The following is a 124,744-nucleotide window of genomic DNA, read 5'->3' as shown; positions in this document are numbered from 1 at the left end:
GGGGGGGGTAACAAAATCACTAAATTACCCCACCACCAAGGTCGTTTACAGAGGTATAATACATTTTGAGGGTCTGTATTTTAGAAAAAGATTAAAGGCACAGTAATGGGACTATGGCAAAAAAAAAAAAAAAAAAAAATTGGTTTTAGCCAGAAGACATTTGCAAAAAGTGAAAAAGTTCTACATGTGAATAATAAATGGAAAAGTAGAATTAGAAGCCCACTTTTGAACATAATTTAATTTTATTTAGTCAGCGGCAAGAATGGGAAGTCTCCCTTCCGGACTTTTTATTCTAACTCTTGTAGTTAGGTATTTTGAATTTGTAAGCTTGGACAGAGCAATTGCATCTTACGGCAGCCTTGAAAAATTCTTGGTCTCTGCTTATATTAAGGTTTGGTGGTGGCTGTTTTCTTTTCTGTTACCAGGGGCTGGTGCATGCTCATGTCCCTTGTGTGACAGTACACTACAGTAACTTGGCATTGTTCTTTGTGGCAAAAGAAAACCAAACAAGGACTACATGAAAGAAGACATAAATAAAACAGAAATTGGCTCTCTTTCCACATGTGCAAAATGAAGAGGTCTGGCTGATCCCAGATGATCTTTAAGGCTTCCTTCCGTCAAAACTGGAGAGTTTAGGATACAAATACAAGTTGCAATCTAGAGTAAGACAGTTTTCTGTCCTAAAATTTTATACACATAAACTGGGAGGCACTGGATACTTGAGTTCCTGCAGTCTCCACAGTGTCTCAAAATAGCTGAATCATTGTGCATCCTGTGCTTCTAAACGGTGACATTCTATGCCATTAAATAAAAATGTGTCATGGAAAACCAAACTCTTATGCTTCTTATGGCAAGACTGACTAATAGCATTGACCCACTGGAGCATTCACATCTGCTTATCTTAAAATAGTCAAGCTCAAGAATCGTTGGGATGGTTATGAAGTGTTTGCTGTAATGTATGAGTGTAACAACACGTAAGCAACATGGCAGGCAAGAAGTTTCAAAACTGCTTTGGAAATCTCCATGATAGATCTGCAAGCCTGCAAATTGCAGTTGAAATTGTTTTTCCCAATTGTGGTTGTTGGTCAACAGTGATTATGAGCTATAGAGAGTAAGAGTTTACAAGAGTATATTGAATCATTAATTTGACTTTTTAAAGGAAAAGGGGAAATGTTTCTCTCTTTTATCTAAGTAGTTATAGGAAAATGTCTTAAAGTAAAAGTTTTAACAGGTATTTTTAAAAATTAAATAAAAAACCAAAAGTTGCTGACTTAAAGCCCCTGCATCAATGCTGGATCCTCCTCCAACCCAAAGAATACAGGGATTGATTCACACAGACCCAAAGTGAGATATTCTCATTTTGTGTTCTTCAACAGAATCATAATCTCTGGTGACTCTTACACACACTATGAAATGGGTTCTAGAAAGACAATCAACTGGTTGAGCCTATGCAAAAATCTTCATTGCTCTGAGCCTCATTTTTCACTCTCAGCAATGCTGATAAAACTACTAAAGTTGCACAGTTTTTGTGACTCCTTAAAGGGTCAGTAAATGGAAGACCTAGTGCCTGGCACATAGTATGAGCACAATTAATCGTCATTTTCCCTGTCTCCCTTAGTAGGTGTTGTGTTTATGGACTGAGCAAACTATAGTATGAAACAGTAGTTACAATTTTTGCTTTTAATTTCAAAAACTCTGTGTAGCAAAATCTTGATAATTGTTGAATCTGAGTAATGGGTGTATTGAGATTTATTGTATAGTATTTTCTCTGTTTTTATATATGTTTAAAATTATTCATCAGAAAAAAAATTTAAGTATGGATCTGGGGAAAAAACACATAAAATACATTTCTAATCTTGCATTTCATTTTAAATTGCAATTTTAAAATTACTTTGCATGGACTGGAAGGGTAAACACAATTATATATAAGGAGTGAGTGGATGGAGAATGGTACCTGAGAATAGTCATGGTGATCTTCAGTTTTTTGTGAAATTTTTTTTATTATAAAAAAGATTTGTTAAAAGACAGTGATGTTTTTTACTTCTGGTTGTTGGGTTCCTGGGTTTTAATTATTCGGGATTTTTGTATTTAAAAATTTTCAAATTAATACAAAATCACCTTATTGTTTTATGAAATTATTATAAAGAATGAAGACAATCCAGATGTATACAAAGACAAAAGTAAAGTAGTATCCCACCATCCAGAAATCATCATCTTTGACATTAAGATGGTTCTATGTCTTTATTTTCATTTATACAAATAGAAGGATATCGATCATGTATTAATTAATACATATGTATTAATGTGTTACGTGCTACTCCAGGGACACATAACAATGTTCTAGGGTTTGTTTGCCTGTTTGTTTGTTTTCAATCTTTGGTGGATATTCTAAAAAACAAGCTTGTTTGCATTTGATTTTTAAGACTTTAGACGATCTCCTAAAATGTAGTACAGTATTTATTTAAAAATTTAGTATGCAACAACTGACTTTAAATGAGTTTTAAGTAGCCTAAGTTTATTTGCATATCAGAGATATTTTTAGCTATTTAAGATAGATCTCATAATTTAGAGTAGGCTTAAATTGTAGCAACATTTGAATTTCACTAAAATGCAAGCTCCGGGAGGGCAGGGATTTATTGAATTATTGCATATTCCTAATATTTTCCTGGCCATTTGAAAGTTGATAACACAATTATGTTTGTTTTGAAAATAAACATCAATGCCAATGCAATTGAAATCACAGGGAACAATGTGAGGATAGCACACATTTTGTGCTTGCTCATGCATCATTTACTCAGCCAGAATACCAGGTGGACGCATTAAGCTATAGCCAGTTGACCTAAGCTAGGTAGGAGTACACAAAACACAAATACACATATACCTGAAACATCTACCAGCTACCTTGGTTCACCACACATTATCCTGTGTTTTGCTATTCCTTTGCACCTGTGAACTTTTCTGTATAAAAACACATTCCTTGGGGCGCCTGGGTGGCTCAGTTGGTTAGGCATCTGACTTCGGCTCAGGTCATGATCTCACAGTTTGTGGGTTTGAGCCCCGCGTCGGGCCCTGTGCTGACCGTTCAGAGCCTGGAGCCTGCTTCGGATTCTGTGTCTCCCTCTCTCTCTGCCCCTCCCGCACTCGCACTCTGTCTCTATCTCTCAAAAATGAATAAACGTTAAAAAAAATTAAAACAAAAAAACCAAAAAAAAAAACCACTCCTTTAACATACCAAGAATGTCTAAGCCTCGTGATTCATAATGTCAAATGGTGCATGCAAAAGGAAAGTTTCAATATTGAAGAGAAACTTGAAATAATCAAACATTCTGAAAGAATCAAGAGAATTTGTGTATTTCCTGAGCAGCAGAAATAAGGGAATAGTCCACATTGCTTATCCACAGGCAGTGCCGCAAAAAGAGAAACCTCTATGGTTGGAATAACTTCAAGTATTACAAAGCCAGTAACAAGGCTGAAAGAAAGAGAAGAAATGGAAAGATTGAGGAGCATGTGGATTCAGGACCAAACAGGGAACAGTCTCCCACAGTCAAAGAGAAAGCTCCTGTCTCCATGTAAACACCTTGAAAGGAAATCACCATACCCTGCACGCGTGCTCCTTTTCGCACTAGTAGTGGGTGGTTTGGTTTCAAACATCACTGACCCTGGTGTGTGGTCCACCTGCTTATTTAGCCAGAAAAAAATGACCATAGCCCTTTAGCTGGGTCACATGAACTTGATAGGCATGTTTGCCAGGAAGAAACATGAGGACCTGAACTAAATAAACATAAGAAAAGTGAGTTCATTTGTTGCATATAAGTCACTTGGAAGAAAGGGAAGGGGAAGTGTCTACCTTTGATTCATATCAAGGGGAGACTGTTTCATGGATCCATGGGTCCGGCTTGTCTTGTGTTTTCATCAGGAATCTCCGGTGAACTTCTGCCTGACTTGGTAGCAGCTGCTCAGAAAGGGATGGCCTGCTCATGCCATTTCTAGCCTGTGGAGAAGTCAGAAGAGCTTGAAGCAGAGCATGGAGATTGTTGTTGTTGTTGTTGTTGTTGTTGTTTTAATGTTTATTTTGAGAAACAGAGCATGTGTGTGAGAGTGGGGGGAGGGGCAGAGAGAGAGGGGAGAGAGAATCCCAAGCAGGCTGTGTCCTGTCAGCACGGATCTCGGTGCAGGGCTTGATCTCACAAACCAAGAAATCATGACCTGAGCTGATATCAAGAGTCGGATGCTTAACTGACGGAGCCACCCAGGCGCCCCGGGGATTGTTTATTACAAGGGACCAAATGACATACGTGAGAAGAATCGGTTTACTGTTGTTTCTTCAAATCAACAGTTATAGGACACAGTGATTCAACATAGGACCCACCTTCCCATCCATCTGTGTTGCTCAAAAATTGTAATTTCTTAAGAAGGTATGTAAGTTCATTGAATCTAGAACAGAAGGGAGAAACCAAGAATGTTTGATTTGTTCCAGTAAGTCCAGATACTTAGACTCCAAACTGTACATGAAGCAGTGTGTCACAGTGGCTAAAAGGGCAAATGGTTGCGTTATTTGCATCTGTCTGCCTGGGAGTGAATCTGAGCTGCATCACTTGTGTATCCTTAGGCAACTTACTTAACTTCCCTGTACCTCAGTTTTCTCATCCGTAAAATGGGAACAATAAAGCTGTACACTTCAAAAAGTCGTGGGAATTCATAATATTCATAATATTTTAATATTTTAAATATTTTAATATTTTAAATTATAATATTCATAATATTTTAAAATTCTTAGAAATGTGTCTGGCACATAGTAAGTGTTCGGTTAACTGTTAGATGCTGGTGATAGTAGTAGTAATAGCAGTAAATGAGGTTAAAGAAGATGGCAACTAGATACTGCATTAATTTCCCATTGCTCAACTCCTCTGAACTTGGCGGAGTCACACAACTAGAAGAATTACAGAGCTGTCTGAGTGTAGTCTGTCTTTTGAGTGTGACTCTCCAGATGTGTCTGAGACCTCAAGTATTTGCCCTGTCTGTAGACATCAAGCCATATGTATGGCTCAAGTTGACCAAGAACTGACGAAGCTGGAAGTCACCCAAGGAAACGTGGTATTCCAGGAATTCTAGAGGTTGTGAACGAATGACATAATGATTCTGGAAATTGCCCATGTGACCAGAGGCTTTATAGTGTTGGGGCTATCTGATTCCATGAAGGGAGAACCTATAATATAGTCCTGGGAACCACAGTGAATAAATGTAATTCCCAGGGCATCTCTCAGTGTCTTGTTTTCCACACTCTGTTCTTTAAAACTATTACTGTTCTTATCTGATTGTCCAGACTTCAATCTAGCCAGGATTGAGTGTCTTCTCCTCCGTTGATCTGTATTCCAACTCCATCATAAAATGTAGATTATTAGATTAATGAAAAGCCTTGTGCATAGTGAGTACTCATAATTGTGTGTGTGTGTGTGTGTGTGTGTGTTTTGTTTTCTACTGTTTTGTAACAAAGTACCACAAACTAGCGGCTGAAAACACCACAAATCCATTATCACACAGTTTGGGTTGTTTTTTTTTTAGATTTTATTTTATTGTTTTTTAATTTTTTTAATGTTATTTTTGAGAGAGAGAGAGAGACAGTGCGAGTGGGAGAGGGGCAGAGAGAGAGGGAGACAGAATCCGAAGTAGGCTCCAGGCTCTGAGCTGTCAGCACAGAGCCTGATGCAGGGCTTGAGCCCACAAACTGCAAGATCATGACCTGAGCCAAAGTCGGATGCTTAACCAGCTGAGCTACCCTGGGCGCTCAATATCACACAGGTTTTGTGGATCAGGAGTCCAGGCATGGCTGAACTGGATCCTCTGCTCAGGGCATTGAAAGCCTACAACCCCGGTTTCAGGCACACTGCACTCCCCTTTAGAGTCTGGGGTCCTCTTCCAAGCTTTTCAGATGGTTGGCAGAATTAAGCCCCTTGCAGTTGTAAGACTGACATACCCATTTTCTTGGTAACTGTTAGTTGGGGACTTCTTTCAGCTTACAGAGCCTGCCAACCATCCCTTGTCTTGTTGCTCCCATAAGCAGTTCACAACATGGTGTTTGCTTTCTTCCAGGCCAGTAGGAACATGTATCTCTAATTTTCAGTCCCTCTCCAGTTCTACAGTCTTATGTAACTTAATATAATCACAGGTGACTATTCCAGCATCATTTACTGTATCATGTTATCTAATCAAGAAAGCATCTGTCCCATCTCATTCATAGGTTCTGCCACACTCAAGGATAAAGGATTATAGTGTGCACGAATGAGATAGGAATCTTGAGCGCCATCTTACAATTCTGCCTATGTGATAAAGTGAGAAATCAGACGCAGATGGAGTTAATCAATGGACTTTAGATAAGACGTGAGAAGCAGAGAAGTCCAGCATAGACTGTAGGCATGTTTTCTAATTTTCTCAAGTCTCCAGAGAAGCCAACCTCTCATTGGTATGGAAGGTCAAAGGCATACTCTAGCCTAAGGAGCCTAATGGTGCATGAAGAAACTCATATGTTATATGAAAGCAAAGGCTGGTATGGACCCTATGAAATCCAGAAGGCCACAATTCAGTCTCCACTATGAAATTTAGGAGATTATCTGTCTGAGATTTCCAGTGAAAAATAAAACTGTGATATAATTGCTTGGCAAGAGGAAAAAGTAGTGACTTCCTTGGTAGGATAAAGAGGCCAAGAGCTATAGTGGGGTTGGCCACCTATGTAGGCAGAAACCAGATGGTGATATCTATGCCATGGATAACATCTGATGACTGTAGCATATGAATATTGTAGCCAATATCATTTACATTTATATCAACTCTGTTCTTAATCTTAGATAATTCTTCCATATTTATGCACTTATATTATACATTATACATATGCACTGTTTGCACAGTGTCATGCCAAATCTTTTTCATTTCCTTTCTCTGTTACGTGAGAGGCTCTAGACCAGCACTGTCCAAGAGAAATGTAATGTGAACCACATATGTAATTAAAAATTTTCTTTTTTAAAAATTTTTATTATTTATTTATTTGTTTGTTTACTTATTTTGAGAGATGGGGATAGAGAATGCATGCACACAAGCAGGAGAGGGGCAGAGAGAGAGAGAGAGAGAGAGAGAGAGAGAGAGAGAGGGAGGGAGAATCCCAAGCAGGCTCCACGCTGTCAGCACAGAGTCCAGTGTGGGTCTCATACCCACAAACCATGAGATCGTGAAATGAGCCAAAATCAATAGTGGGATGCTTAACCAACTGAGCCACACAGGCATCCCACAATATTAAATTTTCTAGTAGCAACATTGAAAAATAAGACAAGGGCGAAATTAACTTTGATGTTTTATTTAACCGACCATTTCTAAAACATTATCATTTCAGCATATAATCAAGATCAAAGTTATTAATGACATATTCTTTATCTTTGCTCTAAGTCTTTGAAATCCATGTGTACGACACATTTCAATTCAGACCAGCCACGTGTGGCTAACAGCTACCATATTGGACAGCACACCTCTAGAGTTCTAAGCCCTCTGATCATGGGCATTTAATTTCAACTCTCAATTCTCTCTGCACTCACTTTCTAGATAATCTTGCCAACCCCAGTATTTCTTAAGTATTGTTCTGCGTCATAGTAACTGCTAAAGATCCTTCCATCTTCCCCCTTATCTTCTGCTGTGAACTATGTTGCTAGACCAAGAGTATTAGGTTACTTGAGGATAAAACCGTGTTCCCCTTTCCTCTAATTTCTGTCTGAACTTTGGGATCTCTTACAATTCCAAAGGGTCTTCAAGCCTTCTTTGTTCCTCTATGTCAATAGAAACACTTCTTCCTGTCACTTCTTCCTCATAGTATAATATATGCTTTCCTTTCTTTCTAGTCTAACAAATCATTGATTCAGGTATTGGTTAGATCTCACCTGGGCTTCCTGTTTGTTCCAAAACTGTATTCCGAACACGGCTTTTATACCCAAGCATTTTTTGTCCTTATCAGTCCATGAACATTTATTGAGGACTCGCTGTGTTCTAGACAGAGGGAAATTCCGTATATACTTCTATATATATGTATATACACATACATACATACACACACACACACATAAAATAACCAAACATTAAAGCTGATATTTTAAAATGTTTGGTGTGTCTGGGTAGCCAGTTAAGTGTCCGTCCAACTCTTGATTTCAGCTTAGGTCACGTTGTCTCAGTTTGTGAGTTCGAGCTGTGCCTTGTCAGCACACAGCCTGCTTAGGATTCTCTGTCCCTCTTCCTCTGCCCCTCTCCTGCCCGTGCTAGCGTGCACACACTCTCTCTCAAAATAAATAAACTTAAATAAATAAAATAAAATACTATGTTCACTTCTTTTAGAAAATTACTTGAATATGTACCCCGACTAAAAGAGTAAACAAATTATGATGCTTTAAAAGGGAAATACAGGGGCGCCTGGGTGGCGCAGTCGGTTAAGCGTCCGACTTCAGCCAGGTCACGATCTCGCGGTCCGTGAGTTCGAGCCCCGCGTCAGGCTCTGGGCTGATGGCTCAGAGCCTGGAGCCTGTTTCCGATTCTGTGTCTCCCTCTCTCTCTGCCCCTCCCCCGTTCATGCTCTGGCTCTCTCTGTCCCAAAAATAAATAAACGTTGAAAAAAAAATTAAAAAAAAAAAAGGGAAATACATATAATGGTCAATATAACGTGATGGAAACCATGCTGACAGGTAACAAAGGCCATAAACATTCAGAGCTAGAAGGTGCACTTCAGGCCACCCTGTTAAGGAAAGGCTACTGCAGAATATCCACCAGCCTGGAGCCCTCTTGGAATGATGAGTGCTGAGGAAGGAAAATGCCTTCTCACCTGAGCAAAGCATGCAAATGAGAACACAGAAGGAGAAAATGTGCCTTTACAGTGAATTAAAATTAGATCCTTTACTCCACAGAATGTTCTGGTGTCTCTCACTCAACCCCCTTGATAGTTCTTCACCCTGGTTGTACATCAGAAAATGCCAGTGCCTGGGCCCCAGCACAGGCTATAAGTAATTAAGTAAGCAATTTGAGAGTGGGGCCCCTCTCACAACCCTGGTGTTAAGATCTACAGTCTTAATTCAGTTCTGCCACTCAGCTCTGTATTTTAACTCATGCTAGAAAAAGTCTCCCATTCCTTATCATCTAAAGTCATGTTATTTTAAAGCTAAAAGGGACCTCACATTATTTTGTCCAACTCTTTCATTTTACCAATGAGGAAACAGGTCTAGAAAGATTACAGTCACACAGCTATTTAGGGGCATAGCTAAGACTAGAACCTTTCTTTTAAGTAATAATGCTAACTGAACACACTAGACACAGAATGGTTCCCTAACACCAGGACTACCACCCTGGGCAGACAGTGAGGGATCAAAAACACACAGAGTAATCAGCATAGAAGCACAGCCAGGAATGAACAAAGCTGAGGTCCTGCAAACAAGCAAGAATAATTCAGAAATCATTCAGGAACAATGTAGAATAAAGGTAGAATGTAGAATAAACTTTAGTGTGCATAATAATCAACTGGGAGCTTATTAGAAAGGTGTATTTCCAGGTCCTTCCCAGCTCAGTGATTCTGGCATGGGGCCAGGGAAGGGATAGTCTACCAGGCCACCCAGGTGATTCTGATGTAAGTGGTTTGAGGATACCTGCTGGGAAGCCCGGAACACTAATCATGGGTAGAAGATTACTGTTGACTTCCAGAGACTGGCCTCTTGGCCATGGGAGAGTAAAGACTCAAGGGTGGGCTGGTTATGGGACTACATCTACCAGCAGTAGGAGGTCAGGACACAGATAGAGAAGAATAAGAGATCGCCCCTGCAGGAATGAGTAAATTTAGAATTTAAAATGTAAAGTTGGGTAGCAGCCAAAAGTAACATTTGTATGTCTGTCTTCAATTGTAATCCTCTGGGTGAAAGAAAGCTTTTAAAAACTATATTCTGCGAGTGGCTCAGCTCTGTAAAATATAAGCAACAAGTACAGTGATTCCATGTCTATATTATTTTAAAATTTGCCACGAAGTTTTAATATAGATTTTCTCATTTGAATCTTCTAGCACCTGTCAGAGTAGACAGAATAGGTGATGTTACCTCTGTTTTACTAATGAATAAACATGCCTGGGTTCACCTAGGTGGCAAGGAGGAAACTAATGCCTATGTTTTCTAAATCCTAGTGCTGTGGAAGCAGAATAATAAATGTGGTTTAGACTGTGAGCTTCAGAATCAGGCAGAACTGGGTGGAATTTTAGAACCAATATTAGTAGTGTGACCTTGAACAATTTACTTACCTTCTCTAAGTCTTAATTTCCTCATCTGTAAGATTGAGATATAATACCTTTCTTATGGGCTTGTTGTGAAGATTAAATGAGATAGTTTTTAAGTATGTCTGGCACATAAGTCCTGAGTAAATGTACCTCCTTGAGGAGAAGTAGAGAAAACCAGCTTTAAGTAAATTATGATTTTGCATATGAAACACATGCCAAAGTTAGGACCTCTTCCAATTAATTGGTAGAATATTGATGGAATTTTTATCTTCTGAGTTGCCTAGCAACCAACACTAACTCAATACCACTAGCTATGAGACTTGTTGTTTTTAATCAGATTAAGTATTCAGCTGCTCTAAAGGAACTCAATTTGTAGGAAGACGAAAGGATTCCCCTATGAATCTGGAGCTGTGCCAGACATTTAAATAAGTAGTGTCCCAATTCCTTAGTGATTCTGTACTGAACTGTCTTGGATGTTGAAATATTCCCTGCTTCTTTTCCCCTGGGTGGCAGAAGATGTTACAACATTCATGAAATTGGATAGAGAGTAGGAACGGAGAAGGCAGAGTCCTTGCACCTTGAAACCAGCATATTCAATCAACATTCATTGCATGCCAGGAATCAGAAATACAAAACCATTTGTCTTTGCCCCTTAAGAATTTCAGAGTCTAGGAGAGGCGGTCAGTCAATGTTGAATAATAGAGCAAATTATTTCATGAGCGGCTTTCTATGTCTATTTCCCTGGCTCTACCCTAAACATTATGGATTGAGCAGTGCGAATGGATATGGAAGATCTTAAATATTCACTGTTAGAATTATTATTTTCCTGGCAAACCCATCCTGACGGAATATCCCACTGTCTCCCAACACATTCATGTCAGGTTCACAGCCTTAAAAGGCTGCACTTCCTGGTGGAGAGCACAGGGAGCTGAGTGGAGAGGGTCTTCTCCCTTGCTGCTATGACTTACTGCCTCTTTTGCCTGAAGCCAGTTACTCAGACAATCCTGTGGCCTGCTTTTTTCCATTTGTAAGCAGGGCATGATGATTTAGATTCTGCTTCTCTCGTGGCAACAAGTGTGATGCAATGAGATAATAAATGTACGAGTTCTGAACAGATAACGTGCAATTTCTGAGCTAGTCTTAATCATTTGGCACCAAGCTTATGTCACATTTCAGGTAGCACCCTTGTACCTTCCTTTAAATTTCCTTATTCCTTTATAACTCAGGGCCATACGATTTAAAGAGTAGAAAAGTGGCAGGTTGGAATTGCTGTGGTTTTTTGCACTTAATGTTGCCTCCATCATTTTGTATGGCCGTGCGCTAGCTTCTTTTGCAGGGAAGATGGGCTTTTTTTGCCTGAGAAATCCATCTTGCCCCTCTGGCATTTCGGCGTTTATTTACCCAAAAACATGACTTAAGGCCTCCAGGCCTTTCAAGCAGGCAGCTGGTTGATGAATCATGTTCGGCGTTCCTATAGTACTGCTGGCACATGTCAGAGGAACACTCATGCCCGTCACCTGCCCCTGTCAGTTCTTTCTCTTCTAATAAAATACATCTGTGTTGGTGACTGAATTAAAAACACCATGTGGAGAAAGGCTGGGTGTGGAGTAATTTAATCAGGGCAAGTCAGCACTCTGAGTTGAGCGATACAGTGTCAAGGATAGGAGGATGGTTTGGTAGCAGCTTTCGGAAATAGGAGCCACTGGAAAGGGCCGGAAGCGCAGTGCTTGTGATCATAATGGGTCACGGTCCTGGAATGCAGGTGGCCCAATCTATCCCCCCAAGTCAGGGTCTTCAGGGCACAAGATTCCCATAAGCTCCTTTCGGAATTGCCACAAGGGTTTTGCAGGGCCTTTTTCTATTAGCATCATTTTAACATTTTTGTTGAGGATTATAAATTTTTAAGGAAGTTCAAACCGAAGTTCAGAGCCCTGCCAGCAGTGCTTTTTAACATTGGCTTTAGTGGCTACGTTTGGTATCCTGAGGAACTGATTAATTTAAAACACCCTCATTTTAAAAGTAAAACAGCAGGGAGACTGACATTTGCAGTCTGGTATTTTGCCGTTCTCACTGCTCATTGTGTTTAAAAATTTGTTTTCTTTGTTGTGAATATCCAGTAGTATATATAATTTTGTGTTGTGTTTAAAGAGGAGAAATTAAACATGTTCAGGGTGCTGGTCTGCCCCGAACCTCATCATCTCACAGAGTGACAGGGGGAGGCAGTAATTAGCGGCCACGAGATGTTTAAAGTGCCTTGGAAAGTAGCTTAAGTAAAAATAACAGTGTAAGTTATAGGTTTGTTGTTTTGTTGGTTTTTCTTTTTGTAATGAGTCACCTGGCAGTGTTCTTAAAGTCGTTATTTGCTGAGAAAAGAATCACTGTCCGAGATGAAAAACCAACAACAGCGGCTCCTTTATTTCTATCTCCAGTCCTGTTGGTGATCATACTTACGGTTCCCTTTTTTACTTCAGCTAAGTCATTTTCACGTGTATGTGTTTTGTTTTGTTTTTTCCTACGAGATGAGATCTGTGCTATCTGATACTTCATTAACAGGTGTTCTGGAGATAATCTAGCCCCAAAATAAAAACACTAAATATAGCACTCAAGTTCAAGGCTTCTGAATGTTATTATGACTTAAAAATTCAAGCTAATGAATGCTTCACACCAAAACTATTTATTGTTAAGAAACCTGGTGGTAAATGATCCACATCCTACAGCTCCATCATCCTGGTTAAATCCCTCCTGACTCAGATCACACATTAGCATTCTTACCATATGGCTCAAAGGGTAGAGAATATATGCGCAGAGGAACAAGTCGGTAACATTTTTTGACCATCTGGTAAATAAATGTGTAAGTAGCAGGAATTTTAATATTTATTTAGTTACATGGACGCAACCTTTGACCTGAGACAGGCTCTAACACAGTAAAATAGAACTGAATTTACATGTCTCAAATATTTTTTATCTAACTCATTAAACATATTCATAGTCTACTATTATGCTCTTAAAATCCAACACCTAATCACGTGTTTCTTATGTTTATTGTTTTATCAGGGGCTCCTTACAGTGCCTAACTTAAAATATCTTTCATGAGAGGCCACATGTTTGGATCCAGCATACAGGCTTATGTGCTGAAGTTCTGCTCTACCCCAACCACTGTGCTTCCTGGGATAAATTACTTGACCTCTCTGAGCCTTGAATTCTTCATTTGTAAAGAGAAAATAACATTGTCAAACAGTTATCCCTCAAAGGGTGGGCCATGAAATGCCATGGGTTGATACATCAAAATCATGTGGGGGGCATTGTCAAAATACCAACACATAGGCCTCACCCTCAGAGATTCTGACTCAATATGCCTGGAAACAGCCTAGAATCTGTATTTTTAGTCACTGTCATAAGTGATTCTGAGGTACACCGAGCTATTATTATGAAGACTAGTTGATTATAGCACCTAGTTTCCTAGGAAAATATGTGGGTAGCTAATTCTAACAAATACTAAAATTCTGTAAATAATGTTATTATTATTATTATTATTATTAAGCATAACCCTAAATATATAAATTTTATATCCTAGAAACTTAACATTTGACAGCATTCATGCTTAATATATTCCAACTTCACAGAAAATAGGATGTCAGTTTGAATGCTGGTGATTCATTAAATATACCTCTCGATTTTTGTGTAATTAGATCCTTCCTTTTTTCTTGTCCAGGAAACCACAAAACATTTTTGGACTAGATCTAAATCAGGAGCCCAAATGAACTTAAAGAAGCTAGCATGGGATTTTTAGTTTCTCAAGATCCATACATACAAAACCCTTAATCACTAGAACTCCATTGCCCAGGCTTTCGCGGGTTTTCTAAAGACTTTGCGAAACTCTGATGATGGAAAAGTGAAGGACTTAATTACTTGCTTCGATATCATTCGACGTCAACGGAAAAGTGAACCAGACAGTAGTACCGCCATGGAAAGAAATTCAAGCTTATGGAAGAACCTAATAGATGAGCACCCAATCTGCAGCACCTGGAAAGAAGAGGCCGAAGGAGCCATTTATCATCTCGCCAGTATTTTATTTGTAGTAGGTTTCATGGGTGGCAGTGGATTCTTTGGGCTCCTTTACGTCTTCAGTTTGCTGGGTTTGGGTTTTCTCTGCTCTGCCGTTTGGGCTTGGGTCGACGTCTGTGCAGCCGACATATTTTCCTGGAATTTTGTACTGTTCGTCATCTGCTTCATGCAGTTTGTCCACATTGCCTATCAAGTTCGCAGCATAACTTTTTCTCGCGAATTCCAGCTATTGTACAGCTCCCTTTTCCAGCCTCTGGGGACCTCTTTGCCTGTCTTCAGAACAATTGCTCTGAGCTCTGAAGTGGTTACTTTGGAAAAGGAACACTGTTACGCCATGCAGGGGAAAACCTCCATTGATAAGCTCTCCCTTCTTGTTTCGGGAAGGTTTGTACTCTTGCTGCTTGCTCTATCTCAGTTATTTCCTCTGTTAGTTACTAGCTGGTGTTTCTTTCTGCTGCACTTTTGCATCTCAACAGAGGATAATATGTGGCACTGGGAGGTACGAGAAACCCCATGACACATACGTAGGCATTTAGAGTGCATGCTGTTATTTACTTGAAGCAGGATATAATCTAGAGCCTTAATATTTCTTCTTAGAAATAAGATGAACAAATGGGTTTGTCTGCATGTGCTGTTTGTTTCCAAGGTAATCACAGAGGGTCAGGAAGAGGATGATGCCAGCTTGAATGAACAGAATACTTATGTTGGCATGCAAAGTACTTTAAATAGTCTCTGATAGGGTGCTCTTTTAGGTAATACAGAACATTTAAGGTTTATAATGATTGATGTTTTTCGGAGAATTCTAGAATTGTCCACTTTTTACAAGCAGGGGGTGCACCATATATATGTATGTGTATATATATATACATACATATATATGTGTATATATATATGTGTGTACATATATACATATATATATATATACATACATATATGTTATATTTATATTTGTATGTAAATTTTGAAAACAAAGTTTGGGGGAGGAAACAATAATGTGATGATTCATGTCTTTAAGAAGTGTAAACATTTAGTTTACAGAGGCATTTACAGTAGTACTCCTTTATGTTCTTCAGTGTTCTACTAAATTTAAAATCTGAGCGCATTGAAATTTTTCTGGAAGTATAACGTATGCACACAGATGGGCCCATGTCATCAAGGTACACCGTGACATAGTTTCTGATGAATTTCACCAATATTCCAGAACCCTAACTGTGTGAGGAATATCAGTCCATGAATCTTACAGATTTTGTCACTTACTAGCATGCATGAGTTTAAGATTCATCCTACGAAATTTTAAAAGCCAAAAAGGTTATGAGAGATTTGAAATACTGCACTCTGCACTTGCCCCCAATCATGTGCTTGCTTTCTCCTTCTCTCATAAGTGACGTTCTTTGTGTTTGGGTAGGATTCGAGTGACCGTTGACGGCGAATTTCTGCATTACATTTTCCCCTTCCAGTTCCTGGATTCTCCCGAGTGGGACTCCCTGAGACCCACAGAGGAAGGCATTTTTCAGGTAAGGGATAACTGGGCCCCACAGTGAACACTGCCTCTCCCAAACAACGTTTGTTTAAAAACAGGCAAACAAACAAAACAGCAGGTGACAGAGCAATAATTTATACCCAACTCTGGAATGTACTTTGCAGGATACACGACTTCCCGGTTCTGTTTGACCCTTGCTGATGACTGTCCCTGTACAGGTCCAGTGACACGAAGAAGAATGGGCATTGTGTATGACAGAAAGGAGTCTATGATAGATATTCTTAAATTTTCTTCTGCTTAACTGCATATATGGGGATTAAAATATGATTAATTGAGATTTGACTGTAAACACTGCCATTTTGACGGTTTAGAAAAACACCAAGAATTTAAAAGTCTGCCCTTATTACAAAGTAAGTGATGCTTAAAATTTTAAATGCTAATAGATTTCAGTTATTCTCCAGCAAAAAAGAAAAGAGAAAAAAAGTGGCAACCTTACTGTCACTACTCTGCTACTGTGTCTGGTACTTTTGAAAGGTAATCATTTCAATGGATTCTACCTATTATGGTGTATTGATTAATACATGCAACATACATGTGTGTATACAAATATAAAATCATATACATATGCAGAATAGGTAAACACATTGTGCTTTGTACTGCAGAAACAATTAGAGTTAAATGTCTGCAGTTTGGGGGGCTGACTTGGAAATACTTCTCTAACCATTAGCCAACTTTATTAGTTTTTCACATCAGGTAGCTCTCACTTTAGTAAAAGGCAGGTTTTAAAATAGTTAAATTGGAAACGGGCACAACATTGTGATTGTTTGCATTATAAATTATATGTGCATATATATATGTACATATATATGTAGTATAAATATATATAGTAGTTTTTCTCTGTTTTTACCATATATTGTGGGTCAGTGAACTTTTTTAACCTAAAAAAATCAGCCAGTGAAATTTATTTAAAACTGGGGCAAAAAAGAAGTGGCAGAACTTGTCTTGCTTCCTAATCTTTGTCTTCTCTGTGGCCTTACGTTTTCGTAGGTGACCCTCACAGCAGAGACTGATTGTCGATATGTGTCTTGGAGGAGAAAGAAATTATATTTGCTCTTCGCTCAGCATCGTTACATCTCCCGCCTGTTTTCAGTTTTAATTGGAAGTGACATTGCAGATAAACTCTATGCCTTGAATGACAGAGTGTATACAGGGAAAACATACCACTACGATATTCGGTTACCCAACTTCTATCAAATGTCAAGTCCAAAACTACCCAAATCACCCCTGACAGAACATTTTCGGAACTCCAGACCGTATTGTGATAAATGACTTTGAAGTGTGAAGTTTTTTAATTATAAAAAGACTCTCTTCATCATTCCCCAGATGAAATACAGCGAATTGTGCTCACCAGTATTTTTATAACTCAGACTCTGAGGCAAGGTGCCGCTGCCAGCTGCTTTATTCATCTCAACTTTTGCGTTGCGAATAAAGTTTACAAATTTCTCTGTATTTCTTATTGGAATAAATGGGGGGGGGATGAATAACTATGGGAAGTTTGTCCTTTTCTGTGTCAGAACTGGGAAATGAAATTTTGCGTTCTCGAATATTTCCTCAGATTTATTCAAATCTTATGTCTTGCCCTATTGAGTTAGGCACTGCTTCTCAAGAAGCAGCCAGAACGTACTCTCAGCATGAGAGCAGGTTGCCACCATCCACATCAGTGTTTCCAGAATTCACTTTTTGCTACAGCCTCTGAGGTAAGCAAGATGTAGTCTTGTGGTGGGCAGCAATTATTTATTTTAAATGTAAAGTTATTTAATATGAGTGGAAAGTAGAATAAATGCAAGAGATGATAACATGTCAATCTTGAAGTCTACTTTATTGCTGCAGTAATCTATCAGCTTCGTCTTTACAATAACATATTTTTAAAAAGTCATTTCATGAAAAACAAAGCTGCATGATAATTACTGAGTAAAAAGAATACCCATGAACAAATAGTAAAAGCGTTCTGTGGTATTTCAATTTCACATGCTTAGCCGAACGAGCAGGAGTAAGTGGTTTGGCTGGATAGTGAGGGACTCACAGTGAATGCTCTGTTCACCACACAAACATGGGAGTCTGCCAGGGCACATGAGAGGCTCAGTCGGTTGACCGGCTCTTGATTTTGGCTCAGGTTGTGACAATTCAGGTCATGATTCCAGGATCTTGGGATCAAGCCCTACCTCAAGCTGAGCATGTAGCCTGCTTAAGGTTCTCTCCTCTCTTTGCCTCTGCCCCTCTCCCCTGCTCTCTCTCCCTCTCTCTCTCAAAGTAAAAACAACAACGACGAAAACTATACGGGAGTCTGCCTTACAGCAGTCCCTTCAGCATTGTAAAGAGAGCTAACAGATCCTCAGTCACAAATCTGATCCCTATCTTTGGAAAACTCATTTTCTGGAGATCATGTGCAGGCCATGTTGTTAGGTAGAAAGATAAATCATCATGCATTTAACAAATATGTATTGAGCACCTACAATGGCTCTAGGTGCTGACCTTGGCACTAGGGATGTATCAAGTAACAGAGATTCCATCCCTCATAGAACTTGCATTCTTGGGGTGAGAGAACCAGATAGTAAAATAAAACAGAAAAGGCTGGAGTCAGAGTGTCCTAAAGATAAATTAGGGAAGGTGGGTGGGAAGGAGCACTGTAATTTTAATAGGATGGTCAAAGAAGGCCTGAATGAGAAGATAACGTTTGAACAAAGACCTGAAAAAAAACAGAGGAACAATCCATGCAGACATCTGGGGAATGAGCAATCGGCGGGAAACAGAAGAGCAAACGAGGAGACCCTTAAACATGAGCAGGAGCAGTTAGATGGCCAGGATGGCTACAGCGGAATGAGCACTAGGGAGAGAAGGCAAAGAGGTAATTGGGCAAGTCACAGTAAGGACTTTGACTTTTATTCTGAAAGTGACCAGAAGTCACTGGGGAATTTTAACTAGAAGCATGGTGTGATCTGCCCTATTCAATAGAATTACATTGGCTAGCCTAGTGAGACTAGCCTGGGGGAAAGGGGGACAAGAGTGGACTTGAAAGGGGAGATCAAAGTTAAGCACAAGATGCCTACTATCAGACACTGATGTAGAATAAATAGTTGGATGAGTCTAGAGTTCTAGAGAAAGGTCTGGGCTAGAGATAAAGATTTGGGGAGTATGTCACCTACAGATGACACTTAAAGCCATGAAAGTAGATGAGATGGCCAAGGGACCAAGTGTAGATTCAGAAGAAAAAATGTTGGAGGACCTTTCCTTGGAGTGCTCCATTGTTCAGAGGACAGGGATATGGGGAAGAAGCAGCAAAAGACACGAGAAGGAGCAGCTACTGAGGTAGGAAGAAAATCAGGAGCGTTGGGGGCCTGGAAGCCAAGTGAAGAAAGTGTTCAAGGAGAAGGGAGCAGTGAACTGTCTCAAATGTGGCTGACAGGTCAGGTGATATGAAGGCTGAGAATAAACCCCGGGGTCATGGAGGTCACTGGGGAGGTCACTGGGGAACATGACAGGAACAATTTTAGTGGAGTGATTGGGAACAAACACTCAACTAAAGTAGGTTGAAGGGAAATGAGAGGCAATAAGTGGGAAGAGCAAGTATAAGTAAGCTTTTCAAGCTGTTTTGATGTGACAGAAAGTAGAAACTTCCTGAGCAGGAAGTGGGGTCAAGAAAGAGGACATTTTGTTGTTGTTGTTTTGAACATAAGAGAAATAATAGTATATTTGTAAACTGATGGGCCTGGTCTAGAAAAGAGGGGTAAATTGCTGGAGGGATGACCTTGAACAGGTGAGTGATAATAGGATCCAGTGACCTTAAATAGGAACATGGACAATCAACCATTAGGAAGGAGAGCAGGCAGAAAATAAGTGGGAGCACAGTTGCTGGCAAGTGAGAGATGTACTGGGAGCTTGTGAAAGTTCTCTCATAATTACTTCTACGTTCTCAGTGACCTAGGAGGCAAAGTCAGCAAGGAGGGTGAGGGAAGAAGTATTTGGGGTTATGTAAAGTACATTACTTTTCTGTACATTAGCATCTGCCTTAAGTGTGATGATGTGACAAGGTCTGAATCATTAGTCTGGATGAGCTACTGAGCTCATTAAGTTCAGCATGAGCTGAAAGAATAGTCAGAGGGGTTCTGCCTCCCAGACATGCACAGCCATCATGGGCAGCCATCACACAAGCAAACACAATAGCCACCCTCTGCTAGGTACAACTGAAGGCTCTCAAATATTAAAGTCCAGAGCTCCCCAAGGAGAATCCACACCTTAAGTTAGTACCAGCTAGATAACTTAGCAGGGGTTAATTATCAGAATGCTATCTAACCAGGAAAGTCCACTGGGAACAAAGCCACACAGAAATGGGATGTAAATTTTTGGCTCAAATCGTGTTGGTGAAGGGAGAAGAATTTACAAATGAGTTATCAAGAAATCTAACCATGTTTAGGATGAGGAGAAAGGAATACAAACAGAACAGGATAAAGGGATGTTGAAAGAGGAGGTACAGAGATGAACCTCACCATCTTCACACTTGTGTGTCAGGCTGGAACCAGCCCTCCTCGGTAGGAACAGATAACCTATTATCCAATATCTTGGTTTACACTCTGTTGTTCTCACTTCAGCCACAACAAAATACCAAAAACTCTAGAGTAACCTCTATATAGATACTCCACATGTTTGGTTTGAAAAGTCTAGCAAGCACATTTTACTATCTCAAAATCCTCTGATCAGCAAAGATGGAAAGAAGAAGCCAGAGATAAAAAAAAAAAAAAAAAAAAAAAAGTACCCCTGAAGTGCAATATCACAGTGCATTTAAATTTTAATTTCTATTAAAAATTGGGCTCATTGTAATCTCAGCCTAATTGTTTCCAGCCTTAAATTCCTTTGATTCATTTATCACTGGTAAAAGTATAAGATGAGGAACTGGTTGTTTTCTTTTGTTAAAAATGCTTTATGGCTTTGTACACGAAATTTGTATATGTATAGTATTAAGAATTTTAAGACCAAGAAAGTAGACCAGTGAACCAAGTGCAGGGCTTTTGCAAGTCTGACGCCCTTTGTGTGCCCATGAAGCTTGCCCTGGGCAGGGGCTGTCCCTGTGACCTAAAGGAATTAGGGTGGCTGGGATTTTCTGTCCTAAATTTTGTGGTCAGGAAGGACCCTGAGAAGTAGCCTGAGGGGGTAAAGAAGTGGCTTAAAATGAGCCCACGAACACCTTCATCTCAGTCGCCAAAAAGTTCCCAGTTTGTACAGCCTTCACTTCAACCGGATATTTGGAGGCTTCTCATTATCCCCGAGAGCTCCTCGTCTGAACTTGATTTGACCTCTGTACAAAAGCACCCATATGATTTGCCCTGGACTCTGCACCCCTTAGGAACTCATGGTGCTGTAATTAATCTACCATAAAGCATAGTATGATGCGCTCTCAGCACTTACTGGTTGAAGAATTTTCTCTCTTCTTCAACAAAGGAGCAGAAGGCAATTCAGTTGCTCTCTGCTCATCTGGATAAGCTCTGGATGTCATTTTGTTACACTGCACAGAAGCAGAAGGACAGAATTGATTTGACAGAATAGTTATGAAGTGGAATCCCCCAGCTAGGCTGGCAAGAGCCATAAGAAAAACATACCAAGCAGACAGTACAAATTATAAGAGAAATACATTATACATCATATACTTGAGACTCCTGGTTTGACCAAGGGCATAAATATACATGTGGTATTGGATTGTACCAACTGGGTTCCACACTGTTATACTACATATGGTTATAGAAGAAATTATCTTTCTGAAATGGTGTTCCCAAATTAATATTTTTTAGGAAATGACAGCTTACTAAACTGTGGGCCATCAGTGGGCCCAATTCCATTTTTATTCATTCTACCAAAATTTCAATATGTATATAACAATAAAAATTACAAATAAACACCAGCATCCTATAGATAATAAAATATAGGTTTAATTTGATAGAACTGCATATTATTTCAGGTTCAAAAAAATCTTACAATAATGAAAAGATGTGGCAAGACCAAAATATTACTTTAGCTCCTACAGTCATCTCACTGTTGAGTATTACCATCATTCTAATGCTGGATTGTGCATTTGCATATAACATCAGCATGGTTTCAACGTAATTTGAAGCTTTATTATTATGCTAAATTTGACTAGTTTTAAAATCTGCTAGCAATTAAAGATTGACAGGGAGTTTTTTTCCTCCCTGAAGAACTGATCATTTGTGTCTTGAAGTGTAATTTTTCCCATTACTCTATTTCAATTCAGCCATTAGTGATCTTAATAAATGTAATTTTATTTATTGGATTCCAAAACTATTTGTTTTTACATAATTTTATGGTAGGATTTTAGCTCCACTTGATATAACACAAGATATTTTGAACCCTCTAACTTGTGATTGCCACTTTCATTAAATATAAAATTATCTCCCAAATTATACAATTACAAAACAATATCTTACATTGGTTTAACACTTCATAGTTTACACAGCATGCCTACATATGATTTCATTTGCTTGTTTCTTGGGAGAATCCCACTTTACGGAAAAAGAGCAGAGAGGCTGAATCACAGTAAATGGTGACACTCAACTTAAGCCAGTTCTTCCAAATCAGTGTCCTTGCATTTGTCATGCTACACTGACCAATGGCGCTGAGTGATTTGAAGACAACTAAAATGCCCCCAATCTGAACTGAAAGAAAAGTCAAAGCCAAAATGCTAGTTACATATCTGCTGTATTTGTTGGTGATAGTCCAGGGAATGTTACCTAAACATGAACCTTTCTTCTTCAGAAACATCAGCAACTAGCTTGAGCTAAGTGTGGTTTACAAGTAAAATGTGTAATTAAATATAACTCTATTAAAATGGCTATATGTTTATGTAATGAAAGAGCATGGCCAACATTCTTTGATGCAGTTTAAAATACATTCCTTGCAATTTTGAATCTGTCCAATATCACTTCAGATATTTCCACGTCTCATTTGAGATCTCACCAGAAATTTACTGAGAGGGCTTGATGCACCAGCTCCCCAACTTACAGGTAAATTCATTTAGTGTCCCCTTGTAGTGCTGTTTCACTCTCTCTTTTCTAAGATGGAATAAAACTTTATGTACAGTGAAACTCTGTAAAATGAAGCATCTTCAAATAGTAGCCACCATGGTCCCCAAGATACAAAAGATATTTTCTGGTGGACGTTTCTGAAGAACAGGGTATAACTAGGGGCTATAAATTGGTTCATCTGAGATCAAAGTTTAGCCAATGGATGAGCACAATATCTATTTTTTCTGAGAAAAAAGAATTTTCTTTACAAACTCCCCCACTGGTCTATATCTGTTTAGGAACCATGCCTGCACATGGTGGTTGCTTTGTAAATATTTGTTGAGTAGAGGGAAAGTAATTGCATCTGTCCCTGAATCCATATCTGAATTTTAACACTGACTCCCCGTGCCAACGGGACTTCAACTATGCAGTGCCATCAACAGTTTTCTCAAGAAATAAAATTAAAGACCTGTGATAATATCATTTTTTCCTACATGTCATTTTTTTTCTGCATGATACAGAACTATCATATCTTTACATGATTTCAAAGCCACATTCTTCCCGCTGATATTGTTGAAGGGAGTTTGAGCCATGCACGGTTATTAGTTTTCAGGTTCCAAGATCACTTTATGGGTTGAAAATCTGCAAGCTGATTTAGCTTAGACACTCTTGGTGTTAGAAACATGCAAAGGATTATTGTGTCCCCTGAGAGTAATTCCATTAAATAGATAACAGTTTTTGTATTTCACGTTTCTCAAAAATAGAGTTTGTATAGTTTGAGCTCCTCTAACCACTCTTGAAGCCAGCTTCTAAACTTTTATTCTAATTATACTTTTCCTGTGCAAAAACCATTAAGTGTTCATTAAATTATTTTTAATGAATAAAATATGCAGCAGATATAAAATGAGAAAACATTGATCAGATATGTGCAAAACATACCTTTATTTTATTTATTTATTTTTTTAATGTTTATATATTTTTGAGAGAGAGACCGAGAGCCAGCAGAGGAAGGGTAGAGAGAAGGAGACACAGAATCCTAAGCAGGCTCCAGTCTCTGACCTGTCAGCACGGAGTCCCATGCAGGGCTTGAACTCATGAACGGTGAGATCATGACCTGAGCCAAAGTCAGACGCTCAACCAACTGAGCCACCCAAGAGCCCCAACACACCTTTCTTTTAGCCTGTTATTGACTTCATCCTGTTCTCATACCGTCTTCCCCGTGATGGCAGAAAATTCTTGATCCTGACCCTTAAAAGTAGTTTCTTCCCATTTTAAACAGTCATTTAAAATAATTCCATCGGCCTTTCTGTTTCTCTCCTTGCTCTAGGTGCAGAAGCAAGTTTACAAGGCACCCCAGCAGAGCAGGAGCATGTTTAGCCTCTCTCTGCCTTCTGAGTCCTCTCTGGACGGACTGCAATGTTGTTTGGCCCCTTGGTCTCTAGGACTCTGGGCTGATGGCCCCAAGAGTATGGCTGGTCCTGCCCCTGCCTCTGACATTGATGTCTCTGCCTTCTTCCTCCACTGCACCCTGACCCCAGGCAATTTTCACCATTAAACCATTCAGTGTTTCTAAATGAATGAATGAATACATCTCAGGGTTAAGCCACCATCTCTTTCCCTCCTTCCAAACCTATCTTTTCCAACTTGTTCCTGTTCCATCATAAAGCAGCTAGACGGGAAGGCGGAGGAGAGGAAGGTAGCGGAGGGGGGAGTATGAGGGTGGGCAGGGGAATGAAGTGTCATTATTATGGCAGAGAGGTCACCATAATTCTAATAAAGTGATCTAGTCTAGTAGAACATTAAGCGTCATTTTGTGGTTATTTATGCCTCTTATTAGAAAAATAATGTGACCATATTATAAATAAATTGGAATGGGAAAAAAAGACAATAATTCCACGACTCCAACACAACATCTATTAACATATTGGTATATATTTCTTCTGTTATTTTCCCCATTCATAATAACTTAAGTTATGAAACAAAATTAATAAAATTTTAATGTTTATTTTTGAGAGAGAGAAAGAGCACAAGCAGGAGAGGGGCAGAGAAAGGAAAACAGAATCTGAAGCAGGCTCCAGGCTCTGAATTGTCAGCACAGAGCCTGATGTGGGGCTCAAACTCACAAACCACGAGATCATGACCCATGCTGAAGTTGGACGCCTTAACCAACTGAGCCATCCAAGTGCTCCAAATATCAACATTTTTAAATATTTAGTCTTTCCTCTATTGGAGAATAATAGTACTTGAAACAAATGCACTCAATTATTCCATCAACCAATAATTACTGAGTTCCAAGTACATGGAAATCACGTGCTGAGTACCATGGAGATGTGAAAGATTAATCAGACACACTTCGTACCCTCCAGAAATTTACAACTTAGAAGAAGAAATGACTTGTACATAGATAGGCAAAAGATAGCAAGCAACAAAAGCCATAACAGAGATAGAGACTAACTGCTCTGCAGAATAACGTTTCTGTAATTTCACTTTGAAACACATGAGAATCACATACCCACACATTAATCATTAATAACGTAAGTACCAAATTCCAAGGCATTTTTAATGATTTCATCATATGGCATCTTCTAATGGTCATTAATAGCAATGTTTTCTACTAGATTTTTTTTCCCTATTCAACATAAATTTTCTAGGTACTGGAGTTTTATTTGTTGATTCAAACAGTTATATGAAGTAATCTGCAAGATTTCCTGAGTCACTTTGAGATGCTTTGTTGCTTTTAGATGCCACTTTCTGAGCTTATAATATATTCATTTTACTTCTCTTCAGAGAGCTTGAAACAGTGCCGTTGATGTAAAAAAAAAATATTAAGAAATCCCTTTGTGGTGGCATGCATTACAACCGCATAAGAGTAGTTTTGTACATGGTGTGTAAACCAAATTGGTGTTCTGTCAGAAAATGTGCTTATCCAAAGTATTTCTATCCTTCCCATACTTCAGAGGCACAGTGACTCTAAAATCCTTACCTTGTCAAAGCACAACCTTTTCTCCCATGGAAGTGTGTGAGGGTCTCTGTAGATTTCAAGTCAAATACCATCGTAATCATTTCGTGTGGTTCTAGATTGTACCGAATATCTTTGATCTTGGACTAAACATATATTTCATGTTGTTTACCATTTTTTATGCCAAATGATAAAAACTGCTGGTAGTGGGCTCACAAATATTTTATTAGGTTTTATATATGCATGAAACTCAGGAAGTGTCTTATTTTCATGAATTGATGACAACAATTTAAGTAGTAGTAATAATAATAATTTGCATTTATATGATTCTTTTCTCCCGAGAACTCTGAGTGCTTTTGCACATCAATTAATGCCGGATGGCAGGGTCATTATTCCCAACTTTATTTTATTATTCCATCTTCATAATGTGTTGCTCTGGGTTTTGTTTCTAGCTGATGTCAATTACCAGGCTGGCTATTATTGGACCTCACATTTGCCTCCAAAACTAGCCCTTTTTGAGGATTAATCACATAACAGAATGATACTGCGCAGTAGAAACTCTATGACTGAAGTTCCGCTTTCACCAGATATAGATTAAAAGTCAGGCATGGCTTCACTGTCCATCAAAATCTTACCTATACCACGAATGACATTGTTATCAAGAGTTGCCAGAAGTTATTTTTTTAAGGTTTTTTTTTTTTAACATTTATTTATTTTTGAGAGACAGAGCATGAGCAGGGGAGGGGCAGAGAGAGAGGGAGACACAGACTCCAAAGCAGGCTCCAGGCTCTGAGGTGTCAGCACAGAGCCGAAGTGGGGCTCGAACTCATGAACCATGAGATCATGACCTGAGCCGAAGTCAGACGCTTAACCGAGTGAGCCGCCCAGGCACCACCAGAAATTATTTTTCTATCATTAGCAACTTTTCCTTTATAACCACCAAATGCCTCTCATAAAGAAGTTATTTACATACCACAAAAAACAGTACCTTTCAAAGTGTCCTCTTCAGAGTTGTGTTTCTCTTCTCTAAAAGTAAAGGTGCTGAACTGGGAATTCAGAGACAAGGTTCAATGGTCTGTGAATTTCTAGAAAGTCCCAAAAGGGAAAGAACAAAACACAAGAGCGGTCGTCACGGTGGTTGGAACCAGTCTTCTGAAACTGCTCTTCTGGGGTATCTGCCCAGGCCCAAGGCCCAGTTTTGTTTTCAGAAGCCAACCTGGGCCCCGGTTTGAGGTTTCTTTGGGAATCGATTGTGAATTCAGAACTACTTCTCTGATCATTTTTGCACACTTTTTAAAAAACCATGATTCTGTTACACTTAGCTCCTTATAATAAATTAATTCTCTTTGAAATAACTTCCCAAAAGATTAGGAAATCCTATGACATGTTTCATCTAGGGCCTTTACTTGTTGCTGTTAATATTTAAAGCAAATAATTCACAAATGCAACTCTTCTAGTTTAAAAGGAAAGTGACGTGAGGAAGAATAGACAGAAGGAACGTCAGGCCTCTAGTTTTTGACATTACAGTCACTGTATGCATGTTTCTGCCAACCCCACGATGGTAAATTACTGTAACTTAGCTCTGCCAAGTGCCCGGTTTCTAGAATCTATACTACTGCATATTTCATGAGTTTGCTTTTGAAGCCAATATCTCATTTCTGGCTACTCCAGGGAAACCCCAAACCACTGGCAATTTTAGCATGTGCCAAAGTCTTGCAGTTTACAAATTTTGTTTGAAACATCAGTCTTGTATGTGTGCTATATTCCATCTACTTAAAACAGGCAAAAATATAAAACTACCTCTTAGCTATTTCATGTGTTCATGGGATATTTCAATTATTCATCAGGCTAGGGAATTTCGATGATTGAAATTCTAATAATTTTTATTGAACCTATTCCATGTGCAGAGCACTATCAGGGGGATAGGAAAAAATGTACAATTAAGCTACCAAAAACTTGATGTCAGACATTTTTCAAAAACATGGTCTCTAAAGGTCAAGATAATCCTGTCAACTAAGAATCATTTTCCTGGGTTTATAGGCAAGTATTGAGGCTCAGAAAAGTTTAATAAATGATTTGAATTCACCCAGCTTATTAAATATAAAACCATGGTTCAAATCCAGCTGCTGGTTCCAAAATTCCAATCCCTGCCCCCACCGCTTTTGGCTGCCTTCACAATTCACTGTCTTCTTAAAGTTCTGGGTCACTTTTCATTTAGTAGTTTTACCTTTGGGGTAAAAGCTCATTTTTTGATGAATCAAATGTGATCCAACTTCTTTTTATGGAGCTTCTCCATGAATTTAGAAATACTTAGACACTGTTTAAACCATTTCTTAAGACTGTGAGCTTTGGCATGCAACAATGCAGCAATAATATGAAAGATCATATCCCTTCGCTTTGACATGTTTTTTGTTTTGTATTTAGCCAGGATATAAAACACCTGTTCAGTGCATAACCAGTTTGGTTATTAATTTTGAACAAATTAATCAACTGAGTCAGTTTAAAAAGTAAAAAAAAAAAAAAAATACCCATTAAAATGACTAAAATAAAAAACTGTGATAATACCAAATGCTAGCAAGAATGTGAAACAGCAAGATCTCTCACTCATTGCTGGTGGGAATGGAAAATGGCACAGCGACTTTGGAAGGCAGTTTGGCAATTTCATATAAAGCTAACATAGTCTTACTATGCAATCTAGCAATTGCACTCCTTGAAATCTACCAAAATGAGTTGTAAACTTGTCCACTCAAAAACCTGCACACAAATGTTTATAGCAGACTTATTGATAATTTAAAATGTTTTTAAGTTTATTTATTTATTTATTTATTTATTTATTTATTTAGAGAGCGAGTGAGCATGAGCAGGGTAAGGGCAGAGACAGAGGGAGAGACAGAATCCCAAGCAGGCTCCACACTGTCAGTGCAGAGCCCAATGCTGGGCTTGAACTCATGAACCATGAGATCATGACCTGAACCGAAATCAAAAGTCAGACACTTGATCCACTGAGCCACCCAGGTGCCCTGATTTATTCATAATTGCCAAAATCTGAAAGAAACCGTATACTCATAAAATGGTAAATGGATAAACTGTGGTACATCCATCCTGTGGAATATTATTCAGTGACTTTAAAAATGAGCTATTAAGACTTTAAAAAAAAACATGGAGGGGCGCCTGGGTGGCGCAGTCGGTTAAGCGTCCGACTTCAGCCAGGTCACGATCTCGCGGTCCGTGAGTTCGAGCCCCGCGTCGGGCTCTGGGCTGATGGCTGGAGCCTGGAGCCTGTTTCCGATTCTGTGTCTCCCTCTCTCTCTGCCCATCCCCCGTTCATGCTCTGTCTCTCTCTGTCCCAAAAATAAATAAACGTTGAGAAAAAAAAAATAAAAATTAAATAAAAATTAAAATTAAAATTAAAAAAAACATGGAGGAACCTTAAATGCATATATCTTAGTGAAAGAAGCCAGTCTGAAAAGTCAATATTCTGTATGATGCCAGCTATATGACATTTTGGAAAAGGCAAAACTATAGAGACAGTAAAGAATACCAAAGGTTGCCAGGAGTTAGGGAGGAGAGGAAAGAGAGCAACGAATGGTTAGAGCACAGGAGAGCAGTGAAACTATTTGGTATGATACTGTAATGGTGGGTTCATGACATTACTAAAGGAAAGTCTATTTCTTCTACTCAACACTAGACACCAAGTGTGGGGGAGGTGGGGGATGGGTGTTCCCCACACCAACCATTTCCCCAACTCTCTAGACATCAAAAGGGTGTTCTACAATTCAATTCTGACACTGACTACCCAGAGTTAGTGCAGTTCCCACAGGTTAAGGTCTCAGTTCCACAAGAATATCTCTTTATTCCAGATGCCAATCACAAGCAGTGAGCCCCAGGGTCACAAATCTATTTGGTGTGGCTATAAATTGGGGTTCCCATGACCTTGTCCTCAAGTTTGATAATCTGCTATAATGACTCACAGAATGCAGGGAAACACATTTACTGGTATATTATAAAGGATATAATAAAATATATAAATGAACAACCAGATGAGGACTTATACAGGGTAAGGTCCAGAAGGTTCCTGAGTGCAGGAGCTTTTGTCCCTGTGGCATTATGGTACATCACCCTTCCAGTATGTGGATGTGCTCACTAACCTGGAAGTTCTCCAAACACCTTAGTTTAGGGATTTTTTATGGAGGCTTCATCATGTAGGCAAGATCAATCATTCATTCAGTCTCCAGTCCCTCTCCCTTTCCCAGGGGATGGAGGGTGGGGTTGAAGTTCTAAGCTTTTAATCATGGCTTGGGTCTTGCTGGTGACCAGGTCCCATCCAGAAGCTATGCAGGAGTCTACCCAGAGTCATTTCATTAGAACAAAAGATGCTCCTCTCACCCGGGATATTCCAAGGGATCTAGGAGCTCTGTATATGATGGTCTTATCATCCCCATCCCTCAGGAAATCACAAAGGTTTCAGAAGTGCTACGTCAGGAATTGAGGGTCAAAGACTAAACGTTAGAACAAAAGATGCCCCTAAAACCCCTAGGTCTCAGGATTTTACATATAAGGGTTTTAGAAGCTTTGTATGAGGAACTAGGAAAAAAATTCAAATACATATTTCTTATCATGTCACAGATGGATACATGATTTCATACACTTGGCAAAACCCGCAGGACTATACAACAATCGTAATGTAAAGTTTGTTAATAGCAATGTATCAATATTGGTTCTCTAATTGTGACAAATGTATCACACTAATGCAAGATGTTAATAACAAGAGAAACTGAGCAAGGGAGAAAGGGATATATAGAAAATTTCTATACCACCTGCTCAATCACCTGTAAAACTAAAACTGCTCTAACAAAACAAAGTCTATTAATTATTAAAAGTTTTTTATTAATTTTTTTAAAGAAATAAATTTTAAAAGTCAATCAGATTGGTTGTCAAACTGATCAATGAAAAGGTTAATGCAACATTTAATGAGAGGAACTTAGGTATAGAAAGAATATAATTGAGTTTTTGTTTAATAATCCATGTTTGATCAGAACTGTCTGCCTCGAGACCTGACAGAAGGAGCAATGGTCTCCATACAATAAGAAAGTCTACACTGATGTCAACCATGGCAGACATGGATATGAAAGATAAGGCTATGCACTTCTAAAACCAGTGACTCCCTCAGGTCTTGTTTTATTTTCACAAAACCTATTCTGTCTGAATTTTGATATCTCATCGAGGCTTTGTCCAAATAGTAAAAGCAGACTAGGATGCCCATAGAGAAATAAAGGGAGAAACAATTATGTCAATTTAAGCTGTGTTAGCCAGAGTTTTGGCAGAGGAGACAGTATACATATACATATACTTACGCCTTGTGTGCTTTTCCTTCTATACTTCTGTGCAAGTTACTTCCTTGCATCATATCAGTTTTCAAATAGTGCTCAGAATCTTTCAGTCTGACCTTTCTCCACAGCATGAAGACACCAGGGAGCCTAAAAGGCATTCCCCAAACCAACTTTTGTGCCTAGACTTCTTATTTTAAATTCTATAGAACTAGTATTCATATGTTAGTGATAAGAAACTTACATACAGGGGCACCTGGGTGGCTCAGTCAGTTAAGCAGCCGACTTTGGCTGAGGTCATGATCTCACTGTGCATGAGTTCAAGCCCTGCATGGGGCTCTGTGCTGACAGCTAAGAGCCTGGAGCCTGCTTCGGATTCTGTGTCTCCCTCTCTGTACCTCCCCTGCTTGTGCTCTCTATCTCTCTCAAAAATAAACATTGAAAAATTTTTAAAGAAACTTAAATATAAAATCATGTTTTAATCCTTAGATGGGTTATAGTGAGGGTCTTAGGTTTCATTCAGTCTCCTCTTTCTGTGGAACACATACTCAGAAAACACACAGACTCTACCAAATGCCAGTTCTCAAGTCTTATGATTTTGAATCCACCACTCTTTTCATAAAAATATACAATATTTATATGATCTAAATGCCTTACAGGCATTTTATTGTGCAAGGTAAGGAATGAGTGTGCCCTATAGCAGATGACTCCATAACCATACCCGGAGTCTGGCCTTCCCATCTGCAAAAGGCAGAGCATGGGCTCTACTATTTTAATAAATATGTTTTTAAAGTATTATAAAAGTACCATATAATAGTCATTGAGGAAAATTTAGCAGAAGGAGAAGCAGGAGGAGGAGTGGGAGGAGTTGGAAGAAGAAGGAGAGAGGAAGGAAGGGAAGAAAGGAGAAAACAATGAAAAATCACTTACAACCTCACTACTGTGAGGTAAGGAATGAAAGTATTTTAGGGTTTATCATCACAGATGCCTTGTAATATTCTACATACTCTTGTAACTTAGCCTTTTTCTATCCAACATCTTTCCATGGGAAGCAGTGTAGCTAGATATAGAAGGTGGCAGAAACTTGTAGCTATTGAACAAAAGTGTGATTGCTCTGGAACTAGTCTGCCTGGTTCATATCCTGGCTCAGCTTCTCCTTAGCTGTGTGACCCTGTGCAAACCACTCTGCCTCTCTGTTAACCTCAGTTTCCCATCTATAAAATGGAGATCATAATAGCAACTATTTCTTCAGAGGGTCCATTATGAGGATACAATGGCTTAATATACCCAAACCACTTATAACAGTGCCTAGCACAAAAGTATGCTCTTTATCAAGAGAGAATAGTAAGGTCTTTCAATAAAGAAATAGAAAGTAACTATTTTAGGCTTTGCAGAGTCATATAGTTTCTGTTACAACTCCTTAATGCTGCCTTTGTAGCACAAAAGCAGCCATAAATGAATGAGGATGGCTGGTTTCCGATTAAACTCTACGGACACTGACTTTGAATTCCACATAATTTTCACACATCATGATATATTTTTCTTTTAATTTTGCCTCGACTGTTAAAAATGTAAAAGTCATTTTAGCTCATGGGCTGTACAAAACTGGACAGTGGGCTGGGCATTTAGACCACAGTTTGCCAACCTCTGTTCTATATAACTAGTTGACATTATTATATTTCTAATATTTCTACAAAACATTTTTAAGTAGTCTCCATACCCAACATGGGGCTCAAACTCATGATCTCAAGATCAAGAATTTCAGGCTCTACTGACTGAGCCAGCCAGTCACCCCTCTGCAAATTATTATTATTATTATTATTATTATTATTATTATTATTATTAGGCTTCGGAGAACAAGATTGTTTGGATGTTCTATAATTTACTTAGTTCCATATGATTAGAGTTTAGGTTATTCCCAGTGTTCTTTATTACAAGCCATCCTCCAATGCATATCCATGCAGAATCTCTGTGCACAATTATTATTGTATCTACACCTTAAAATGTATTCAGTCGTAGCTACGAAATGGCTGGCAGAGCATCTAGAAAGAAACAGACTCTGAGGAAGTAGCCTTGAAAATTAATCTTGTATAGTTATAACAAATTTCAGACCTGTTAGAGGAGCTTTATCAGTATAATGTATATTCAAATAGGTAGAACTCACTGTGTACCACATACCATTCTGAGCTTTCTACATATATTAAGTCATTTAGTCTTCAAAGCCCCCGTTGTGATACAGGTGCAATCATCACTGTCATCATCATCATCATCACCATCCCCATGGTGCAAAAAAAGGAAACTGAAGCACAGAAAAGTTAAGCAACTTTCCAAGATCACACAGCCAGCTGGTGGTAGAGGCAGGCTTCAAACCCGGCCTGTCCAGCACTGGGCCCCACGTTCTTGGACACTATGTTGCCCTGCCTCCTCACTGGAGAGATTTGGCAAGTGTGAACCTCCAGGTACTTACCTTATAATGTACCTGTGTCTTTTTCATATTTAGATCATGTCTGGCACGCATGAACGGCCTCCTACTCTAATAATCGGCACAAATTCTGTCCCGACATGGGACACTTGGGGTGGAAACTGAAGGTCCACCTAACGGTCCTCTTTTGTCTTCCACCCCCTCCCCCATGCCAACTCTTCATTAATTTGCCCTGCATTTCTTACCCCAAATGGTTGTCCTCTATGAACAGTAAAGATTGATTGGAGCATACTTTCATATCTTGTTTTCCAGTTTATGGTCCCAAGTCTACCAACTTCACTTGTCAAATTCGGGTGGAGCTCCGCTTTGAGCGGAGGGCCCTGCACCGCCATGGGAGGGCAAATTTCGGGGAAGTACCCTCTTTTCTTTGAAACCAAACGTGGCTTGTGTCAAAAGTCTCTCCCGCGTGGTCCCCGCAGCAATAAGGCTGGCTTGCTCCGACCCGCTTCCCGGAGGGCGGTGTCCTGCGTCCGTGTGAGCCAACCCGCCAGCCTCCACCGCGAGGCTCAGACGCGGAGTTGCGCGCTCTCCCGGCCCTTCCTGCCGGTGCTGAGATGCAAGCGAGTGTCCCAGAAAGGAGTTATGCGTGTGGGTCTTTCGACCTGGATGGGAATGAAATTCTAGTTCTCATTTTTATCCTGATTTCTCTCCCTGCTGGGATCCTACTGCTCGAGTTCACGAGCTATCCCCAAGGAGAAGAGCCACCAACGCCGCTGGTCCTAAGATGCTGCCCGCCCCCCGCCCCCCTCCACAGTGATGCCCAAACAAGGACAGAATCGAGAAGTAGAGAGGAAACGGGGAAAGAAATAAGCGGGTGTTTCAAACTGAGCACGGCGGTGCAGACGCGGCGGTGGAACTGGAGCAGCCCGGCGGGGAGTCGGGCCGAGGCCCCGGGCTCCGCCCGCCGGGGGGCGCCGGGGCGGCGGGCGCGTGCGCGGTGCGGCCCCAGCCCGGGCAGCCACCGTCGCGATGCCTATTTTAGTCAAAGCCGCTGCCGGCGCGGGGACCCGGCACCGGCCAAGGAGGCTCCGGACCCGCGATCTGCCGAGGCTGTCGCTTCGGGCGCCCGTCGAGCCGCCGCGTCGCCGTCCCCCGCGCCCTGCCGCTGTCGCCCCAAACTTTGGCCAGCGCCGCCCAGGTTCGGTGCCAGGGACGAGCCAGGTAAGGAGCGGGAGGCGTAGCTGCCGCCGGCTCCCCCCGCGCGCCCGGATATTTGCAGCCTCGAGCTCCCGGGGCTAAATCGGGAAGCGAAAGTTGGATCCCTGCTCCACTGGGAGCAACTTTGTCAGCCCCCGCGGCGCTCGGGTTTTCCAGCCTGGCCGCCGGGAGCCCCGCCCTCTCCCTGGCCGGGCCATCGTGGGGTTCCCTGGTCTCGGAAACGGCCCTTCTCCCCCGTCTGGGGTTCACAGCCACAGACCCTCAGGTGCCAGCTGCTGCAACATGGGTCTGGCAGCGCCAGCGTCCCCTGGCGCGCGAGCCCCTTCCGGTGCCGGTTCCCGCGCTCTGGCCAGGGCAAGCCCTTGGTGAGCTGGGCATCTCCGCTCCCCACTGGACTTCCGGGGCTCCGGGCCCCTAACCCACTACGACTCGTCCTCGCCCGCTGTAGGGCCGCCGCTCTCACGCGGAGGCTGCGAGCAGCCGGGCGCACCGTGTGGCCTGCCCTGGCCGGGCGCTGGGAGTGCCAGGTGGGGCGCGGTGCTCACTGAACACCCCGCGTGGCCCCGGAGTTCGGGTCAAGGAGAACAGTGGACACTGAGCGAGGTGAGCGGGTTCCCTGGGGAGAACCGGTGGCTGGGGAACCCGTGAATCTCGCCACCCACCAGCGCCCTCGTTTCTGAGGCTTTGGGGAACGTGTTATTGGCCAGACACGTCCCAGAAACTGCTTGCCTTAACCCAAGAATATGTGCGAAAAGACCCTTGGCAGCGTAATGCCCTTTGCCATTCCGAAAATGTGCAAAGGTTCGGTTCGATTTACAGAATGGATTAAATCTGCCAGCACGACTTTTGTTCATTGCTGCTATCTTTTTCATTTTTGTAGTTTGGTGAAGGATTAATGTTAGTTTCACCATTTAGCTGTTTAATACTGCAGACACGTAGCTATTGAAAATCAATAGAACAACAGGACTTTACCAGAGCAGGTAATTAAGGGAATTAGACTCTGAAGAACTAATAGAAGAAAGAAGACTTCTTTTGACTCAGTCAAAATTTATCTGAACGTTTACCAACTTACCAGTCTAGCCTTCCTCCTTAGACTCATTGTCTGTAGAAGGCTAGTTCAGTGTTAACGACTCAAATCCATTAAAAGTGACCAAAAGAAGCTGAAACCAGTAAGGTCTAATCAATATTATTGACAACAGGTAACTGGCATTTCAAAATTGATGTAAAGATAAATGCACAAATAAATAATAAATTATATAATAAATGTATTATACAATGTTATTCTATAAGCTATAATACATAGAGAAAATTTAAAAATATACATTTTAAATAAGGTGTGGAGCATCAAAATATGTTGTAGGGTGATCCCACCTTTTAAAAATTCCTGTTATTTTTCTGATTCTTGCATCAGTGGATCATAGTTTTCCTATTATTGCTCTTGGAGCAGAAGTTGGTACTTTTATTGCCACCTGAAGAACTTTTAAAAGCCTGAAATTGAGCTAGTTGGCATTACAGGTATAATTGGGTGGATATGAGGGGGAATATGTCTTAACTATTATATAAATGTGTATTAGAGCCTCAGGCTATTAAAACTTGAAAGTGTTTCAAAGTCCATCTAGTCCAGCTGCCTCTGTTCCCAGGAAGAGGCAGACCCAAGCAGCGGAAATGACTTTCCCCTGACTTCTGTGGCTCCCCAGGGCTTTTGGTATAGAACCTGACTCTCTTAGTCCCAGGAGCACTGGACACTTTCCTGTCTTTACTTCTAAGGTTTGGGGAGACTGAAAATGATTTCTAAAAGTGTTTGTTATGTTTGTGTCCCTTCTGTATGGCTTTCAGCTCTGGCATTCTCTACAGAATCTAGGCCTTGGGTATACGTAGATGAATATGACAACACCCCTGCCTCATAGAGGCACATAGAGGCACACGGTAGTTAGAAAAGCAAATAGGACAATGGAGGTGGAAGCCATAGAAATGTACTTATTAGGGGCGCCTGGGTGGCTTAGTTGGTTGAGCATCTGACTTTGGCTCAGGTCATGATCTCACAGTTTGTGGGTTCCAGCCCCATGTCAGGGTCTGTGCTGACAGCTCAGAGCCTGGAGCCTGCTTCGGATTCTGTGTCTCCCTCTCTCTCGCTTGTGCTCTGTCTCTCAGTCTCTCAAAAATGAAAAAACAATAAAAAAAAAAAAGAAATGTGGTTATTAGTTTAGGTAATGCTAATGCATAAGCAGACCTTGACACTAGCTTATGAGTGATAGGGGACCTTTAATTTCATTCTCCCTCCTGCAGAAATTATAAGATTAATTCTGATTTGGTCTTAAAAGCAAACGTCATATAAATGGAATTATTCAAATAATCATGCCCCTCACCCCCAATAGGCTTATATTTTTGTTGATTCAAACATTTGGAAAGTAGTTGGATTTTGTGGTTTCTTTCCTTTTTTGCAGAAAATCAACATCTAAGTCAACTATTTCTCTTATATTTTTGAACTATGTCAGAATTGTATGAAGAGATCTTTAATTGACTTGATCATTTCATTCATAGTTTGTAATGCGTGTATGTTTTTTTTATCATCTTAACGAAGGTAGAATTCCTTCAGATTTGTCTAATAACATCCTTTAAGAATGCCAACCTATACCAATTAATTATTCTACCACCTAAAACCTGTACTTTGGTATGATAAAAAAAAAATGATTGGAAATGTATGGCTAATTATATGACCTTATTTTGGAAAGAAATACTTATCATTAGAATGAAATTTAAAGATATTTTTGGTTCCCATTTGGAATTCTATTTCTGAAACAGGATAATTAATATAATCTGTAAACCTACATGGTTTTTGTCAGGGACCAATCTGTATAACTAATAATAGATAAAGTTTTTTAAGTACCAGAGAAGGAGGACAGGTAATTTAGTCAGGAAATAGTGCCACTTTGTGTTAAGGTTTATGTAAGCATGTGTAAAATGTATACTCTTTGAAATGTATTCGCTATAGATTTTTACATTAAATAGTTGAAAGAATGTTCATTACCTCTCCTACGTAGAAGTAAACCGGAAGTTTACTACTTTTTAATTTGTGGTGTGCTATCAAGTAGAGTTTTTATGGGAAAGAAAGTAGAGACTTAAACTGGACGATGAAAGGAGTAAATGTTATATCTGTGTATGTATAAGTGATTAGTAATGTATTTATTATGTGCATATAGGATAATATGGAATGTATATGTGTATGATATAATGACTTAATGACAGTTAAAAATAGAGCCTCCTCAATATCCTAAGCCTTCAAATAAAAGATATGAGAGTGTTAATTTTTTGGAAACTATTTAAAAAATCAGTTTTTCCATTTACTTTTTCTGTGTTCAGAATCAGTGTCATAGTGGGAATGTGATAGAAAACTTTGTAATTGCTATGGTTTATGAATATTGGTGATTGCCTTTTAGACAAATTAATTCCTCATTCCTCTCTCCCCACCATGTATGTCTATATACAGATATACATATCAGTGAATAGTTGTGCACTATGCTAAATATTTTATATATTTCATTTCATCTTAGTAGAAAGTTAAATGAGTATTATTATCATCGTTTAACAGATAAAGAAATGGATACACTTAATGTGTGACTGGTGGGGTTCAAACCTGGCTTCAATTCATAAGTACCAAAAAGTCTATTTACCAATATTTAGTTCACAGAAATCATTTTGATATAATACCTATAGGGGTAGTAAGATACAGCTGCCATTTTTATGATTGTCCTTTTGTTTCTTTGTTTTTACAGAGTTTTCAAGATGAATTATACTGAGTCAAGCCCATTGACAGAATCAACTGCAATAGGTTTTACACCTGAGTTAGAAAGTGTCATACCCGTGCCTTCCAATGAGACCATATGTGAAAACTGGAGAGAGATACATCATCTAGTTTTTCATGTAGCAAATATTTTTTTCACAATTGGGTTGGTTATTCCAACTAGTCTTCATCTTCATATGATACTTCTTAGGGGGATGTTAACTATAGGTAAGATACCTGACTGAGATGTATTTAAGTTCTCTATAACTGGCATCAGATGGGCTCAGTGTTGGGGACTTCAGACTGTTCCTTGTCAGGTCTGTAGCATACCAGAAATATAAATCTTTGTCAGCAAATAAACAGTACATGTATCAGGTAACTTGCAAGGTAGGCCTTTACATGCCATATCTTTCCATATTTATTTTATATAAGACCATGTATGTTTCCTATGTTGTTAGATTTTCCAGGTATCAAAAAACCCATTTGTATATAGGAGTGTGGACTTTGGAGCAGACTGTGTAATTCAAATCCTGATTCCACCACTTGCTAACTGTGTAACTAGGGCAGGTGTTTAAACCTTTCTACTCCTCAGTTTCCCATGTGCCAAATAAGGGTAAAAATAATACTACCCCCTAGAGTTGTTGGAAGAATTAAACGAGTGTGTGTGTGTGTGTGTGTGTGTGTGTTTGTGTGTGTGTGTGTGTAAGAGTGTGTGTTTGTGTGTGTGTGTGTAAGAGTGTGTGTGTGTGTGTGTGTGTGTGTGTGTGTGTGTGTGTGTGTGTGATATTTGACTTATAACAGGCCTGGGACATAGTAAGTACTATCCAGTCGTAACCACTATTATTTGGATAGGCTTTTACTTATTACCTGTAATGCAACACTGGAAACAAAAGCAGTTTCCTAGACACAATAGTTCAAATAAAACTTTTGAGGGAGCTCCAATAATCCTGGTGAAGCAGGTTAAACAGATTCACATCAAAATACCAGAACAATTGAATTTATTATTTTAGGCAGTGATTTTTGACAAATTACTCTCTATGTGATTATTTCCTTGATGATTCTTTTATTCAGATGCATTTTTGAGCACCTGTAATGTGTCAGGTAAAGACTGAAGAAGGCAGTGTCCATTTTTGAAAAAAGATGCTTTTGGGGGGGCGGGAGACACAGATGGACAGTCACTTGTGAGGTGTTGGAGGCTGTGATGCACATGTGCACCCAGTGCCAGGGAGAAACGGAGAGGGTGACAGCCTCAGCAGGAAGGTGGAGCAAGGTCACGCTGTGGAGATGACATTGGAGCTGGCTTTTGGAAGATGAACAGGATTTCTCTGAGTGTGAGTGTGTGTGGTATCCAGGAAAAGGCACAGAAGAGAGGGAAGTTCATCATATCTAGGGGGAGTGGAGAGTAGCTCATTATGCCTGAAATACATGAAAAATTACAAGGAATGGTCAAAGTAAAGCCTAGAAGCGAGAGACAGGCTTCCAGTTATGGAATGGATAAGTTATGGGAATAAAAGGCACAGCATAGGGAATATAGTCAGTGATACTGTAATAATGCTGTGTGGCAACAGATGGCAGCTACACTTATGGTGAGCACAGCATAACATATATAGGTGTAAACGTGTTGAACCACTGTGTTATACGCCTTAAACTAATGTAACATTATGTGTCAACTACACTCAAAATAGGTAGATGATAGATAGATAGATAGATAAATAGATAGATAGATAGATAAAATAAGAGGCTGGAAGGGAAGCCAGAAGGTGGCCTGTGGGCTTCTGTGGCTGTAACCTCTGAGTAAGGCAGGGATTGCAGTAGGCATTGCAGAGTGTTGAATGAAAAACAAAACAAAACCACACCCTGCAAAAAAGGCAAAAGCTAATTATAAATTTTAAGACACAGTTTTAGAGGTGGGACGGGCCAAGGAGATCATCTAGTTCGACACTTAATAAACAAAGAGACCTGGAGAAGTTAACTGACTCATCCAAAATTAAGATGGAGAGAACGTGGCTAACCCAGGACTGTAATTCAGATCCTCATGTTCCCAGTCAGCTGAAGCATTATGCTTCCCTGTCTTCTTTAAGTAATAGTATTTTAAAATTCAACAACATTTGCTATGAAATATTTTTTAAAGAACTTATGAAGTTTTGGCCTATTCAGGTGTCCCAAATCATTATGATGAAATAAAAATTGCAAATGACCAACTTTTTAATGCAGGTGTTTAGCTTTTATGTGTGTATATGTTGTTGATATATTTGTATCATATTGATCATTTTATTTCAAATTATATATTGACTGTCCCACCATCCATCGATCAAAAGAAAATGGGTATTTTTCCTAAATTAAGACAATTGATAAGAAAAAGCAAGATTTCCACAGGTGAATGGAAAATCATCAAGTGAAAATTTACATGGTTAAATATTTGGTAAAATATTCAGGCTCACCAATAATCACGGAAATGCAAAATCAAATAAAATATGTAATTACTCACTATCAAATGAAGAGACTTCAAATTTTGTAATATTGTCAACTTAATAGTAGCATTCCTAACGAGTAGGATTGCAAATGTCTATATACCTTTGAGAAGCAATTCTTTAGTCTCATCAAAAGCTGTGAAGTTCATTTCCTTGACTACTGTTAGGTAATCCACCCTAAGAAAATAGTAAGCAAAACAAAACAAAAAAACACATTAATTTTTAATGTAGAAATATGTTTTGGCGATGTATCAAAAATTACACCCCCAAAATCTCATCTATTTATCAGTTGGAAAATGTTTAGATAAATTAGGATTTAGTTAGTTACAGTCATTGAAAACTATGTATATGAAGAGTTTTAACAAAATAGGGAAATTACCACAGTAAGCAAAATAAGTTAAAGAGTGGGTTTTAAAATTTTATAGATGGTAGGTTTGCCATCAGGTAAAAATGTATCAACACTGTAAAGAAGTATAAAATATCGACAGTGGTTTTTTTTAAGTAGTAGAATTATGGGGATTTTCCCCTTTAAAAAATATTTGCTATATAAATTTTCCACAGTAGAGCACATTTTCCTTTTGTGGTAACAAGACAAAAAACAAAATGGAAGTTAATGTGATGTTTGGCCTAGGTAGTTCTAAAATGTGCTTGATTATTTTTGTATACAGAGGATAAAAAATTTATTAAGCTACATACTGATGCTATGCCAATCATCTAACATGTTAACTTTGTTATTCAACAGGATGTACCCTTTATATTGTCTGGGCCACTCTCTACCGATGTGCCTTGGATATCATGATCTGGAACTCTGTGTTCCTGGGTGTCAACATTTTGCATCTGTCATATCTTTTGTACAAGAAAAGACCGGTAATGACTAAAATTAATTAATTAGGAAGAGATTTTATTTTATTTTATTTTTAAAATTGATTTAGTTATTTTGAGAGAGAGAGAAAATGACTACACATGTGATGGAGGGGGGCAGAGAGAGAGAGGGAGAGAGAGAATCCCAAGCAGGCTCTGCACTGACAGCTGGGCTCGGTCTCTCAAACTTTGGTCTCATAAACCATCAGATCATGACCTGAGCTGAAACCAAAGGCCAGATGCTTAACCAACTGAGCCACCCAGGCACCTCTTAAGGAAGGGATTTTAAAGCCAAAAAGCGTTTAAAATGCTTTGTTCAGACTTAAGAATGAAGATCAAACATCTTTGGTCCCTTTAATATCATTTCTCTGATTTTGTTTATATATAAAGTGAAATATTTGAATACCATGAAATTTGTTTTACATAGGAGTTTTTTAAATTCTTTAAATCATTAAGGCAATTTAGACATCAGAGAACATGTCCATATTCTCCGTCATTTTAGTCCTATAACTTCATTATTTCTTTTGTCTATTGACACTCAAATGTCACCTGGAAATATCTTTGCCTCGTTGTAAAATCAACTATAGGCAACTGCCTTGAAAATACTAATGATTTACAAATAGTTCGTGCTATTTTTTATTTTTATTTTTTTTAAGTGTATTTATTTATTTTGAGAGAGAGGGAGAGGAAGAGAATCCCAGGCAGGCTCCACACTGTCAACACAGAGCCCAATGTGGGGCTTGACCTCACGGAACTGTGAGATCATGACCTGAGCTGAGATCAGGAGTCAGATGCTTAACTGACTGAGCCACCTAGGCACCCCTCATGCTATTTTTTTTTTAAATATGGTGACTTTATTTTTTTTCGTTACCCCAAAATACTCATTTAAGGAAATCGCCATTTGGGGAGGGTGATGCCAAAACACTATATTTAGCTTTAGTGTTTAACTTTTTTTTCCGCTATTCTGATTTATCTTGTGTTTCCTTGGTCATTCTAAGACAAAGAGATGTAAATAGAATTAAGAAAACATCATGGCTCCTAGAAATCACTCCACACGTGTTTACTAAGTATTCAAATTACACATAATTATCCAGTAAGGTAAAAGATACAGCACGTGTACATGTTTGAAGCCAAACATGTACACAGAAAACTATTCCAAAACAAGACATTTCACAGGAAATTATAATTTGAATGATACAGATGCTGTATGTAATAGGCATTCTACTAGACTGTAACTTCATCGTCATTGTGACCCAATCTGTTTTGCTTACCATATTAGGTTTCTCTAAGTTATCCTGTGTAATACACAATCTGAAAATCTCAGTGACAAGTAACAGTGACAGGTGTTTTGTTTTGTTTTGTTTTGTTTTGTTTTTTCCTCACGCACCTTATACGTGGACTCTGGCAGTTGTGTGTCAGTTGTGATTCTGCTCTGTGGCTTCATCTCAGAGTCTCTGCTGAAGCACCAGATTCCGTTTAGATATACATTCTCATAGCAGAGAGAAAAGTAGGAGAGAACAAAAGAGAAACACCCAGTGTCTCTTAAAACCTCTGCTCAGAAGGAGCATGTGTCACCTTTGCTCACATTTCATTGGCTAAAGCAAATGACGTGGCCAAGCGTGATAATGTGGGAATAGGTTGGGGTAAGGGGATGGATAATCCTTTTACAGGGGATGGGAGCAGCACATAGTTGGGAACAATAACATCATCTGCCACCTTACTGTTGTATTCCATGTGTCTGTCAACCATGATTGTCGCATAACAAGTGCTCAAAAAAATACTTGATGAGTGAGTGCTTTCACAAGAATTAAGAAGGCTTCATGAAGGAATTGGGACTTGAGCTAACACTTGCAGAATGACCAGATGATGAATATGAGTCAATAGATTTGTTTAGTTCATGTGTTCATTGCTATACCACGTTGGCTACCATGTATCCTGAAAGTGGGACGTATTTGTGACTAAATTATCTTAAACACTCGTTACTAGATCTCTGAAGTGGAGGAGGTAGATGGTAGTAATAATGAGGGTTGTAATTTCTGAATATCAGAACTTGTTGGAACCCCAAGTTCTGAACATGAGGTAGTAGCATCAAGTAACACATTCACACAGTATCTGTGCTTTTGTGTCTTCTCAGATTATAAACTTTTTTTTTTTAATGTAAATGCTGTTTCTTTGTTGAAATGGAACACGACAAGAGCATCGCAAAGGCTATAGTGACATCTGAGCAGCTCTCATCAGCCAGGTCTATAAGCTCCATGTTGTGTCTGCCGTAGATTTCTTGGGGATGGATGATCATTTGAACCCCAAAGTTCATTCACATGCTTTACAGTTTTCCCACACTAATGCTGGGCCCAAATACGGGGTGTGATCTGGGTCTTGACTGACAGCAGAGGTGACTGAGCCGTTTTGCTCTTCCCTTTTTTTCTCTAGTAGTCGGAGTTAATTGGCGGGTTCTCCATTCTACAAAGTATTTTAGCTTAGGATGAAATTGCTACACTGAAACCCTTTTACTGTCTTCACTTTGCTTCAGAGTAAATAAATCAGAAGCAATGATTGCAGCTGTGAATATTTGTTCTCCTATGCTGATGCATTAAATAATACATATAGATAAAATGCTTACTGTATGTATTTTCATAAATTTTTTTTTGTGTTGGTTCCTATTTAGTGTGTTTCTCTTTTTTTGCTATAATATTTAAAAGTTCATGTAATTTCTTTCTGTGAAACAGCTGTTATAAAGACAAAAAGGTTTTGTGTTACTTACAGGAAGTGCTAAGATTGGGAAGGTACATGTTGTGATAACATGCAAAACATCCCCAGCCGCTTTCCAGCGCCTAGGAGGAGATGTGATCAATAGTGCAAATCTTTTCCATATGCTCTTGGAGTTGTTTAACTGCAAAAGTGCCCTTTTAGCATCTAAACTTATGTCACCACTTAGTCTCTGTATAAGATTCCATGTACTGAAATACAGGGCCATGGTGTTTGTTGAAGACGTGTTTACTCTCAAAACCGTACTGAGACTGCAGAAGCCAATGTTTCAGTGTTGCTGCGTTACTACAGCATGTGGTCATTGCTGCGTTTCAGGTAAAGATTGAAAAGGAACTCAGTGGCATCTACCGCCGATTGTTCGAACCACTCCGTGTGCCTCCAGATTTGTTCAGAAGATTAACTGGCCAGTTTTGTATGATCCAAACCTTAAAAAAGGGCCAGGCTTATGCTGCAGAGGATAAAACCTCCGTTGATGACCGTCTGAGTATTCTCCTGAAGGGGAAGTAAGTGCTCTATGGAAATTGAAATGTCCAGTTTGCCCTAAGTCTTCTCATGTCCCCTGGGAAAGGAATGACTAGAGAGGAATGATACCAGCTAATGGAGGAAACGGTCACAGAGTTTGTTGGTGCTGAAATTCCATTTTACAACTGCGTTTTAGAATACTACAGAGCAACGTGTTAGAGTTACATAGAATTGACTACTCCAGTTCTTGTTGATGTTAAGATTTTCAGTTGTGAATATTCTGAACCCCGACTGACCCTTTTTTAAAGTTAACGAATCAAAATTGACGTAGGCTTAAGTTGGGCATTAAACTTCCAAAAGCTTGTGCATGTTTCAGAGGTGATTTGATTATTTTTTGAATATCACAAAAATATAACTTCTAGAAATATCAGTCTTCTGGGGAGAGAGCCAGTGTGTATTTTTCTGGCATAATTATTAATACCAATCCTTTCCTTCTCAAAAGTATCTGAGTTTGAGTGATAAATTTATGGCCACTCCAGCTAAACAAGCAGTAATAACCATTGGAAGGCATGTGTGTGTTCAGTACTGGAACCTGTCTTTTTTTTTTTTTTTTCTTGTTGATGAAATTTATTTTGAAGTAAATATTTATGCGTTTCAGAAAGTGCTTTTAATTGTGTCTGTCATCTTTGGAGTCTTTAAAACTTTAGTACAAAATACTATAAGATTAAGGATCATCAGGTTATTTATGAAATATTATGCATTTATTAACATGAATTTCTGTTATCAGAATGAAGGTTTCCTATCGAGGACATTTTCTGCATAACATTTACCCCTGTGCCTTTATAGATTCACCAGAATTTAGATCAACTCAGATGCACAAAGGCGAAAAATTCCAGGTATGTGTTGGCATGATTTTTAAGAAGATTGGAGCTAGTTCATGTCTCGTTCAAAATCCGAAGGATATTAATAGAAAAGTGATTAATTGAAAATCAGAGATTATCATATGGTATATATAGCATGATCCCATTTTTGTACAACTTAAACAAAATAGTGCCTATACATGCATTAAGAGCTCTAGAAAGATATATCCTACTTTGGGCGTAGTGTTAACACTGTTATTTCTGGGTTGTGAGTTTGACTACTTTTTTATTTTCTTCCTTTTTGTTTCTTTGAATTTTTATAACTTTTCATAGAAAACATCGAGTGCTTTGATTATGAGAAAAAAGGAAAATATCAGTTGTGGATAATCAGTGTTTCCAAAACATGTAATTGGTTAAAATTTTATTGGGAAAAAAGAGAAACCGGCTTTGCCCTAGAGATATCCTGTTAATCCTTATGAAATAACCTAGTCACTTTACAATTTCATATTTAATGAATATTTTAGGGACAAAGGATGAAGTTCTTCATAGTTAAAAATTGTTCCATTATGTGGCAGTTTGTTTTCATCCTTTCTGTAAGTGTCCAGCCCTCCTATTTTATTCCCCTCTTGATTGATAGGAAAGTAACCAGGAAAATGGGTGAGAGTATCCTTTGATCTTAGCCTCTAGATAAATTGCGGAATAGGGATGCTTATGAACAAGAGGGTGAATCTATATAGGTAGGAAATGGAATAGAAGGGATGTTATCACCTGAGGGAGGAAATGTCAGTGTTTCTTGATGACCAGTATTATTTTTGAGTTTCATTTTGAGACTCCATACAATTTGGGAGGACACATGGAGATAAAAGGGAAAATTTACAGACATACAGTTTATTTTAGTTTATATACAATTGTCTCAGCCCTGCCCCGCTCTCATTCTGCCTGAGTAACAGGTCTGCATAACCACACAACTTGGTACGGTTATGTGTATTTACTGCAAGGTCTCATATAAGTTCATTAAGTGGGTGTAGTACTGTTCCCAAACTGGCTGAGCTTAAGATACAGAAGTAGAAAGCTAATGCTATATCGTGGCTTCCCGAATTTACTCTCTCACCTTGTGTTTGTGAGGGTCAGCTGTGCACTGAGACTTAAATGTTCTTACTGTATCTTTAATCACCACCATCTATAAATGAATGCAGGGCCACTTATTTCTTCTCTCCTTCTTTCCTCTGCCCTTATTACATTTCTTCTTCTAAACCCCACTTATCTGTGTATTTATCTGTTTCATCCATTTCTCTGTGTATAGTAGCAAGTGGTATTACACAGTGACTCAGTCTCATTATACCCTGAAGAGACTGGGATTTGGCGAGGGGGTGGAAACTGAAACCCATTTGTTTCTAGAAGCAAATGCTCCCTGAGAATCCAGGGATATGAGCATGTACTATCTTTTCCACTGGACTTCAAGTTATATTTTAATTAAGTTAACAAAAAAAGGAATTCTAATCCCTAGCTACAGTTTCTTCTTGGGGACCAGGGACTAGGATTTGCTAGCTGAGAAATGTTCCTGATAATTGCTGTGAAGGTTCCAAAATATGACCAAAACCGAGGTACTGTAGCTGGTAAAGGATATTATTCAGCCTCTCCAACACCAGTCATCTCTTGTCTGCATGGAATGTGGTGTGGCATTTTCCGATTGGTCAATGGAAAGAAATTACTGTAGCATCATGGAAACTGTGCCCTGTGCAATTGGAGCAGACTCCATCATAAGAAGCCCTCGGGAGAGATTGTGTTTTGATTGTTTACGAAATGTTCCCTTTGGCAGATACTCAAGAGTAAATATAGCTGCTGCACGTCTGTGTAGGAGTATATAGTGCTTCTTTGTGAAGCAAGTCCCCAGAGGAACTTTGCTGCAACCTCTCACTACCTGTGCCCATAGCAGAGGACATTTGAGAGTGTCAGTGGTCTACTTCTCCATCTACATGGTTTTTTCCTGCTAATCTCATTTTTCTTTAAATCTGAACCATTAAAAGTATCCTGACAAAGGTGCTACTTCCCTCAAATTTGTATTTCTTAAAATGCATCATTGGTAGGGGTACTACCAAAGTACCTTTCACTAAGGTGAAAGGGGAAAAGAAAGGCAAGTGGACCCAATGTCTGTCTCTTGAGATTGCACAGAAAAATGTTATTTGGGTACACGTGTGACTCTTGTGACAGACACAGTGACAGGGATGAGAAACAGGTTCTGAACTCACAGGTACTCGACAGATGCTTACAGCCATTATGTACTTATACACCAAAGTTGCTGCTTAGAACTATTGATAGAATCTTGGGTATCTTTCTTGTAAGAGGTAGAGGTCGTCTTTGGTGTTTGGTTTCTTTCTCTTTGTGCAGTTGCTTTGTATCAAGTGAGCTTTACCATTTTCACATTTATCTTTGTGTTCTGTGTCCCACTATTGCTTTGCTGTAGTCGGTTGCACGTCCTGTGCTGGGAAGCCTGAAAATCAAAGCTTTATTGACTTGAAGGGAAGGAGGATGTCTTGGAGATCCAAGCCTTTGTGAAATAAAGGAACACTAAATTTTTACCTGTATTTAAATCAAATCTTACCTTATTGTATTAAGTAAATCTTTTGGTTAAGCTGTGAAGCAATTTACTCTATGAGCTTTGACTCTACTGTATTTTGGTGCTCATGAGAACTCTGAGCATTGGCTGAACAGACCAGTCCTAGGACATTTTCATGTTCCTGATGTGTGAAATGTGATACAATACATGAAGAATATAACACATTCTCCCCTGAGAATATTCATCCATCATATTGTCTGACTGCGGTTTCCAATTGTGGCACATTCGGTATTTCCCTCAGACACCCTTGTTCTTGTGTAATGTGAGGGTGTACAGTCTAAAGTGAGGGACAGGCCTAGTGCCTTGAAATAATCAGGGCAAACCCAACTGAAAACACTTAGTCCAGTTCTCTCCCTGAAAGCAATCCCTTTGTATCTTCCATTGCCCTGTTTGCTTTTATTTCTTCACAAGAACTGAAGCATGGCACTGCTGAGGTGCCCTAATGACTTAAGAAGCAAATTTATTTTACAGAAGCTTTAAAAAATCTTATATTGCTTTATAGAAATTCCTCATTAAAATATGTTTTACTTGGCTCTTGTGGCAGGAAATCATTAAACACAAATGTCTATTTGGCAGAAATGAAGCATCAGCCATCATGTAAAATGACCTCAGTCAATATACTAACTACCCGCATCCAATTAAATGCCTTTGCTTACAGATCTGTAAGTCACTCATACATTCTCTAGGTATAGCTTATTATTTGAATAGTGTTATTAAGTCTAAATTTAATAACAATGTAAACAGGTTCACAGTATTTTTCAACCATCAGTAAGAAATGTATTTGCTAAGCAAATGATAGTATCAGAAGTGTCATTGCCTCAGTGGGAATTTGAGGTTATCGGGATGGTTGAGAAGAAGTTAAATGTATTAAACATCACCTGGGTACAATTCCTTTGTCTTCTCTTGGATGACTTCCAACTCCTCTTTTAACTTCTTCCCCCACTGCACATGAATTATATTTTCCAAAGTCCGGATGACCTCTTTTTCAAACGAAGGCACCTCCAACTCCTAACCCTTTCTCCAGTGCTCAATTGCAGGGCTGTGCTACAGTGAGGACCATTGTCCACCCTTCTCTAATTACTCCTGTGGAATATTATTTAGTTGCCCTCCATTTATTTACCCATCTCTTAGTGTTTCTGGGAACTCCTCAGTACTGCCTTGACCTTATACTTCTCTTCTTATAACTCTTGTTTTTTGTCACATATCTTTACATATCATTAGCTTCCTCCACTAGAGTGTAGGCTTCATGACATTGTGTTCAACGGTTGTTTGTATGAGGAACTCTTGATGGGTCACTTAACAAAATTACTTTCAATGTGATTGTGTTCATAAATATTGGACACATTGGGTAGGGTTTGGTCTGGTGGGAAAATCATGTCAGGGCTGGAAGTCAGAAGTACTCACTTCATCACTAGGTAACGTGTTCGTGAATAAGTTTTTTGGGTCTTCTCATCTAGCATCTGAAAAATGAAGAAGAATGTTACTTGCTTATCCGAAAGACAATTTTGAGGATCCACTTATAGATGTAAAAGCACCTAAATGTTTAAAAGTACAATGCATGTATAAAGTGAGTGGTATTATGTGTGACTGTCATTCCCTGGAGATTCTCTACCACTTTCCCCGGTTGTGTATTTGTCAAAACACTTAGTGTCACCTGAGGGTATCATATTTCTTTATTTATTTCCCAGGGCAAAGATCTTGTCTTTCTTGTTCACGTCGTAATGTCAGTGCCTTTAACAGTGTCTAGCATAAAGTAAGTATGTAATGCACATTGAAAGAAAGAGTAGAATTTAGTGTCTCACGGAGTCATAGAGTTGGTAATGCATTTCTTCAATCCAAATGTATTGGGTTTTTGGAGATTCCTACTTTTAATATGATAAATAAATGCAAATTTTTTTCTAGGAATATTGACCCATTTTTTAAAGTAGCTAAACCCTCCAATTTGCTAAAGGTCAAATTTCAGCTATTAGTATTAGTTGAGAAGCTGGGTTTTCCATTTTCTATCTTAGTAGACATAAATACCACCTCATCACCAAAATATGCTTAATTTTATGACAAACCAAGGGGAAATTGGAAATATTTGCTCTGATGCTCAGGTATGATTTCATGTCAATTCAAAAACCCTTTATTAATTGACCTGGACAGGCATTGGGTTTAATGTTGAGGATATAAAAATAGTTGTTGCCTTCAACACTATTTGTGTTCATTTGTTAATTTCTTCATATAATAAATGTATACTGAGCACCACTCTGTGTTGGACGCTGGGCATTCAGACATGAAGATGCATAGTCCCTGCCCTCAGAGTGCCTGGCGGAGACAGATGTGTCCACAGATGAGTGTGGATTCGGTGATATGAGTGCCCCATGAAGCTCAGAGGAGGAGTACTAACTGATGGAAGGGGACTGCCATGGGGGGGTGGGCTTCCTGACACTGAGTTGTGAGGGCTTAACCCCTCACTCTGGAGAAAGGATTTATTTAAAGAAACTTGAGCTGTATGTAGTGCAGTTACAGTGTTTCCCACTTTGCTGTGGAACAATGCTCAAGAACAAGGTATGGTTTCCCGATACCCTGGAGCTGGCCCTGAAAGGTCACACTCGAGAATTACCTCTGACAGAAGGACCCAGAGAAGAACCCTCAGTAGCCATATTCCGCAGTAACAACCTGGACCCTGAAACCAATTCACAAGACTCTGTTTTCTCATTCACTAGTATTTGTTTGCAGAGTTGGCTAGGCGGGATATCTTTCATCTGTAACTTGACTCACGAATCTTAGTTCTCTTGCTTGAAGCCGTATTCTTAAACCTCTGTTGTAATCATCAGTATGGAAAGAAATATTTAACCATAAATTATATATCTAGTTGTAACATTAGTCTAGTATGCTCTGTGGCAGTGCTTTTGACACCAGACCTCACAGAACAGCACAACAATGAAACTTGGAGAATTTGCTTTTCGTCTGCAGAATTCTTGGTTTTTTAACGATTTTAAACGTGATTTTATAGTAATTATAGAAGCTTGTGTGTATAGATCTTATTTTAATTTAACTAATATGATAAATCATTCCTTTAATAATATCCACTAAATTATTCTACTCTTCCTTTCCCCAAAATTATTATAGTCATAATTCATATACACAGATGTACTTTTTTCTTTCTGTGTCTGTTTCTTGGGCAGGTCACCATCATTGCAGATGATAACTGCAGATTTTTATGCTGGTCAAGAGAAAGATTAACTTACTTTCTGGAATCAGAACCATTTCTATATGAAATATTTAGGTATCTTATAGGAAAAGACATTACCAATAAGCTCTACTCATTGAATGATCCTACCTTAAATGATAAAGTAAGTGGTTTTCTAAGGTGTACCTCACTTTGTGCAGCATATATTTTTTCTGAATTTTCATTAATTAATTATGAGTGAAGTGGGGATGCTTGTAATTTAGAGACCCTTCAGGGGAATCATTTTTCAAGAGCGTGGAAATATTTTGTAATTATTATATTTGCCATTACCTGGTGAGGTGTCTCTAAATGTCAGGGACCTCCATTTGTGGTGATGTGGTGCTGATCTCTCATAAAGGGTCAATCAGTCTCAGGAAGATGGTAAGCGAGTTGGAGGGAGAGATGTGGGGTAGAGTGAGCCAGGGAAGGCAGGGCAGCAGGAAGGTTGCAGACTGAGAAACACTCACAAACTTGGGTGAACAGGAAGTTCGCCTTTTAACCCTGGTGTCTTCCGGTCTTATATATCCTCCTGGGCAACCCCCTTTCCAGAAGGCTTAGAAGTGACAAGAGAGGGATGAGAGGGGGCGTGTGGCAATCCAGTTAGGAATTTCAGAGCTGAGTGGATCTTCAACAATTTGCAATTTGATCTTCATTTCCCCACAATTGCTTAGAAGGAAATTAAAATGATGACAGAAGAGACATTGCAGAATGTTGTTTCTGTGATAAGTAGTGTTCTCCAGGAACTATGCATATGGGTGTGTGCTCTCTTAAAGTCATCTTGTCTAGGCCCTTTATCAAATTAGGTTGGTGCTTATTGTTTTCCAGTTTAATAAATAAGCTATTGAGTATGTTAAATTTTTGTAATGTATGTATAGTAATAGCTTATGATAAAGGTCATAGCTAACATTTTTTGGCCACTTACTATATACCAGGTAGTTTTTATTTCAAGGAAAAATAAATGCTGTTTATAGGGAATGTATGACCTAAGTCCCATAGATCTCTGAAACCTTAAAACTTTGTTTTGTAGAAGGCCAAAAAGTTGGAACACCAGCTCAGCCTGTGCACACAGATCTCCATGCTAGAAATGAGGAACAGTATAGCCAGCTCCAGTGACAGTGAAGATGGCTTACACCAGTTTCTTCGGGGCACCTCCAGCATGTCCTCTCTCCGTAAGTTACCTCAAACTGATAATACTCCAGGACTCTGCTGGATGTCATTGGAAATAGACAAATGACAACTTTGGTCAGAAAAATAACTTTGCAAGTAACTATTTGGCAATCTATCAATAAAAACAATAATTTTGTCTTGCTTTTCCTTTTCCATATCGCACATCAGCTAAAATCCAACTTTAGAACTCTTAGTCCTGTTTTCAGAAATTGTTCACTTGTTTTGCCATGCACCCTTCTTAAATATGGGTTCACTGGAATGATGTGAAAGAGTCCATATGGTTTGCTGGATATTCGGCTATTTTGTTTTCATGATTTTCATGTAAGTGAACGCCTAGACCCAGCAATGTGTTAAAGATGATAGGAAGTAGCTGTTGGATGTTTTGCTGCTGACTGGTTATCAGTGTGAGCACCAAGAGTTAACAGGTGATCGGGTTATGGAATATTCCTGAGGATGAAGGAGACCATTCATGACCCCTGTGAGTTACCTCATTCACATACCCACCCACCTTGGCAAGTTTTCCAAGACTGGAAACATTAAAAATGTTTTAAAACATTTAAAGTAAGTAACATTTTAAGACACAGGTGTTGAAGATTAATAAGTAAAATGAGAGAAACTATTTTAAGAATTAAGTGCTTAAAATTAATGCTTAAAATTATTGTAAGGATTATCCCAAAACTGATAGTATAAGAACTTTGAACAAATTCATTTGTACTTTTTGTTTAAGTTTATTTTTTTAATTTTTTATTTATTTTTGAGAGAATGCAAGCAGGGGAGGGGCAGAGCGAAGGGGACAAAGGATCCGAAGCAGGCTCTGCACTGAAGGCAGCGAGCCTGATGTGGGGCTTGAACTCACAAACCATGAGATCATGACCTGAGCTGAAGTCCGAGGCTCAACTGACTGAGCCACCCAGACGCCCCGAAGTTTACTTTTATTTTGAGAGAGAGTGCACGCATGAGTAGGGGAGGGGCAGAGAGCGAGGGAGAGAGAATCCCAAGCATGCCCTGGGCACTTAGTGCAGAACCCTATGCTGGGCTAGAACTCACAAACTATGAGATCATGACCTAAGCCAAAACCAAGAGCTGGGCGCTTAACCGACTGAGCCACCCAGGTGCCTCATGAACAAATTCATTTCAAGTAGCAACAAGTCAGACAGATTCTCCCACTGCGTAAACTAAAGAAGTATTAATATTTCCAGTTGTGTGTTAATCCAAAGTAACTTTTAAGGAGATACAGGTACACATCCAACAATCCCTAAATGTTTATGTAAACGATCTTGTAACTTTGGATGCTTTAGATAAATTGGGTTAAGGATTTGAAGTATTGCATGGTCAGAAGAGGCTGGAATTGACAAAGCCATGTAGGCATAAGCTTCCAAAGCAAAGTCTAGGCACAGAAATGTGTTGTGAACCAAAGGGAGATTTCAGGAGTAACACAAGTTATACAAGGAATACAAGGAATTACAAGTAATACAAGGAAACGGGAGATGGTTTTATCTTATTCTAGTAACTTTTGCAAGTACTGACTGAGGCTGACCAAATTCTGCAATCTGCCAGCATATCAAATGCATTATCTGGCTTGTTGAAACAGTTTGGCGGTCAGTAAGCATTTTCAAATGGACCCGTCTTAATTACATGTATAGTGATTACTATAGTATGAAATGTCAGCAGAAAGGGAATTAAATAATAATAATTAATAAATGTTTGTTTTTCTGTAGTATTTTATTGTATAATCTAAATCTTTGGGGAGTAAAGTAACATTTTATAAAATGTTTATCTAGAGTATGTTGTTTAAATAGAATTAAAACATGTGTTTGAGATTAACATTTGTATTGTTTGTGCCACCAGAAATCTACGTTCCAGGTGGATTGATCACTCATGTTGTACGTACAGACCTGGGTTCAAATCTCCCTGTAGTAATTATTTGTTGTGAAACTTGGAGTCTCCAAGTCACATGACCTTTCCAACCTGACATGAGCTATCATATCTCATCACAGGCTTCGTTCTGGCCACAGCTCCTGGTCTGTTTCCTTCCCTCTTCCTTCTAGTGAATCATGAGTTTAATCCAAACAGCCATTCCCTGGGGCGCCTGGGTGGCTCAGTCGGTTAGGTGTCCGACTTCAGCTCAGGTCATGATCTTATACTCCGTGAGTTCAAGCCCCACATCGGGTTCTGTGCTGACAGCTCGGAGCCTGGAGCCTGCTTCGGATTCTGTGACTCCTTCTCTCTCTGCCCCTCCGCCTCTCACTCTGTCTCTCTTTCAAAAATAAATAAACATCAAAAAAAATAAAATAAAAAAAAAACAACAGCAACAACAACCATTCCCTGCATGGATCATTGGTACTTCTGTGTTTGTACAGAAGTGTGCTCTCCTTGATTGCAGGATTGCATTTTACTTCTCAGGCCCCTTGTCTAGTTATTTTTCACTGTATTAGAAATAATGTACAACCTGGGGCACCTGGGTGGCTCAGTTGGTTAAGCATCTAACTCTTGATTTTGGCTCAGGTCATGATCTCGTGGTTCCTGGGATTGAGCCCTGTGCCAGCTCTGTGCTGACAGCATGGAGCCTACTTGAGAGTCTCTCTCTCCCCCTTGCTCTCACTCTCCTGCTTGTGAGCACATAAACACACACACTCCCTCTCAAAATAAATAAGCATTAAAAAAAGAAATAGGGGGGCGCCTGGGTGGCGCAGTCGGTTAAGCGTCCGACTTCAGCCAGGTCACGATCTCGCGGTCCGTGAGTTCGAGCCCCGCGTCGGGCTCTGGGCTGATGGCTCAGAGCCTGGAGCCTGTTTCCGATTCTATGTCTCCCTCTCTTCTGCCCCTCCCCCGTTCATGCTCTGTCTCTCTCTGTCCCAAAAATAAATAAACGTTGAAAAAAAATTAAAAAAAAAAAAAAAAGAAATAGGTACAACCTGCTTAAGGTGCTTATTTATTTTAGCCTCATATTTATTATGCAGAATCTTGCATATTGATACAAATGTATGTAGCTACATGTGTGAGCACATTTTTGAATGTGAGTGTATGTGAATTGCACAACAAAGCCACGCTCATACCTAATTTCCTTTGACCAACCCTTGTTCTGAGTTTCCTGGCTTCACTTCCCGCACTTTCATGAAAGACATTAGTACTCAACCACATCATTGATACTATGAATTATTTAATTCATCCTAGCATGTAATTCATCAAAAACTAGTTTCTGTTTCTTAGGTTTTAGCTCAGAATTCCTGAAGTGTGAGTTTTTTGTTTTTTGGGTTTTTGTTGTTGTTGTTTTGTTTTGTTTTGGCCTTCTTTTTGCCAGACCCATCAATATGCCATCTACTCTCCCATATTACAGATTACATTTTATGTAAAACAAAGAACACAGTACCAATCTCATAAGACTATTAGGCTGAAATAACAAAATTTTCCACTTTTTGAGCATGTGGTAGATCTTCATGAACGTGAGGCCCCTAAAACAAATGACTACGCTCTTATCATTCCGGGTTTCTGCCATGCACAAGGGGCGTTTATGGCAGCTTCTCAGCAGTCCTAGCTGCTTCGTGAATGCTGAGGGGAGAAGGGAGCAAACGTTTATGGACAAGAGTAGCTATTATTTTTTCAGGTACTCTCTGTACATACTCACATGTAGTCTTCACTGTAATCCTGCATAGAGACGTATACTAGCTTTTGCTAGAAGACGCAGCACTAACAATTTCCCAAATCTCTGGCTATGATGAAGGGACTGCTTTCTCCCTCACGTGCACACAGGGTGCTGCTCCAGACCCGTGTCCTCCTCACTCTGGGACGCCACAGAGCAGCTGCTGTTTGGGTCATTGCCACTCAGGGCAGAGGGTTTGTTTTGTCTTGTTTTGATTGTCCTGTAGAACATTGATTCTGAAATGTAAATGTGAATGTGAATCACTTGGAAATTTTATTAGAGGTTCTGATGCAGCAGACTGGGGTGGGGCCTGGCATCCCCATGTTTAACAGGAGCCCCAGCGATGCTGATGTGGCTGGTCTCTGAACTACTCACTACTTCAAGTAGTAAGGAGTAGGACTCCCTCCCCACAGCCTGTAATTTTGCTGATTACCTTCCTGTGGTGGTGATTAAGATGTTTCTTGTATTTCCCATCTACTGGTAGGTGGATCTGCAGGCTGGCATAGATTCCTGTGAAGGCACGAAACAAAATTGCAGCTGATCCCATTTCTTACACTGCACTCTATTTTTACACATGTCACATGATGCTAAGTCCAGAGCAAGATCTCGACTCTGCCACACAGATTCTGCCTTCCACTTCAAATGATCCTTTAAAGACAAGAAAGTGAAGTAATGAGATAGTCTGAGAAAAAATGCTTCCTACCTGTTCATTCAGTAGCCTGTAATCCAATTAACTTAACTTGTTTTCACTTTCCTGTTGCTTCATTTACTTGTCTCATGATTGGGGAAAGGAAGGACAGGAAAGAACAAGACGTCCAGGACATGTGGGAAGGATTTCATGCCCTCATGTGGATAGAAGCTCTCTTCTCTCTGCTCATGGATCAAGTGCTCCTCAGCGTGCCTCGCCATCTTCTCTTCCTTATGAGGCTTAGCTCCCTACGTGGTGTAGAAAACACATACACACAGATCGATTGTACTGGGCAGGTCCATCGCTGATGAGCGACGCCGAGCACAGGCATCGTCATGGCAACAGGAGAGCATATTATGCTTCCTTAAAAGTTGTAGAACTTTGTTTTTGTTAATTGGGGTTAAATAACCTATTGTTTGGTTTGTGTGTTTGTTTTTTAAATTCTGAGGCAGTATAGACAATGCAGTCTGTTGGAACTTGTCTTTGAAAGGTTCTGTTAGTTTAAACCGTGTATTTCTTTCAGAAGTTATAATTTTAATAATGTAATATAATTTTATAAATTTAGGAGTTTTAAAGATACTACAACATATTTAGACAGATATTTCTTACTGAGAACAAGTCTTTTCAGATTGTTTTGTTGTTATCAATAGCAACATGGTGTTCTGGACAATCTACTAATTTCATAAGACCTACTTGCACAAATTTGCTTTAAGTTAGCTTGCATCTGGTTAATGTTCTTATCTGCAAAGACTAGCAGCACATCTGACACGATGAGTTTCTTTCAGCTATCTTACCCATTCATTTACCCGGAAAGTTACAAAAAACTGATACAGAATTCTTAGTTTCAAGGCTGGTCTCACGAAATAACCTGTTCAACTCAATTTGTGTTCCGTTCCCCTTGTGAACAGCTCTGCACATATAAACAACAAGCTTTCCATGAATTTTATGGAGAGGTAGAGAGGAGATATGATCAGGCAGCAGGAATACCCAGGGAACAGTTTGCAGATCCACCGAGAGGGCTAGAGAAAAGCAGTGCCCCCACTTTGTACATAAGTAAAGAGCAGCTTAGGAAAGTTAAGTAACCGGCTCAAGGTCACTGGGCTAGCCCCAAAACAAAGACCTGTTGAATTTTTTGTAAGTTCTTGTTTTGCCTTTTACCATACAAATATCCATATCCATTTGGGAGAGATAATCTGTTTAGGGGTATTCACCCACTGCTGTGGCAGCCGCCACGTCCTGACCACGTTCATACATGCTCTCATCTCATCTTCACAACCGCCCAATCAGGTTGGTGTGGTGTTTTCCCCTCTTAGGGTTGAGAAATTGGACACTTCTCTCTGGCTTCTTGGTCCCCCAGCCAGTAGGGACCATGCTCTGTGACTCCTGAACTCCTGTCATCACCAATCCATTCGCTGCCCTCTATCCTCACACAGTGTTTTCTCATCTGTAAAATGACAGCCAAGCGATTTTATACAATTGCACATTTTTCAGCTTTTAGTAAAAAATTAAAAATTAACAAGTGAATATACACACACAGATAACAAATAGTAAAAAAAAATTTTTTTTTAATTTTTTTAACGTTTATTTATTTTTGAGACAGAGAGGCACAGAGCATGAATGGGGGAGGGTCAGAGAGAGAGGGAGACACAGAATCTGAAACAGGCTCCAGGCTCTGAGTTGTCAGCACAGAGCCCGATGTGGGGCTCGAACTCACGGACTGTGAGATCATGACCTGAGCCAAAGTCGGACACTCAACCAACTGAGCCACCCAGACGCCCCAACAAATAGTAAAATTTTAAAAAATGTTGCAAAGAAAAGAACTGCCTCCCTTCAACCTATTTGCTCCCTAGGAGCAATCACATTGGAACAATATTTGTCCAAAATGCTAAATAATGCCCTATTATTTATTGATTTATCCACTTAAACTTTATCTACTAATCTAACTTACCTTATTTTTTTTAATGTTTTTTAACTTTTTAAAAAAAATTTTTGAGAGACAGAGAGAAACAGAGCACAAGCAGAGGAGGGGCAGAGAGAGACGGAGACACAGAATCCGAAGCGGGCTCCAGGCTCTGAGCTGTCAGCATAGAGCCCGACAGGGAGCTCTGACTCTCAAACTGCGAGATTATGACCTGAGTCCAAGTCGGGCACTCAACCGACTGAGCCACCCAGGCACCCCTAACTGAGCTCACTTTTAACTTCCCTTTGCCCATCTGCCCAATGTGGTTATATCACTAGTTTTTATTCTTTTATTATATATACCTTTGTAACAGTAAATGATACACTTAAACCTCCATTTTGTTTTCTCTCTGAAGCATTTTTAGAGGTGAGGACATTAGCATCTCTACCCTTTCTTATTCTTTCCCCTTCTACCTTTACATTGTTGTGAGTCTCTTCCTTAACTTCTGAACACTAAAAATTTCTAAAACTTCCTTAACTTCTAAATATAACAAATATATTCTGTTATCTATTTTTTTAAAATATTTTTGTCATAAAATATACGTGACATCAAATTTACCATCTTAACCATTCTAAGGTCTTCCTTGCTTTCTCTGTGATTTCTTTTGCAAGGTTTAAGCAAATAAACAGTGTTGACTTTATTATGCTTTATTTAGAACCAAATAGTGGGCTATGACTACATTTCTTTCTTTTTGGTTTCAATCTCATGATTGCTGTTCAAAGGAGACTGTTTCTAATAACAAGTTCAAATAGATTCTCCTTTCCCACACAGCATATAAATCGATCACAGTTTACTTCATACTTTGACCTTCCTTTTTTTTTCCCTCCCGAAGATTTTGTATTGCCTTGCTTTGGGGGCCATTTTATTCACCATATCCCTAGTATCTTCTAGCTTCTTGCTCATTCTGTCTTTGAGATAAAATCCAATTTACTTCTTAAAGTCTGAGTTGGTGTTTCACATTTGAACCATGCCTATTCATGCTGCTTTCTGTCTTTATAGATATTTCTAGTTGCCTTTCTTTTTCCTCATTCTTGTATTTTTTTTTTTCTTATATCTCTACTCTCTCAGTACATCAATTCTGTGTACCTTTTTCTCAGACACCTTCCTCACAGAACCTCCCAATCTCATTTTGGACTGGTTGTTCCCTGGGTCTATGCGCAGGTGCCATCCTGGAACTGCCTTTCCTGTTCTGAGTTTATCCACTATCACCATGATGTTACAGCTTTCTCTTTGTGAGCAAGAAGGGGCTACAGGACTTCCACTGTTCCCTGGCTGCTCACAACGTGCAGCTCAAGGCCCTGACCACCCATGTGAGTAGTTAGAAATTGATCTGGGAATGATCACTTGGGCCAGAGAAAACCTCATGGAAACCTCCTTTGATCTATCTGCCATAAGTTGTACACTTCTTTGCTTGAGTTTTCAGTGCTGGTGTTGAGTTTCTGTAAGGGAAATTAGGTATGAAAGCCATACTAACCTTCATCATTATTGTTCAGAAAGTTTCAATCCAAACACAATCCTTCAATTTAAAAAAATACTATGATATACTTAAGCAAGACAAGAAACAGGATAATTCTCTCTAGCAAAGAAACCATTAAACCCTTCCCTATCCCCATTCATCAAAAATTGTATAATCTAATTAAAATTCTAAACCCTTTGTAAGGTTTTTAATTACTTGCTAAAGCAGTTGGGCAGATGGTTAAACATAATAAAAATAAGAACACTTTGAAAGGAACAAGGAAAATGTCATGAAAGTTAACAGAAGAAAGGGAAAAAAAGTCGTATAACATTATATTAGATAGTTTACAAAAGTGTTCTCTCTTTTTAAAAACTCTTTCTTAAGCAGAGAGAAAAGTCACTTGACAAATTTCATACCATGATATTCTGTTTATTTGAAAAGCAAACTTGAGATTGCCTATTCATTCTCTGAAACAGGTGTGACCTTCACTCTGAATTTAAGAACAACAAATATGTCTATTTACTTTGACTTGCTAAGAGATTCCCTCAGGTCCTCATGTAATTAGAAGCACACCGAAGTAGAATAAGCTTAATAAGGACAGAATTCTGTCAAAAGGAATTTCTCTTACCTAATTTTTCACTTCTCTGGATACCGGAATTTAACTGATTGTTACATAAGATCTCCCTGGTCCTGATGTAAAAAGGCTTCCTGTGTTACTTTGGGAATGTTAGACAGGAAAGGGTCTGGTGGGGCAGGCTAAGCCCCATGATGTGCTTATACTTGCAGGATACGCAGTGGACCTCAGTGCAAACTCCTGTCCTCCTCAACTAGGATCTGGCCCTGGCTGCTATCTGAACAGGTCTGCTGAGGAAAGACTGCCTCCCAGATCCAAATCTTCCACAAGTGTTGTCACCCGCCGGGATCTGGCATGAGTGCAAGGGGCCACTGTTTGGTTCAGGGCTCTTCTAAACCTCCATCTTCTACATTTGATCAAAGCCCCTATTTTTGAGTTTGAGTTTTTCTTTCTTCTGCTCAGGATTGCTGCCTGATGTTGCCGTTCTCTCTCTCAGCTGAACACATTGAAAGTGGTGCACAGCTCAGAGGAAGTTCTGCTCCACTGACTGTGCCTTCTCGGTGCACTGGGATCTACGGAAGGGGTGTAGAAGTCTTTTTGACAGAAGATTTTTTTGCCACTGGGTGCAATAGGAAACATCCCCAAGCAACAGCAACTCTTGACATAACTGTTTAACAATTTCACACCAGATAAATCTGGATTGCAACTCAGTCTGAGACTATTTGTTTTACATAGTTTTATAATAAACTGTGTTAGCTGGCACCCAGAGCCGAGTAGAAGATGATTATAGCTAATAGCAGAAAATAATGCTAATTATCTCTTCTTAATTATAAAAAATTCCAAAGGATGTAGTTAACCACTTCTGTCTCCCAGCTGTAAAAGTGGTTTTAACGGAAGAAGGATAAAAATCAGTTTTCTGGAAAATTTATGGATATGGAATGACTTGCCTGTCTAGAATTTGAAATAAATTGAAAAGTAAAGCATTGTACAGAGGTCACGTACCTCATAGTAATGTCCTTGAGGGGCAAAAGTAATTTGAAAAAGCACTTAAGTGAAGATAAGCTCCATTTCTTCCCCTCTCCTATCCCCACATTCTTACCTCTAGGTAAGGTTGGGCCTTCTGGGCAAATTTCTGATGATACATCAGTGCATAAAGTTAATGAAAAACCAAGCAAACTTGTAGAAAGAATTTATTAATGTTCAACTTGTGATATGTTAAGATAGTTCCCTTGGAGCAGAATACCACCCCCCCTCTCTCTCATTTTTGTTTTTGTTTTTTTAAAATAGTTTTTAGGGGTTTTGTTGTTGTTCACACTCCGGATTGGATTTGAACTTATTAGTGGACAAAGAAACTCTTTCTAGCAGCATAGTAATGGTGACTGAGTCTTTCCACTGAACCAGCAAGCAGGTCTCCTGCCAAGGTCAGAGAGCATCAGGTCTAGGGCAGGTGAGCTCCTTGCTCCCTAAAGCCTGCCTTTCTCCTGGCCGTGACAGTGACACATCTGCAGTTAGACCGGGTGAACATCACCCTTGGCCCTCAGTGGTACAGGAGGCTCAGGCTAACTGGGTTTGGGACAAAGCATGGGCACTCTCTCTGCGACCCTGATTCCTATTGAGGGTTCAGGCGTCCGGCTGGCACCTGGTAGCCTGCAGCAGCTACAAGGCAGGCTGAACTCCTGTTGCCTTCCCAGGCACCTGCCAGTGATGGGAGAGCGCCAGGGCACCGTGGTCGGTGCTGGGACCAGAGGGGCTTGTGGGCGCCAACCCAGCCGCCAAGCCTGAAATGAGAGTCTATCAAGTATCCTGTGAAAAGAATGTGAGCAGGGCTGTTAGGGCCACCTGGTTTATCCTGCCAGAATCTGATTGTGCCGAGGGGTTCACTTGCTGGTGAGGAAGGTGTTCATCCACGGCAGCCTCCCCACTCTTCTTTCTCGAGCGGTCCGGGCTGTCTTCACTTTCCCTTTTGAGTATAAAGTAGAAAAATAGCATGGATGTGGTGAGCATGAATTGCTCTGAAAAGCGCACTGAGTTCCTGAGAAATAAAATAATATCGAGTCAGAGATCCCAACCGATCCATTTTTATTTCCCTAACATTTAGCCCAGCCTCTAGTGCCTTGTCATCACTCAGGGGCTCTTTTTGCTGATTGTATGAAAACTCTGTGGCAGGTGATGATACCACCAAGCCTATTGATGTTTACCTGAGGGGATGGTGCTCTTGCCCGTGCTGTGAGCACTGTCGAATCAAGCTATATACACTGTTGCCCATGCTATAAGCACGTGCTATAACCTGGGCTATAAGCACTGTTGTTGAGTCAATTATATGAAAATGATTTGCCTCAGGGATCCTGACACAGAATATAGTCATTCATAGTGTGGTTTTACTGTAGCAGGAGACCAGTCTGCGCTTGAGGAATGCTGGTGGTTCCCCACTGGTGTAGTGGAAAATTGACCCATCCATCATTAAAGGTGATGGCCGTGTATCTTTCCCTCATCCTCAGGATCAGCCTTCTGAAGGCCCCATGTGGAGTTTCACGTCCTAAGTAATTATTCTCCTGTACTAAGTAATCATCAAGGACCTGGCTATGTGTGGGGTACTTCTGCAGGAGGGAAGACGTCTACAGCCCTCAACATGCTTGTTTTACAGTAAGGGATAGAAGCACGTACTTGTGATCACAAAGAAATACAGAATGTGGAAGGGCTGTGGGTCTCTAGATAATAGACTCTCCCCACACAAGGAATTACAGAAGACTCCAGAGGATGGAGGTGGGGTCTGACCTTGATCGTGAGGGATGGATAGGAATTTGACAGGTAGGGATGGAAGTGAAGAGGCCATTCCAGGTAGGGAGAAGAGCAAGAGGAGAACATGGAAAGGGTGGGTTGGATTTGGGGAGCAGAGAGTTTGCCAGAGCTTGGACTGGAAGGGGAAGGAGGCCCGACTTGGACACATTTCAGTGTCACCCCAGGACTGTGGGTGACTCCGGCATTACTGTCTTTTTAATGCTATGTAGTAAGCACCCCAGCTCTTCCTTGGCTGAGGCAAATGTAGTGGGGACCAAATAAAGTCTTTCACAGAGAAGTTGAAAGTTCTCAGAAGGTTTTCACCAGGTCATTTCCAGTTGTGTTGGGTCCCCTCTTCATTCTCTCTCAGTAGGAAAATGCACTGGTTGGTGATGGAGCTGAGAGGGCAGAGAACATTTTGGCCCACATGTAGCTAGCAGCCACAGGATGCTATAGGATGTCACCCCTGGTTTGATAGATGGGCTTAAAAACCAGATCAATTAATCCTACTTCCCTAGTCAAAACACATGGGGTGTGTTTCTGTTATGTGTGTTATACAGTTACATTCGCATGCTCTACATTATTGATTTGGTTAATACTCTTAGATGTGCCATCTTGCTGTTTGTTCTGAGAGGTTTTTTAAGTTTATTTATTTTGAGAGAGAGAGAAAGAGTGACAAGAATGAGACCGTAGGAAGAAGCTGCCTTATTATGGGAGTAGTACCAATCAGAAGTCTTGGTTTCTTGTTAAAAAAAATTTTTTTGTTTTAATTAAATGGGGCACCTGGGCGGCTCAGTCAGTTGAGCATCCGACTTGGGCTCAGGTCATGATGTTGTGTTTTTGAGTTCGAGCCCCGTGTCGGGCTCTGTGCTGACGGCTCAGAGCCTGGAGCCTGCTTCAGATACTGTCTCCCTCTCTCTCTACCCCTACCCCACTCGTGCTCTTTCTCTCTCTCTCAAAAATGAATAAATGTTTAAAAAAAATTTTTTAAAGAAGTATTGGTTTCTATCTTTTTAAAATTTTTCTTAAGTTTATTTATTTGGGAGAGACAGAGACATTGGGAGTGGGAGAGGGGCAGAGAAAGATGGAGAAAGAATCCCAAATAGCTCCGTGCTATCAGCACAGAGCCCATCACAGTGCTCAAACTCAAGAATCATGAGATCATGATCTGAGCAGAAATCAGGAGTTAGATGCTTAACCAACTAAGCCACCCAGGCACCCCTGCTCTGAGAGTTTTGATCTGATTGTGGAAACTCAGCCTAAGCTAATGTTTTATGAGGCTTGATCATTACTTAAAGCTAGACATACGATGAAGGCCATGGCCAGTTTTTTTAAGACAATTTTACTGCCCTCAGGACAGTTTAGATTGAGAAACACAAACCCCTATTTGAGTACAAGAGCCACTTCTTTTCATTTGCCATTCCTAGAGGCAATAATGAATTTTAGCAAGTTTTCTAATTACCTTAGGCCATTCTCCTCCAAAGACCATATTAATCACTCATTTTATTGACTTACAAATGGACAAAGTGATTATTACATCCCAGGCACTGATGTAAGAACTATACAAGTTGTTATATACAAGTTAAAATACTATATTACTATTACTGTTACTTGTATATATACTATACAAGTTAATATACTATATTAAGCCATTTAGTCCTCTTAACAACCATATGAAGTAGATTAATAGCATTATTCCTATTGTACAGATGGGGAAATTGAAGGACCGAGAAGTGAAGTAACTTGCCCAAGCTCACACTTGAAGCTCAGACATTCATTGCCATCTGAGTATACATGCCATTTAAAGCTCATGTTTGGTGGTTGTGTTGTCCTCTGCATGAAAAAGGATAAAAAGAGCTTGCCTGGGAGATTCTGCCGGGCTTGCTCTATGACAGAGTTGTGTTCTGGAACATTTTAATAGAGGCTTATTTTCTACAGTGTGTGTCAGCAGTTGTCTTTCAAAAGACTCCATATTTTTATTATTTTTAAAGATTTTATTTTTAAATAATCTCTACACCCAACGTGGGGCTCAAATCCACAACCGTGAGATCAAGAGTCATACACTCTACTGACTGAGCTAGGTGCTCAGAAAACTTAGTATTTTAATTGACTGTAAATGCTTGAAAATGAAGTTTCCATGTATGTCCAACAAACACATTAGCCAAACCAAAGTCCAGCCCAGTGTAATTAATATCTTTTTTATGTTGGATGATGTGGCTGTTGGGAGTGACATCTCCCCAGTGCATGACTGGGACTATGCAGTTAATAATAAACATCCAGTGGCATTCTCTGTGTGCCCAGCACGGTGCTGAGCACATCACATGATTATTTTGTTTCATCCCCCAACAACGCCATGAGGCAGGTCCTGGGAATATCCCCTCCTACGGATAGTGGAAACTGAGGCCTAGAGAGGCTTAGTAATGGAGTGCAGGTCACACATCTAGGAAGGAGCCGAGCAGAGCTTTGAACCCAGACGTGTTTTCTGATCCTTGGGCCTTGACCACTATGCATGCTGCCTGCCCCTGTGCTGTGTGGCTCTGCTGGCCCCACCCCTCCTCCTCAGCCCTATTGTCTGCTGCTGACTCTTGCCAGGGATTAACAGCTGATCTTGATAAATTTCTTACAGCAGTTCTTCCTGTTTTAGCAAGTTTCCATTATCCTCCCTTGCTCTATACCAGCTATTTGGAAAGTCAGGTTTCACCCATTGTTCTTCCATTATCAACCTCACAGCCCGCCAGAGTTCAGCATTGGTTAATTGACAGAATACCGTTCCATCCATTCCATCCCGTTAGAGGACAGCAAGAGGGCCACACGAGTGTGGGTGGGGCCGATGAGACCCTGACGCAACAAATCCTGACATTGAATTTGGAAACTGTGTGGAAGGGAGTTTATGCTGTCCTGGGAGTTGTCCATTAAGCACCTTGATAAGTCTATGTACCTATTTGTAGTAACTTCTACTCTTACTCTGAAACCGTATTTTTTTTCTGCATCAATCATAGTGTCTCTTATGTGGTAAATGCTCAATGAACATTTGACAAATGCATGGACAAATGAGGGACTGACTATTGTTTTTTTATATATATATTTATTTTGAGAGAGAGAGAGAGAGAGACAGGTCGTGAGTGGGGGAGGGGCAGACAGAGAGAGAAAGAATCTGAAACAGGCTCCAGGCTTTGAGTTGTCAGCACAGAACTGGGCGCAGGGCTCGAACTCATGGACCTCGAGATCACCATGGGAGCTGAAGTCGGATGCTTAACTGACTGAGCCACCTAGGCACCCCTGAGTCGTTTGTTACTTAGCTCCTTTGATGTAAGGGCATCCTACAAGGCTTTAGGGATGCCCCTGCCCCATCTGCTACTTGAGATTGTATTTTCTTCTATCTGCTTCCCCTGTCCCTGTCACCCTCTCCTCTCATCTACTTTCCTCCTCTCCCTCTCCCAGTCCAGGAAGTGACTGGGAAGGTGGTAGCAAGAACTGTTGTTTTAGGTGGTGCTCTAGATGGTGTTAGCTTCCATAGCTTCAGGATGGAACTATTCTTTTTTTTTTTTTTTTTTTTTTAATTTTTTTTTTCAACGTTTTTTTTTTTTTGGGAAAGAGAGAGACAGAGCATGAAAGGGCGAGGGGCAGAGAGAGAGGGAGACACAGAATCGGAAACAGGCTCCAGGCTCTGAGCCATCAGCCCAGAGCCCGACGCGGGGCTCGAACTCACGGACCGCGAGATCGTGACCTGGCTGAAGTCGGACGCTTAACCGACTGCGCCACCCAGGCGCCCCAGGATGGAACTATTCTTTATGGAAATTAGGAGTTATATCAGCTTTTGAGGAACTCAAGTCACCATGTATGATATTAATGCAGAAACATGCATTCTGAGTCCTAATCAGACATTAGGGCAGCCCACTGGAAACTGCGTGTGTTTGAGAAGCTCATATCATCCAAGCATGTGTAGTGGAATCCATTCCACGCGTGTTCTCATGACTGAGAATCATTTCTTGACCTCGTTGTTGTATTGAAATATTGAATCGCAAATACAATCTGTAGAGAAGTTGCATTCCCGGTGCCAACTATAGATTCCCAGAAATTTTACTTTCCATTTGGAGATAATAACTGACACATCACACCAACATCAGGGCAGGCTGTCCATTAAGTGGTTTTTCTCTCTGTGTCTTTGACAGATGTGCCATCCCCACACCAGCGGGGCTCTGCCAAGATGAAACCAATAGAAGAAGGGGTGGAAGATGACGATGAGGTCTTTGAGCCCGCGTCTCCAAATACATTCAAAATCCATCAGTTGCCTTGATCAGACAGCGGGGCCAAGTTACCAAGATGGAAACTGTCTTGAAGAGATCCTGAAAAATACCAGCACTTCTTCACGACTCATTGATCACTCTGCTTGAGCACTGGTGGTCTGTGGGTAGGAAAGTAAGAAAAGGTCAAAACCTGCAAAGGTTATTTTCGCTCTCCTTTTTATTGATCAGCTTTTTAAGCAGTTGTTTTACTGAGCCTTCTGACTAAACCTAGTTCTATTTTGAGATATATATTTTCACAGTATTTTCTAGATATATTATTGTTCTGACTTAGCACTCTGTCAATGCAAATGCCTTTTCACTTAACTTTCTCCAAGTTGTGGTTCATTTTCCTCACGTTTTTTTCTCCACTGTGGCAATGGGGTTGTCTATTTGATAGTTTTAACGAAAGTATAAGTTTGAAACCGAGGTTGAGATGGCATTAGAAAGCAGGGATTCTCAGGCCTTGTTCAATTGATTTTTTAGCTGGAAATTTTTAAAGAAAGATGTGATTTGACTGGCGTTTTTTATGTGTTTCGTTTTTGTTTTTCTCCCTCCCAAGTCAGACACATCACTCCACTAGATCCCCTTACTTATTTGAGCATTGTGTAGATAGCTTCATAATGAACAAAACTCTTCAGACTTTGCACATTACCCTTATATCATGCTATTTATAATCGGATCTGAAACCCAAAGCTGGAAAGATAGCAGATGGAAGGATTCTGAGCTCAGTTTGACCTATGGCCAAACTCGACTTACCTGTGATTTGAGGCCATCTTGTCCCACACACCCTGGTGTGGGGAATGCTTTTCTCGGGGTAGGGAGTCAAGTGGCCAAGCAAATGTTACAGAGTGAGGTGATTGAAGGAGCAATTTTTATTCTTTGGTCGGTATTCTGAGGTTTCAGACTGTTCCTCCAGAGCAATCGATGTCTGTTTAAAATGTTTGCCAGATACCCAGTGCCAGGGTTCCAAATGTGAACACAGGTTTGGGGGCAGACAGTTCCCCATCAGCCAGGCAACGGGCACCCAACCTAGATGTTGCAGTGAGGGCTTTGATTCCAGATCTCTCTTTTCTACTAGAATCATGTTTCAGGAAACCGTGGCGTTTATGGTGGGAGATGAGAAGTTTGCTGAAATCATCGGTCAAACAGGGCAGTGTGACTGTGGCACTCGGTTGGGTGAAGCCCATTGATTGGCTATGCTATGTCATACATCATGTTGATTTTATTTTATCCACCAGAACCAACTTGAGTCAGTCCCCTGTTATATTAAATAGCTTAGAAAAATTGCAAATGAAATTATTTTCAAGTGAGCTGAGCCAAAAACAACATCTCTTGCCAAGAGGTGATTTCTGTTAGAGAAGGTAGATAAGCTAGTCTGGGGTCACCTCATTTTCCTAAATCCATTTTTTTGAGGCTAATTGTTTTAGTAATTTCACTGGAGTTAAATTTACATGTTCGGCCACTCACTAAGAAGATTTCCACAGACTGGGAATTTGGCTCCTAACGTCTTTATCAAATGTTGATTTATTAACATCACAGTAGAAAGGCTGATTTCACTTTCCTATTAGAGTGGCCTTGTCAGTTTTCTACATTATGAATTTATTTTGGGGAACAGAAGCACAGATGAACGACTTAGCCTTGGCTTTAAGATTGTAAAGATTCATTCGGGTGAAGTCTTTTTGCGGTGCCCGAGATCACATGTGTGGATAACTATAATGTAATGGCGTTAGAACTGCTTTCCTCTAACTGTTAGAGTAAGGTCATGTAGACCATTTAGTTTATACATGCCTAAGACTCATTTACAAAATCACTCTATAGAGTAATTAGAAATTACATCCTTCCCTGAATAGAAAGTAATTTTAGATTCTGCTGAGGCCGTGTTTTTAATGTTCTTGTGGATTCACAGAACCTTGGGGTTTCCCTAGCCTGACCCATCTTCAGGTATATCTCACTTGGTCAAGCTCAGACATTGGAAAGGGTCATCTCTCATAATCAACCTGCATGTGTTTAGAGGTTTTTTCCTGTGAAGCTGGGAACAAACATTTTTAAAGGCACACTGAAAAAATTAGATGATGTGAATTCATTTGCTGTTTTTATTAAAATCCATGTGGGCGCGTGCACATACATCCGTGTTATTGAAAACAAAGATTGTAATCTCAAGCTTAGGAATCTGAAAAGGGCCACTTAGCCTGAATGGGAAACATGAAACTGTTTTTAAATACACACCTCTCAAGACAGTGAGACTTGGGGAAAAGGAGATGCAAGCCACTGAGGAGCCCTCCCACATAGACTTGATAGCAAAGAAGCAAGATAAGAAAACAGAACAGTTTTAAGTGTAAGATCTCCTATGGATGACTTTGAATTCATTTGTACAAGTGAACAAGCGTATCTTTGTATAAGGCATAAATACATAGACAAAAAAACATGTTTGCTGCCAAAACCACCACTAAGATGCTTCCTGTGTTTTTTGGTGTCCACTTAGCTGTGTGACCAAAGTTCAGAAAATGATCTGTAAAAATTGTTCTATATATAACCCCAAATCTCCTATGTTTAATTGTAGCATCGAGTCCACTGTATGAATCAGGAGTGTAACATTATACCAGAATATATGTGTCATTTGTAATGTTTTGAAAGCCCTCATATTTCTATTTATAAAATAATAGCAGAGATACTAGATAGAAACTCAATGATGTTTATGTATCTTAAATTAGTAATAATGGGTGCTATATAATGGTCAGTTACCAACTGTTGCTTTCTGAGATCTTTTCCACTTCTCCCTCTATCTAGTTCAATTGTCCTTTTGTCATTGGACACCTTTGTGCTTTGCTGCTAATATCGCACGCACTGGCAGATGCCAACTTCTTCATGTTTGGCTCTCCTTCCACACGTCTGAAGTTTTTCTGATTTTATAACTCGGAACTGCTAATTCCTGCCTTCTGGGTCCTGTCATGGCCCCAAAGACGGGGCTTCTTGGATGCCAGAAAAAGTCTTCGGGGAGAGTTGTAACCTACACATTCTGCCTTGTCCCTGGTGCACCCAGGCAATGACTTCAGCCTCCAAGGAAGACTGTGATGCCGGTGCATGTGTGGTAGTGCCCAGCAAGCACTCGGCACGCAGGTCAGTCCCTGCATGCCCACGTCCTGCCCGGTGCCCTCCTCCCTGCAGACCCCACAGTGCAGCCTCAAGGGGTCGCAGTAATTTATTTCTTTTATCCATTTCTTTGGACATTTCTAAAGCCTCTCTGCAGAAACCTCTGACCTTGCCATGCCTCGGTTTCCCCTCCCTTCCTTTTTTCCAACCCTGGTTTCCCAATTTCTGTTTCTCATGATTCCCAACCAGAGTGATTAGAAATTCTCACCTGTTCGATTCAAATTCCCGAGGACCTGAAAGGATAGAATACTGTGTAGGGAACTCAAGGTTGCAGTGTGGTCACAGCTTCAGTTTTGCTCCAGTTATGATACGTTTTCTCACTGACAGCCTTTCTTCGATTCTCATAGAAGCCCCAAATACCTTGTGTGTGATGATATATTGTGTCCTTTTAAAAACCTGCTTTTAAGTACTATTTACAGGTTATTCTGTTATACTTGCAACCTAGTTTTAAAGTACACGAGGATTTTATTAATACTTTATACAGACACGTTTATAGGAAACTCGCTCTTTCTGTTTTAGGTGCCATTTACATTGATGCCATTTACTTTATAATCAATTTACATTTTGTCCGAATAGAGCCTTCTGGTTTGAAATATCTTCATATACTGTCATTTGATCAAATAAATTTCTTACTTAGAAAATATGCATGTTTTTTATTTCATTCCTCTTACATATAGCTGGTTTGCTCTGACTCCATGCCTACGGGCGAGGATTGGTTCAGTTACCTTCAGGTCGTGGGATTTGCTCTGGTTTAGGAATCTGAGCAGATGTACAAAGGGGGTGGTCTTGGGTCAGTTCCACTTAATTTCAAAGCTTTGCCATCTTGGCTCCCTTTGGCCACAAAAAGAGGCGGCATGACAGTGTTGACTAGATGCAACAATTGAGAAGCCTTCAGAGTTTCGCTATAGGGATATATAGATTTCAACATTTTCCTCCCCTTTATTTGAACATTCTCTTCTAGTTTCATAAGGTTTAACAACAGGAGTCAGATGAAGAAGGCAGAAAATCACCCCTGGATCTATTGTGTAGTGGGCAAGAGAGACCAGTCTTCTTATTCTGTTTTTTTTACTGTTATTACTTTAATATTTATTTATTTTTGAGGGAGGGAGAGAGAGAGAGCATGATTGGGGGAGGGACAGAGAGAGAGGGAGACACATATTCTGAAGCAGGCTCCAGGCTCCCAGCTGTCAGCACAGAACCCGACAAAGGGCTCGAACTCACGAACTGTGACATCATGATCTGAGGAGAAGTTGGATGCTTAACTGACTGAACCACCCACGTGCCCCACCAGTTCTCCTATTCTTGAAGGAACCTATATTTTCTTCTCTCGTCTGTCCTAGGAATTGGAATGGGAATTTGAGAGCCCATCTCTTGGCCCTTCATAGTAGGTCCTTGGCACCCAAAAACTTGTCCTGATCAGCCCCAAGACCAGATCCAAATGGAAGGGGCATCTTATACTGCCATAAAAGGAATGAATTCTGCTGCTCAATAAGCCATGTCACCTAAACCTAAAGTCAGGTGCCGAGCCCTGAACTTCTGCTGAGCTAAGTTTGGGGCAACTTTCCCTTTCCTAAGTCTGTGATATGGTACCTAAGAGTTTCCATCTGTGTCCACTTAGGGGTTTCCTGTGGACAGATGTGGCTATAGCGCATCATGAGGTAAACTTGACAAGACTTAGGTATGGATTTGTGGGAGCAGATGTGGTGAGGGAGAGGGCTTCTCAAAGATCTATGCCTCCAGTTGCTACTGTGATTCCCTGTCTAGGGACATAGCATGGCACTGGGTTTGAGAGAAGGACTAAGTATACTTTTGTCATGCTGAGTTTGAGGGGCCTCAGCAAGTAGGTAGTTGGTTAAGTCAGTCTGGAACTCAGTGGAGGGGTCTGGGCTGGAGACACAGATTTCTGAATCGAAGATAGCACGGTGAGCTTGACAGCTTCCCAATACATAAAGATTTTTCTGATAAGGTGTGTGTGTGTGTGTGTGTGTGTGTGTGTGATGAATGGGACTTTTTGATCTTCTATTTTGAAAAGATGTATTAATATTTAGAAATCTGTGTAATTCACTAAGCCAGTATTTTCTTTTTCTTCTTAATGTTTATTTTTGAGAAAGAGAGCGAGAGCAAGGGGGCGGCGCAGGGAGAGAGAGAGGGAGAAAGATAATCCAAAGCAGGCTCCGTGCTGACTGCAGAGAGCCTGATGCAGGGCTCAAACTCACAAACCGTTATCTCACGACCTGAGCCAAAGTGAAGCGCTTAACCAACTCAGCCACCCAGGTGCCCTTAAACCAATATTTTCTAAGTGACCATGCAGGATGTTGCAAAATATCGTGTAGATATAAGATCCATTCCAAGTGCAATCTCAATCACTGTAATAGCAGAAAGGGGTCGTTGGTACGGTTTCAGATTCTGTATTACAACTAACCTTTAAGAAACTGTCACTTTTTGGGGTGCTTAGGTGGCTCAGTCGGTTGAACATTTGACCTGGACTCAGGTCGTGATGTCACAGTTCACAAGTTCGAGCCCTGCAGTGGGCTTACTGCCATCAGCAAGCTGTTGGTGCAAAGCCCACTTCAGATCCGCTGTCCCTCCCCCTTCTCTGTTCCTCCCTCCCTTGTGCTCTCCCTTTCTCTCAAAAATACATAAATATTTTTTAAAAACGATCACTTGTTGAGTATCAAGAATATCCACAAGTATCTCTAAAGGATATTAAAATACTCCTCCATGAGGCCAGACTGTCTTCATGTAATGAAGCAAAATGACGCAAAACAGGTGTGAAAATCCAGCTCTGTGTTCCATTAAGTCAGACTTTTAAGAGATTTGCAAAAGTGTAAAACAATGCTCTTCTTGTTTTTTTTTTGTTTGTTTGTTTCGCTTTGTTGTGTAAGATAGCTGTTTTCTTTTTTTTTTTTTAAACGTTTATTTATTTTTGAGACAGAGAGAGAGAGAGAGCATGAACAGGGGAGGGTCAGAGAAAGAGGGAGACACAGAATCTGAAACAGGCTCCAGGCTCTGAGCTGTCAGCACAGGGCCTGACATGGGGCTCAAACTCACGGACCGCGAGATCATGACCTGAACCGAAGTCAGACGCTCAACCGACTGAGCCACCCAGGCGCCCCTATTATGTTTAAATACAATAACAAGCATCACCATCCTCTGAGTGCCTCCACACCTGGCCTCTGTGGCTGTCCCCTGGCTCCTGCATTAGAGCGCCAATGTCTTTCTCTGACTGGGGCCTCACTTTTGCCAGTCAATCTTTGTGTTTACCATCAGAGTAACTTGAAAATTTGCAAACAGAAACGAGCACTTTCTTATGGAGCCTCCTTGTGTGCAGAGAAAAGCCTGCATTCCTAGTGGGGCCACCAAGCCCTTCCAGGTCCAATCCCTCCTCCCCTGCACACTAGCCAGGGCGGTGACTCTGCACCCTTCTTCGAGCTCAGCACACACTGGCTCGTCCGCCCGAAATGACCACCATTCCTGCATGGGCAGTGCCCTGGGGATAAACTGTCACTCTCCATAGGAAGGCTCCACAGTTGACATGGGAGCAGGCAGGATCCAAGGACATGTGCTTGCCCTGGGCACGTTCCTAGTTCCACCTGACAACTAGGAAAAGTAATGTCTTTCCAAGGCCTCTACTCCTAGGCCTTGTTCTCATTCCACTTTGGGGCCATTTTCACAGTGCCGACATGGCCTAGATCGGTGTCCTCCTGGTCACTGCCCCCCTGGATCTTGGAGATTAGACACTACACTAATCTTTCCTTGCTGTTTACTAGGGACGAAGGTATCCCTACTGACTTGAAAGCTGTCCTGGCCTCCTCCTTCCTCCTGTCAGAAAATTCCCCTCCTTCGGCTTTTAGCTAAGGATTTCTATGCTTCTTCCCCTATTTGCTTCTCTTGGCTGCATGATACACTGTAGAACTTGCATCACTGGGCTAGCTCCAGGGCCTTCTCCGGAGAAGAAACACTGTGGCTTGGGATTTTATGCTGACTCCTTGCGTGACAGGCCAACAGAACAAAATGTGATTTGAACCAAGCTATGCTACCTCACATCTGATAAATGGAAGTCCCACAACTATAAAACGGTTCTTATAAGGAAGGCAGCCTTGAGGCGAAAATGATTATAGCCATTTACTTCCTGCTATCCACCCACAGATGATGAAAACTTATAGACCGACTCGCGTCTGTTAGTAGTTACATATAAATATGTCATTTTTGCAGAGGCTGACTGGGGGGAACACAGTGCCTTTGAAGGAGCTCAGGCAGGGGACAAACTTCAGGCTCAAATCTCCAAAGGGCCAGCCACACTGCACATAAATCAGAATTACCAGATACTCATCTGCTCTGAATTCATTTCTCTTAAAATGGCTTCTGTTACCTTGGGCCCCTAGCTAAACTCTTTCAATGTGCTTCTCACTATTTTTGTTATTCTCATCTGATCTCTTTTAATGCTTCTCCTTATTAGTACTGATATGTTTTGTTGGTAAGAATAATTATAATACTTTACATTTTTTTGTACATTATACAGGAAGCATATTTTTTTAAGAAAAATTATAAACCGGGGGCACCTGTGTGGCTCATTCGGTTAAGCACAGACTTCGGCTTAGGTCACAATCTCACAGTTCATGGGCTTGAGCCTGTGTCAGGCTCTGTGCTGACAGCTCAGAGCCTGGAGCCTGCTTCGGATTCTGTGTCTTCTTCTGTCTCTGCCCCTCCTCCACTTGTGTTTTCTCTCTCTCTCTATCTCTCTCTCTCATCAAAAATAAACACATGTAGGGGCGCCTGGGTGGCGCAGTCGGTTAAGCGTTCGACTTCAGCCAGGTCACGATCTCGCGGTCCGTGAGTTCGAGCCCCGCGTCGGGCTCTGGGCTGATGGCTCAGAGCCTGGAGCCTGTTTCCGATTCTGTGTCTCCCTCTCTCTCTGCCCCTCCCCCGTTCATGCTCTGTCTCTCTCTGTCCCAAAAATAAATAAACGTTGAAAAAAAAAATTTTTTTTTAAATAAATACATGTAAAAAAATTAAAAATAAAATTAATTTAAAAAACCGATATTGACCTTCAAAATAATCTATCCTAAGGAAAAAATCTATCCTTTATGTGAAAATGTGGGTCTTAGTTACATGTTATGCCAAACAGATTTCTTATCTCTGTTGTCACCTCAACCTCCCTCTTAGCTCAAAGGAGCTCGAAAGCACTGGCCCGAGTGGTGCGCTTTCTCCTTGGACGTGGATTTGAAGTCAGACAGAAGCAGTTCTGATCATTGTCTCTGACCATGTGATCTTAGGCAAGTTGTCAAGCTTTTTAAGTCTGCCCTGTCTTCACATGTACACTAGACCTTTCCCCAGCAGGTAGTTGGTGCTCAGTAAATGTTCTCCTCCCTTTTCCTTCTTTCCTTTGGTTGTCAAGTCTAATCCTTGAGGTTTCTGGAATCTTGGCAACCACAGAGCCAGGGGTCAGTGCCAGCAGGACCTGAGGGACAAGCAGGGCAGAGATCAGTTACCACGGCCCCTTCTGCTTACAGCAGAAATAATGAACGCCCGAGAGGCCAGCATTCACAGGCTGCAGTCTTCCTGGACACATTTGGCTGGGGCAAGAGAAGAGTCCATCCGGACTTGAGAAAGTAGCCCTAGAAAACAGTAGGCAGGGGAAGAAGGTTGTAGGCAACTCTCTATGGTGGCTTGTAGGTGGAAGACACCAGTGTGAGGTTAAATGGTGCTCTCCATGAAGTTCTACTCCAAGAGAAGGAAGAATATGTTGAGCTGTGTCCACGCTTACCGTGTTAGTTTTTTAAGTTTATTTTATTACTTGAGAGAGAGAGAGAGAGAGAGAGAGGAGAGCATGAGCAGGGGAGGGGCAGAGACAGAAGGAGAGAGAATCCCACACAAGCTCATGTGCTATCAGCACGGAACCCAATGTGGGGCTCAAACTCACGAACCATGAGATCATGACCTGAGCTGAATGAGACGCTTAGCTGACTGAGTCACCCAGACACCCCCACTTAACACATTATTTTGAACTAATGATCTTGTTCGTCTCTCCATGGTGACCATCGAAGAACTGTGAGCAGGTGGGATGGATATGCGTGAAACACAGTATGGCCAAGTTTTGACAATAGGAAGAGTGGAAAGAAGTTTATCTAGACCCCAGAGAGAGAGGAGGAAGAGTCCTCAAATGCTCAGGAGACTTCTATTCCTGTTGCCGTTTGATTGCTGGGACATTGGGCAGGTCACGTCACCTATTTGGATCTCAGTTTCATCTGTAAAATGAGTTTACAAACCAAGTGAGGACTCTTCTAGCTCTGTTGTCCATAATTTCAAGTGTGTGTCCTCCTTAAAGGCTGACGTGGTATCTCCTTGCTACATGTATCCTGCATCATCCAGCTGAGTTAGGACTCTTTTTCTGGTTGGGATGATTTGGGGGTTAGGCAACGTTTCAGCAACAGCCTGACCGTCTGGGTGTCCTTCCTATCCAGGGCAGTCCCATCCCTGACCTGTCATTCACAAATGCTGTGTTGGTTGAAATCATGGTAGCATTATCCATGCCCACAACTGTGTTGGGCCCTTTCATCAGCAAGCATTTAATGTTTTTTTTTTATACTATTGAAAGGGGTTCTTGAAAGTTCTTACCAAAGCTGGCAGCTTGCTGAAAAACCCCTTCTTAGCCCTTCTCGGATGGTGGTGATCGAGATTTTCCCCCAAAGGGGACAGAACTGTAGAATTTCAGAGCAGATAGAGTATGTACATTTCAACTAGACCAGAAGTTCTCACACTGGAGCAGGCACCAGAGCCATCTGGAGTCTCCTTAAAGGCCCCACCAATCAAACCAGTGTTTGGCTCCCATCTAGGGAAGGGCCCAGAAGGCTACATTTCTAGCAAGTTCCCCGATGGTGTGGATGCTGCCATTATGACAACCACACTTAGATGTCCCCTTAACTAGTACAAATCTTTTATTAGCAGATAAGGAGACTATGCCTAGGAAAATTGAGCCCAAGAAAAACTAAAATCCAAGTATTCTCATTCACAACCCAATGGCTTCCAGTAAAGCACAACCTGTTTTTTCCCCCCTCTAGGCCAATAGTTTTTAAGCTTTTATTTAAAAAATCACTTAGGGAACCAGTTTGAATACTCCAGGAGCTCTTAGGGACTCAGTATACCCAGAATATTGGTTCTTAACCCTGCTGCACATTGGCATCGGAGATTCTGATGTAATTCCTCTGGGCGTTCTCAAAAGCTCTGCAGATGACTCAGTGGGTAGTAAATGGGAGAATCTCCAGTTTGGAGGAAGGTCCAGGTGTTGCAGGTGATTTGGGTACAGCTGCAGGCTGGTCCAGATATTGTAGGCAAACGCTTTCCTGGTCTGGCTTTCTGCTTTAGCAAACATAAAGGAGTAGCAGTGGCTAGTTTGTGGTTTCAGGAATGAATGGTAGATGTGAGTGGCATAGATGGAGACATTCAGACCAAAGCAAATGTAGGCAGTCTGGATGGTGGGTCGTTTTATTTTTTCCGTGTATATCAACCTTCATTTTTAAAACACTTATTCTTTTTTTGTCACACACAGCTACACATTTATTTTCTTATAATGAGACCTTTTAAGACTGACCCTCTTAAGAGTACCTGGGTGGCTCAGTCAGTTAAGGGGCCGACTTTGGTTCAGGTCATGATCTCATAGTTCATGGGTTTGAGCCCCGCATCAGGGTATAAAATGACAGTGCAGGCCTGCGTGGGATTCTCTCCCTCTCTCTCTGCCGCTGACCCCTCTCCCTCTCTCTCAAAATAAATAAATAAATACACTTAAAAAAAAAAAGATTGACCCTATTAGCAACTTACAAATATACAGCACATATCATTAACTACACTCACCATGCTGTACATTACACCTTCAGGACTTATTTATTTTATGACTGGCACTTTGTACCCTTTGACTACTGTTGTGTGATTTTGATCCTTTAAGCTCCCTTGGTCACTTTCTTTGGCTCCCTGTAGCTTCCTGAATAATAACAGAGTCACAAGGAAGCTTCCTGCCTGGTTCTGATGTGCAGGATGAGAGAACGCTTTGAATTCTGAGGTGTTTCTTCTAGCTCCAAGCCTGATCATGTGATCTGAGCATTTACTCCTTTGCAATATAGGAATAGTAATATCTGCAATCTTTACCTTAGAATGGCTTTGTCAGAACCCAATACTTAAAGCACTGTGGAAACTATAAAGCACTATAAAAATGAAAGCTATTATTATATTAACCAGTGACACATACGTGGAAGCTTAAGAGGAAATATCTCTTCACTAAAATATACCTGGAAATTCTCTTGGAACTTGTATCTAATTTGTCCTTGCTTCTAGGTGCAAATATTCAAATCCAAAACCCAGAACACCTGAGTGTGATCATGTGAGCATTTTAACAAGATAAGTTTCTTCTCAGATAATGGGGGAACAGACCTGTTAAAATGTCTCAGAAGAACAACATCCAAGTTTTAAGGAATAAAATCCTAACTAAAAATTTTAGAAGTCTTGTATTTCTTATAGCTTGGAAGGTGGGTGAGGAACTTATGGGTTAGTAATATAGCATGTATTTTTAATGCAGTATGGGTGCTTACAGTTTTGAAATTTCTTATGACAAAAGGGCCTAGAAATGCTTAAAAGATTTTGTCCTAGACAAGTTACCAGTATCAATATACCTTCATCATCATGAACTCTACATTGGCAGGCTTTGTCTTCTGCATAAAAGCCCATAAGTTCATCGCTTATAACTGCATATTTTTCCTGGGAGAAATTTTCCTAGGTAAGTTTATCAATCATATGAAATATTGAGAAATCCAGTAATTGCTATGAAGCAATGTAAAACTGTTTCAGAAAGCTAGTTAAGAGTGCCCTCTGGTGGTAGTGTGAAGCAACTGACATGCATCATGGTTGGTCTTTAATCACAGAATCATTGAACTACATACAGTTCTGTGGTTTCTTAAAGTTCGACTTTCATCCTTTACACTTCCACAGACCCATTGTACCATGGACTACATTAGGACATGCTGTTTAGATTGTGCTGAGTTATGTGGGTTATCTTTTACACCCTAGTGAAAATTTTAGTTGGCATAGTGCTTCATTAAAAAATATTTTTTAATTAAGAAGAAGCACTGTATGGGGCATCTGGGTAGCTCAGTCACTTGAGCATCAGACTCTTGATTTTGGCTCCGGTCATGATCCCACAGTTGTGAGACTGAGAGCCTCGAGTCCACTTCAACACTGAGCCTGCTTGAGATTCTTTCTCTCTCTCCTTCTGCCCTTCTCTCCAGCTTGCATTTTCTCTGTCTCTAAAAAAGAAGGAGGAGGAGAAGAAGAAGAAGAAGCACTATAGGGTTTTTTTTAATGTTTATTATTATTTATTTTGAGAAACAGTGAGCGACTGGAGGAGGGGCAGAGAGAGAGGGAGAGAGAGAATCCCAAGCAGGTTCCATGCTGTCAATGCAGAGCCTGATGCATTGACATGGATCTCATGAATGGTGAGATCATGACATGAGTGGAAATCAAGAGTCAAACGCTTAATTGACCGAGCCACCTAGGTGCCCCACACTGTAGGTTGTTAACATTGCACTTTCAAATGAGATTTCTTAAATAATTAGATCTTGGCCCACAGTTTATTATTGCTTGTTTTGTTTTGTTTTTGGGTAGGGTTGGGTTTGTGTGGGAACATTAGACACTGTGATGGGATCTAATGGAGTATGTGGAATCTTAGGCAGATTTTGGGACTAAATTACTTGGGATAATCTGTTGTAATTTTAGATGAGGACAGAATATGGGGCCAAATGATATTCTGGGTGTCTTCCAACCACTTGGTTCTATGTTAAATTTTCCCCAGCAATCTGATATGTTTCATCAGTTTATAAATGTTGTACAGTATTTATAAACAAAAAGAAAATGCCAACATAGGGGAACAGAGAGGCCTGTGGGACACCTCCAGAATGCTTCAACAGTTCCTCATATTTCAGCCCCTCCTTTGTATTTTCCAAATATTCTACCTTGAGAAAGTATATTATGATCACAATTAGATTATGTTGTTTTCAATGGATTGCTTTGGGTGAGTGGCAAAAGCAACTTTACCACAGGAGTAGCTAAATTTATATCTGGGCTAGCTGATGTAAATTATTTGTACAGAATTACTTTCACGAAGAAATAAGAGAATTTGAAGAGCCAATGTAGAGATCACTGCAACGACCTGAATATGGGACATCGTTATCTAAGTGAAACAAGTGATAAATAGAACTTGAACTATCTGACATGCTAATAGTGAGGGCACACTTCTAGAAGAAAACATGATTAGAAAGACCACATATCAATAATACATCTATTTGAACCAATTCAGATGTAAACATGGTTTGATTCTTAAGCTGTCTTTGCTTTTACTGGCTTTGCAGCATTGCGGCTGCCATCATACTTAGGTGGGAGTCCAGTTTTCTTGACAAAAGAGCAAAATTAACTATGTCATTTAGAGTCTTAGCAAAACCCCCAAGGCTGGAGTTGGTATAACCCTGGGATCATGTCCAGAGCTGAAATCAAGGCACTCAACCAAATGAGCCATCCAGGTGCCCCCAAAAACGTTGATTAATTTTAGAAACAAAGTACACACATGTATCCCAGATAAGAAACTTTTAAAGTGGATATTTTAAGAAACACACAACCTCAGAAATATTGACTATTTTCCAGGGACTTGAAACCACTTCAGAAAGTGTGTGTGTGTGTGTGTGTGTGTGTGTGTTGGGGGGGGTGGATTATATAGGGTAACATATGCTAATTTCTAAATTGAAGATGACAGAAATTGTATGAATAGCAGGAAAAGGTTTTCGTTTAAATTTCAGTTGTTTCTAGTAAGTAAAGCAGACAAGAGAACCCATAGTTTTTGAGAGGAAAAAAAATCAATTTCATGAAAATAACAAGAAAACAGGACCAGAATCTATCACAAAATGATAGACTGTAATAGGAACAGCTTGTATAAGATGCAAAAATGGGTAGGTAGTACAAATGTAGAATTCTGTGTATACATAAGGAAAGCCTACGATTGATTCTGGGACCTTCTATTGTTCTGAATGGACCTTACGTTGGTTCTTTATTACAAAAAAGAAAAGGAAGCATACTGGACTCCCTATATTTTGTCAGTCTCCTATCAGTGAAGCACTATATTCTTTTCCCCAGTAACTTCCTGGAGAGGACAAATGTAGTGAACCAGGCTTCTCCAAACCAGCACGTGGGTGCTCCAGCATGAAGTGCTCATGTGTTTCTAAGCATTTATAAATATTCAGATCGCCTGAAGCCCAAGCTTCTCAATGATGGTCTAGGGAGCTCTATTGTCATACCAAAATTACCTTTGTGCTCCCCCCTCCCTAAAATCTAGAGGCCTTCAAAATGGCAACCAAAAGAAGTGGTGAGAGCTCCTGTCCCCCATGTTCCTTCATGAAAGTAGTTCCATTCTTAGGCTATCTTCTGGAAGCTTCCATCTCTCTCCTCATGGGATTCTCTCTGCCTTCAAATGTGCACTTGGTATCCTTAAGGGTAAATGACAGATCATGAGAAGATGCTATTAAGGTATGAAGGCAAAGAGCTGCTTTTCCTTGGTATTAGAATCAGTCTATCTTGTCTTTCCGCCTCTCTGTTTTATTATCAGATTCACAAGGTTTCAAACCCACAATGAGGTGTGAAAGATATCCACCTTCAAGGGTAAAAACAAAGAGAAGTCCAACAGGGCTTCTAGCTACCATTTTAGGGAGAAAGTTGGGAGGCAAGGCTGTGTAACATTGTAATAAGTTTGTTAAGGAAACAACTTTGTAATAATTTTGTCAACACCTGTAGATTTTCCACATTCATTATTTCTGCTATATTGTCGATTTCCCCATTATAAAATAAGACAATAAACAAAAAAAGCCTATTTTTTTATCTTGAAAAATTCTTTGTTAGATATTTGTTTTTATTTTTGAGAAAGAGAGCACAGGCAGGGGAGGGGCAGAGAGAGAGGAGGGACAGAGGATCTGAAGCGGGCTCCATACTGACAGCAGAGAGCCCAATGTGGGGCTCCAACTCATGAACCACGAGATCACGACCTCAGCCAAAGTGGGACACTCAACCAACCAAGCCACCCAGGCAGGCGCCCCATCTTGAAAAATTCTTTTTACCTTTCCTAGTTGCTGCATTGCATTTATTGTCCTCTTCATTTCCATTTAAAAGACATGGTATCAACTGTGTTGTTATTTTTTTTAAAGAGCACTGTAATTGGGTTTCACCTATATTGCCCCATTACAATTTCTCTGTTCATAAATCTGGATACTTTCTATTGACTTGTCTTCAATCGTTTGTCTTGTTGCTTTCAACTTGTTGTTACACCCATCTGTTGAATTATTTTCAGTTACTATAATTTTTGGTTCTAAAATCTGTTTGACTTTTTATCTTCTCTATTTACCAGTTATTTTTAAAGTCCTGTATATTTGCAGTCGCTGAATTACCTGTGTTTTGATGTCTGTTGTTTTCCTGTTTCTAGCCAAATGGTCCTGTTTATTTGCATGCTTCATACTTTTTAATTGAAAGTTAGACTTTCTAGATGAAAATCTGTAGAGGCTCTGGATGCTATCTTCTTCCAAGGAGGGTTGTTTTCTTTTGGTAGGTAGGTAATGTACCAACCGTCACCTTGGTGCATGCAGGGTTAATTTTAGGCTTTGTTAGGGCTGGTCTACTTCAATTTTGCCCTTTCCCTAGTGTAGGAACTGTACTCTTAGGACATGACCATTATTCCTAGGGGTTAGCCCTTCTGAAATCCGGACACCAAGCCTAGGTGTTTACCAAAGCCCATTTAACTCTGAGGCTTGAAATTCAATCTCTTTTTCTCTAGCCCTAGTTGGTGAGAACACCTTTTACTTCATTAGCCTCCCAGCCAGGGGCTGGACTAGGGTGAGACAAGGGAGGTGCTTGGGGCTAGGTACCACTCTATCATAAGCACCTCTTTAAATTTTACGCTGGGCGCCTCTTGCCTCCTCCTAGTTGTGGCCTTGATCTCAGCTGTGGTTTTCTGTGGAGTCTTTTTTACTCAATGACTTGAAAAGACTCTATAGAAAGATCACTTCTTTGTGATCCCTCCTCTCTGGGATTTGTCTCTCAATGTTCTGTTTTGACAGTCCTGAATTTGTTTCCGCAGCTCAGAAAGACGGCCACTTCCTTTTGGGTTTTTATCATTCTGCGGCACCTCAGGTAGCTGGAGGTGCCCTGGGGGGGAAAGCTGAGGGTAAATGGGGTACTCACCTCCTGTGCTTTTCCTTTCTTTCAAAGTTGGATGTCTGAAAGGTTCCTGGATGCTTTTGTTGACCTCTAATGCATTCATAAAATTGTTTTGGTTTTTTTGTTTCTTTTTTTAATAATTTGTCCCACCACATTCATCTCTTTACTGGTTGATTGAACATGAACTGCTTCGTCTTGACTCCAGTCTTCTGTTTATGCTGTTTCTTCTGTGTTGGACTCTCTTCCTTCACCACCCAAACCAGGCCCCTCCTTCTTGCTCCCCCTGGATCTCACTCCCTCAAACTACACATGCAATTAATGATCAGAAGAAACATTGTTTTAGAACAATTTTTGATATAACACATGTAACGATGTTCATGTGTAAAGTTACACATTAATGATGTAAACGTGTAAAGTTCCTCATCATTTATTTCCTAATTTTATTTTAAAAACCTCTGTATTTTTTATTGGAAAGAAATCAGAAGAAAATTAAGAAAAAATATTCATGGTTATTTCCAGGTGATGGGATTATGTACTATTTTAATTATCTTTCAAGGCTCTCCATATTCTTTATGGTAAAGTACAACTCTACTTTTGTAGCAAAGATTCACTTGTAAATAAGAATTACCCATGAAAGTAAATACTTACCAACGACACATTTATACAATCACTCTCTCATGAACATTCATGATAGAGACCCTCACATCCTGAAATCACTGCTGCACCAACAAGGTGAAATAACACTGCTGAACTGGATATTTTAAAATGGTTAAGGGGCGCCTGGGTGGCGCAGTCGGTTAAGCGTCTGACTTCAGCTCAGGTCACGATCTCGCGGTCCGTGAGTTCGAGCCCCACGTCGGGCTCTGGGCTGATGGCTCGGAGCCTGGAGCCTGTTTCCGATTCTGTGTCTCCCTCTCTCTCTGCCCCTCCCCCGTTCATGCTCTGTCTCTCTCTGTCCCAAAAATAAATAAACGTTGAAAAAAATTTTTTTTGAAAAAAAAAAAAAAAAAGGTTAAGAAGGGGGGCGCCTGGGTGGCTCAGTCGGTTTAGCGTCCGACTTTGACTCTGGGCAATGATCTCATGGTTTGTGGGTTCAAACCCCGCATCAGGCTCTGTGCTGACAGCTCAGAGTCTGGAGCCTGCTTCGGATTCTGTGTCTCCCCCTCTCTCTGCCCCTCTCATGATCCTGCTCTGTCTCTCTCTGTCTCTTGATAATAAATGTTAAAAAAAAATGATTAAGATGGTAAATTATGTGTTTTATTACCATAGGGGGGAAAAAAAGAGTCATAGTAGGACCCCCCCACTTGCCCCCCACTTGCCCCCCACACACACAAAGAAAGAAAAAGTGAAGCATCCAGGTGTAGAACGGAAATGAAAATGAGTTTAATTGTCAGACGGGGTCAATTTATAGAACACAATAGTTTTATCAAATTGTTTTCATAATGTGCCAATACTATATACATAGTTTGATAATCTGCATTCACATTTTAGATACTTGGTCCTGGTATAACCTGGCTTTGATTGTCTTCTTTAAATACTTTAAACTTATTGAGGAAAAATTCTAAGATGGTTTCTCCAAGGGTTTGAGCATTTTTGTTGTTTGGACCACTTTTCACAACCACATGAAGTATGTATCTTGACTCACAAGCCTGCAACACCCATGTTCGCTAACACAGGAGGATTCCTTATGATGACAGGACCTACCTCTCTTCATTCGTTTAGACTGAATTTATTCACCACCTGTATTGTCATAAGTTCCATTTCTATAATCACCGATATCTGAAGATAAGTTAAAGCTATTTATGTTCAGGTTGGTGTAAACACTAGTTAACTGGCCTTTTATCCATTCTTTTAATTGAATGATCATACAAATCATGAAAAATCTCCCAAACTCATCATAAATGCCAATGTTATATGTTTTATTTTTTAATCAAGTAATTTTTAAACCTTAAAATATCCATAATTGACAGAATAAGACATCAGGCATGAAATGAGAATATAAAGTCCGTGGTCTGCAGAAAGGCAAACAGTATTCTAGTCCATCAAGATGATTACATGAGTGAAATGCCATTCCAAACATCTACTCCTTTTTTGTCCTTTAAACACACATAGTTCAAGTGTTTGTTATTTTCACTTGTAAACAACATGAGCCAAAATGGACAATGAGGTAATCTAAATACTACACATGATAAGTTAAAAACACTAGGTAAAACACCATATTAAAGACATACAGAAATCAGTGTTCACTTTGGTCTCTAGGATGGTTAGAGTTGTTAATACCAAAAAGCAACACATACTAACTAAAGCCAGCTTGGTGGTGGGTGCCAGTGGTTGACAGACACTAAGTAATTCAAGAGGTAGTCAACACCATCATTTTCAAGCTGGTGACACTCACAAGTGTTAAGCCACAGATGTATTAAATAGCGTAATAGTTTCTCACAGTACAGTACTTTACCATAACTTCGCAGCTTTGTTCCAAATATAAAATTCAAAAACGATTCATAGGTCAACCTCTCACACTCTAACTGAACATCTATGACACAGATCACACAACCACCACATCTTAAAAGAGGCTGCTGACAGCTAGGTTAAGACAGAACTTGACGCTCTTCACGAGTTGTTCTTTTCTAAAACAAATAAATCTCATTAGGACATCTAGGAAATTAAAGTCAGTTGCACTTGTACACACTTTCCCAAACTGTATAACCAAAGGGGAAATACACATATATATTTTATGATAAACATTTCTTAGAGAAAACAGATAAATTAATTTAAATTAACTTTAAGACTTAATGAGATTTCCCATGTCCTGTATAATTCATCTTACAGTGAATGTTACAAAGTCTATTAACACTTATGGGCTTCTATTCACAAACTAAATACAACTAGCAGTAACTTGGGGCCACACTGGTGCAAAACAAAACTGAGCCAGAATATTTCAAAATATTGGCATTAAAAATCCTATGTTTGTAGATGGAACGATGTTAAATACTTTGATGTTTCTTGATCTTTTTCCCTACATTGCACGCCAGACTTCCAAGTTATAAGCAGGTAAAAATCTTTAAAAATTTTTCAGTTGTAAAAATACATCCAAAGTCTTCCAGTAAAGACTAGAAATGCAAGTATAAAAAGGTTTCTACTATAATCTGCCATGTAGCAATGAATAGCTCCCAGGGCTAAGAGACTGGTAAGTGCATCTTTCTTAGGAATTACAATTGTGTTGACATGGGGGTGAGGTCAAGGGGCAACTAAGTTACAGTCCTCCTGCTCAACCTACAAGTAACCCCTGTAAACTGATGCTTCACACAGACCCTTCTCCTCAGTAGCTAGAAATGGCATTGCACGTTTACTCTATGTTCACTCCTTGGCAAGCCAGTGCTAGTTTGTTATGTGCCTAGGGCAGTAATGCTGAAATAAGCTTGGCCTTAGGGCAGCACAGACACAAAAATGGAGATTGGCATCCTTTACACTTTTGCCCAGCATGAATACACTCATACACCAACCTCTCCTCCTGCTACCCCTTCCCACCCCGACCTCGGGGCAAAACAGCTATGTCCAAGATTGCTTCTGTGTTTTCTGTATTTTTGCTTAAGTGGAAGGGTGCCCATAAGTCTTTAAATTAAATACATGATAACTTCAAGGAAATGCCCGGAGACGTTGCTAATAACTAAATGAGATGCTTCATTATTCACAAGTGTTTGTCAGAAACGTGTAGTTGTGAATTCTATCTATAACACAGATTAAAAGGTTCTGTACCAGAGAATTATCAGCCACTGTAAGGCTGGAGCAGCATAAAGGTGTGCTATGCATCAACTATGAGGTAGCCTTTTGCTGTAAACAGAGTATTTCACCCATGTGAATGGACACTGTGCTCACACCAGTGATTTTCACATATGCAAGGAGTTTGGAATTCTGCTTTAGAGCATGGGAAATAAAAATAGGAAAGCTGATATCCGACATTTGAAAATTCTGATCTATGTCAAACTCAGAGGTAGTTATTACTAGCATCAGTACATAATAATACTTATATAAAGGTCTAAGTTATTTGGTTTGTTTTGAGTAAGCAGGACTGTAGACCATTCTGTAAAGAAACAACAACAACATTATATGGTATGTTCCCTGAGCAAAGTTCTTTGTCCTGAGTATGTTATGTAATAGCGATAATATTTTTATATAAAAAATAAACCCCAGCTTTTAACCATAAGATAGGTTTGGTATGTGCTCTTAGTTCAGTCTGGTAAGATGCTTAAAATGACTTTAAATTGCACCCATAAGGTCCAGTCGTAAAATGCTTTTTTTTTTCAATCTTGTTCTCAGCTCTGAACTTTTTATATGTAAACAGGGAATGTCCAATTCTCAAGTCCATAATTTCCTATTTCTATAAGGTCAAGGAACTTTGGTCTGAATTTTCAAAGTGACTTATCATGTTTTGCATTCTTCCTGTTAACCTGCTTATTATGCCTGCTAAAAATTAAGCAATGCCACTTTGATTTGTCTACATAATTTAAATAAGCTTACAATCCTCACATAAGGCAAGGAAGTACTTCTCTACAGCTATATACCACATTCAATATCGTCAAAGGTAAGCTTTGCATCACAGCACACGGACATATAAACCACGGAGAATCTCACAAACACTGTCATGGAATTCAAGCTGAGCTAATAAAGGACCGTCAACCCAGCCTGTGGCATTTTCTCCTGATGCTGGCTTGCTGAAGCAGCAGGAAATGCCTACGTCCCCCAGGCCAGGATAGGTTGGGGAGGGGGCAGAGCTGCTCAGCAAAACAGGTCTCAATGGACTCATGCTATTCTCTTTTTTTGATTATCTGAGCTTACACCAACAGGCTCACACAAAACGTTGTTTATTGCCCATGTTAAAGCATTATAATGAATTGGTACCTTCTTGTAGATGTTTCAGAAAGTTAGCCATAACATATAGAACCAGGAGGACACCAACATTTTTTTTTTAATGACTGAAACCTAAAGGGACTGTTACTAGGACTGGTCCCCAGCCAGTTTATTAATCACCTAACTGGGGACCAACCTGAGAAGCGTCTCTATCCCCATTCCTGAATGTCCGCCCTGAACCCGCTGTGCAGGTGACTCCAGCATGAGCAATGGAGGGAACCTCCGTAAAATCAGTGCCACCGTGTGAAAATCCTTGCAGCTCTCCCTAGGAGAGGCTCCGCACTCCGCCCCAGGAACGCCACTCTAGTTGCCTGCCCCCCCACGCTGCTGTAGGGCAACCGGAGTGGGCAATTGTGAACATCCACTTACTTTTCGTTCTCAACCCCAGGATTATATTCTTACCTGTGCTGTCTGGTTTTAGAGACAAGTTAGATAACTCTCTAGGGGGAATAAAAAAAGCCACCAAACAAAACAAAACAAAACAAAACAAAAAAACAACACACCAACACCGCACGACTGGAGTTTTCCTCCAAGGTCTTCAGTAGTAAACGAGGAGGCCCCCCTGTTCGACGCGATGGTTCGGACTGACTCCGTCAAGGGAAGCTGCTGTTGCCACAATCCCTTAAAAACTTCACAACATGTGAAAGATGATAATGAGCTGGTATCAAAACATCATGGAAAACAAGTCACTACATTTGTACATTGCCCTCCCCCTTCATTTTTCTTAGTAGGCATCTAATTTACAGTCAAAACACGTGAATTAAAAACATCGAAATATCGGCACAGTAATTACACATTCATTGTCTTTTCTGGAGTTATGGATCCCAGATTCAAAAGAGCTTATGGCAGTCGGAGGCATATGGAGTTAAGGTACTGCCTTCAAAGGGCGTTGGGGTAGGGGAGACCCTCTATAGACATCAGGAAAGAGAGGCAATCCCATACTTGGGAGAACTGATGACTTAAAACCTTTAGTACCATATGATTGGCAGCTCTGAGATCTGAAGTAGCCTTTGGTTCACACAAAAGGTAACAGTCATGTGTTTATTTTCATGTAATATAAAGGGAGTGGTATTTGAAGAAAAATCTCCAGGGATTATCTCTGAAACCATCTAAAATGCTTCATATGGGTTTGCAATTCTTGGGAATGTCCAATTCTGTGAGGGAGGGTGTGTGCTTGTATCTCTATACACACATATATAAAGACGAACCCGCTTTATATATATGTCTACATTCCTACAGAAAATCCTCCTACACACACACACATACGGACTCAGGCTCTCTCCCTCTCACACATGCACATATAGATATACATAGTATTTCATTCTCTGAGTCACATAAAACATGACACCCTGCTCAAATGTAATTTGCTTAGAGTGATTTGTCTGTTTAAAAAAATTCACAGTTCCTCAACAGTAGTTAAAAATCCCAAATCAGCTGCTGCTGTGAAATACTGTTCCCCTGTACTTGCATGAGGTAGACTTCCCAACTGGGGAAAGAAATCGGTAACATTTCAGAAGGAGGGTTATGTCTTTTTTCTTTTTTGAACGGAAGGCCCCTTTTTGCTTGGTTCTTCCAGCACTGCAGAGGACTTCGCCAGGGAAGTTTCTTGAGATGACCTGCCTGGCCATTCTGCTATCTCGAACCTCGCCTCCTGAGGAAACGGCGGTGACGTGCAGCCATGCCCTCCCCCCAGCTCTCGAGGAAAAGTCGAAGTGCATGGCTGTGATTCTGCTTCCTGTCTTCCCTGAGAACTGGCAGGCGGCTGCGCAACAGTTTTATGTGGGCAGTTGGCCACCATGTGCGCGATGCTCTGACAGTAATGGCACTTCTTTGGCTGAGGAGGTAGACTACATTCCTTAGCATGATGATCAAGGCCGCCACAGTTGTAGCATCTGCAACAAGAACAAGGAAAACGTCTTAGAAGCAGGGAGCACGGGTCATAAAACACATTGTACAGTTTTTAAAAATGCCAAAATACACTATCAATGAGATCAGCCTCTTTTAACATGTCCTTATTAATGAGTATGGAATGGCTATTTTTCATGCCAGTTGCTTTCAAGACTGTCTTTGGCAAAATGCTCTAACAAAGTTATAAAGCTAATTGTGCTAAGCATAATAGTCAATGAAAAACAAGAGTACTAAAACATGAAAGACTAGTCACACTTCCATACAGAAATGACTTTTTTTCTTTTTTAGGTTTGAGAGGTCATTTTAAAAGAACAGTTGTAGTCCACTAGAGGGCAGCCAATGGTCAACAAAAAATGACCAGCTAGCTTTAAAAAGAAGTCCATTAAAAAATAAAGCTGTTAACATAATAGTATGCACTGCAATGCACTCAGCAATTGAGAAAATTATAGACCAAATTAAATTTTGTTAGTTTAACATTTCTTTGGGTGTTAATTATGTTGACTGTGGAAACCAGCTGAACTGGAAGAATTTTTTCCTTTGTACATATTAAGTAATGTGGTGAAATCTGATCTATAAGAAGTCAGATGTCTATGGTGAGTGATATCTAGCAAATTATGAAGTGATATTAGAGCAATAAAGTAAGTATCTGAATCAGAAGAAGCTATAGAAGAAAGCTTCTAAACACTTAGATTGTCTCTCTCTCAAAAATAAATAAACATTAAAAAAAATTAAAAGCTGAACAAGTCAATTATTTGAGAGATATATATTTGCTCAGCTTTCGTCAGATTTTCTTTGAATATTTTACATTCAAAAAATATAAAGAACATAATATTGTACATTTAAAAAGGTTTTTAATCCACTTGTTGAGTATAGAATTTGCTTGTTTTGTCTCCAAATGAAATGTTTTAAGAGCTTTCTATTTTAAATTTATTTTTAGGGGCGCCTGGGTGGCTCGGTCGGTTAAGCGTCCGACTTCGGCTCAGGTCATGATCTCACGGTCCGTGAGTTCGAGCCCCGCGTCAGGCTCTGTGCTGACCGCTTAGAGCCTGGAGCCTGTTTCGGATTCTGTGTCTCCCTCTCTCTCTGCCGCTCCCCTGTTCATGCGCTGTCTCTGTCTCAAAAGTAAATAAACGTTAAAAAAATAATAATAATTAAATTTATTTTTAAATACATTTATGATCCCATAATTCTTAATATGAAGCACAAACAATAGGTCACAAAATTTTTTAAAAAGATAGCAAATAAGTGGTAACTGTGAGCATCAACTTAAGACTATACTGACAATAAAATAATTATAATTGATTACATTGTTAGGCGGGAACAAAAGGAGAGCAAGCTTAACAACTTATACTACCATATATTTCAAAGACAAACTAAGCTACTACTAACCTACTGAGCACTAGTATTCTATTTTCTGAGACAAGTCACAGAGGGTGTTTTTTGTTTGGTTAGTTTTTTACCTGGCAAATACTAGGATAAGTATGGACTGTTTCTTCAGTTACCAATATTACCTTTCAGATTTTAGAATAATGGATTCACAAGATGGGCTTTTATTCTTTGCAATAATTAACAAGTATTTATCCCAGGGAAAAGGAGTGCATCATATTTTCAAAATTTTAAGGGAAGAACCAAGAAACCACTTTTTCTGATTACTTCTTGTGCAATTATACACCTTAATATAATAAATTAATAAAACAAATATTATGATCCAGATGCAAATTGTTTTAGCCATGTGTTCTAAGAGATAATGAAAAAATTAAAGAATAATAATAATATTACCAATGAATGACTGAAGTTCAGGTCCCCCAAATAACACACTAAAAATGGTATCTTTGAAATATATAACCATATCACTTATAATAATGTTTTCCCACAGAGTTCTCTTTTCTACGGATAAGTGAATTCTTAAATTAAATTAAATCTGCCCTTCGATTAAATATCTTCTTTTGAATTAAATGCACTTCCTTGAGAATAACATCCACTCAGGAACTCATTGTGGAAGAGGAGAAAATAGGTTAAAGCCTTCAGTAATAGAACATGCTTTCCTGCGGACACATCAATTTCATCAGTCACTGTGGTAAGCACTGTGTTATCCAATTCAGGGAACCATTCTGCCCATGCATTTACCAAGAGCTAATGTCAGGATTCCACTTTTACAAATGGGGTCTTCCATCATATTCTGTATGTGCATTTACCATTACCTTCAGGTTTTAAAAGTTATTTTTAAGGATACTATATAATTTGGGTTTCCTTGCATTTTGATCTGCTCAGTTAATTCACTCTCCTAGCTTTTCAGTATGTGCTATCATTAGGCCAGACTGTCTTCTACACTGAAAAGATTTGCATTCAGTGTATATGTGCTTAGTCTTAAAAGGGGAGGAGTGGTATTTATTCTCCTCTTCTATTTAATCATTCAATGTCAATCACTCTTACTAAGAGGGCAGATCACACCCCATTATGAAACCCCGTCCTTCCCAAGGGACTGACACCAAAATGGAAATGTTCAGCTACCTTTTAGCACACAAATGATACCACACCACACTCCCCATACAAGCTCTACATGGTACTTGTCTCCTTTGTTCACTGTCCACACCTCTCCAAATCAGCTTGCTTTTGTTAGTTTGAATGAATTTTACATTTGACGTGAGAATGAAAATGGCATGTGTGCCCTTGTATGGCTACATGCTTAATATAAAGACCTAGGTCCACAAGTAAAAGACTATATATGAAGAAAACTATAATCACACTTCATTATACATTCTGATAGCCAACCATAAAAAGTAAAATCATTCATGGTTAAGTATTTTATAAAACTATGAACCAATGGCACATTGGGCATTTTCTCACATATTAAACATAAAGTAAAATAAAAATGTTCAGATTAGTCTTAAAACTTTATCAAGTTCTTATTATAAATACTTTAATTCTACTGAGCTAGCACATTCTACAAATATTACCTCTTACTTAAGATGCTTTTTAAGATGGAAAATAATCAAATTGAAGCCAATTTTTTAAAAGACTATCAAAATAAGATTAAAATTTTTAAATGAAACGAGAATGCCAACAATAGATATAGTAGGACAGAAGCACCTACAATGGCAAAATAAATCAAAGGAAATCCTTTAGGGCTTTGCAAATATTTTATTACATTATGAAATAAGTAATTAGGTGGATCTTAATAAATTAAGCTCAAAAAACTACATTAGTTAATAAGTTAATCAAAACATGCAAAGTAGTGAGGATTTCAAAATAAAAATTAGAACTCTGATTCTGAAATCAGAATTTATTTATTTTTTTTAAATGTTTTGCTTATTTTTGAGAGAGTATAAGCGGGGGAGGGGCAGAGAGAGAGGGAGACACAGAATCCGAAGCAGGCTCCAGGCTCTGAGCCGTCAGCACAGAGCCCGATGTGGGGCTTGAACTCATGAACCGCATGATCATGACCTGAGCCGAAGTCAGACATTTAACCAACTGAGCCACCCAGGCGCCCCTGAAATCAGAATTTAGATCTGCTATGACCCTTAGAAAAATTCTCATTTTTGGGATCTAACCACAGAATAATTATATTTTCAAATGATAATGGTAACAATGGTTATAGAACAGAATCCGACTGAAAACTAGTAGATTAGAATATAGACATTAATTTTTAAATGATACCTCAATGACTTAGATGAAATAATTCACCAATCCTATGTTCCCCCTGGATCCCAAAAGTGATAAAAAGTTGGGCAGAGGGGTGACACCACACACAGAGAGCCAGCTTTGCCTAAAAGTGTAATTTGAAAAATATAACTTAGGCACTTCTAAGTATTTCAAAGTGCTAATTTAATAAGACTTTATACGGAGGGGTGCCTGGGTGGTTCAGTCGGTTAAGTGTCTGACTCTTGATTTTGGCGCAGGTCATGATCTCATGGTTTGAGATCAAGACCCATCAGGCTCTGTGCTGACAGTGCAAAGCCTGCTTGGGATTCTTGCTCTCCCTCTCTCTCTGCCCCTTCCCTGCTCTCTCCTCCTAAATAAACTAACTAACTAACAGAATTTATATGGAAAAATAAATCTACATTTTGGGGGGTTGGAAGGGGCATTAAAGATAAGGATACAGTGATCTGTAAGCTTCTCAGGAACAAATACTGAACAACAGTAAGTACAGTGGTATCAAGGAGAGAGAATAGAGTGGAAAAAAAAAGTGCAAGGTATAGGGCAGGAAGAAGGGTTGAACGCAGAAAAGAGGACATACAAATCCCTGGAAAAGAATTATGTGGAAAACGATCAATACAATTTCCAAATGGGAGACCAGAGAAGTCACAGATTAGAAAGAATTCCAGAAACTAACTTGGAGAAAGGATAATTGACTCTTTGAAGAGATTGCTTGTCACTGTTTATCCTGATACAGTCCAACTAAAATCCGAAAATGGTACCAATGACATTCAAATCTACAGTTTTCTATATTAATACGACTGAACACTTGATAGCTAATCCAACTGTGTGCTGACCAACCCAAACACCTGAGATTGCTCAATACCAGTCTGACAGTAGGAGGGAGGTGGATAGGAGAAATGCCATCAAAGAACTCAAGAGAGCTAAAGAAAAGGCATGTAGCTTTTGTTGGAAGCAATTTGCCCACCCTGTATCTCCTGAGGGGAAGAGACACAGATTTCTTCCAGAAGGCCCAATTTGTTTCGATACAGGCGTCCACACATTCTTAACTTATACTGGGTATAGTTTATTCACTTCACAGGATCTGCCCCAACATACCAAGAGGAGAGTTAGAAAACTTTGATGAATCACAGAGTCAGAAAGGCCTTTCTATAGAGCACACATTTTCTGACCTCTATTAAAGCATCTGTCCTTTACATGAATCTGTTTCTTTGTATTTCATTCTTATATCTAGACTGTTAAGACTATAAGCCAATTAAGCAATAAAACATTTTAGTAAGGTTAATTTTTATATATTTTTCTTAAGTACAGTGGGTAAAAACATTGAGATTATAAAAAGTAGTGGTTAGTGGTGATTTGTGATTTTTAAAAAGATTCTTCTGAAACAAATACATATTTAACACCAGAAAAAAAATTATTTGTATCTTCTGAAATACAGAAGCCAGTATCCCCCTAAATTACCTTAATTCATGCTAAAAATAAGCATTTGTTTTTTTAAAAATTTTTAAATGTTTATTTATTTTTGAGAAAGAGAGACAGAGTGCAAGTAAGGGAGGGGCAGAGAGAGAGACACACACACAGAATCCGAAGCAGGCTTCAGGCTCCGAGCTGTCAGCACAGAGCCAGATGCGGAGCCCGAACTCACAAACTGTGAGATCATGATCTGAGCCGAAGTCTGGCACTTAACTGACTGAGCCACCCAGGTACCTCTAACTCATGCTAAAAATAAAATGATCTATACAGAGTAGGATTGAACATACTGTTAACAGAATTAAAATAACAATAGAAATAAGAATGAGGTTCAATTCACTAAAATCTTACTATGTTCCAGAGACACTGTGCAACAGGTTTCAAATGTATTATATAATTTAATCCTCCCCCAAACCCTATGAGGTACTACAATATCTACATTGTATAGATGTGCGCGCGCACACACACACACACACACACACAGATTTGAAGTAGATTATTTCTTGAGATTTAGGTTACTGCTCTATCTCTATGATGGGGGGGGGGGGGGATATGAACATCCTTCTTTGAATGGTCCCAGGTGGGACATTGAAGGTTGGAGCTAATCCAGTCCAGACTCTTCAATGCCAATGCCCAGTTTTATTTCTATGCCTCTTGTACTGCATAGGTTGAAAAGTTTTATCTAACAAATTAATAAATAATTTTTCCATTTTCTTTAACCATAGGTTTAAGGCTGTGAAGTCAGAACTTCAGGATGACCTGTTATAATCAGAGCTATCAAACCAACTCAATAAAATTCCAGTCAAAATAAAGACCCTGACATTTTAGTTATCCCATGAAGTCATATTACAACGTGAATGATTTGTTTAGGCCTTGAAATAAATACTGGAATGAGATTCTATTGGTTGCAGTGAATGTAAATTGAGAAGGCCTCTTTTGGAGAGCAATTTGACTGACAGTACATTTCAAATGTTAATGCACATACCCTCTCACCCAACAGTGCTAACTCTTTAAAAATTTGCTTACAGAAATATTTTACTGTATTGGAAATATATTGTAGGGTCATCTGGGGGGCTCAGTCTGTTGAGTGTCCAACTTCAGCTCAGGTCATGATCTCGCAGTTTGTGAGTTCGAGTCCCACATTGGGTTTGCTGCTGTCAGCCTGCCAGTGCACAGCCTGCTTTGGATCCTCTGTCCTCCTTTCTTGGCCCCTCCCCCACTTGTGCTGTCTCAAAAATAAATAAACATTACAGAAAAAGAAATGTATTCTAATATAGTGCTGCTCATATAGGTAAAAAATAGAAAAGTTAAATGATAATACTAACAATAATGATAAATGCTTATAGTCAAAACCAGGTAGTCTGCTATGGTCAATGCTCTCTACCACTGAGCTGTAAATATGTGAAAATAAAAAGAAATTAGAAGCCACATACACTGAGAAACACCACAGTTATTAAAAGAAATGAAGTAAAACAATATTATTTTTAACTGAGGTAGATCTGTATGCATTCACATGGAAATATCTCAAGATAAATTAAGTAAAAATAGCACTGCAAGATAACACACAAATATAGTATAATCCTACTTATGCTTCAAAAACACTGTACATGGTTATAAGTAATTGTATGCATTTTTTTAAATGCATGGAAAAACTACTAGAAGGATAAACCATAAATTAACAGGGGTTACATCTGAGGAGAAGACAGGTAATGTGAAGGGGGACTTTCATTTTTATATTAATTTTCATACAGTTTCTTTTTTTTAAATTTTTTTAAACGTTTATTTATTTTTGAGACAGAGAGAGACAGAGCATGAACAGGGGAGGGGCAGAGAGAGAGGGAGACACAGAATCTGAAACAGGCTCCAAGCTCTGAGCTGTCAGCACAGAGCCCGACGCGGGGCTAGAACTCACGGACTGTGAGATCATGACCTGAGCCGAAGTCAACGCTTAACCGACCAAGCCACCCAGGCGCCCCATACAGTTTCTTTTTTAAACAATAAGAAAGAATTTATATATTATTTGTGTAATTAGAAAAAGAGCAATTATAAACTTCCATCTCCATTTTGTAATTTGACCTTCATTATTAATGCTCATCATCCAACAGTGAACTTGTATGCCAGCAGTCCTAGAACCATCTCAGAAGCTTTTAAAAAATATTTATGCCCAGGCACTACTCCAGACCAATTAAATTATAATATCTGAGGGTGGAGGCCCTGGCCTTGGTACTTTTTGAAATCTTCTCAGGTGATAGACGGCTGAAAGAAAACTGGCTAGTTACACCACCCTAAGGGTCGGTTTTCAGTATTATTTTTAAAAAGCAAAATTTAGTCAGTGTGATTGCCATTCAGTTCTTTCTGGTGCACAGTAAACGGCAGGTGTCTGGATGGCTCTATGTTGCCTGCTTCTAGTGAGAGTAAGAGTGCGTCTGCTGTGGCACAGAACTAATGGGAATTCAAAACTCTAAAACTTCTGCCAGTGGAGGGGTGCCAGGCTGGCTCAGTTGGAAGAGCATGTCTCCTGATCTCAGGGTTGAGTTTGAGCCCACGTTGGGTGTACAGATTACTACAAAAAATAAACTAAAATAAAAAAACTGCTGGCGGTAGAAATAAATACTCTAGGCATCCTCGGAACCTCAGTTTCCAGAACATTTAACTAAACTGATCTGGGGTCTGCACTGAGTTCAGAGGGTAGTTTTTACTTACCAACTACTGTTCTATCCTCTTTTATCACCTGGTTCTATGATGGGAAATTATCTAGATACCTTGCCTATTTAGTGAGTTCAACTGTTTGTGATACCTATGTAATCATTTTCATAAATTGAAATGAAAAACAAAGAAAGCACTTAAGACTATCTGTTATGTGCAGGAGAAAAATATCAGAAAAATAATATTAAAAAGGAAATCCAGACTAAAGAATAGAAGTTTCCAGAATGAAAAGGAGACAAATTTCCCAGGGCAACAAATTAAAAAAATTTCAATTATATCTCAGAGAACTAGGGATAAGATTATGACAATGCTTTATTAAAGAAAATTTCATCAACAGTAATGAAAATTGGATGATCTTTAGTCTCAAGACTAACACTGGAAACAAGAAGAAAATAAAAACATACCTTCATCATTTGGGAGGCAATCACTTCCAACATAGAAAAAAAAGCAGCACAACTCTGTACTAGATAGTAGTGAAGTGTATGTAAATAGCTGAATGGTAAGATTTATATATTTACATATTTTATGCTGTTTGATGTCTTCCGACTGCTTTTCAGACTGGCTGCCATGTTTGTTAGTTTTGGGACACTCACTCTGATTAATGCCATGGTCTGTTGTCTATATCATAATGCCAGCCAAAAATGCACCAAAGTACCTTGAAAACCAGCTAAAATATAGTAATAGCTCTATTTGCCAACCTTTCATCATCTTATGAAAACGACAAGATGGAAAATGTGGGGGGCAGGTATGTGATGAATGGGTTTCAAGCAAAGTAGGGACAGAACATGTAGCAGTTTTAAGAGAGAGAAGGACATGGAAGGGGAAGGAAATCATAGGAGAAACAGGCACAAAGGAAGCCTTTTTCATGTAAGGGCACTTCAATCAGGTATAATTATAAGCCAGACATTTTGGTATTTCATTCCATTATGTGCAGAAGTACTTGGTAGATTTTGTGGCAATCCCACAGAACAATAATCATTTGTTCAGAGTCTGCTACTTTGTACCATAGCTTGAGAAGGAGCATAATAATGAATTCCAGGTCATATGTTAAATCTGTATTTGAAATACAAACGCTATCTCTCTTGTGGGTAACAAACAACATTCCAGACAGGTAATCTGTTCTGGCTAATGGAAAAGTTGAAAAAACAAGGAGAAAGATGTACTTAAACACAGATAACTTAATGCTTTCCAATTTCTTGGGAGTAAAAGAAGTCTGTTATGAAATAGGACCCAATCCTCACATGCAGTGGACATTCTGCCAACACTGCTTTTATGATCCAACCCAAATAAGGAGAGTGTCCTGCTCAGGACCTCTCTATCTCTCTCTCGCTCTCTCACACACACACTCACACACTCACACACGTGCACATGCCACAAGCAGTTCTATAGTGGCAGCGTTGCTAACTCTCCAAACGGCAGATTAAATTCATCCTTGTTAGAACCAAGGACAGTTTATCTACCATATTTGGTCACAGTAACCTTTAGGTATGGAGCATGTTTAGGTTACTGCTGGTATCATATATAAAGGAAAAGAAAGACATTCAATATTTAACCAGAAATGGTCAAAACTGGGTGTCTGCTTAGATGGGAGAATCAGGTTATAATATGCAATCTGAAAATGTTGGTTCATTTATCTATTACAGCAGTCTTCCTGAGAAGTTAAAACCCCAGGGCTGCTTGCTTTTCACTAGACCATTTCACATCACTAGCATCAGAGCTGTGACATGTGCTGTAAATAAGCATGGGTTCAGCCTGGACAAATACAATTCCACTACTGTTTTTGTGTCAACTTTTATAAATGTTTTTTTCTTGCACATAGCAGGATTTCTTTCTTTGGCTCTGTAAACCAGCCTTATTTTTATGCTGATGTTATTTTACAAGTCATTCTGAAGTGATACCTTTCTCTTTATGTGTATGTTGAATTTTTTTTTATTACTATTAAACATGTTGCCAGAAGTACAAGCAATTCTACGAGTAGTTTCATCATGATTACTTGATATGGGAAGCAGTAATTTGTTATCTAGACAAATGGGTGTAAACGTCAAAACAATACACAAAAGAATTCAAATACACAATAAAAATACCTTAAGGTATATAAAACAAAGACTACAAAATAAAAGTGACTAGCTCATGTTTTGTCAAAGTTCTCTCTGTTAAAATATAGAAGGAAGAGACAGCATGAGAAATTTCAAAGGAAAGAGAGATGTACAGAGGTCAAGAATCAATTTCAGTGACATGAGTGATGAACTACACAGGAGAAGGTTAGATAACAGTTTCAGATTTATGCTGGGTGTTTGCAAGCTGGAGGCAATAAGAGGGCTAGATTAGAAAATGCTTAGTTTTAGTCAAGTGAGTTTTTATTATGTAGCCAAATGGGTTATTGAAAGCTTTGAAGTTTCTGAGACTGAGTTACCCTTGGTGCAAGTATCGATGTTTATTTGTTTGTTTGTTTTCGTGCAAGTATCTATGTATTTGAGTTTCTAGGGACATAAGAGAGTTTAAACACTTTCCAATTGTTGTATTAATAAATTAACATTAACAATGAGTTACTGCTATATTACTGAATTAGTAAGAACTACATGTAAACTTCCCATTTTGACAATGTTTATATGGGTACCATTAAACGTACTTATAGAGGGCCTGTTGTTCTAGAGCACGTTGCTTGGTGTGATCTGTCCAAAATGTATCCTCAGGATTAATTCATGTGCAGGAGGCAAAAGTAGACTGTGCTAAACCATGTCCATCTCTATAACCACTTGGGAATCAAGAGTTAAAACTATTCTGCTGAAATCACCAATGAAAGGCTTCTAATGATCAATAAGTTTGATCTCCTGTTCCAGCACCAGCTACTGCTGAGGAAAATGATGAAGTACAGATGCAAAGTAGATGCTCTCTGTCCACTTCCCCTCCAGCCCAATTGGTTTTCCTGTGACTATCTACCTTTTATTGCCTTTTGCAAAGAACCAGCAGTTCTTCAAGTGTTCACCATGTAGGTAGGTAGGTGAAAACTGAATAAGGAAAATTGCTACTGTTTAGATAACCTCCAAAAACGGTGATATTACATCCTCTCTGTAGAAGTCTCATCCTGAAAATTAAAACTTAATGTAAAGCCATGTAAGGTATCCTTGGCCTCATGGCGACTTCTTTTTTCCTCCTTACTGGTTGCAGCATTCTTCATGTTACCCAGCTGTTTACATGACTAAAGCTTGATGGTCAAGCTGCTAGGGCATCTATAAGATCTTTTCTCTGGTCACTGATCCCTTAAGGAATCTTGTTTCCCTACGGAACATTTAAAGTCTGTGACCCTGTGAACACATAGCCATGGTTATAAAAAAAAAATGGCTGTCGGGGTGGCTGGGTGGCTCATTGGGTTAAGCATCTGACTTTGGCTCAGGTCATGATCTCTCAGGTCATGATCTCGAGCCCCGCGCAAAGGGTTGCCTGTTTTCCTCATTTAATTGAATTAAACAAAATCTTTAACCCTTGTTCATTTTATATCTGTATCAGAGTCGTGATATTACCATTTTTGAAAATTATCCTTTAATTCTTATACAGTAAACACACAACCACAGAAGCCACTGGTTGAGATGCAAAGATCATTACGACATCATTTTGACTTTACTCATTAAGCACCTAAGACCTAGAAAAGAGAGAAAATAAATGCACAACTAACTTTATTCCTCAGGGTTACTGAGTCCAATATTAGTTGTTGTGTTTATTTTCATTGATCTTATTTTTCCTATACCTTGAAACATTTTGCTCTTCCGGGAATTTCAACTTCGCTAAAAAGAAGCTTAAAGTAATACAAAAATTTAAATTTTCCCAAAGAATACATATAAATGGGAAACAGGTACCTGAAAAGGTGCTCCACATTGCTAATTATCAGGGAAATCCAAATCAAAACAACAATGAGTTATCACCTCACACCTGTTAGAATGGCTGTACCAAAAAGATAGAGGATAAAGCAAGTATTAGCAAGAATATGGAGGAAAGGAAATCCTTGTGCACTGCTGGGGGGCGGGGATGTAAACTGGTGCAGCCACTGTGGAACACGGCATGGATATTCCTCAAAAAAATAAAAAACAGAACTACCGTATGATCCAGTAATTCCACTTCTGGGTATATACCCAATGGAAATGAAATCACTATCTCAAAGAGACATCTGCACCTCCATGTTCACTGAAGATTATTCACAATAGCCAAGACATAGGAATGAACTAAACGTTCACTGGTGGATGGATAAACAAAATGTGGTGTGTGTGTATACACACACACACACACACACACACACACACAGAAAGAAAAATATTGTATCATCTCACTTATGTGGAATTAAAAAAAAAAGTCAAACTCCTAGAAACAGAGAATAGGAAAGTGGTTGCTGAGGCTGGGGGCAGGGAGAAGTGGGGAAAATGTGGTAAAAGTGTACAAACTTTCAGCTATAAGATGAATAGGGTCCGAGGACCTCATGGATAATATGGTGACTATAGTTGATAACACTGTATTGTATAACTGAAAATTCCTAAGAGAGTAGAACTTAAATGTCCTTGCCAAAAAAAGAAAAAGCAAGATAAATATGTGAGGTGATGAATGTGGTAGTTAACTGAACAGGTAGAACCCTTCCACAATGCATACGTATATCAAATCATCATGATGTACTGTAAATATTTTATAATTTTATCTGTTAATTAGACCACAGTAAAGCTGGCAGGTGGGGAGAAAAAATATTTCCCATACAGGCCTTCATGCCACCTTAATGCTTTTTCTCTTATCTCATATTTTATATAATTTCCCCCTCAGCTTGCTGACTTTTCAACTCACTATGGTGGAAAACACTGAAACAAAGGTCAGGAATCTTTGGCTCTTCTTCTTAGCTCTAATACTAACTAACTTTCTATCTCCCTTGCAAGATGGTGTTAGTATTTGAATTCTCTTGATTCTCTCCCAATTTGAACAAAGATCTTGGAATCTCTCTACCCTATAATGAGCAACTCAGCCTGGTTTTATAACTTTCACCAAGGAATATTCACCAGCCCGGTAGTGAGCAGGCAATGGGAGTCTGAAGAGACCCAAATTTCTCTAGAGTTGCTATTGGTAAGGTGGATGCTGGTAAAAGATAGGAGGAGGATGGGGTAACTTAACTTTGCTCGTAAAAACATCATTGAAATGAGCTGGTCCAAGCTGGGAGGAGAGGCAACTGAGACCAGAAGGAACTCAGATAATGGGGGGAAAAAAAGGGGGGGACAGAGGACTTCTGAAATCCAGACTCAATAGCCCCAATCTTCTCTAATTTCATAAACCTAGTATCAATTAAGCGACATGTTCATCTGGAATCAAGATTATATATATCATCACTTCACTGCCTCAAAACTGTTTGCACAGAACTTAATCAGTTTAACTGATTCTGCACTGCCTCCATAATATTCTATTAATTATGCAACTTAACAATTATCTGATAACTGGGAAATGACCATTTTGAATGTAAGGCTTTCACTGAAAAAATTCTTTAAATAATGTATATAATACATTCAGAAGGATGATAAAATATTGAAATAAATCATCAGTATTTCATCATCTTTCAGCTTTCTTACTGCATTGCCCAAACTCAGAAGACAGAATTTTTGTCGTCTTTTTCTTTTTAACCTTTCACTGAACACCATTGAGAATTCAGAATTTTTCATCTTCTGTCCATAATAGCAAAGAGAAGAAAATGACAAAAGATGTTTTACAACTGTTAGATGAGTAAGAACACAAATACAAAAAAAAAAAAAAAAAAAAAAAAACCAAACAAAAAAACCCACCAAAAACCAGACAGCAGTACTCCAGACGAATAATGAAGGTGAAATTAACTATATAAACTAAACCTCAGATTATGAGCTATTATACAAGCTAATACCCTACGTATATTTTCTCAAATTGAAGAAGAGCTGAGTGAACAGTATATTTCCATGGACAACAATAAAATTTGTTGTTCAGTTAGTCATTCTACAGGGAGGAGGGCGTCATCCTGCAAAATTTTTTTGACCAGAAATTTCTGTTAAAAGTATTCTTTCACCTCTTATCAAGTCTGTACTAGGAAATTTACTTGCTATGGTTCATAAGTGGGCAAATGCTGAAGGCACTGACTGAAAGGAGATAAATAGCATAGAAATGAAAAAAGATTGATCATTCTAATCAATATCTAAAATGAAGATGTTTTGCTATTACAGTCTGAAGAAAACGACCATCCTCTCTTCAACAAAACTAGGAGCCAGGAAAGTTTTCAAAGCATTGCATTTTGAGGATATAAGTGCAAGAACCAGAGGTAATATAAAGCTGGAATCTCTTAGAAATACATTTGAAGTCTGGATCAATATTTATAAGATGAGTGTTCCAGGCTTATCCATTAGCAATTACTTGTATTAAAAGGAAATTGCCTATTTTGGATATGTATATCTTCACACCAAAAAAAATATGAAATAAAGGATTTTCCTGTAATTTTTAATACTGCTGTTTTTCACAACATCCCTTTACTTTTGTATCTGTAAATTATTTGTAAAATGACTTCAAAATGTGTTTTTAAAAGGGCTTCTTGGACTCAGATGGTAAATGGTAATGACTATTCTTCCTGGTGTGCTGATGTCTAATAACATGTAGAATTTGATAAATGGTGTAAGAGAAAGTGTTATATCTTTTCAAGAGAAGATATAATCACAGTCTTTGAGAATAGGAATGGTTTTATAAAGAAGTTGGCCTGGCTAAACAAGCTAGGTAAAATTTATTGAAAATGAGTAAGGTTTATACAGATGAAAGAAAAACATGCCAGAATATATGTGGCATGAGTAAGAAGACAGAAGTGGATAACTAGAAGATACGTTTAGGAAAGCAAGTTGGGTAACTTGGAAAATAAAATGGAAACCAAGATTATTGAGAATATTAAATATATTTTATAATTTACTATTTTAAAACCCTGTCATCTTATAGGTGAAAAAATTGAGTTTTGAAGTTGATACATACATTGCTCATGACCACAAACCTAATAATGGAGAGCCCAAGATTTCAGCCTACAACTGCAGTGATCCATGATAAATCACTTAATCTCTCTGAGTTTCCTCATCCGTAAATAAGTTTCATCATCCAGGAATCCTTTTTAAAGATGATAATAATTCCCACTTACTTCATGTGATTGCCTCTGGTCTTGAATGAGATAAATATTTTAAGATACTCTGCAAACTACAAAGCTCTATATAAATAGTAGGTACAATCTCTTTCCCTAATCTTGGATATTCTATATCCAAAGCACTTCCACCCCACTCATGGTAAGATAATTAATGGTAAAAGAGCTGAAGTTCTCATGAATTAGGGGGCGGAGGAGGAAGAGCAAAAATAAGTAACAGGAAAAGCTTAAAGTACTTTCTGCTTTCCAAAACGGTAAAGAGAATAAAGTAAACAGCCTAGTAATGGTATTTTGCATATTTATACATGCTCTATAATTAAGTTATATTTAACACTCCTTGTTTCACTGGGATTTTCTTTACCATCTCCTACTCTTGCATTTTGATGAAATACTCGTAAATTCATTTACTTTGTTGCAGATGCCACACATGTTTTCCTGTATGTAGGTCACTTAAAAATGTTCAGTATTTTTCTGCATTATATTTTGGAGTCCTTAAAAATCATATCTCAGAATAACTTTGTTTTAATAATCTCTTATCAGAAAACTTTATAAAAAAAAGAAAATTATATAAATATGTTAATCTGTGTATCATACAGTTTCATGTATGGGGAATTTGCTCACTATTCCTATATTTTATAAACTATTCTTTCATCTGGCTTTCAGGATACTCTATTTTGTTGTTTTACCCCCTAGTTTTTTGACATTATTTTCCTATCTTATTCTCAGTAACTTCCTGGATTCACCAAGCTTGTCTACCCTCTTCCCTTTGAAAATCTGATCCATTTCCCTTAACAAATTATTTTCTGAATGCTGATCACTCACAAATTATTCCCACTTGTTGTCTTCCTGTAATCTAAAACTCAACTCATCTCCTCAAGGCCATTTCGACCCTACTTTCTGGTCTCTTCCAATATTGATGGATTTTCCTATAAGTTCGATCATTCATCACTGCATTTATAGTGATTACTATTACATTATTTCACTGGTTCAAAAAAGGGAAAGGTAGCTCAGTCGGCTCAGTCAGTTAAGCATCAGACTTCAGCTCAGGTCATGATCTCATGGTTTGTGGGTTTGAGCCCCACATCAGGCTCTGTGCTGACTGCCTGAAGCCTCTGTCGCCCCCTCTCTGCCCCTCACCGGGGTGTGTGCACGAATGCTCTTTCTCAAAAATAAATAAATAAACAAACATTTTTTAAGGGAAATTATTAAAATCTTCAATGTCTTGGAGTGCCTGGGTGGCTCAGTCAGTTTAGTGGTCAACTCTTGATTTCAGCTCAGGTCATGTTCTCACGGTTGATGGGATGGAGCGCCCACATCAGGCTCTGCCCCGACAGCATGGAGCCTGCTTGGGATCCTTTCTCTCCCTCTCGCTCAGCCCCTTCCCTGCTCACACGCGCTCATGCATACTCTCTCAAAATAAATAAATAAACAAATAAAAATAAATAAAATCTTCACTGTCTTTTTGTCCTTTAAAAGTAAAATGGAAACATAAAGCTTACTCTCTTAAACCCTATGAACAGTTTCCTCAACTTCTTATCCATTTGGAGATAGGCCCCAGGTCTCTGTCTTTATGCCACAACAAACATTGGTCATGCTGATACCTCAGGTATATCCATCAGTGCACTTGGCCTACTCAATCACCAACCAGTGATAACCATATTAGTGTTACCTCAATTAATATAAATGAAAAAAAAATTTATAAAATCAGTCACCCTGTATAATTTTTTTAATTATTATTTTTAGAGAGAGGGTGTGCCAGCAGGGGAAAGGGGCAGAGAGAGGGAGAAAGAATCTTAAGCAGGCTCCACATTCAGGGCAGAGACCAACACAGGGCTCAAACCCACGGCTTTGTGATCATGACCCGAGCCGAAATCAAGAGTTAGATGCTCAACTGACTGAGCCACCCAGGTGCCCCACACTGTATTATTATTTTTTTAAATGTGTAATAGAAGAATAAAAGCAGTGAAAAGGGAAACTATTATAGGCTGTTGGAGCCCAAGGGTGAAAAGTAGAGTATTTAGTACCAAAAGGCCAGTATCATTAAAGTGAGAGAGGTGTTTTGTGATTAATGTAAGAAATAAAAGCATGAATTCTCACGTAACATATTTTTTGTACTGAATATTATTGTCATGGACTCTAGGCAATATTACAGAGTAACAGGCACTCACTGAGCTATCACATAACCCTATGGCAGAAGCCACATCTACTGGGCAAAAATCACCAAAATCAACTCAATTTCCCTTTATCTAGTCATCTTCTGAACGGTCTTTTTTACTTTCTGGCTAAGTGTGAGTAATCACTATTTAGGGAGTTTTCAAAGAAGTAGTTAATGGAGAAAACTAAAAGTTAACTATTCTCTGATGTGCATCTTTGGAGACACTAGTCTGGAACTTGGAAGGCACAGATCTGAAAGGCATGACTGAAAGGACAGTTGTTAAAGCCAGGGGCTGAAGGTCAGCCAACACACCGTGAAGAGTGAGAGAGGAATGCAGACAAAGTTTTCAGAAATACTTCTACTTAATAACATTCAGGTGGAAGAAACAGGCATCTAAGAAGGAATGGTCAGAGAGGTAGTAGGAAAGCAAGAAAAGAGGCATTGCCCTAGTTAAAAAAGAAGATGCGGGGCACCTGGGTGGCTCAGTTGGTTGAGCTTCCAGCTCTTGATTTTGTCTCAGATCATGATCTCACAGTTGTGACTTTGAGCCCTGTGTTGGCTCTGTACTGACATTGTGGAGCCTGCTTGGGATTTTCTCTTCCTTTCTCTGCCCCTCCCATGCTCATGTGCTCGCTCTCTCTCTCTCTCTCTCTCTCTCTCAAGAATACATTTTTTTTGAAAACTTAAAAAAAAAAGATGATGCATTTTGCAGTTTGGTATTGGAGAAAGTGTCTGACAGTGATTAAATAAGATGTATTAAAATAGGTTGATGGATTTAGCAAGCCGGAGGTATTAAGAAGCCTCAGGTAAAACATACATTGCATACAAAAGAATTAAGGAATGTAACTGAACTGCAGTGTCAGTATCAAACTTAACTTCCTCAAAGTCCAACATGCATATCTTAGGAAATAGGTCTTCTGAGGAGTTTCACTTCCTCAGAAAGCCCTTTCCAAAGCTGTACATGTCATATTCTTTTGAAAATCACCAGAGTCCAATAGAAAAGCACTCAAAAGACACAAACAGGAAATTCACAAATATAGAAAGAAAACTGACATGTTCCAATACTCAAAATTAGCAAAAACAAAAAATAAAAATTCAATCATACAAAAGAAAAAAAAATCAATGAGTTATATGCCTTTCAAAGTAGTATATAAATATACTCTGACCATACCATTGAAAACAACTAAAAATACTAGATAAAGTATTTTTAAAACATCTTTTGAAATGCATTACTGATCAGGCAACAAAGTAAGGAATGCTTAGAAATAAAAAATGAAGTGAAAGCAGGAAACTAGGGCAGTAAGTGGAGCACTGAAACAGACTCTCACCCTGGAGGCACCAGAGAACACTGTCAACCTTAAGCTTTGACCCTGTAAGGAGGTGGTCAGAGGGAGCACAGGGGTCAGGAAACAAAGTCCAGAACCTGTCTGGACACTGGGAGTCTTATTGGAGGATCTTGTCCCACAGAGCTGGTAACCCCCCCAAATTGCACTCACAGTGTAAAGATAAATGAAAATAAACTTGCCCAGAAGACAGGGATGGCATGGAAACTTTTCTACCCCCAACATGGTGCTGAGAGGAAGAGAAAACAAATCTCCCTTGAGAACTGATATCTATAACCCAGACTGTATATAGTGTCACAGTTCAAGTGGGCATATAGCATACACTGAGAATTTATTATAAAATGGTTCCCAGTTGTAACAGTGCCTCCAGGAACATGAGAAAGCAAACAAAAAAATCTCTAGAAAAAATGCAACTTTTAAGCCAGGAGCAAAAGAATTCTTACATATAAAAGTCCATGAGGGGCGCCTGGGTGGCTCAGTTAGTTGAACGACCGACTTCGGCTCAGGTCATGATTTCAGTTTGTGAGTTCGAGCCCCACGTCGGGCTCTGTGCTGACGTCTCAGAGCCTGGAGCCTGCTTCGGATTCTGTGTCTCCCCCTCTCTCTGCCCCTCCCCTGCTCATGCTCTGTCTGTCTGTCTCTCTCTCTCTCTCCATAATAAATAAACATTAAAAAATTAAAAAAAAAAGTCCATGAAATATGACTGGTTAAAAAAATTATAAAAGACAAAAGAGGGGCGCCTGGGTGGCTCAGTCAGTTGAGCATCCAGCTTTGGCACAGGTCATGATCTTGCAGTTTGTGTCTTTGAACCCAGTGTCAGGCTCTGTGCTGACAGCTTGGACTCTGGAGCCTGCTTCAGATTCTGTGTCTCCCTCGCTCTCTGCCCCTCTCCTGCTTGCGCTCTGTCTCTCAAAAATAAGTAAACATTAAAGAAAAAAATTAAAAAAAAAAAAGACAAAAGAAAATAGGGCACCATGAACTACAGACAGTAGAGTCAGACCCAAAGACTTCAGAAATTGGGTTGATCAGATTCAGACTGTAAAATAAATAAGTTTTGATGTGTTTAAAGCAATGGTTCTTAACATTCAGGCCACGTCTACATTTTATAATAAATATTTTTAATGTCTTACTTGTATGCTGAAAGAAATTTAAAATAATATAATCTACATATACACACATGAATGCATATATAATATATATTCTTTATAATATATAAAAAAGTAATTTATAGTAAAATAATATTTTATCATATTAATAAATATAATATTTATCACTACCATCTACTTGTAATAATATAATACATATTATAATGTATATAATACATAACATAATAAATATTAATAATTTATTAATATTTTATATCGATTAAAATAACATATTTTTTAAAAAATGCAGAAACCAAACCACACTGGAAGACACTGCTTGCAATTGTCTATAGTAAATAAATTTGGATGTAAGAAAAGCCATTCCATACAAATACATAAAAATAAAAAAGAAGAGGTACAAGGAAATACTAGAATAAAAATTAGTGTGAGTATACCAATATACACTAAGAAAAAGGAAAGGCACCTTAATTAAAGTAGCATAACACATCAAAACATAAACATTGACCATCTAAAAATGAGAAAACACAACATTCTTCAAATGATCCAGACCTCACTTATAAGTGTAGTGTCTTATTAATTCCCCATGTTGTAACATAGTAGATGGTAGTGATGAAGTACAGTAGAAAACATACCATGTACCTTTTATTTTTACCACAGGCTGAGATATAAATGGAATTATCAAGCATATAAAAAAAGACCATGGAGGGACACCTGGGTGGCTCAGTCAGTTGAGCGTCAACTCTTGGTTTCAGCTCAGGTCATGATTTCACAGCTCATGAGATTGAGCCCCTGTATGCACGGACAGCATGGAACCTGCTTGGGATTCTCTCTCTGTCCCTCAGTTGCTCATACTCTCTCTCAAAATAAATACATACATACATACATACATACATACAAAAAAACTTTGGAGACCATATCTTTTAATAGGTGATGAGAAAAATAGCTGATGAGATTGGAAAACAAAATATAAAAAAGACATTATGAAGCAATCGTTTCTGGAAACAGTATCACAGTAAGGCTGAAAAAACAACTTGTAACCCACAAATAAATAATTTCTACCTGCAATTTTTGTTTTTTTAACAATATTTATTCATTTATTTTCAGAGAGAGCATGAGTGAGGGAGGGGCGGGAGGGGGGGAATCCTAAGCAGGCTCCATGCTCAGCACGGAGCCTCACATGGGGCTCAATCTCATGACTGTGAGAACATGACCTGAGCCAAAATCAAGAGTCAGATGCTTAACTGACTGAGCTACCCAGGTGCCCCTGTGATTTTTCAATGTAGATATTTCACCTCCATATTATATAAAAAAACTAAGAATACATAGGTTTAGTATGCTTCTGACCATGACAGACTTATCGTTACTAGACTTGCTCTTCAGTAAGCAACTATTAAACTGGAAAAGATATATGAGGCAATAGGCAGTGGATGGGACAACAGTCAGTGGAAAACTGTGATGTTTTACAGAAGGAAACATTTAAAGTAAGTGCCATGTCTGACCCACTTTCGGCCTGTGTAGGCTTTCAGGACAAAGGGTCAAGGAGATGGAACCTAAGCACAGCATGGTGGTGTCGGTGAGCCCAAGAGATATAGATCTGAGCTCATGGTTTATGAAGCAGTTGGAATTCACGGCACAGACTTCTAGGCAGAAGAGGGGTATGTAAAAAAGCACCTCCTACTGCTATACACAGAGTGAGACCACAAAGCATAGCAGACAGAGGCTGTTGTTTGTTGTCTACCCAAGGTCACATGGTACTGACAGTTACAGAGTTCTACCCACTAGAGTGGAGAGCCCATGCTGGACTCTAAACCCAGCACCTTGGGCATTCAGTTGAGAACCCAATAAGCTCATGCCCTAGAAATTAAGGACCATGCCCTAGAGGAAGGGCTGAACCTTAAATCAAAATGGATTTATACTAACCTAGAATAAAAACAAGGCTGGAAGAATAAATATCTACCAGTAATTCAACTGCCTGCCAGATAACACTCAATGCATTGTAAAGTAGATAATAACCCAGACTCCCTACAACTTATCAGCCCCAATACTCTGCATACAGTACAAAAACTTATTACACATGTAAAAAAACAGGAAAACACAACCCACGTTCAAGGAAAAAAGTAGTCTTCAACAGAAAAAACCCTGAAAAGATCCAAATGTTAGAAATAGAAGAGTTCAAAACAGCTATGATAAATATGTTCAACTACATAAAAGAGAAGGACATGATGAATGAAAAATGGGGAATCTTGGCAGGAAAAACTAAACACCATAAAAATAAGCCAACTGAAAATTCTAGAACAGAAAGCTATATCTAAAATGAAAATTGCACTGATTAGATAACAGCATCATGGAAACTGCAGAACAAGAGTCCATAAATTTAAAGACAGATTACAAAAAACATAATTCAAACTGATTACAGACAAAATAAAGGAAAAAATATGAACAGAGCCTCTGTGACGGTGGGGTGATAGGAAATGGTGTGTTAAAAATGAATTAGAGTCTCAGAAGGAGAAGAGATGATGGGGTAAAAATATACAACATGGAACAAAGAAATTAATGACATTTAATGTCTTCTCAGAAATAATGGAGGCCAGGTGATAAATGAACAACATCTTCAAAGTAGTAAAAACAAACAAACAAAAACTAAACAAACAAAAAAACCCTTTCAATTGAAAATTCTGAACCTATCAAAAATATCCATCAAAAATGTGGGTAAGATAGCAGACTGGTGGTACAGTGGTGATCTCACAGCCGCCTTCCAAAAATGAGGGTGAAATAAAGATATCTGAGAGAACCCGTGGCCAGCAGCCTTCCACAAGAAGAAATGCTATAAAAACAAAATTTCTTCAGGCTCAAGGGAAATGTTACCACACAGAAACTTCCATCTACAAAAAGAAGTAAAGAGGACTAGAGATGGGTGATATGTACGTCAACATGAAATGCTATTTTCCACTCTTAAATACTTGTAAGATACATATCAAGGTGAAGCAAAATTAATAACACTAACTCATGGGATCTGTAAGTTATGTTGAAGTAAATGTACAATGCAATAGTGACAAAAGATGACCCTGGGGTAAATGAAATTATACTTTTGTTAGGTTCTTACATTTTATAGCACACGAAACATCATTAACCAATAAGAAGGCAGAAAACAAAGAATAGAGGGGGGGAAATGAGAAAAACAGAAAACAAATAGCAAAGTGGTAGGCTCTGTATCTAAATGTATCAATAATAAAATACAAATAGACTCAGTTCTCCAATTAAAAAGTAGAGACTGTCAGGTTTGATTAAAAAAAAAAGATCTAATTATATCCTGACTATAGGAGACACACTATATATAGAGTCATAAATATGTTGGAATTACAAGGAAACATAAAGTACTCCCTGCACAGGATAATCATAAGAAAGTTGGTGCTGCTATATTAGTATCAGACAAAAGATACTTCAAGATGAAATATATATAGAAGAAGCGGGAAATTTTGTAAACATGGAGGGTCAATCCATCAGGAAGCATAATATTCCCACTGTGAATGCAACTTATCTGCTAACTAACAGAGTTTCAGAACAGGAAGCAAATACTGTCAGAACTCAAAGGAAAGAGAGAAACTCACAATTACAGTTGGATTTTAACATCCCTTTCTCAGTAATTGATACAACATGTAGACACACATATCAGTAAACCTATAGAAGATTTCAGCAACACTATTACTAAAAGACATTATAGATGAGTGCACTCAATAGATACAGAATATGCATTGTTTTCAAGTGCACAGTGAACGCTGTCCACAATAGCATAATGGACATAAAAGAAGTCTCCATGAATTTCAAATACTGAAATTCTATAAAATATGTTTTCTGGTTTCAATGTAATTAAATTTAGAAATAAATAAGACATACAGAAAATCCAAAATATTTTAGATATTATATGACACATTTTTAAATAACACAGATCAAAGAAGAAATCATAACAGGAATGAAATTGAAAACAAAATACGTTGAAATTTCTGCAATGCAGTTAAAGCAGCACCCAGAGGGAAGTTTAAGGCTTTAAATGTTTAAATTAGAAAAGTTTAAAAAGTCAATAATCTAAATTTTTACCTTAAGAAGCTTTCTAGAAAAAGAGCAAAATAAACCTAAAGTAAGTCATATGAATTAAATAACTGAGTAGATATCAATGACATAGAAAACAAACAATACAGAAACAACGAAGCCAAAAGTTAATTTAAAAAGATAAATAAAATTAATGAACTCCTAATAAGACTGATCAAGAAACAAATTATCAATATCAGGGATGAAAGAAGGAAAATTACTACGTGTCTTACAGATATTAAAAGGATATAAACTAATATTATAAATAAATAATTTTATGCAAAAAACATTTCACAACTTAGATAAAAAAGGACGATTCTTTGAAAAAACACAACATAAGAAAACAAAACCTGAATTGCCTTTTTATTTTTTTAAATGTTTATTTATTTTGAGAGCGAGAGATAGAGAGCAAGTGAGGGAGGGGCAGAGAGAGAGAGAGAGAGAGAGAGGAAGAGAGAGAATCCCAAGCAGGCTCCTCACTGTCAGCACAGAGCCTCATGCAGGGCTTGAACCCACAAACTGTTAGATCATGACCTAAGCCAAAATCAAGAGTGGGATGCTTAACCGAGTGAGCTACCTAAGCACCCTTGAATTGCCTTCTAAGATGGTTAATGTTATGTGTCAACCTGGCTAGGACATGGTATCCAGTTCTTAGTCAAACAGCAGTCTAGATGTTTCTGTGAAGGCCATTTTTAGATGTGACTAACATTTAGTTCAAGAGACTTTGTGTAAAGCAGATTGCCCTTCATAATGTGGATGGGACTGATCCAATCAGTTGAAGGTCTTAAGGGAAAATGACTGAGGTTCCTGAGGAAAAGAATTCTGCCTGCAGACTGCCTTTGGATTTAAGCTACAACATCAACTCTTCCCCAAGTCTCCAGCCTCCTGGCCTGTCCTGCAAATCTGAACTTGCCATCTCCACAACAGCACAAACCAATTACATAATAATATATATAGCACATATGTAGTATATACACTATAACATAATATACTATACTGTATACAATATGTGCTAGGGTGAGTAGGTGAGGGGCACAGAGAGAGAAAGAATTCTAAGCATGTTCCTTGATGTCTGTGCAGAGCCAGACTCGGGGCTCAATCTCACAAACCATGACATCATGACCTGAGCCAAAATAAAAAATGTAACTGATGAAGCCACCCACGCACCCTTAAATTTTAGTATAGATTACACTGGTTCTGTTTCCCTGGAGATGTCTATAATATCTTTCATCTATTAAAGAAACTGAATTTAAAAAAAAAAAAAAAAATCACAAAGAAAGCTTCAAGCCCAGTGCTTTCACTGGTAAATTCTATCCAACATTTAAAGAAAAAAAAAAGTTAAACAAATGATACAATCTTACAAAACCTTTGTCAGTATGAAGACAGAAATTATTAATAAGATCTAAATAATCTAATACCAAAACTTGACAAATATAAGAAAATAAAACTATGCACCAGTATCCTGCATGAACACGAACATGCAAATCATTAGTAAAATATTTGCAAAAAGATTCCAGCAATATAAAAAAAGAATTGTGTATTATTACCAACTGGTGTTTATCCCAGAAATACATAATGGTTGGTATTACCACCAGAAAAGTCAATTAATTCACCATATTAATAGAATAAAAGGAGATAAAATCATCTGGTCCTTTCAGTATCTCCAGAGAAAAGCATTTGACAAAATCCAACGGTCATTCATGATTATAAACTCTCAGAAATTAGAATAGAAGAAAACTTCCTTAACCTGACAAAGGACTACCATCATGAAAATAGTGAAATACTGATTACCTTCCCCTAAAGGCTGTGGAGGCAAGGATATCCACTCTTACCATTTCTAAATAATATGTTACTGAGGTCCCTAGCCAGTGCACCAGGCCAAAACAATAAAGAAAAGAAAGAAATAAAAGGCATAAAGATGGAAAAGGAGAAGGAAAACTATCTTTATTTTCAAACATGATTGTTAACATGTAAAGTCATAAAGGATCTACAGAAGATAATAGAATTAACAGATAAATATAGTAGTCAAGAAATCAACTATATTTTATATACTAGCAGCAAACAAGCAACAAAATTTTAAAAGATTATATACAGGGGCACCTGGGTGGCTCAGTGGGTTAAGCATCCAACTCTGGATTTCAGTTCAGGTCATGATCTCCCAGTCATGAGATCGAGCCCTGCAGCCCTGAGATGGGCTTCATGTGAGCCTGCTTAAGATTCTCTCTCTCCCTCTCCATCTGCCCCTCTCCTTCTGCCCCCTTCCCTTGGCCCCTCTCCCACTCTCACATCCTCGGTGCATACTCTCTCTCAAGATTAAGAAAAAAAAAGATTATGTATTATAGCATCCAAATAAATACTCAAGGATACATTTTTAAAAGGTACGGAAGACTTTTTATACTAAAAATGACAAAATATTGCTGAGAAAAAGAAAAAACCTAAATAAATAGTTACATATCAGGTTAACAAATATGAAGTCTCAAAATCGTTAAGAAGGAAATTCTCACCAAATTATTCTATAGGTTAAATGCAACCCCAATCAAATTCCCAGTTGACAAGTTCATTTATAATTTATATAAAAATGCAAAGGAACTTGAATATCCAAGGCAATTTTGAATCAGTTGGAGGACTGATATTACACGATTTCAAGACTTAATGTAAAGCTACAGTAGGGTTTTTCAATCTCTGCACTATGACATTTTAGGCTGGATAATTCTTGTAGAGGCTGCCACGTGCATTATAAGATTTTTAGCAATATCTCTAGTCTCTACTTGCTAGATGCTGGTAGCAATACCCCTCCGTCAGTTGTAACAACCAAAGATGTCTTCAGACATTGCCAAATACCCCTATAGTGCAATATCACCCCCAGCTGAGACACAATAAATAAGACAGTGTGGTTCTGGTGTTATAAGAGACAAGGTATTTAAATATAAGAGAAAGAATCCATAAACATGCCACCTTATATGGCCAAATGACTTTCAACAAAGATGCCAAGGCAAATTAATGAAACAAAGAAAGACTTCATCAAAAAGGCATTGGAAAAATTAGATAAACTTATGGAGGAAAAATAAACCTCATCCTCTACTTAATACCACATACCAAAATAAATTAATTTATAAGCACAGTTGTAAACATAAAAAGTAAAACTACAGAACTTTTAAAAAATGATACGAGAATCTTCATAACCTTGAAGTAGGCAAACATTTCTTAGAATATACTAAGCATCATCAAAAAATTGATAAATTAGACTATACTAAAATTAAAAAGCTTTTGCTCATCAAAAGACTGGTATGAAGAGGAAAAAGATAAAGCTCAGAGAAAATATTCTCAGTATGTTATCTGTCAATGAAATTGTATCTAGAATAAAGAATTCTCATAATTCAGTTATAAAACAGCTACTCAATGAAAAAAAAAGATGAAGTAGAAATTAAGATAGTTACAGATAAAAACTGAAAAAAAGTACATGCATAAATACATATTGTTTGAACTGATTCTACCCAGCCCCTTTATTTCTGTCTTTATTATTTCTCTCTACTAAAGCCCTAATTTGAAAGTTGCCAAAAATAAATAAATAAAATTAAATTAAATTAAAATTAAATAAAATAAAAAATAAAACAGCTACTCAATTTAAAAAACAAACAGGCAAAAGAAGAAATACAAATGGCTTAAAGTGCATGAAAAAATGTTCATTCATTATTATGGGAATGAAAATTAAAACCAAAACAAGATACTACTTGCTATAAAAATAAGTAGGAAGACTAAAAACACTGAAATTTTAAATACTGAAAAGGATGTGGAACAAAATGTACTCATAAACATTTGTTTTAAAACAACTGGTTGTTTCTTACAAAATTTCAAAAACTACTCTAACATTCAGCAATTCCATTTTTATGTAATTACTCAAGAGAAATAAAAATACATGTCCATAAAGACTTTTATAAGAATGTTAATGGCCCCTTAACTCATAACAATACACAGTTAATGAGCCAAATGTCTATCAACAGGTAAAGGAATATATAAATTGTGGTAAATTCATATAAAAACTACATTCTAACTAAAATTAATATGACTTAATAATATACACTACATTAATCTCATAATCAAATGTTTTATAAAACAAGACATAAAACTATATTGCATTATTAATTCAATGTAGGTTAGGTTCAGGCAAAAGTAATCAATGGGGACAGAAATCAAGAGTAGTTACATATAGAAAGCATAGACTTACTGGAAAGAGGAACACAGTACTTCATGGAATGATAAAAATATTCTATATATTGATGGTTGTATTTGTTATATGGATGTATATTTTATCAAAACTCATAAAATTATACATTTCTGATGTGCATTTCATTATGTAAAAATTACTTCAATTATAAAATAACAACATGTGAAATGGCAATAATATGAAGTATTTTTAGTAATATGGAGTATTTTAAAACAGGTCTTGCTCATGGTATATGCTAACTTGACAATATTTGCATGTAAATCTATTGAAAGAAGTCTCAAATCTGCTCTGCAACATATTTACATATGCCAACTACAAATGCACACTGCTACTGATGTGCTATATTGGTCACTTAAATACTAACAGTGGCATAGCTATTAGTGACATGATTTTCTGAATGGTAAACAATTTTGGGGAAAAAATTTAGTATGTATATTAGAACAGACCAAAAAGTATTTGTACTTAAATGTAAAATAGAATGTAGTTTGATGCTCAGATATTTCTAAACAAGTTCTCACCAATATGAGTGCTGCCATGAATATTCAAAAGTTAAAATGTAGACAGGACAATGTGTGAGTTTTCTGATACTCTGTCATACACTGAAATTATCTAGCATTCCTACACAACAGTAACTACCCTTTCCTAACACTGATCATCATTTGTAGGGGAGATGACCAAAATCTCCCCCACAAATTTCCAAACACCTTCTTTGTGATGGTACCATGCTGGTTGAGAAACATTGATTTAAAGAAATAGCAACAAGGGCTTGAAAATATGGTCAGGAGACAAAGACTCTAAGACATCACCAAGCAGATTTTTTTAAAAAAATTAATAAAATACCTAGAATTAGAAGAAATAAGTAATTGAAACTAAAAACTCAATAACTTAAAAAGCAGGCCAGAAGTAGCTGAAGAGAACATTAGGTAGGAACTTCTGCTTACAACAGTATGACCAATCAGGCACCTAAAGAACACCAGGTACCTAAAACATACATTTTCACGCATTGCTGGTTGCAAAAAATAAGGGCATTAGCCCCTCAAATAAACCTAGAGGCAAAATTAGAGGAAGGAGCAGTGAACAAGAAGAAACAGGAGAGGCAGGGGTGTCCCAATGGTGAATGACAATATTAGTACTGTAACAAGTGACTAGACTGCGTCATGGTGGCAGCAGCATCTAAACTCACTTCCACATCAATCAGAGATCCTTCATATTAGTTACAGGGATCCTTGATATTAGTGCTATGGAAACCCCCAGTTCCAGGCAATTCCTTCAAAAGGAAAGTTTTCTCAATTTAGAACAGCACTATTTCCATGGCTTATAATCAAATATGTATAAGCTCGTAATCAAAGATCACAAGACACTAAGAAATAAACTACCATGAGGTAAGGATCAGCAGAAACAACAAACTATGGATTCAGACTTCCAAAACCTTTATTTGATATTCAAAAACAAACCATAAAACAGAGACAAAGGTTTTATAGAAATAAAAGATGAAAAAAAAATGAATAACCAACAAGAGACCAGCAAAATACTGAGGCACATTTGAAAATATGAAATTCCATATAACTATTAGATATTAAAATGATATTGTTGGGATTTAAAACTCAGTGGAATTACTAAATAGCAACTTAGATACAGCTAAAGGTAGGATTAGTAAACTGGAAAATAAATCTAAAGAAATTACATGAAATAGAACAGACTGATAAGATTAAAAACATGGAAGGTTAAAAAGGTTGCTGTATTACTATACAGCAAGAATGTCCAACATACATCATATACATATATGTATGTGTGGCTGTGAGAGAGAGAGAGAGAGAGAGAGAGAGAGAACCAAAGAGAGACAGAAAGAGAGAAACAGAGGGAAAGAGACTAGAGAAAATAAAAGAGAGACATTATTTGAAGAGATGATAGCTGAAAATTTTCCAGAAGGGATAAAAAAACTTGAACATACATATAGAGAGGGGTTATTATATACACCAAGAAGGATAAATAAAAATGGACAAAAAGACTTTCAAGGAGCTAGATAGAAAAAATCACTTGAAAAGAAAAAAAGAATTAAACTGATGGCAGACATATTAAACTGCAAACAAGGATCTTAAACTGGAAGCCAAGGATCATAATAATATCTTGAAATACTTAAGAGAAAATATCTGTTAACTAGAAATGCATATCCTGTGAAACTAGCTTTTGGGAACAAGAGTAGAGTCAAGAGTTATTCAGATAAAGACAATAGAATTTGTCACAAACACATGTTTTTACAGAAAATTTGAGAAGATATATATTGGGGAAAAAGAAAATGATTGCAGAATGAAGATCAGAGATGGAAGAGTAGTGAATACACAGTCTGGTAAGCATGTAAGCAACAATGATGGATACTACTACTACTACTAATTTATAAAGTCAAGAAGCAAAAACTTTTTGAAGCATAGCCTACACATTTGCATGAGGTTCCTAGGCCTTCCAGTATTCTATGCATTATGGTTTGATGGAAAAGAATCAAAGGCAGAAGTAATACTAAAAATATTTAAGTTATTACACCAAATTAAAAAAAGGTTTTTTTTATAAAAGAACTGTACATTTTGGCAAACACATACTTATGCAAACACACATACAGATAGAAAACTACATATGAAAGTTTTCATGTTGGTACTCTGATAAGAGTATGATCTTTTCCCTTTTTCACCTTGTGTATATCTCTAGGTTTTATATAATGTTTATGTATTCCCTGGAAAAGTTTGTTTAAAAAACAAACTGAAAAAGAAGCAAGGGCAAAAGAGTATGTTATAGAATGCCATCCTTCATGTAAAAAGAATATACATTTGTAATCAGCTAGCTGCATACAAACTGGGGGTTAGAGAAAGGAATGTGTTTATAAATAGGAATACACGCTAAATAGGAATATATGCTAACTTAAGATGGCTGGGTATCTACTATTTTTTATTTTTTTAAATTTTTTAATGTTTGTTTATTTTTGAGGGGGGGAGGAGAGGCAGAGAGAGAGGGAGACATAGAATCCAAAGCAGGCTTCAGGCTCTGGGATGTCAACAAAGAGCCTAATACACGGCTTGAACTCACGAACCGTGAGATCATGACCTCAGCTGAAGTCAGAAGCCCAACTGACTGAACCATCCAGGTGCCCTGAGCTACTATTTTTTAAATGAAGTATTATGTATACTACATACATGATTTGAGAAAATTTAAATATTAACACCAAAAATATGAAAGATGAAGGATTTGGAAAAGTCATCTGATCCAGTGACCTTTTAAATGATAATACTTTGTTTTGATTTCAATCTCTCCTTTTCCCCTCAAATTAAGAATAAAAGACTGCATACAATATAAATAAAAATGAATATTAAAGTGACTTTTCTTGCTAAATAAGGAAGTAGTCATCTAATCTTTTTTTTTTGTTCAATTTTTTTTTTAATGTTTATTTTTGAGACAGAGAGAGACAGAGCATGAATGGGGGAAGGTCACAGAGAGGGAGACACAGAGTCAGAAGCAGGCTCCAGGTTCCAAGCTGTCAGCACAGAGCCCGGCGTGGGGCCTGAACTCAAGGACCGCGAGATCACGACCTGAGCCGAAGTCAGATGCTTAACTGACTGAGCCACCCAGGCGCCCCAGTAGTCATCTAATCTTACTCTCTCGCCTATAAGCACTAGAAACGCCCCTTTATTAAAGTCACCACTCCATCCTGCCAAACCAAATGGCTGCTTTTTTTTATCTGGTCTTCTCAGCAGTGTAGTCAACACAGTTAATCACTCTATCTTTCAGACAAGGCTTTCAAGGAATCACTCTCCTCATTTGCCTCCCTTCTACCCACTCTTTCCTTGCTGTACCTTTTAATCTTCTAAATTTTTCTGTCCTCAAAGTGCTCTCATCTATCCCCATGGCTTTTAATATTGTCAATACATTGATAGCTCCCAAATTTAGATTTCTAGTCCCTACCATTACTTTGAACTTCAAATATCCATTTGGGTACCCCAAAACAAATACGCATTTGACATCTCTGCTCTAGAGACAGCTCAAAAGTAGTAAGTCCAAAACAGTGCTCCTGACTCTCCAACTTTGCCTACCCCCAACCTCACCTCAGTAAACTGTACCCAACTGCTCACACCAGAAACTGGGAGTCACCCTAATCCTTTTCTTTCCCTTGGGCTAGAAAGCCAGTCAAACAGAAGTTCTTGTTGGCCCATTCAAATTATGTCTGGAATCAACAACTTCTTCCGAAGTCCACCTCCCTGTCCCAGCCATTATCACCTCTCACCTGTCTGCATTATTGTAACAGCCTCCGAACTGGTCTTTCTGCTTCTGCTCTTTCCTCACCAAGGTGTGTTTTTCAAACTTCATAAAGAACATGGCCTCTATGGCTACATATAATCCAGCCCCTGACAATTTGTCAACCCTCATCTTGCACTTCTCCCATTAGTTGCTTAATTCCATACCTACCAGCCTACAGCCCCTCCAAACAAGCTAAATTCATTACCGCCTTAGAGTCTTTGCATACATAGGTCCATCCTTTTGAATAGAAATCACTTTCTCCAGAACTATACGAGGCTTGCTCTATCTCTTTATTCAGGTCTCTGCTCAGATGGCAACTCCACAGGCATTTCCTGACCACTTGACCTAAGTGGTCCTATAGTTAACCTCTGGCACCTCACCCTGCTATATTTTTCTTCACAGCAGTTACTACTACCTGACTTTACATTATGCATTTATTTGTGTATGTTTGTCTTTCTGCCTCACGCTCTGAAATGTTTGCTCCAGAATGGCAAAATCCTTATAGGTCTCATTTTCTGCTATATGCTCATTGCCTGGAACAGTGTTTGGCACACAATGGGCAAGCAACAAAAGTTGGTGGAATTAATGATTGTACAGATGAGAAAACTGAGGCACAGGGAAAGATAATTGCCCAAGGTCACAGCTACTTCATTCAAGAAAAATTTACTGAGGACTTATTATGTACCACACTAGGTGTTTGGAGCTAGATATACAATGATAAATAAGGAAGACCAGATCCTGTCCTCATGGATTTCACATGTCAAGAAAAACCTCAGATCATAGGTCTCATGGCCTACTGTTTTGTTTTGTTTTGTTTTTTTAATACAAATACTTCTTTGAAACTTTAAAAAACTCCTTTGGGAGAACGGAACAGAGCTAGAACACAACATTCCTTAACAATTCAATTACCACTCGGTGTCCTCTGGATACCCATTTCTTTTATTTGTTAATAAATGTACTTT

The 124,744-nt window shown here is 39.0% G+C and overlaps 3 protein-coding genes and 1 long non-coding RNA gene across 6 annotated transcripts in view; 2 read left to right on the top strand and 2 right to left on the bottom strand.

Moving 5' to 3' along the window:
* Nucleotides 1-3,140: 3,140 nt before the first annotated feature.
* Nucleotides 3,141-34,546, bottom strand: LOC121029838 (uncharacterized). The gene is made up of 4 exons (XR_005789927.1): nt 33,842-34,546; nt 26,836-26,932; nt 21,282-21,378; nt 3,141-3,991 (listed from the first exon to the last, which is right to left on the bottom strand). It is a non-coding gene; the product is annotated as an uncharacterized LOC121029838 (long non-coding RNA).
* Nucleotides 13,899-17,685, top strand: POPDC3 (popeye domain cAMP effector 3). The gene is made up of 3 exons (XM_040474279.1): nt 13,899-14,725; nt 15,747-15,855; nt 16,869-17,685. The coding sequence occupies exons 1-3, from the start codon at nt 14,241-14,243 to the stop codon at nt 17,148-17,150; spliced, it is 876 nt and encodes a 291-aa protein (XP_040330213.1). The 5' UTR covers nt 13,899-14,240; the 3' UTR covers nt 17,151-17,685.
* A 79-nt stretch (nt 34,547-34,625) lies between the features above and the next one.
* Nucleotides 34,626-72,186, top strand: POPDC1 (popeye domain cAMP effector 1). Of its 2 annotated transcripts, none has more exons than XM_040474277.1 (8): nt 34,626-34,817; nt 38,588-38,823; nt 41,809-41,933; nt 45,009-45,196; nt 45,943-46,051; nt 51,803-51,970; nt 52,874-53,015; nt 68,282-72,186. In XM_040474277.1, exons 2-8 carry the CDS (start codon nt 38,598-38,600, stop codon nt 68,404-68,406), a joined length of 1,083 nt encoding a protein of 360 aa, XP_040330211.1. In that variant the 5' UTR covers nt 34,626-34,817; nt 38,588-38,597; the 3' UTR covers nt 68,407-72,186. The 2 variants fall into 2 exon arrangements, with proteins under 2 accessions (XP_040330211.1, XP_040330212.1); XM_040474278.1 differs by lacking the exon at nt 34,626-34,817 and adding an exon at nt 34,902-35,417.
* Nucleotides 72,187-90,716: 18,530 nt separating this feature from the next.
* LIN28B (lin-28 RNA binding posttranscriptional regulator B) overlaps nt 90,717-124,744 on the bottom strand; it is a 135,618-nt gene continuing 101,590 nt past the window's right edge. For both annotated transcript variants that reach the window (XM_040474275.1, XM_040474276.1), the window contains one exon: nt 90,717-91,581. In XM_040474275.1, coding sequence (XP_040330209.1) covers nt 91,212-91,581 — 370 coding nt within the window. In that variant the 3' untranslated portion in view covers nt 90,717-91,211. The remainder of the gene's footprint in view (nt 91,582-124,744) is intronic.

The sequence above is a fragment of the Herpailurus yagouaroundi genome, unplaced genomic scaffold (assembly GCF_014898765.1).
Source record: "Herpailurus yagouaroundi ecotype Mexico unplaced genomic scaffold, PumYag 139, whole genome shotgun sequence".
NCBI lineage: Eukaryota > Metazoa > Chordata > Mammalia > Carnivora > Felidae > Herpailurus > Herpailurus yagouaroundi.
The sequence above is the reverse complement of the archived record's forward strand: the minus strand, read 5'-3'. Positions and strand labels throughout refer to the sequence as shown.

Bases quoted from the DNA above. Each gene is read 5' to 3' on its own strand.
- POPDC3 (XM_040474279.1), top strand. From the start codon at position 14,241: ATGGAAAGAAATTCAAGCTTATGGAAGAACCTAATAGATGAGCACCCA. The intron at 14,726-15,746 runs GTTTGTACTCTT...GTGTTTGGGTAG, and splicing joins TCCCTTCTTGTTTCGGGAAG to GATTCGAGTGACCGTTGACG. The intron at 15,856-16,868 runs GTAAGGGATAAC...ACGTTTTCGTAG, and splicing joins CAGAGGAAGGCATTTTTCAG to GTGACCCTCACAGCAGAGAC.
- POPDC1 (XM_040474277.1), top strand. From the start codon at position 38,598: ATGAATTATACTGAGTCAAGCCCATTGACAGAATCAACTGCAATAGGT. The intron at 45,197-45,942 runs GTAAGTGCTCTA...TTCTGTTATCAG, and splicing joins AGTATTCTCCTGAAGGGGAA to AATGAAGGTTTCCTATCGAG. The intron at 51,971-52,873 runs GTAAGTGGTTTT...TTTGTTTTGTAG, and splicing joins ATCCTACCTTAAATGATAAA to AAGGCCAAAAAGTTGGAACA.